The 111,107-nt window shown below is 45.0% G+C and overlaps 5 protein-coding genes and 8 non-coding genes across 14 annotated transcripts; 4 read left to right on the top strand and 9 right to left on the bottom strand.

Annotated features, from left to right (window-relative positions):
• Window positions 1–14,334: 14,334 nt before the first annotated feature.
• On the bottom strand, window positions 14,335–14,406 carry TRNAH-GUG (transfer RNA histidin (anticodon GUG)). The gene has a single exon. It is a non-coding gene; the product is annotated as a tRNA-His (tRNA).
• A 711-nt stretch (window positions 14,407–15,117) lies between these two features.
• Window positions 15,118–15,189, top strand: TRNAM-CAU (transfer RNA methionine (anticodon CAU)). Its single transcript has one exon. It is a non-coding gene; the product is annotated as a tRNA-Met (tRNA).
• A 338-nt stretch (window positions 15,190–15,527) lies between these two features.
• TRNAK-CUU (transfer RNA lysine (anticodon CUU)) lies at window positions 15,528–15,600 on the bottom strand. Its single transcript has one exon. It is a non-coding gene; the product is annotated as a tRNA-Lys (tRNA).
• A 391-nt stretch (window positions 15,601–15,991) lies between these two features.
• On the bottom strand, window positions 15,992–16,064 carry TRNAT-UGU (transfer RNA threonine (anticodon UGU)). Its single transcript has one exon. It is a non-coding gene; the product is annotated as a tRNA-Thr (tRNA).
• Window positions 16,065–18,746: 2,682 nt separating this feature from the next.
• LOC133366540 (histone H2A type 1-E) lies at window positions 18,747–19,248 on the bottom strand. Its single transcript, XM_061589760.1, has one exon. It carries the CDS (start codon window positions 19,194–19,196, stop codon window positions 18,807–18,809), a length of 390 nt encoding a protein of 129 aa, XP_061445744.1. The 5' UTR covers window positions 19,197–19,248; the 3' UTR covers window positions 18,747–18,806.
• Window positions 19,249–19,591: 343 nt separating this feature from the next.
• LOC133365877 (histone H2B 1/2/3/4/6-like) lies at window positions 19,592–20,080 on the top strand. The gene has a single exon (XM_061588273.1). The coding sequence runs from the start codon at window positions 19,648–19,650 to the stop codon at window positions 20,026–20,028; it is 381 nt and encodes a 126-aa protein (XP_061444257.1). The 5' UTR covers window positions 19,592–19,647; the 3' UTR covers window positions 20,029–20,080.
• Window positions 20,081–23,652: 3,572 nt separating this feature from the next.
• TRNAM-CAU (transfer RNA methionine (anticodon CAU)) lies at window positions 23,653–23,725 on the bottom strand. The gene has a single exon. It is a non-coding gene; the product is annotated as a tRNA-Met (tRNA).
• A 380-nt stretch (window positions 23,726–24,105) lies between these two features.
• TRNAI-AAU (transfer RNA isoleucine (anticodon AAU)) lies at window positions 24,106–24,179 on the bottom strand. The gene has a single exon. It is a non-coding gene; the product is annotated as a tRNA-Ile (tRNA).
• Window positions 24,180–24,687: 508 nt separating this feature from the next.
• On the bottom strand, window positions 24,688–24,770 carry TRNAL-CAG (transfer RNA leucine (anticodon CAG)). The gene has a single exon. It is a non-coding gene; the product is annotated as a tRNA-Leu (tRNA).
• Window positions 24,771–27,590: 2,820 nt separating this feature from the next.
• TRNAK-UUU (transfer RNA lysine (anticodon UUU)) lies at window positions 27,591–27,663 on the top strand. The gene has a single exon. It is a non-coding gene; the product is annotated as a tRNA-Lys (tRNA).
• Window positions 27,664–31,719: 4,056 nt separating this feature from the next.
• ADAT3 (adenosine deaminase tRNA specific 3) lies at window positions 31,720–34,300 on the bottom strand. Its single transcript, XM_061588175.1, has 2 exons — window positions 33,642–34,300; window positions 31,720–32,951 (listed from the first exon to the last, which is right to left on the bottom strand). Exon 2 carries the CDS (start codon window positions 32,921–32,923, stop codon window positions 31,880–31,882), a length of 1,044 nt encoding a protein of 347 aa, XP_061444159.1. The 5' UTR covers window positions 32,924–32,951; window positions 33,642–34,300; the 3' UTR covers window positions 31,720–31,879.
• Window positions 33,837–49,507, top strand: LOC133365844 (dnaJ homolog subfamily C member 3-like). The gene is made up of 12 exons (XM_061588173.1): window positions 33,837–34,179; window positions 35,449–35,559; window positions 36,452–36,576; window positions 37,358–37,432; window positions 38,250–38,393; window positions 39,713–39,894; window positions 41,790–41,909; window positions 42,847–42,952; window positions 43,549–43,669; window positions 44,865–44,997; window positions 46,659–46,807; window positions 47,995–49,507. Exons 1-12 carry the CDS (start codon window positions 34,032–34,034, stop codon window positions 48,135–48,137), a joined length of 1,557 nt encoding a protein of 518 aa, XP_061444157.1. The 5' UTR covers window positions 33,837–34,031; the 3' UTR covers window positions 48,138–49,507.
• Window positions 47,727–65,790, bottom strand: CLDN15 (claudin 15). Of its 2 annotated transcripts, none has more exons than XM_061588177.1 (5): window positions 65,438–65,790; window positions 57,873–58,037; window positions 56,589–56,670; window positions 54,974–55,084; window positions 47,727–47,986 (listed from the first exon to the last, which is right to left on the bottom strand). In XM_061588177.1, exons 1-5 carry the CDS (start codon window positions 65,652–65,654, stop codon window positions 47,941–47,943), a joined length of 621 nt encoding a protein of 206 aa, XP_061444161.1. In that variant the 5' UTR covers window positions 65,655–65,790; the 3' UTR covers window positions 47,727–47,940. The 2 variants fall into 2 exon arrangements, with proteins under 2 accessions (XP_061444161.1, XP_061444160.1); XM_061588176.1 differs by lacking the exon at window positions 47,727–47,986 and adding an exon at window positions 49,841–53,344.
• Between the last annotated feature and the right edge of the window lie 45,317 nt (window positions 65,791–111,107).

Below are 111,107 nucleotides of genomic sequence, written 5' to 3'. Positions count from 1 at the left end.
AATTATTTCTACTGCAAACTTTGCCCTGGCCGCGAAGAAATTTAGAGCCAATCATGTTAAGAATAAATGTTGTAATTAAATTTTTAAGTTTTTTAAGTTTGATCCATTTTAACTTACTATTTTAGTTTGTATTATGTATAGATAGTTGTACTTCTTTTGTAATAGCCTTTGGCTATAAACAATAAACAATAAACTCAAAAAATACTATCTTTTAAAAGTTAAAATTCCATTTCTTTTTTTAAAAAGGCATTCACAATAATTCAGCTACAATTCACCTATATGTTAAAAAGTGTGTATAGTGTACAAAAGTGACACTAAAGTATACCTCTACATCATAGAGCTTACATGCAGAGAAACCTTCAGATACTGTAGACCCATATAAACTCAGATGCAACTCAATACTACAGCATGCCTCAGTCCATCAGAAACCCTCATAAAAACGTCTAATAAGAGGAATCGCCTTTGATGTCTAGTGCAGAATAAACACAGAGTGCTGGTGGAGATTTAATGCTATTAGTATTACTAATATAGTGCTTTGTATGAAGGACGAAAAAAGAGGTCTTTCTAGGGACAAACTATTAGTCTTTGAACATGCTGTGTCACCAGAGCTTGGAAGTAACTTGTTAAAAATAACGAGTTACTTGTAATTCATTACTTTTTTGCGTAAGGAGTGGGTAACTTCGTTGCATTTTGTTTGTAACAGAACGAGTGGTAATTTCATTACTTTTCAGCTGTAACTGTAACGTTTCTGCAGTTACTTTTGGACATTACTTGAGGGGGGAAGCAGGGGAAGTCTTCTGCTGCTGTGATTGGTGGACGAAAGACATGTGCCTTATACTGGGCTTCTGCGCAGTGCTGCTCTTCCCTCATGTTCTGTGTTAGAGGCACGAGGGAGGAAGTGGAGAGAAAGAGGGGAAATTGCTTCAAGAATGGACGGTGTTGGACAAGAAAGGAGCGGAGGGAGAAAGCCTGAGGGCAAGGATGGAGAAGGCAGCAGCAGAATGGAGGTGAGGAGCTCTGTGTGTGTGAGGGTTACCAGACCTGTCCGGCTTTCAGGGGTGATCTCCGGACTCACTCCAGATGTCACTCCCCCTCCCCCTGCCACCTGCCTGCTAGCACACTGGCCCTACCCCCACTCACTCATCCTAACACCCCTACCCCCACTCTCTTGCCTGCACTCGCTCAGCCACCTCCTCTCGCACACTCCCTCACTACTCCTAACACCCCATCCCCTCTCTTGCCCACGCTCTCTCAGCCACCCCCTCTCACACACTCCCTCACTCATCCAAACACCCCCACCCCCACACTCTTGCCCGCCCTCACTCAGCCACCCCCTCTCGCACACTCCCTCACTCCTCCTAACACCCCCACCCCCCTCTCTTATCCACGCTCTCTCAGCCCCCCTCTCACACACTCCCTCACTTGTCCAAACACCCCCCCTCTCTTGCCCACGGCCGCTCAGCCACCCCCTCTCGCACACTCCCTCACTCCTCCCAACACCCCCAACCCCACTCTCTTGCCTGCGCTCACACACTCCCTCACTTGTCCTGATACCTTCGCTCACCTCCGCTGCTGCCGCCGCCACCCTCCTCCTCCTCTGTGCCCATCGACACTGCATCTGGGTGCTCCTTCCCAACACTCTCCCTTTGCTGCTTCCCTCGCAGGTGTTTTTTCTCCTCCTCAGTATTAGGATAAGTAGTATGATTATTAAGTGTCACCTTTCAACCAGTCTTTCTATGGAAAGTAAAGGGAATCGGACCATGGTGGTGTTGAACAATTTTGACAAACGGGATACCTTTAGAGAATCCTGATCAAACTGTTGGTATCCTGATATACTTGAATAAGGATGCTGGAGACACTGGGACCCTGCTACTAAAAAAGTAAAGGGTCTAAGACCCCCGAGACCCCGGATGACTACACCCCTGGATAAGATCTCTGGCTATGATAATTAAACCAATTTTCTTCTAGGCAGTTCCTGTGAGGCCAGATTCCCATGATCTCAGCAAAACTCTGCAAACTTTAGGAATTAACAAACCCTCCCTCGGCACTAAACAAGCAATAATGCCAAAAGCCTTGTTTTGCAGTGGTTAAATGTTAAGCCATCTCTGCAGGAAAATGCGCTGCAGAGGTAGTTGTATGAAAATAAATATTTGGGGGGGTGGAGTCAGAGTACCCATTGCTGAAGATACTCCCCCTGCTCACCAACCCCTGTCCTTCCTGCACTGATCAAACAGCAGGTATCTATTTGCTGCAGTTCCTAGCACATGTATGTTCTTCAAATCATATATATATCTAGCAACACTCTCATCACAACCTCAAGGAACAAATCAAAGGAATGATGCTCTGCTTTGGTGTTTCCCTGGGCTGGGGCTGACGTGCTGGCTACTGCCAAATAGGAAACCTTGGAAACCAGCTACAGCTGTGGCAACAGGTTGCTGTTCTTGAGGTGCAGCAGAAAAAGGTTAGGAAGGTTACGGTTGGTGTCTACCTCCCAGCCAGCAATAGTCCTATTGATGTTTATGTTGTGGGTGACATTGTTAGGTCCTGCAATAGTGTTGCTAGATAAAACAGCACTGAGGTCAGAACTGGCATCTGGGTCTGCCACAGGATCTGGTCCCTCCATTTGTGTATCTGTTATATGGCCTATTGTTGCTGGTAAGTAGCTGTTTATGGTTACTGGGCTGTTTCTAAGCAAGGACAGGTGTAGCACCCAGGGCCTGCGGGAGGGATGTACTGTTGTCCAGAATAGACTGTAAATCATTGATGATATGTAGAAGTGGTTTTATGGTCACTCTGACTTCTAGCTGCCTGTAGTAGGAGTGCTGAAGGGATCACATTCACTACTCTTCTAATTTTCTGACTGATGAGCTGTATATAAAAGCAATTATAATGAAAATAATGTTCTGAAAGTAAATATTTGTCTTTTGTTTTAGCTTGTGTTTAAAGAGGTTTGATCCTAACTAAGGTTGTGCATGTCTCCACATTCTTTGAAACATATTGAATTAATTGTAAGGGCACAGTGAGCAATGCAAATTCATATGTGTATAGTATAGAGCTCTGAAGTTAGGTCAGGAATGGATTCCATAACTATTTTTTGCTTAGCATCTTACTTATTATCCCAGTGTTCTAAAAGCCAGACTCTCAGCTGCTGGGCTTGGCTAATCAGGGGGCCACACCCACACCAGACCTTTATTTCACTTGAGACAGCCATGGCTTCCCTCAAACAATCCTGGGAAGTGCAGTTTGTGAAGGGTGCCGAGAGGAGACTCTTATTCCACTGAGAGAGTTTCAGTGGCCAGAGTGGTTTAACAGTCAGCCGCTCTAACTGAAGTTCTGTGAGGGGAACAGGACATCTCCTAGCAACTCTCAGCAGGGCAAGGTATCTTCCAGGAGAGGAAATTTTATTTGAATTGTACTGCTGCTCTACCATTTTATGCTAAAGAACTGTGTTTTGTTGTAACATGATCTGTTTTAATATGTATTTTGTATTTTTATGCCTGTTTAATTGTGGTGGCCTATGGCTTTGAACAATAAATATTCATTCATTCAAAGAAATAAAGGTCTGGTGTGGATGTGGCCAGGGACAGCTTTGGTTTAAATTTGGGTGGGAGGCTGCATGTGCCTGCTGTAGAATAAAAAAAGTGGGGGAAACACTGGAAAGCAATGATGTTGTTCACAATATATTCCTTTTTGAAAGGAAAGGGGCTTGCCCTCTGCCCAGAGACCACCCACCCAATCTCCTCCCTTCTCTGCCCCTCCCCCAGGTCAGTTTCACCTATCCTAAACATGATTGCACAGAAGTAAATCCCACTGAACTCAAAAGATATGCAAATAATCAAACCCACCCTCCCTTCTCCCTCCTATCCCCTCCTCCTTGCCCCTTCCTTCCCCCTTCCTTTGTCCCTCCCTTCCCATCCCCTATCCCCTTCCAATGCCCCCCTACCCCTACCCCTTCTCCTCCCCATGGTCAGTTTTACCTATCCTAATCATGATTGCATGGGAGTAAATCCCATTGAATTCAATAAGCATGCAAATTATCAGACCTGCCTTTCCCCACCTTCCCCTGTCCTCTCCCTTCCTCCTCCTCTGTCCCTCCTCCATCTTCCTCCTCCCCTGCCCACTCCAGTCCTCCCTCCTTCCCCCCTTGTCAGTTTTACCTATCCTAAGCATGATTGCACAAGAGTAAATCCCACTGAACTCAATAAGCATGCAAATGATCAAACCTGTCCTTTTCCTCCCACCCCCTCCGTCCCTCTGCCCTTCCTCCCCTCCCTCCTCCTCCTCCCCATCCCCTGTGGTCAGTTTCACATATCCTAAGCATGATTGCAGGGAAGTAAATTCCACTGAACTCAGCATGCAAATGATCAATCCATTCTCAGCAAACTTGCACAGGATCCCATTTCTTACCTCCCAGATTAAAAAGCAGAGAACTTCACTAACAGGCAAAAAAGCTTGCGGTTTAAGAACATACCTATAGCCCACAGATCTTTCTATCAAACTTTAAAAAGCAGGGAAATTCGGCAGCTATAGTGAATGCAGCAGGGGAGCAGGAGACCTGACCTCCTCTCTGAGATACTGGACTGCCCTACAAATTTGTCAAAATGCAAACACAATTTGGGTTGGTCTTTCACAGTCCAATCCACTTCCTGCATAACTTGAAAGAATTTTGTAACACTAGTCAAAACTGCATGCAAAAGTGTATTTAGTAGGAAAAATTCTCACTAAAATGCTGGAGAACTTTCATGAGGATTTTTTAAAGAAAAAAATTGCAAATTGCTGCAGAAATGAGAACTAAATTCAAGATTGGAAAAATGAGAAACGGAGACAACCAAACTTGACACATCCTTCCATCCCCGTTCAAATTGGAATATAATAAAATGCAACGTATAAAATGACAACAGTAAAAATGACAATAAAATGACAACAGAAGATTTATGTAACTTTAAAGTTGACAACAAGGACATTGAACTTGTCAAGGATTATCAATACCTCAGCACAGTCATTAACCAAAGGTCCTAGGTACATTTCAACAAAACAAAACACTTTCACTATAATCCCCTGTAATTCCAACGATCAAATTAAGACTTCTCAAAGAGAGAGAACGCGCTACAGTGCGCGTTGATGGGGTTGGCTCCACCGGTTTGTATCACTGTCGTTTTCTCTAATGGCCACGAGGTGGCAGTGTAGGACCACTCTGTAAACTCAAGGAGGCTGCAACCGCTGGCTCAGAGCTATGAGGCGTGTGGTTTTGGGGGCCGGATGAGAAATGTGGAGGTCGCGGGTTGAATTCGCGGAGGAAGACTGGTGTTAGTTGGAAAGAGCGTTTGCAGCCTTGCCGATAGATACACAAGGCGCTCCCTGCAAACTGTGACTCGGACTGGGCTGTCTGCTTGTGCCCCTCCGCTTACTCTCTGCCCCTATACCTATAAACAGAGCACATTATTTCAGAGTGAGCACAGGGTTTCCAGCGCCCTCTCATCCAGAGGGTTAAACCCTGTAGTATTGCCCCTGAAGCTGCTTATCCCACAAGAGAGGGGAGCAGATAACACTATTTTAATGCAGCCTTCCCCAAACCTTGTTGCTTCCAGACGTTTTGGACTACAACTCCCATCAGCCCCAGCTTGAATGACATAACTGATGGGCGGAACTTTAATACTGGTTGAGAGTGCTGAAGGTACAAAGGATGGCGACAAGACGAGGCACCTGCTGGGAGAAAAGGCAGGATATAAATCGAATAAATAAAACTAGGATTTAAATCTTTTGTCCCTCTCAGTCTTTACAGACTGTCTTTCAGGATGAACTCTCCCAAAGACGCCCACACACCATAGTATATATTGCTTTTTAAAAAATTATAATAACAGCTAGAACAGGGATGCCCAACGTGGAGCCTTCCATATGTTGTGGACAGCAACCGTCATCGTCCCCAATCATTGGGCCATGCCAGCTGAGGGTCACAGTAGTCGTAGTGCAGAACATCCGGAGGGCACCACTTTGGCTATCCCTGATCTAGAAGCGTGTCATAGTTCAGTTTTCTTCAATCTGGTGCCTTCCTGCTGGTTTTGACTACGAGTCCCATCAGCCCCCCGCTAACAGAGTCAATGATCAGCGGTGATGGGAGTTGTAGTCTGCAACACATGGAGGGTTCGAGGCTAGGGAAGGCTTGTCATAGTTGCGCTGCAAAATCCTCACTTACTTCGGATACTGCTTTAAACATATATAGCACCCTTTGAGCCGCACTGGTTGGCTGTTGGTTTCCGGGCCCAATTCAAGGTGCTCACATGATCGTTTGAAGCGCTAAAATGACTTAGGCCCCAAATATCTGAAAAACTGCCTCCTTCCCTGCAGATTCTCTTGGGTGTTAAGATCCACAGATGGGGTACTCTTGATAGTTTCACTGCCCCCAGTGGTTCGGAGGGGGGCAGAAGAGGGCAATATTATATTAATCACAGATTTAGCACACCCTGCCTCCAACAAACTCAAGGTGGCTTTCCCCACTACCACTCATTTTATTCTCACAACAACCCTGTGATGTAGGTTAGGACAAAAAAAAAAAAGGTCACCCATGGAGCTTCACGACGCTGAAGTTGGTTCCTAGTTCCCAGTTCCCAGTTCCTTATTTGTGTGAAATTTCAGTCACTAACAAAGAAGAAAAGTTGACAGCTACAGCAACGTCAAGCCAAATTTAAAATGCCCCTGAACCCCAAAATAAATAATGGGGTACCCTGTATGATATATCGCTGTAATCAGGAGACTCTCCCTGTCAAGACTGACAATAAATTTATACAATCAAAATCATCAGGATTCCGATATTATCATAAATACATAATGATGTCATAAAATCATAAAAAATAAGTAACTGGGGGTACACACCCCAAAAACTGCTCTGGGCCAGGACAAATCATATACCCCTGGAAAAAAGATGGTGTACTCTATGAGATGCATGTCTTTCCCAGCTAAAATAATGAAGAGTAAATATGGCAAAACTGGTACAGAACGAGGCACCGCGCCTGATTAAAGGCAGCTGCTGGCGAGATCATATCACTCCAGTGCTAAAAGAGCTGCACTGGTTACCAGTTGCTTACCAGGCCCAATTCAAGGTGTTAGTTTTGACCTTTAAAACCCTATACGGTTTCGGCCCAGTCTATCTAAAGGAGCGCCTCCAGCAACATCAGCTACGCCGTCCAACAAGATCAGCTTCAAAAGACCTTTTCTCCATCCCATCAGTCAAAACAGCCAAACTCCGCCATGCCCCTTCTATGATGAGCTTCTGCCGGGCCTTGAAGACCGGGCTCTTCAGGCAGGCTTTTGGGGTGGGCTAGATTTTATCTTCATTGTTTTTCGATTTTCAATGTCTAGGTATTATATGCCTATGTTGTATGTCGCCCAGAGTGGCTGGACAGCCAGCCAGATGGGCAACTAATAAATTCTATAAATAAATAAATAATAATTTGTGGTGACCACTACAAAATCTTCTGTGGGCTATGAAAAATCATTCACTTGAGCAAAGTGAATAGTGTCTTCCGCGAGATGCCACTGCATCCTGCCTGGTGTGGTTTGTGGTCATACTGAACAGGTATCGACATCTATGCACAACAACAATAATCAAGCTATGTAGAAAATACATAAGGAACTGTGGGATTCCACCATCAAACATGCTTTGGGCACTGCAGGTCATACACCCATGCATTCTGGAGAGGGTTCCCACCCAATTCAGAATTTCTTGTATCTGTATGGCACAGACAAGGGCATATATGTATTAGAAAATATCGCAAATATGTACAGGAAAAGAATAAGGAAATGAGGTGCCCATCACAAAAGATGGTTTGGGGCACCATAAAACATACTACATTGCACCTGGAAGAGTGTCTTCTCTGAGATGCCATCCATGAATGCTTTTGAGTGTCAATTATGAAATTACATCTTCAAGAAATCATTGTTGTTTAACCTGCCACGTTTCCTTCTGTCGCCAATACCAATGGCTTTTTAAAATAATAATATTTGAGCTGTAACAAGGTGAGTAAGAGGGTAGACCAATACAAAAATTAAACATAAGAAAATCCCATCTTTCAACAACCCTTTTAAGGAGAGACCTTGTCCCAGTGTGCATCTGCATTGGAATTATATTCAAGATGTTTTCAACAATGTGTTGTAATTTTCAAAAGGTGTTTTTCAATGTTTTGTATTTGATTTTGTAAAGATCTTTTGTTTTTAAGATGTTTTTAAAAGACTTGGGGGGGGTATCACTTTTTTGCCACCCTGGGCAAATGTGGTGATGTTTGTGCAACAGATGAGTTGTTCCAAGACTTCACAAAGAAAAATAGTACTCCAAGTCATATTGTAGCAATGAGGCTATAAAGGACCAAACAATAAGGATGATGTGCAATGTGCAGTTTAAAGGTCCTCTTCTAAATCTACTACTATTTCAGAGATGTTTGAAAACCAGGAGATTATTTCGAATGGGTGAAATTGTTTAATTCCATCCCATGTGAAATGGTGTTGATTTTGTAAACTGCAAAAATGTTCTAATATATTTCTAAGCAAAATGTTTTTTACTGTTTTACCAGTTCTGATAAATGTGACTTCCTTATTTGTTTTTTAAATTAAGTCTGCACTTGTTTATATGTTCATTTGTATACTTGGTTCTTACCTGTTGGAGAAATATAATATATATGTGTAGTAATTTATTTAGAGATATAATAAATCAAATACACAACAATTCTTCTCACAGTATGACTCTATGTTATCTGGTGCCATGGCAGATGGAAACTTGGCCGGATCACCAGACAACGATTCACTTAAGAAGCATAAAGATGTAATTTCATAGATGAGACTCTAAGCTATGCATGGATGGCATCTAATAGAAGACAGTATCTCTGATGTGTGGAACTATGATTCGTGGTGCCCCAAATCATAATTTGGAATGGGCATCCAAGTTTCTTATAATGTTTCCTATAGATTTTGGCTATTCTTCTGATACATAAATTAATGTTGTTGGTGTTGTTTAGATTTATTCCCTGCAGTTAACTAAAATGTTTCTGGCGGATCACAAAAGTTATAAAATGCATAATTAAATACAGTTCAAAACACTCTAAAATCAGAAATGATAAATGACCTTGTCTGAGCTATAACTGAACAAAAAGCTCTGACCTGGGTTGGAACCAATGCCATCTTGTAGAGGACCCTGTCCTGTATGAATATGTGTATGGATCGTCACCTTGCAGTGGTGAATGGGCTTGCGTGTTCCAATGAACCCTGTGAGCGATGCAGTCGGGAGTCATGTACTCCCAGCAGGGTCATCCATGGCGGTAAGGTCAAGGGAGAGGAACCAGACAAAGAACAATCAAAGAAAGTCCTCAACGGCAGAACAAGCGGAGGATAACAATGTATATGTTACAACGGCTGTGAAGGTGGATGAAGGCTGCAGCAGATAAAAGACTTCCACACAATGAGGTATCCATGCCATTGGATCAAAGCCTTTTTCTATCAAGATTGTGTGTTGATCGTCGTGCACCGATCTCCCCACATAAAACAAATTCACGCACAGGCGTCTTCCAACCAAACCAAACCAAACCAAAAGTCCCATGGCGATCGGCGGATGGCAACGGGGGCAGGACTGTGAAATCCGGAAGCCGTTAGTCATGGACCGGCACATGGGCAGTGGATACAGACTCAGTAGTCCTGGCTCAAGGACCGAGGCAGTTGAGTTGTTCGGCAGCTGTATCCACGACTGAGCATTCCTATTCAGGATCCACTGTGCTCACCCCTTATGGGGAAGGTGCTAGAAAAGGTGCCCTAAATATAGTCTGCCTCATCTCTCTCCCTGACTGGATTACCACGTCCAGTGGGGTCACCACTTAGCGGTCGCAAAAGACAAATGAACTTTGGAACGTGGAATATACGGACATTGCTGGACAATACAGATAGTGAACGTCCTGAACGCAGAACTGCCATCATTGCGAGGGAGTTGAGATGTTTTGGTATTGACATAGCAGCACTCCAAGAAACTCGAAGAGCAAGAGAGGGACAATTGAAGGAAGAAAAAGGTGGTTACACCTTCTTCTGGAAAGGACTGCCTGAACAAGAACGATGAATACATGGAGTAGGCTTTGCTATTAAAAATGATCTTGTGAAGCTCTTGTCAGAAGTTCCTACTGGCATTAATGAACAACTCTCAACTCTCCAATTAAAACTTGCCAAAAACCAGCAGGCAACTATTATAAGTGATTATGCACCAACATTAGATGCTGGTGAAGACATCAAGGAAAATTTTTATACCCAGCTGGACACCATCTTATCAGAGATACCTAAGGAGGACAAAATTATCCTCCTGGGCGATTTCAATGCAAGAGTTGGGCGTGATTTTGATTTACGGCCAGAAACCATTGGGAAAGAAGGAGTTGGCAATAGCAACCTGAATGGAACTCTACTTCTGACTTAATGTTCAGAGCATAATCTTATTATTACAAACACACTCTTTCACCAGAAAGATAAATTTAAAGCATCATGGAAGCACCCTCAGTCGAAGCACTGGCATCTCCTGGATTACGTAATTATCCGTGCCAGAGATTGTCATGATGTACTCCTTACCAGGGCCATGACGAGTGCTGATGACTGCTGGACAGATCACCGATTAATTCAATCCGCTATGGCCATTAATATTGTTCCTCAACGTAGGCTCCAAGGAAGAAAACCAAGGCGTAAAATAAATATCCACGCCCTTCAAGATCCTATTAAGCGAGCTTGCTTTCAAACAACTCTCAAGAAACATCTACCTATGGAACTCCCTGAAAATGTTCAGGAATACTGGATTAAACTGAAGACATCCATTATTGCAGCATGTGAACAAACTATTGGATACCAAACTAAGAAACATCAGGACTGGTTTGATGAGAATGATAGTGAGATTGAACATATCATTGACAAGAAAAGGAAAGCCTTCCAGATATGGCAAAAAGACATTAACTGTGCTGTTAAGAAAAAAAATCTATGCTAGTGCAAAGGCTGAGGTCCAAAGAAGAACTAGAGAAGAACGCCCAGTGGATAAAGAAAGCTCAAGAAATCCAACATTTTGCAGATGCTCATGATGCACGGGGCTTTTTTAATGCCACAAAGGCCATCTACGGACCAACAAATTATGGTACAAATCCCTTACGTTCAATAGATGGTACCAAACTTCTAAAGGACAAAGAGTCTATTGCACTGCATTGGAAAGAGCATTACCACGATCTCCTTAATCATAACTCTATTGTGGCTGATGAGGTCTTTTCGCAAATCCCGCAACAACAAATTAGAGATGAGCAGTATCCCCTAATTTGGATGAAGTCAGTAAAGCCATTAATCAAATGAAAAATAACAAAGCTAGTGGACCTGATGGGATTCCTGCTGAAGTCTTTAAAGAAGTTGGGCCTGAACTTACACAACAACTTAATAAGCTCATCGAAAAAATCTGGATGAGGGAGGAGATCCCGGAAGACTTTAGGGATCCCATAATTATCACTCTTTTCAAGAAGGGTGATAGAACAGATTGTGGGAACTACCGAGGTATCTCTCTTCTTGCTACCGCAGGTAAAATCCTTGCAAGGATCCTTGCAAATTGCCTCCTACCTATTTCAGAAGACATTCTCCCTGAATCCCAAAATGGTTTCTGCCCTTCCAGGCGGACAGTGGACATGATCTTCACTGCACGACAGCTTCAAGAAAAATGCAGGGAGCAAAACCGACCTCTGTATATGGCATTTATTGATCTGACTAAGGCCTTTGATACTGTAAATCGAACTGCCCTCTGGACCATCCTTCTGAAAATTGGATGCCCTGATAAATTTGTGAATGTTTTGCGACTCCTCCATGACGACAAGAGGGCAACAATCTTGGATAACAGTGGCTCTCAAAGTGATCCATTCAAAGTGGGATCAGGCGTCAAACAGGGATGTGTCATTGCTCGGACCTTATTTGCTATTTTTATCACCATGATTCTACACCTTGTTGAGGGGAAACTTCCCACTGTCGTGGAAATCACATATCGAACAGATGGAAAGCTTTTTAATCTCAGTAGGCTGAAAGCAAAAAGTAAGGTAATTACAACCTCTGTCATAGAACTTCAATATGCCGATGATAATGTAGTCTCCACACATTCAGAGGAAGATCTTCAAACTATCCTAAATGTCTTTGCAGAAGCATATGAAAAACTTGGCCTCTCGCTTAACATCAAAAAAACCAAAGTGCTTCATCAGCAAGTGCGAACCAATTCCTCTGTAGCACCGTCAATCCAGCTTAATGGTGCAATGCTGGAGAATGTCGATCAATTTTCTTATCTTGGCAGCCATCTCTCTGTAAAAGCTGACATCGATGCTGAAATTCAGCATCGTCTGAGATCTGCAAGTGCCGCATTCTCCCGAATGAAACATAGAGTGTATGAGGATTGGGATATTCGCAGGGAGACCAAAATGCTTATTTACAAAGCCATTGTACTACGGACCTTACCATACGCCTGTGAAACATGGACCATCTATAAACGCCACTCCCAACTTCTTGAAAGATTCCACCAACGCTGCCTCCGGAAAATTCTGCAAATTACTTGGGAAGATAGGCGGACTAATGTTAACGTATTGGAAGAAGCAAAGACCACCAGTGTTGAAGCAATGATCCTCCAACCCCAACTTCGCTGGACCGGCCATGTGGTTTGAATGCCTGATCACTGTCTTCCAAAGCAGGTACTTTGCTCCCAACTTAAGGATGGAAAAAGGAATATCAGTGGACAGCAAAAGAGGTTTAAAGATGTTATCAAAGCTAATCTTAAAAGATGTAACATGCATTAAGAACTGGGAAGCCTTGGCCCATGAACGTCCCAAATGGAGGTCGGCCATTATCAAAGGTGCTATGGACTTTGAAGAAGCACGAGTAGAGGGCGAAAGGGACAAGTGAGCTAAGCGGAAGGCACGTCAAGCAAATCCTCATCGTGACCATCTTCCATCTAGAAAACTATGTCCTCACTGTGGGAGGCTGTGTGGATCCAGAATTGGCCTCTACAGTCACTTACGGACCCACCGCTAAAGACCTTACAATCTTACTCGGCCACGAGTGATCGCCAATGAATGAATGAAATGAATGAATGAATGATATATAATACTTCAAATAAAGTTTTGGGGTGGGCACCACCAGATTCTTTTTTCCCCTACCTAATTTAAACATTTGGATGTGTATAATTGCTCAGATCCACTCCTTCTGCACACAAGAAATTCTGGGCAAGTCAGGAAGCCATGGATTCTCGTAGAGAATGTTTTTGTCCATTTTAGTTGTGAGTACATGCCATCATACGCGCCCTGCACCCTCCACAACCTCTGGGCTAAGCAGGACACACTGGAATGTTATAGAGGACACCCTCCCCTTTCCTGGGGTGTATGATTTGTCCTGGCCCAGAGCAGATTTTGGGGCGGGTACCCCCAGTTACTTATTTTTTCCTGCATGTTTTTGTCTGCTTCGGTTTTGGATAGATGCCCTCCCACGTGCCCTGCGCCCAGCAGAAGCTCTGGGCCAGGCGGGACGCAGTGGCATCTGGTAGGGGACACCCTCCCCTTTCCTGGGGTATATGATTAGTCCTGGCCCAGAGCAGATTTTGGGACGTGCATAGATGCCCTCATGAGTGCCTGGTGCCCAGCAGAAGCTCTGGGCTGGATGGGACACAGTGGCATCTCATAGGGCACACCCTCCCCTTTCCTGGGGTATATGATTTGTCCTGGCCCAGAGCAGATTTTGGGGTGTGTACCCCCAGTTACTTATGATTTATGATTTTATGACATCATTATGTATTTATGATATCAGAATCCTGATATTTTGATTGTATTTATTTATTGTCAGTCTTGACAGGGAGAGTCTCCTGATTACAGCGATATATCATACAGGGTACCCCATTATTTATTTTGGGGTTCAGGCGCATTTTAAATTTGGCTTGACGTTGCTGTAGCTGTCAACTTTTCTTCTTTGTTAGTGACTGAAATTTCACACAAATAAGGAACTGGGAACTAGGAACCAACTTCAGCGTCGTTGGAGCTTCCTGGATGGGAGATGAGGGCTTAAATAAAACTATGCTTTTTCCACATATCTGCTTTTAAAATCTGTTGATTTTATCTGTATTTTGATAGTTTTATTATGTCTCCTGTTTTTAATCTGTTTTATTGCTATATAAAATATTCATTAACAAAGTATTTAGATTATGATTATGATCCTATATAAAAAACTTGCTAAATAAATAAATACATTTAGGTCTGCCCAGTCTTCATCTGACATACAAATACACTATAAAATAAAACACTGGTTCTCAAAACTGAAGTCCAAATCTGCCATGACTCGGATTCGAACCGAGGTTGCTGCGGCCACAACGCAGAGTACTAACCACTATACGATCACGGCAAGCTACCAGGACTTTCACACGAACCTCCTTTTACTTCCTCAGGTAGAAAAATGGAACTTCCCTATTCAGAGGCACTGTATCTCTGAATGCTTGCTGGTTAGGAACAAAAGTCAAAGGGGCAAAAAGGGTTGTTTTGTTTCTGCTATATGCCATCCTTGTGGGATTTCGCAGAAGTATCTGGCTCGCCACACTGCAGCGGGGGGGAAAGATTCTAGACTAGATGGATCTGTGGACTGATCCAACCGAGGACCTAGGTTCTCGGTTTCTTTGCATTAATAATATATATTGCAATTAATATAATATGTGTTGTAGCGCTTACCCAGCCATCTAATGAATCAAAGGGCCTTTTTTTATTAAAATAAACCTCAACCTTCCATCTCCGCAAAGTTCATTGAGAGAAACTTTGGAACAAGATCAGCCGGCGCCTCAAGGAATTACTTCTCTGCCTATCTAGATTTTTTGTTGGTGTTTCTTAAGTGAGGTATTAGAAGACATTGCTGTGTACAGATTTCCAGATCAATCAATTCCAGATCAACCACAGATCACCTCTGTGCTGGCTGAAAAACTTTCTCTTCCGAGGCAAAATTAGCAAGGAGGTTTTGCAAAGCAAGTGTAGGAAAGGTCTCGATTTCTTCGGCTGTATTCAAAATGTGACGTTGCAGGCGAGGACAGTCTTTTTATGATCCTTAATGAACTTTACAGATATCTAAAGCAGAGTGGCGCAGCGGAAGCGTGCTGGGCCCATAACCCAGAGGTCGATGGATCGAAACCATCCTCTGCTAATTAAGCTATTTTTTACCCTTTTACTCTTTCCATGTATATTTCTGATATTTATTTACTGTACTGTGCAGTTTTTGCTGTGTCTCCTTCCTGCTACGGTTTGGCCCTCATTTTATTTTTTCCCTGTATGGAAAACGATGGCAAAATGGGGTTTTGTGTAAGGAATGTTGTGGGGGAGGGGACGGCTGGGCTCGGCAGGAATTGAAAACAATTTGCTTCAGTAAGCCGGAGGAACAATCAATAACGCATAACTTGTGGTCTGTAAGGCAAAAAAAGTTGGTTTTGACTTTGAAAGAAACAGTTTGTTTTAACAAAAAAGACAAGAGGGAGAAAACTGTTACGCCCAACGTGGGGCTCGAACCCACGACCCTGAGATTAAGAGTCTCATGCTCTACCGACTGAGCTAGCCGGGCGCTTGAAAATAAAACAGTTGAATTAGCGAGTCAATTTACACAGAAACTATTTTTCAGACTCAGAGAGAGAGAGACAGACAGACAGAGACAGTCTTAGATATGCCATTTTTGCCCAGGGCAACTTTGGATCTGTAAAGTGGGCGAGCTAGTCGGTAATCGATTTCTGTGCAGCAGAACAGGAACAAGTACAAAGAAAAGGTGCTTGGGTTTGTTTTCTTCCTCCTCCCGCCCGATGCCTTTTCCTTGCGTCGTGTCTTCTGGATTGTAAAACTGAGGGCAGGGAATTGATTTATTGTTGCCATTTGTAAGCCACTCGGTGAATTTATTTTTGTTTTGTGCTGATGAGCGAGATAAAACTGTTCAAAACAAATAAACACAGGTCCCTTAAAAATGCCCTCTCTGAGGCTCGAGTTCAGGACCTTCAGATTACAAAACTGACGCGCTTCCTACTGCGCTAAGAAGGCACCTATTCACAGGCTGCCAACTTCTAACTTTAAAAATATAAATTGTGCATTTAGCTCTATTAACTAGCATTCTAACTTCGTTTTGTTCAGGAACTGAACATTTCAGGATGCTAAATAAGGCTGCAATCCTAACCCCACTTACCTGGGAGTAAGACCCATTGAATTAAATAGGACTTACTTCTAAGTAGACATGGTCAAGATTTCACACTCGGTTGGGGAGGGAGAGTATAAGTTACTATGTTGCCTAATTTAAAATTTTTGCAGTACAATCCAGTGCATGTTTACTCAGAAGCTAGCCCCAATGAGCTCAATGAGACTTCCTCCCAGGTAAGCATGTAGCTGTGGTTCCCAAACTCCCCCTTCCCCCATGGATCACTTGAAAAATGTTGATCGTCTTGGGGGACCATTGAATGATTTTTCCTGCCTCTTGTAGCCCCTGTAATGTGCTGTGCTAGATACTGTATGATTTTTAATTGCATCTTTATTGCCTCTTTTTGTCTTATATTATAATTTGCATTCCACAGAATTCAGACGGTAACACAATAAGGTAGAAGAAATAAAAGAAGTAGTAAGGTTACAATTAAAAATCAACATGACTATTTAATGCAGAGAGGCTGGGGACCATCTGAATGAAGCTCCACAAGTTGGGAACACTTGGTGTGTATAGGATTGCAGCCATAAAGTGTTAAAAAGCTGACAGTGGATCGATTGAGGACAATCTTCTGTTCTTGTCTGGGCCACACACAAATTAGCCGTCTGCTTGGATATCTGAACATAAGAAAAGCCTGCTGGACCAGGCCAGTGGCCCATGTAGTCTGCCCTCCTCAGCCTGATGACTATGAGAAGCCCTCACACAGGACTGGACCTGAGAGCAACAGCATTCTCCCCTCCTGTGGTTTCCAGCAACTTGCATTCAGAAACATACAGTACCACTTCCGACTACGGAGGCAGAGAATAGCCACCGGGCTAGCAGCCATTGATACCCATTACAACCTTATCTTCCATGAGTTTGTCTAATCCTTTTTAAAAGCCATCTAAATTAGTGCAGGAGTAAATTCCATACTTTAACTATGCTCTGGCTGAAGAAGTGCTTTATTTTATTTATTTATTTATTTATTACATTTATATACAGCCCCATAGCTGAAGCTCTCTGGGCGGTTTACAGCAATTAAAAACATTAAAAACAAGTATACAAATTTAAAAACACATTTTTTAAAAAACAATTGAAAACACAATTTTAAAAAATTTAAAACAATTTAAAAACACAGGCTAAAATGCCTGGGAGAAGAGGAAAGTCTTCACCTGGTGCCAAAAAGATAACAGTGTTGGCGCCAGGCACACCTCATCACAAATATCATTCCAAAATTTTGGGGCCACCTCTGAAAAGGCCCTCTACCTTGTTGCCATCCTCCCAGCTTCCCTCGGAGTAGGCACCCAGAGGAGGGCCTTAGATGTTGAGCATAGTGTATGGGTGGGTTCGTGTCAGGAGAGGCTGACATCAGGTATTGTGGTCCCAAAACATGCAAGTCTTTATAGCTTATTTTGTCTATCCTGAATCTTCCAACATTCAGCTTCATTGGATGTCCCCAAGTTGTAGCACTATGAGAGGGAGGGAAAACTTTTCTGTTCACTTTCTTAACTCCATACATATTTTCATATACTTCCATCATGTCTTCTCTTATTCACTTTTCCCCCAAACTGAAAAGCCCCAAATGCTGTACTTTTTCCTCACAGGGGCTCCATGCCCTTCATAATTTTGGTTGCTCTTTTTGGAAGGTGCATGATCTTTTTGCTCCTGAACAATGATGAAAGATGAATAAATTATAGAGGTTCAGACTTTTTTTTAAAAAAAAAGGTTATAATCTGATGAAGTGATTCACAAAAAATTATCCCAAACTAACTAGTGTTCAAGATTCCACAAGATTCTTTGTTTAAACTACTTGGTGGACCAGTAATACAATTTACCTGAAAGGGAAAAGAAAAGATCGACTCTCCCGCTCAAAATTGCCATGTCTTAAGCCTATTGACAACCCTCCCACCTTGGAAATGATTGGTCCAGAACTTTTTTCAAAATTCCCGCGCTTTCTACGATTGGTCCAAATCTTCTCTTTCAAAATTCCCGCGCTTTCTACGATTGGTCTAAACTTTTTTCAAAATTCCCGCGCCTAACAAGTTATTAGCCAATTAAGTTTCACATCTTTAACTCACTTTACTCAGGGAAAGGAAAAAATGCTACATTTAGAGTTAAAACGTGTGTAGAATTGAAAACTCGAATTGGACTCAGAATTGTTACTTATCAGTAGTAGCTCTTGACTGTGATATAAAGTTTCCTTTATGTGACAGTGTATGCGGCTTGCGTTCTAACTGGAAACATTTCCCCCCGATCTTCAACTTTTTGGAATAGCATTGTTTTGTTGCAAAACTACCTTGGCTTACAGTAACTCACACCCACCCGTTCCGATGTTTACGTATTTCACGTATCTAACTGCCCGGAAAAAAATTCTAGCCATCAATAGCGCTGTAAAACCCATCTAGCAAGGACAAGAATCCCGGTAAAATACTGAAATACCGTGAACCGAGAATTTTAGCTCCAACCTTTACCGTATTTTTTTACATCTCGCTGGAAATCTTACCACATTGGTCTTCCTAAGTGAAAAATCAGCTCTTTCTATGAACTTGTAGGTGGCTCTTAAAAGAGCCTTTGGTTTGTGTTATTTTAACTTTCTGCTTCCAAGACCCACATTACTTCCCCTTCGCCTTGTGGCTCTCGGTCTTCTTGGGCAACAAGACAGCCTGGATGTTGGGAAGGACGCCTCCTTGGGCAATAGTAACTCTACCCAGGAGCTTGTTCAGCTCCTCGTCGTTGCGGATGGCGAGCTGCAAGTGGCGAGGGATAATCCTGGTCTTCTTGTTGTCTCGGGCGGCGTTGCCAGCCAACTCCAGGATTTCGGCAGTCAAGTACTCCAGCACGGCCGCCAAGTAGACCGGCGCGCCAGCCCCAACACGCTCAGCGTAGTTCCCTTTACGCAGCAGACGATGCACACGACCCACGGGGAACTGCAGCCCAGCGCGAGAAGAGCGAGTCTTGGCCTTTGCCCTCGCCTTGCCTCCTTGCTTGCCGCGTCCAGACATAAGGATGCTGTTAGATGAAGCTAAAAGACACTATTAATAACAAAACTAAACTCTCCTAAAACTGCAATATGAAGAAAAACCGGTTAGTTCCATCCCTTATATACTTTTCCCTTGTCTTGTGAATTCACATTCTCATTGGTCTACCTTTGGAACCCAAGTCCAATGAACGTGGCAGATGCTAACCTAACCAGTGACAGAAGGAATTCTGAAACACGACCAATAAGAGAGGACGATGCCAAACAGCTGGCCAATGAGAACTCATCGACATTGAGACCAAAATTCTGAAACTTTGTTATCTCGTTTTCTTTTGTGCCAGTGAGGATTGTAGCCAATTGTGACGAGAGTATTTCGGCACCTCATTTGCATAAGCGTCCTATAAATAGAAGAGCACATTAGTCTGACCAGTATTCGAGATTATTTTTCGTTGTTCGCTGCTAGCAGAAGTGAGAAGATGCCTGAGCCAGCCAAGTCCGCGCCGGTTCCTAAGAAGGGCTCTAAGAAAGCCATCACCAAGACGCAGAAGAAGGGCGACAAGAAGCGCAAGAAGAGCCGCAAGGAGAGCTACTCCATTTACGTGTACAAGGTGCTGAAGCAGGTCCACCCCGACACCGGCATCTCCTCGAAGGCCATGAGCATCATGAACTCCTTCGTCAATGACATCTTCGAGCGCATCGCCGCCGAGGCGTCGCGCCTGGCCCATTACAACAAGCGCTCCACCATCACCTCCCGGGAGATCCAGACCGCGGTGCGCCTCCTGCTGCCGGGGGAGCTGGCCAAGCACGCCGTGTCCGAAGGCACCAAGGCTGTCACCAAGTACACCAGCTCCAAGTAATCTTGACTGGTTCCCAGGACGTACCAAGCCCAAAGGCTCTTTTAAGAGCCACCTACTTTAACAGTAAAGTGAGCTGATATCACTAAATATTGTCTTGCTATGGTAAACAGCGGTAATGTAGTCAAAGCTCTGCTCATGGCTGGGGTTCAATTCTAACAAGAGGAAGTCAAATCTCTGGTAAAAGGGGTGGAGGTCCACTCAGCCTTCCATCCATCCATGGTCGGTAAAATGAGTACCTGGCATATGCTAGGGGGTAAAGAAAAACCAGGGAAGGAACTGGCAAAAGCACCCCATATATACTGTCTACCTAGTAAACATTGCAAGATGTCACCCTAAGAGTTGGAAACAACTTGCACTATAAGTGCAGGGACACCTTTACCTTTTTTATGGCCAACCTTATAGATTTCAGTATTTGGGTCTTAACTGATTTGTAGCAGGAAATTGGTTCTATTTCATGCTACTTAGGAAACTCCTACAAACGGGCAAGGGGAATGGGTGTTTTGCAGTGGGTCCCAGACTTCCTACTGCAGCTCCCACTTTTAAACAAAAAAAGTGGCTGTATATTTTGCAAAGCACAAGGCAGGCTTACAAGCTGTACATTTAAAGTGCATGACTTTCACCCAAAGAACCTTGAGAAGTGTAGCTCAAGGGCGCTGCAAGTTGTAGCTCAGAGGTAAGCTACAATTCCCAGGATTCCTTTGGGGAGCCATATGTTTTAAATGGAAAATGAAATGCACTGCCTTCAAGTTGATCCTGATTCATGTCTACCCTATGAATAGGATTTTCATGGTAAGCAGTATTCAGAGGGGCATTGCCTCCCTCTGAGGCTAGTCTTCCCCAGTTGGCTAGGGCCTGCTCAGCTTGCCACAGCTGCACAAGCCAGCCCCTTCCTTGTCCGCAACTGCAAGCTGGGGGACATCTGGGCTCCTTGGGACTATGCCACTTGCCCACGGCTGCACAGGTGGCAGGGCAAGTAACCCCTGAGCCACTCACTGGGGATGATCTTTAGCTGGCCTTGACACCCAGGAGACACAAGCAGGGATGTATATGGATATTGTTTATGTATTTTGCTTTGTAAATTAATTTGATGTTTTTATTGTACTTTGTGCATTCTATTGTAAACCACTTTGAGATCTTTTAGATACTAAGCGGTCTATAAAGGGAAATAATAATGTATAGTGTGCATGCAGCCTTTCCCCTGTCATCTTTTGTAGCACACCCAATCCTCACAGCATACAGAGCCCAGAAAATCCTGTCGTTGCCCCATAATTCAGAATAAAGCCTGACATTAAGAGCCAGAGTTTGCCCCGCCCAAAAAAAATCAGTGTAAATTTGCAAATTTGGCCAGTGTCCTCATTTTAAACACTTAGCAACACTCCTGTCCTTTTCCCTCTGCCCCCATCCAGGCTATATTGTTCATGAACTATATATACACATTTGAGTATGTTTTGAGAGAAACTTAATTACAAAGGTGTGAGCAATAAGAACCCAATTATTAACACTTTTTAGAGGTAGAACAGCTACAAAGTAGAGGTCCAAAGAGCCATTCTAATTTGGAGTGGATTTAAGCCTCTAAGGACGTAACAACTGCCAGATCAGGCCAAAGGTGTATTTAGGTCAGCATGCCACTCCCCAAGGGGTCAGCCTGATGTATCTGGCAAGCCCATAATAAGCAATGCACAAAATAGTAGTCTTTCATTGCTGTTGCGATGCACATGCACACACAAGATACACTGTATCTGAAGCCGGAGGTTCTCTTTATTTGCCATAGCTAGTAGCCATTGACAGGCATGTCTAAGCCACTAACAATCCACCACCACATCTTGTGGGACAGAGTTCCACAAGTGGTTGAACTTTTCTATTTGTCCTGAATCTACTGCTGATCAGTTTCATAGGGTGACTTTGACTTCTACCCGCCTACGTGTATGTGTGCGTGTAAGAGAAAGAGCATCTCTATTCACTAGCTAAGATTAAAATAAGAGCTACTTGGAGAAGTAGCTAGTTTGAGCAGAAGGAAAGTAACAGTATAAGAAGGAACAGCCCTGGTAGCTCAATCAGTAGAATGTGAGAGTCTCAGTCTCAGGGTAGTAGCTGGTGAGTTGCAGTTTAGGGGAAAGGCCTGTAGCCTTGCATGCAAAAGCCTCCAGCTTCAACTCCTGGCATCTCCAGGTAGGGTTCTGAGGAACAATGGCCTTACTCTGAATAAGGCAACTCGCTATGTTCCTGTGTAAGGAGATATGGTCACATCTTTTTTCAGAGGAAATCTAAATATGTTCCAAAGAGAAGTACTTGGAGTAGAGCAGGGCTGGGGAACCTGTGGCCCTCTAAACGTTGCTAGACTCCCATCTGGAGGGCCACAGGTTACCCTGAGCAGGGGGCTGGACTCGATGGCCTTATAGGCCCAACTCTACTATTCTATGATGCTATCCTGGGATGAGGCATCTTCAGATTCTGTAGAACCTTTTTTTGCAAATGTCAAAAGAGGCCCTTCTCTCACCACAGAGACTGTTTTAAATACTGTTTAAATACCAAACAGCTTAGAGGCTGTTTTAAATACGGTTCTGAATACCAGGTGCTGGAAGCTGCAGAGGGGAGAGTGCTCTTGTGCCCAGGTCCTGTTAGTGGGTTTCCCATAGGCATCTGGCTGGCCACTGTGAGAAAAGCATGCTTTCCGAGATGGGCCACTGGCTTGGTCCAGCAGGGCTGTTTTTATGTTCTTTAAAATAAAATAAAGTCTTGCAATTTTAAGAGTGGGTTGTGATGCGTCCTTCCCTGGCTCTCCCTGTCAGGTTCCTACCTGCTCGTGGTTACTGCCTGTCTCTAGGCACCACCAGGGACTCCACCAGTCCGGACCGCTCTCTCTTATGATTTCTCTCCCCGCTCTAGCACAGATCTCAACAGATCCCCCTGCTAGGCAACCACCAGTAACATCCCAATACTAGTATTCCCAGAGACTCTGAATACTGGTATTGTTATTCTCTTCACCGCTGCCACCATTTGTTACAGTTCCCCTTCAGCCTTGGTCATTACCTTACCCTCCCTTCTGGTCTGTGAAACCCCAGCCAAGGATCAGGCCTTTGGTAAACCAAATTAAGTATTTATTACAGATAACAAAGCTAACAAGATTAACAAGATTTCTTCTTAAGGCACAAAAGCATATGGTTTTACTCAATACTAATCCGAACTCCACCTCCCTCCTTCTTCACTCTCTCCTGGCAAACAACTCTCTCAAACCCCACCAAGCAATCCACTCTTTCTCTTCTCCCCCCCAGATTCCACAATTTACCACCTCACATTCACCCAGATTTACCAGTCATCCTTTCATTTATACTGTCAGCCATTTTAAACATTCAGCCAATCATCAAGCATTCTATTGCCCATTCACTCCCCCTCTTCTTTCACTACTTACCATGTATACTCTAAACAACCAGCACTTACCATATATACACTAATATATAGGAACATCACATGGGTCAACAGACAAAAGATGTCTGGGGTACTAAAAGAGGACGTTGTTTGTTACCGTTTAAAAGGAGAATTGATCTATGTGCATAAATCTGTGGAAAGAAAATTAAAAAGCTCCTACGTGCACATACATGACAATCTTACTTTTACGAAAAAGACTGCCCTCTCTGAGGCTCGAACTCAGGACCTTCAGATTATGAGACTGACGCGCTGCCTACTGCGCTAAGAAGGCTTCCGCAAAAATTGTTTCCCCAATATGTAGAAAAAACGATGATCATGTGTTGTTTATCAGTCATCCTACAGGTACTCGTTCCTTTTTAAGTTCCAAGAATGACCTAAACTTTAAAATCTGGTTTATCTCCCTCCAACCGAAGATACAACTATATACTAAACTGATCAGAGCGAGGAGGCACCTTTTTGATCACGGAGTGGGTAAGAAATTAGGGCTGAGCGTCTACGCACCTAGGACAGATATCTGAATAAACGTGCATAGGGTTACACTATTAGGTTTTCCATTCAGCTTCATAAAGAATTCTCAAAAAATAAATTGATGCACGAGTGGTTCGGAAAGAATTCACAATACTGCGTTCGAAAAGATTCAAAACAGTATGTTGGCCCGTACGGGGATCGAACCCGCGACCTTGGCGTTATTAGCACCACGCTCTAACCAACTGAGCTAACCGGCCACCCATGCTGCTAAAGTTTCCCTGGCTAGCTATTGGTTGAGACGCGAGCCGGTTAAAATGGGGCAAGCGAGTGGAAGATGACGCCACCATACAGCAAAAACATTGCAGAAGAACCATTGGAGATCTAAAATTACACTCGCTTTTAAACTCGCTGTTTTATGCTTACATAAGCATCCGATATGCCTTTCCCCCATTTCTATTCCAAGATGAAAATAAATCAAACAGGACTGTGAATTTCAAATTTAGACAAAATTTGGGGCAGAAAGGAAAGAGAGAGCAGACGACAAAAGGCTGAAACTGAGCAGTTCCTCCGTACAGATCTGCAAAGAGCGTATCCTAAACTTGCAAATGCAAATAACGGCAGTAATCTTTGAAGTATTAAAATTCATTGAACTGTAAAACGGGGGAAGTATGCAATCCATTCTTGGTAAATACTGTGCACAAAAGTATGTATCCAGTCCGCTCTTGGTGGAGGAAAGATTATGGAGAGTGACACAAAACAGATTGTTGTCAGAAGTGGGATTCGAACCCACGCCTCCAGAGGAGACTGCGACCTGAACGCAGCGCCTTAGACCGCTCGGCCATCCTGACACTTCTCAGTTTTTATTTCCCAAATGGATTATCAGTCGTTTTAACTACCGGCTGACCAAATGCCTGATTTTTTTTCCACAGCAGCTCTGAACTGTTTTGATTAGAGAACTGAGAAGACTCACGCAGTTACCTGGCCCATCATGGGTGGCTTTAAACGAGGATTAGACAAAATCATGGAGAATAACAGTCAAGAAATCAGAAGAAGGCTAGGATTGGGGAGGGCAGCTATGAGAAAACTAGAAAAGGTCCTCAAATGCAAAGATTGTCACTGAACACTAAAGTCGGGATCATTCAGACCATGGTATTTCCGATCTCTATGTATGGATGTGAAGGTTGGACAGTGGAAAAAGTGGATAAGAGAAAAATCAACTCATTTGAAATGTGATGTTGGAGGAGAGCTTTGCGCATACCATGGACTCCAAAAAAGACAAATAATTGGATGTTGGAACAAATTAAACCAGAACTGTCACTAGATGCTAAAATGATGAAACTGAGGTTATATTTTGGACACATAATGAGAAGACATGATTCACTCGAAAAGACCATAATGCTGGGAAAAACAAAAGGGAGTAGAAAAAGAGGGCCAAACAAGAGATGGATTGATTCCATAAAGGAAGCTACAGACCTGAACTTACAAGATCTGAACAGGGTGGTTCATGACAGATGCTCTTGGAGGTCGCTGATTCATAGGGTCTCCATAACTCGTAGTCGACTTGAAGGCACATAACTACAAAAGGCTATCAGCGGCTACTAGCCCAAATGGTTATGTTCTCCATTCACCGTCAGAGGTAGTATTATTTATTTATTTATTATTTAATATAATTTATATACCGCCCTAAGCCTAAAAGGCTCTCTGAGCAGTGTACATCAGAAATAAAACAAGCACAATATATAAATACAATAGATATAACAGAATCAAAAAGCAAACAAACAAGCAAGGAACCAAACTACACCAAAATACAACAATAATGCAATACTGTTAAAATACACTATAAAATACACATAAGATACAGTTTAAAATGCCTGGGAGTATAAAAAAGTTTTCACCTGGCGCAGAATAGATAGCAGCGTCGGCGCCGGGCGCACCTCATCAGAGAGACTATTCCACAGTTCGGGGGCCACCACTGAAAAGGCCCTAGTTCTAGTCATTACCCTCCGAGCTTCTCGATGGGATGGTACTCGGAGGAGGGCCTTAGATGTTGAGCGCAGTGTACCGGTAGGTTCGTATTGGGAGAGGCGTTCCACCAGATATTGCGGTCCCATGCCATGTAGGGCTTTATAGTTCAAAACCAGCACTTTGAATTTAGCCCGGAAACAAATAGGAAGCCAGTGCAGACGGGCCAGAACAGGTGTTATATGGGCGGACCTTTTGGTCCGCGTCAATAATCTGGCCGCTGCATTCTGGACTAACTGTAGTTTCCGAACTGTCTTCAAGGGCAGCCCAACGTAGAGCGCATTGCAGTAGTCCAATCTAGAAGTTACCAGAGCGTGAACAACTGAGGCGAGGTCATCACTGTCCAGATAGGGACGTAGCTGGGCTACCAATCGAAGATGGTAAAAAGCATTCCGTGCCACCGAGGCCACCTGGGCCTCGAGAGACAAGGAAGGATCGAAAAGAACTCCCAAGCTACGAACCTGTTCCTTCAAGGGGAGTGTAACCCCATCAAGAACAGGATGAACATCCACCATCTGGGCAGTGAAGGCACTCACCAACAGCGTCTCGGTCTTGTCTGGATTGAGCTTCAGTTTGTTCGCTCCCATCCAGTCCATTATCGCGGCCAGGCAACGGTTTAGCACGTTAACAGCCTCACCTGTAGAGGATGAAAAGGAGAAGTAGAGTTGCGTGTCATTAGCGTACTGATGACAACGCACCCCAAAACTCCTGATGACCGCACCCAGCGGCTTCATGTAGATGTTAAAAAGCATGGGGGACAGTACCGATCCCTGCGGGACTCCACAATGGAGAGTCCAGGGTGTCGAGCAATGTTCCACAAGCACTACCTTCTGGCGACGACCCACCAAGTAGGAGCGGAGCCACTGCCAAGCAGTACCCCCAACTCCCAACTCCGTGAGTCTTCCCAGAAGGATACCATGGTCGATGGTATCGAAAGCCGCTGAGAGATCAAGGAGAATCAACAGAGTCACACTCCCCCTGTCCCTCTCCCGACAAAGGTCATCATACAGGGCGACCAAGGCTGTTTCAGTGCCAAAACCGGGCCTAAAACCGGATTGAAATGGATCAAGATAATCAGTGTCATCCAAGAGCCCCTGGAGCTGGCCAGCAACCACCCGTTCCAGGACCTTGCCCAGGAACGGAACATTCGCCACAGGTCTATAGCTGTTCAAATTATCTGGGTCCAAGGAGGGTTTCTTCAGGAGTGGTCTCACCACCGCCTCTTTTAGGCAGTCAGGAACCACTCCCTCTCTTAGAGAGGCATTTATTACCTCCTTGGCCCAGCCGGCGGTTCCGATCCTGCTAGCTTTCACCAGCCGAGAGGGGCAAGGATCCAGTACAGACGTGGTCGCCCGCACCAGTCCAAGGATCTTGTCAACATCCTCGAGCTGCACAAACTGAAACCAGTATAAACCAGTCACTGCGAATCATAAGCGGAGAGAGTTGCTGTCGCACTCAGGTCCTGCCTGTTGGCTTCCGGTAGGCATCTGGCTAACCACCGTGAGACAAGATGAGGCATTGGACTAATTCAGCAGGGCTTTTTTTTGCGTTACTACTTTTTCGAGAAAAACAAAAGGAAGTTCACAGAAAATCTGCAGAAGCTAAATCTACACACTACACTAGTCGTGAAAAACACTTCTACAGGAGCCCGGATAGCTCAGTCGGTAGAGCATCAGACTTTTAATCTGAGGGTCCAGGGTTCAAGTCCCTGTTCGGGCGAAAATATTTTTTAAACTCTTTTTTTTTCTTTGTTTTTTACATTTTAAAAGACAAAACATCGAAATCCCAAAGAATTAGCAAAAACTATTCAAAGAATGCCCTTTTAGAGGATCAAGTTCTGCTTTGTTTTAGACATTCTCAGTTAACGAGGGGAGGGGCTATGATCTTGCTTTGCTTATTAGGCAGTTAGAATGACACCTCATTTATCGATGAATTTCATCCTAAAGTCGTTCAGCTCAGCTGTGCACTCACTAGCCGTTGTGACCACAGAAGTTGCATGCGAACGTTGCAGTTAATGCGTCTGATGGATTAAAAGTCAATCCAGAACTAGTTGAAGCATTTTTCTTTTCTTTTTGGAAAGGTGTTAACATGCGTATGTAGATCGCCTCAGCTGGGCATTCATTCGCATTAGCATCTGTTTTTTATAAAAGCTGCAGACTTGATCGCAATCTTGCTGTCAAAGCAGGTTAAACAATATTAATGGGGGTCATATCGAATAACCGTCTATGAACTTGCAGCGAAATCTTAAGAATGCCTGCTCAAAAATAGATCCCGAGTTGTGTTCAATGAGACAAGTAGGTATGAAGTTTACAGCCACAAAATCTTCCACTGTGTGAAATCATATTGGGTGATATCCAACTTACAGGGCAATCCTAACCGGGTCTACTCAGAAATAATAATAAGTCCTATTGAATTCCCTGGGGCGGGTGAAGTGGGACTGCAAGCCTTACCACATTTATCTGGGAGGAGGAAGCCCCACTGAATCCAGTAGGACTTATTCACTTTATGTATAAAATACTTATATACCTCAATTTCATAAAGAAAAATCAAAGAGATTCACAAGACTGTATAAAATAAAAACGAAATACTCTGATCACCGGCTAACTGACATAAATATTATTTTTCTTTATTTACTTCTGAGCAAACATAGTTAGGATTGTCATACTAGGAGTGGATCTATGGAAATAAATAGATTTAAGTTACTAAAAGTACATTAATTTCACAGGGTCTACTCTAAGTATCACTAAGGTTAAACATAATCACTGGAGTTGGGGTCCCTTCCCCCATTCCCCACATGTGAACCAGAGATATTTAAACCATTGTTTTCTGGGAGGTATTGCAGCTGCATTTGACTCGTTTTGCCTGTATGTTAATTTAAAGAAAATATTTATCTTCTTCCACGTTGCCACGAAATTAAAACGTCCTTTAAAAAACTGAACTAGCAGAGAATGAGTTTCGATCCATCGACCTCTGGGTTATGGGCCCAGCACGCTTCCGCTGCGCCACTCTGCTACACAAGAAACTGGTTTGCGTTATACCCCTACATACTCACTGCTGTGTATTGTACTATACAATTACTTCTGCAACAGGTTCTTAAATGAGAGGCCCTCCTCTTGCAGGAGGCCAAGAGTTTGGAAAGAAACTCTGCAACAGCTGGAAAAGTTAAGCGTCTCTATTCTGTGCACTGTTTCTGACCTGCAATACAGGGATGTAGCTTAGATTAAAGACACTCGATTTTGAAGAACAATTCTGCTTTACTAGGGAAGGGGAATGAAAGTAAACGATCCAATAGTTGAAATATATAATTTCTTTCCTGTATCTTCAGAGAGAAATGTGCAGATATGAAACAGCTGGGTAAATTACGGCACAACCCTATGTCTATCCAATCAAAAGCCAGTCCGGCTGAGATCAAGGCTTCTTCCTAGGGCCAGCCAGCTCACCATCTTTGTGGATGGCAGGCATGTGTGTGCAAGCACACACATCACTCACAGGGACAGGAGAGGGAGGTGGAGCATGCATGCAGGCTTATTGAAGCCTGCACTGATTGTATTAGGGTGTGTGTGTGGAGCTCGGTCTCCACAATCCACACTGCCATGGATCGTGAAACAGGAGCACTACCCCCTGGGTCACAGGGGCCCTCAGCCAGGGCCCTACCTGGCTGCCCTCTGGCTCCAGCTCTGCTTCTTCCCAAGGAACTGAGTATAGCAGTGAACCTCAACTTCTATTCAATAGTAAGTCCCACTGACTTCAAAGAGGCTTCCTCTCCCAAGTGAGAATAGCATTGCAGTCTAAACCCCATATCCTGGCATGGGACATCTTAATTTGACCAACCAGTTTTTATTGACAGGTTATTGATGTTTTTACTTACTCATGATTAAATTATTATTAATATTAATAATGTATATCCCACTCTTCCTCCCAAAGGAAGCCCTAGGTGGCAAATAAATGATAAAGCACTAAAAATATTTAAAACATCTTAAAAAACATCTTTTTAAAAAAATTAAAAAACAATTGTAATACAGATCCAAGGAATCTACTTTTACTGTGTATTTTGCACACTGCCTTGTTATATTTTCTATTAAAGTACAATTTATAAATATTAAATACATTTTTAAAATTGCTTCTCGACTGGCCGGGGATATCATACCGAGAGGGCAAATCAAAAAAAGTTGCTACGTTACCTGATGCTCAGTAGGTAAGTTGATCTGGAGCACAGGCTTTGAAGTCATCAGGCTTTGACCACATCTTTAACCACCACAGAGAGGAAATCTATGGCCCAGAGGCCACATGTGGGGGCCCCAGCCTTTATTTGCAGCCCCCAACACCCGTTAAAGCTGCCCCATTCTTCCAACCTATCAGAGTTTATTTTGTTTCATTTTTTCTGATGTTTTAAAGCAGGGGTGGTAAACTTTCAGCCCTCCAGATGTTGCTGAATTACAGCTCATATCATCCCTAGCCATTGGCCATGCTCACTGGAACTGATGGAAGTTGTAGTTCAGCAACACCTGGAGAGCTAAAGGTTTCCCACCCATTTTAGTGTTTTTCCTCTTTCTTTGTAGCTTCTAAACAATGAGGATAACAGTTTATTTGTTAAAAATACATTGATTGGGGGGGGAAATCAGTGCCTTGCGGAAAATGTTTTCCCTTGAGCTAAGAACAAATTGGTATGTTTCTGCCATATGTTTGTGTGTATCTATCAGGGATGATAACCTGTGGCCTTCCAAATATTGTTGGACTATAATCGCCACCATCCTTAAAGCATTGGCTGGGGTTGATGGGAGATGGGAGTCCGACAATATCTAGAGGGCCACAGATTTCCTACCCCTGGTCTATATAGTACATGAGAGGCAAAAAGTAATTACTTTTACTTGCTTTCTAGAACAGTAACTGTATTGGTCTATCATACTATGTATGGGGGGACCCTCTGTACTTATTTGACAGCAACTCCATTAGTGGCTTTACTTCTGAGTAGACCTGCTTAAGGCTGGGAATTCCGAGTTAGCTGCAGTGAAAATTGAAGCAGAGTGGATTTTATTCTGGATAAACTAATCCAGAACATTTTCATTGCTGGCTTTGCCCATAACTGGTTCTGGACCCACACGCTGCTGGTATGTGACCACCATGCAGATTACCCCAGAGAATGGTGAACGTAACAGGAAAAAAAATCCCATCTCTGGATTACAGACAACACAGAAATGGGGAAGCTATGGCCTTCCAGTTGCTGTTGGACCCAACTCCCATCAGCCTCAACCAGCATGGCCAATGGTCTAGGGATCATGGGAATTTTAGTCCAGCAACATTTGGAAGGCAATAGGTTCCTCGCCCCTGCTTTATGCCAACAGGAAACTCATTCTCTAAGTGTGAATTCTTATGTAGACAAAATGGTAAAACCCACACACAAAGGAGGAATCAGCAAGCTCAAGGGAACCCCCAGTTTTGAAGATGTACAAAATAACTTCAGAAAGAAAAAATAATGTGGGGGGGGGCACAAAACACCAATGAGGACTGAGCATGCTCAGTTGCTATGGAATGCTGACAGACTGCTACAGGTGGAAGGAATGGAATGGAGCATCCTGGAAAAGAGCATGGCTGGCTGGCACCCCTAACAGCCCTCCACACTGCAACATTTTTTTGCAGGCCCCACTGGTGAGGTTCTAAATTCCACATGACATGAGGTTATTTATAAGCAAATGTTTTTGCTAAAACAGTCATAATTTCCCACCATGACTTATCATTCGATCTCAGGACCTCCAAATTCACACACAGACACATGACTGTTCTTAAAATAATGTATTTTTTAAAAAAACAATAAAAAGGATGTGTAAAAACAAAAGACCTCCCCATCACATTCTCAATTTTGACAGACACATGACTGTTCTTAAAATTATATAATTTTGAAGTACAAAGGATGCACAACAATAAAAACATCTCCCCCTCAAGCGCTCTCTGTCAGAGATTCCTTGAGAACCACAACCTGTGTCAAGCTGCGGCACTGGACTTCTAGAATGCCCCGGAATGCTTCATAGCGGTGGTTTAAGTCTTTGCGGCTGTGGATGTGGTGCTTAGTCCCCAGGGCTCCATGAGCCGATGGCACGCCATAGAAAACCCTTTCGATGCGTGAGTGCACCAGTGCCATCGCACACATAACGCATGGCTCCCGCGTTAAGTACATATCGTAGCCAGTGCAGATGTACGGGAGCCCATTGTTGAAAGAGGAACAACCCGAGCTACTGTCCAGTGGAAGGAAGGTGCAAGCAGGGTAATCTTTATAGCTGCATGCCCCACCACCTTGGCTGTGGGCCACCAGGTCGATGCAAACCATGGCGGCATGGAGTAACGGGTTGAAGCCATCCCTGCAGTCATGCCCTACTGCCAGAACTCTCTCAGCGGCTGGGTCAACCACCACAGCACCTACTGGCTTCATACCCTGCATCGCTCCCTGTTGCGCTACTTGGATGGCCATTTCCATGTAGCTTTGCATGGCGGCCTTCTCCGAGGGAGTGAAGAGGCACCCTGTCATGGCCTGGGTGATGCGTTTATTCTCATGGAAAGAGACAGGCCAGCACAAGGCAGCTTCCTCATACTGGGGACGAGTCAAGGGCGGAAAGGCCGGTACTTGGGTCAAAAAAGGTTCCCCCAAGCCACACAGGCCTACTTGGCCTTCAGGAAAGAGTTTAGCAAGGGATGGCAAGCTGTCCTGCTCTTGTCTGGGGCTGGCCAGGCAGAGGATCATCTCGAGAGGGTGGGAGCTGTCCACAGAGGCACGGACACGCTTCAAGTGTGGGTGGTCACCCAGCGGGTAGGCAGCGGAAACCTCCTTCACCAGGCGGCATGCCTCCTTCTTGTCCAGGACAGGTGCAGCATACACAGGCATTAACGTGACACTCTGGGATTCCCTCTCAGAAAGAACCGGCAGCACTTCCCAAGGGGTGGCCTCACTGGGCTCACCTGTCTTCCTGCGCTTGCAACCTGGCTCCATCAGGCTAGATACATCCCCATCACACTCTCTGGATAGAAGAAAAAGGAGAGCAATTTATATCAGTCTCATTCTTTCTCAACGACAGGCAACGAGCCAGTCACTACTAATAATTATCATTTATCCCTTCTAAACACCTAAAATTTGCTAAATGTTGTACAGAAACTCAAAGATATGCCAGTCCTTGCCCACAGGCTCATAATTTAACTGACAACATTTTAAAAAAGAATATGGAGATACTATTGCCAAAAAAGAAATATGGGGATAATCAATATGGCTCTGGAGCACATCTGATTACCAAACACTGGCACCGGCCCTCTAAGTTACACCTTTTAAAAGAACAAGGAAGTAACTATAAGAAGGAGAAAAATCATTCCACATATATGCTTTCATTTTTACTTTAAAACTAGATGGATAAGAGGACTCCAGGGGGCGAGACTGTGGTGATTATTGACCCAGGAAAGAAAGTCACTCTGCACATGCTCAGTGGCATACTCTTTAGGGTTACTTCGCATTATCCAGAGCGTGGAGGAAGTGTGCTCACCTTCCTTGCTCCATTTCTCCCACTGAAGATACTCATGGGTGCTTAATTTAATTAATTGTTAATTGTTAGCGTTATGGGCTAGGAGGTATTATCATCACCATCATTAGAAATTATTACTGTTTTTATCATCACCATCATCATTATTAGAAATTATTACTATTATTATCATCATCCCACCTAGCAAAAGTGTCCCCTACTATCGCCACCGCACGTGCTCCGGAACGTCACGCCTGTTCTTGATTCTGCAATAATTCCTGACGGCGAAGCGGATCCCCGCGGCCTGGGCACCGAGACCTAATCTACCGCTGATTGGCTACCGAAGTTCCACAGCCTCCAGGAAGTGGGAGTTCATTGGCCAGAAGCTGCCACGCCCCCTTTCCCCGCCGCGTTCTTCCCTTGACGCGATTGCAGGGCATAAGCGGGCGAGTCGGGACATCTCAGAGCGGTCAGTTTCCTCGCCAGCAAGAATAACGACGAGGAAAGACAAGTACCAAGCTAGAGCGGCAGGAAATAGTTTTCGACGACAAGGAAGCGGATGCGGAACTGAGTTGGTTCCGGCGTTGGGACATGGAGTCCAGGCAGCAGCCGGTGTGGCGCGGCCTGCGGCTCCTTGGCAGAGATGGAGACAACCCCGGGTTGGGTCCTGGTGGCTGTGAGAGGCGGCTGCTGTGGGCCGCGTCCTTGCTGTGCGTCCTGCTGGATCTGCAGTTGCCAGGTAACCATGGTAACAGGGAGGGAGGGAGGGAGGGCCGTTTCCTCTTCGCCCTTAGCAACAAAGCTTTTGTTGGCCCCGCCCCCCCTTGATCATGGGGCGCCACACTCTTTCCTGGCCACTGCTTCTCTTTTCCTCGCTCTTCCGCTTCAGGGCTTGTTATCACGCCCCTCCCACTCTCTAAGCCCCGCCCTTCCTTCAGGCCCCACCCACGCGTGATGACGCGTTGCTGCTCCGCCCACAGCCCCACCCCTTTGTGTTATTGGTGCCTCTTGGCTATTTCTCCCTTAGCCTCACCCACTCTGCCTTAATATGTTTCTAGTCCTTAGTGTTTTACAGACACACACCCTTCTTCCCCAACTCCCCTTGTGGTTTGGATGTTTTTGAATCTGGTGAAAGCTGCCTGACCATCAGTACCCAGTGATTTCAACTGAGATGAGCCCTCCCTCCACCACTACGACACTTAAGAATCATCAGTCTTTCCTTGGAGACTATGCAAGGTCGCTTCAATAACATGGGAACATGAAGGGAACATACCTGATTATAAAAGTATATATTTTAGTAACAAAAGCAGCTGTTTTTGACCACCAGTGATGTATTTTTTACATTCTTGTATAGTACATTGCCCCAGGTATTTCTGTTGTGTGTGTATATGCAATTTATAAAAACAGTAAACAAGAGTTAGAGCTATTTGATCAATCAGGCATCCTTCTGCACCTTCTGTGTTAGCAGAAAGCTGTGCAAGTTAAACAAAACAAGAATGATTTATTGTTAACCTGTAGAGGTTAATGGGTAGGATCAGAGAAGAATAGGAACTTTTGTTATTCTTGTGACAGGAGTACAGGTCAGGCGACTTGAACTCTCTTTCCACTGTACCACCTTTGGCTCATTTCTTAATTCTTTGGCAAAACCACAGACAAATAAAGCCGGGTCTGACAAGTTGCCTAGTTCTGGAACCAGTAACTGAATGGAGTCTCCAGCAGTGATTTATTATTTATTTATTTATTTGTTAGATTTTTATACCGCCCGACTAGCATAGCTCTCTGGGCGGTGTACAGCAAAAAAAAAAAAAAAATCTTTCATATCACATTCTACCTGACCCTTCTCCTTCTTAGAGATGCCAGGTGTTGAACCTAAGACCACCTGATGCAAAGCAGTTGCTCTACCATTGAGCAACTTTGCTTAACATGTGCATGTCCTCTGTTCCCGCATCTCTGTCTCCTGCTCTGTTACACTGGCTCTTGGTCTCACAAACTGTTTCATGCCTTACAGGTTTGCTGGCTGCTGGGCAAGCTGAGATCGAAAACCACCTGGAAATGGGGCGGAAGCTATTGGCAGCTGGGCAGCTGGCTGAGGCACTCTCTCACTACCACTCTGCAGTGGGTGAGTAACACCGCCGGTGTTGACTGTCTTCTCAGTGGAGGGTGCAGGCACCGGAACGACAGGTGTCTTCTTGGCTTATGCTACTCTCTCAGTGTTGGAGCTTCACCTGACTTCTGTAATTTTTTCACATATATTGCTTATAATAGCATTGAATAATAGTAATAAACAGTAACAAATCGCAGTAACAGTAACAAATTCAATGGAACTTAACTTCCTAGTAACTATGTATAGGGTTGCAGCCTCAGATTTCTTTAACCGGATGACTGCCCTAATTTTTTGCATTTTTATATTGTGCTTTCACCATCAAGCTTCTCGCTCTCCCTTTTTATCTTGAGGGAGGTCAGGCTGACTGGCCCACAGCCATCTAGTGAGCATTATGGGGGAATGGGGATTAGAACACAGTCTCCCCAGTCCCAAGCTGACATACTGTGCCATGTCCCTTGCTGGTTCTATAAGATATGTGGCTGTCATAGCAGCTTTTAAGGCTGACGGCAGACTTGTAAATCTAACCACTTGCCTGTTCGCCTATGGCGAGGAGAAATCTCTTCATGGTGACAAGACAGGGAAGCCTTTTGCAAACTGAAAGAGAGCAGGTGGTTCTTTTTTGTTGTCCATGTGTCGCACATAGCCTCCAGCCTAATAAAACTTTATTTAGGCTTTTGGAACTTTAGCAAGGATAATTAGAGGGCTATATTGGGGGGGGAGGGCGCAGAAGCAGACCTGCATTTTGTCAAGTCACGTATTGTGTCAAGTTGCTTTGAGACTTTGTATTGTATAAAGCGACTAATAAATGAAATGAGTAGTAATAATAATCCATATGCATCCCACAGGGTACATTCCTGATACATACTTGGTGATATTTATTTCTGGGTTTTTTTCCTAACCCTCCTAGAAAGTGATCCCAAAAACTACCTTACCTATTACAAACGGGCAACTATCTACTTGGCCATGGGCAAGTTCAAATCAGCACTACCTGACCTCTCGAAGGCTATTGAACTGAAGCCGGACTTCCTGGCTGTAAGTCATGTGCACATTCTCTCCCTCTCCCTTCCCTCCCCCTCTCCCCCTCCCTCCCCCCTACGGATCTGAGTAAGACTTTCTTCATGGGAAAGGGGTGCAGGGAGAAGGAATTATTTCCCACTCAGAATACAAGTTTGAATTGGTATTCAAATCAGTCCCCTTCTTTCTCTTGCATAGATGGAGAATGATTCTGAATAGTGCAAGACATTATATGTGCAGAACTGATAAATGTCATTGTGGATTACTAATTAATCTACAGTCCTTATTTATTTTATTTTAAAGATGCTACGTCCTGTCTTTCAATCAACTGATTTCAAGGATGGCTCACTACATGTGGAAGCCATACAGTTTTGTTTTTTAAATTGCCTAGCAGCCATGGTGTGTCTTCCCCACCCTGCTGCAGCCCTGAGGTAGTGGAAGCAGAGTTCCTTTTTGGGGGGGGCAGGGGGGCAGGGGAGGTAGTAAGGTCCCTGCAGCTGCTCATCTTGTGGCTGATTTCTGGGGCCCGGCTTGTCTTCCCTTGCCACAGTGTCCTTTGATGCATGAACTGTTTCATGTGGCGGGCATATCTGTGAAAGTCCCTATTTTGCTATATAATCAGGGCTCTAGGGATTCTTACTGTGCACACCCACGCACAGTTTACTTCATTTCAGTTTGCACACAGAGACGACCCCGAATGATGTTTCCTGTTTCCAAGCAGGAAATTATTACTATTGCTCCAGAGTCTGTTTGTCTTGTCACCCTTGTCTCGAAGAATCTGGCTTTTTCTGCCCCACAGGCCCGGCTACAACGAGGCAACATCCTCCTGAAGGAAGGCAGCACACAGGAGGCCAAGCAGGACTTCGAAGCTGTGGTAAGCAACTTTCCCATACCCCCGGGACCTGTTCCCGAGTGCTGGAGTCTTAGCTAGTAATGGCACACTCATTTCCATGGCTGGGAATGGAGCATTGGTGAAGTACTCTTTCTGGCCTCTTTGGTAATCCATCTGTGGGCCATCAGCAAGACTGTGTACCTCAGCAGTGCCTGCCTCCAGTACTAGCCTCCACTCACACTGACTGTGTAGATGCCATACACTTAAAGCACATTTAGCGTGCATGGCTTCCCCCAGAGAATCCTGGGAACTGTAGTTTGTTAAAGGTTCTGCGAATTGTAGCTCTGTGAGAGGTAAACTACCGTTCCCAACATTCTTTGGGGGAAGTAAATGTGCTTTAAATGTATGGTGTGTATGCATACGTTCCAGCCGTTGAGGAAGTTGTGGCAACCCAGACTGTTACAGAGAGACCAGCTTCATTTTTGGATTCGAATCGTGCAGGTATGCAAAACTCTCCTTTGTCTGTGATATGCAAATAATACCATGTACATTGCATTGGATGGAAAATAGAGCGGGGAATGCAATTTTTGGGGAAGTTCTTATTGTAACGAGCAGAAATAGCCCACACAGAGTGGCTATCTGCCCAGCTGAGCACTTTAAAAAGTATCTTTTACGTTATTTCCTATCCTTAGGTATGTGGCAACAGCCATTTTCCTTTCTGTGTTGGCACCCATCTTTTCTCCCTGTGCCACCTCTCAGGGCATTTCCAGATCTGCTCAAAGTTTTTCAGATGGGTTTCCTAACATACGCAATGACCTAATGCAAATGGTTTTTTCTTTTTTTTTAATGGTTTCATCAGCTCAAGAGCAATCCAGATAACACAGAGGCCCAAAACCAGCTTGCACGTGTGTCTGAGCTAGAATATTCCATGCAAGAAGCCCAAACCGCCTTTCAGAGGAAAAACTACCTGGGAGCAATCAGTATTTTGGATCGAGCAATTGAGGTATCTTTGTCCTTAACTCATCCTCTTTGAGCTGTTTGTGGCTCAGCAGACAGAGCCTCGCACTGCCTTTGCACTCTCTTTCAAGTGGCACCATGAGACGGGTTGACAGTCTTGGCCTCAGGCACTTTCTGTGTCTTACTGCCCTTCTTAACATTGCTGTAGAATGAGATAACCAGCGTGTGTCACTTTCAGTAGAGAGAAACCAGGTCAGGAAGATGCTTTTGGCATGCAAGGGCCATGCAGGCTAAAACGCACCCTGCTGTGTTGAAGCAGAGGCAGATGACAAGCAGCCCTTGGCTCTTCAGCTTGTCTGTCAGTTGGCATGGCTGAAAGGAGTGATGACTGGGTGAGCAAAGAGGAAAGGCCCTCTTTAACCAGTGTGGTTAACAGTGTTGAGATCAGAACCTGGGAGACCAGGGTTCAAATCCCCACTCTGCATGAAGCTCATCGGGTGACCTTGGGCCCAGGGCCAGCACCAAAGGGCAACCAGGTCGGGCCCTGACTGAGGGGCCCCTGAAAGGCCCCTCATTAGGGTGGGAGAGTAGCACTTCCCTGCCGCAGATCACAGGGACAGAGCTTCCAGGCCGTCCACCCGTTTGCTCGCTCCACCTCTCTCCTGTCTTCTGCTGCTGCGCACACTTGTGTGTGCAGGGCTGCCATCAACCCAGATGGTGTCGGGGGCATCAACCCCTTAGAGAAGCCTCCGCCGCCATCTTGGTTGATGGCAGCCCAGCACACACAGCAGGAAAGACAGGAGAGAGGTAGGTGGAACAGGCAGGAGCCGCGCGCCTGGGGCAGGCTGGTGCCCAAGGGCCTAGTCATGCCTGGCGCTGGCCCTGGTTGGACCTGTCACTATCTCAGTCTAACCTACCTCACAGGGTTGTTGTGAGGAGGAAATAGAGGAGGAAAGAACCGTGCACGCCCCCTTGAGCTCCTTGGAGGAAAGGCGGGATCTACATAACATGCTTAAGTCTGGGAGCAGAGGGGGAATAATTTATTCAGAGTATAAAACAAAACAAGGGTTTTTTTAACGCTGTGAATAAATACAGCAAATTCTGTTTGGAAGGGCAGGATCTCAGTGGTAGAGCATCTGCCTTGCATGCAGAAGGTCCCAGTTTTAATCACCAGCGTCTCCAGTTAAGGCCAGGAAAAGCTGCTGCCTGAAAGCCTGGAGGGCTGCTACCAGTCAGAATAGGTAGTACTGAGCTAGATGGACCCAGTGCTCTGACTCTGCATAAGGCAGTTTCCTGTGTTAGCGACCAGGGTTCTAAACCGCAAGCCACGGGAGGCCTTCTTAGGACCTTTCTGCTCTGCTCCAGATTTCCCCCTGGGACCCAGAAGCAAAAGAGCTGCGCTCCGAGTGCCACCTGTACCTCGGCGACCACAGCAAGGCCATCATGGACCTGAAACCCACCACCAAGCTGCGTAACGACAACAGGGCAGCCTTCCTGAAGCTCAGCAAGCTCTATTACAACTTGGGGGAGCACGAGGAGTCCTTAAAGTGAGTGGTGGATGCACATGTGTGTAGAGTATTGTGGGGACGGGGTGTGTGAACTCTTTATATTTTTGCCATCGGATGGCATCAGCTGACCTCGATCTCCAGAGGGGTGAGATTTCCGATTGTTGCTGTGTGTGTGTTTAAAGGCGGCTGGGGAGGAGAATTCCACAGGTAGTGAGGAAATTTTTTTGCCTCCCACTTTGATGTTCACGTTCCGGCTGCCAAATTACAGCACCTCCCGTTTTGCCACTTGTAGATTGGGCAGTGAAATTTGGGGGGTGGGGAATTTCTAGCCCCGCCTTTTATGTATGTTAAAGACACATGCCGCAGGTCAAAATGGCCTGAAGGCCTTTCCCATAGCTTTTTTTTGTTGCAGTAAGTATGCTGCCCTGTAACCAACTCGGTCACTGCAGTCTGTGGAGGAGGCCCTGTTTCCTGCCCCATGGCCTGCCGATGTTTCCCTCTCGTGCAGTGACGGGCTTTCTCCGTGGTGGCCCCTACCTTGTGTAATGATTTCCCTCTGGAAACCAGGCAAGCACTGACTGTTGCGTGCTTCCACCAACGACTAGAGGCATAGCTCTTCACCCACGCTGTTGCTGATTCTTAACACCTGCCGACATCTCTGGCTACTGTAATCATAACGGATGATTTTTGTTGTGTGTGTGTGTTTTTAATTGTCCCGTGTGTTTTGATGTGGAAGGTGGTATACAAATAATTTTAAATAAATAAATAACCAAAGTGGGGTGTGCATGGAGAAGGGCAGCGGCCAGAGACGGAAAGTGGGCAGAAAGGAGGTGAAATCTGATAATCCAAACTCAGTCTGTTAGTAAACATTGGGGAAAGTTGACTGCCAAATCCAGCACCCTGGAAGGTGTCATGTCTCCTCTGGAAGAGAAGCAGGCGAGAGGGGTGGAAGAGGGCAGGTGACATACCCGGGAGGCTGCTAATGAGAGAGGATGAAGAAGGCTATGTGGTAGTTTGGCTTGATAATCTCCCTGCACATATCCACACTCAGCTGCTTCTGTGTGGCCCCAGGAGGAGGGATACACAGTTGAGGACACTTCAAGCAGAAACATTGCTTAAGCGATCAGTGTTTGGGTGGGAGACCACTCAAGGGCCCCCTGTGTTTGCCACCTTTGAGTTCCCCTAAGGAGAAAAGAAACAAGAGATGGATTGATTCCATCAAGGAAGCCACAGACCTGAACTTACAAGATCTGAACAGGGTGGGTCACGACGCTCTGTCCCAGGGGGAAATCTGGAGGCATACCATGGACTGCGAAAAAGACAAATAACTGGGTGTTAGAACAAATTAAACCAGAACTATCACTAGAAGCTAAAATGATGAAACTGACGTTATCATACTTTGGACACGTAATAAGAAGACAGGATTCACTAGAAAAGACAATAATGCTGGGAAAAACAGCAGGGAGTAGAAAAAGAGGAAGGCCAAACAAGAGATGGATTGATTCCATAAAGGAAGCCACAGACCTGAAGTTAAAAGATCTGAACAGGGTGGTTCATGACAGATGCTCTTGGAGGTCGCTGATTCATAGGGTCACCGTAAGTCGTAATCGACTTGAAGGCACATAACAACAAAATAAAATGTAAAGGGAACGTGGCATTATTATTATTAAATGTATTGCCTGCCCTTCACCAGCAGGCCCCACGGTGGGCTACGGCAGTTTAAAATTCAGTATTAAAAACAATGAAATTGCAGTCACAAAAACAGAGTGGGTGATCATACTTCCTGGGATGAGGAGTTAGCTTAGCCATGAAGTTCCACGTTGTTCTTGGTCCGGTCACTTTTTGTCTGCGTCAACCCAATGGATGCCTGCAAATGGCATGTTGTCTTAGGGCTCCTCCTGCTAGAGCTAGACCCGGTCCCTTTTCCTCCACAGCCAAGTGCGGGAGTGCCTGAAGCTGGATCAGGATGACAAGGCCTGCTTCTCCCACTACAAGCAAGTGAAGAAGCTTGCCAAACAGCTGGAATCTGCAGAGGAACACGTCAGCGCTCAGAGGTGCAGTGGGCCCCTCCCTCTACTACCCCCCTTAACCTCCCTGGGCTGCTTGTTTGCAAGGGTGGATGGGCAGAAGTCAGAGGTTCATATTGAGGATCCTCTGTGCAAAGCGTTGTGCACTAAGCACTCTCCAACAGGCATGCCGAGGAATGTTCAGTTAGCTGCATTTTATGAAACACCATTTCTGAGACTCCAGCGTGCGTTGCCTACGTACCTTCAAGGCTATACTTGCAGCACGTTCAGCCTAGAAAACCTAAACTGATGTTCTTGGGATAGGAACCTCGAGCTGCCTTCTACTGAGTCAGGCCATTGGGCCATCTAGTTCAGTAGGGTCTTTTCCCAGCCATTCAACCCCCAACAATTTTAACGGGAGACAAACAGCATTGAAATTGGTGCCACTTTCATGCAAAACATGTGCTCTTGCTAGCTGAGAGCACACAAGTCGTTGACAAGGCAGATTCATGCAGCTTTAAAAGGGGGGTTATTAGACAACTTCATGGAGGACAGGGCTTTTCAACTATCCATGGAGTCATTTAAGCCAGTAGCTACCCACATATCTTGTAGTGGTGGATTCTGTAAGATAAATTATGTGTTGTGTGAAGAAGCACTTTGTCGAATTTCCTGTGCCTACTTGTCCATCAGTTTGTTTCATTGGACGGCCTTGAGCTGTAGTGTTACGAGAGAAGAAAGATCTCCCCAGTCGAAACCCCTATCATGTGGTCACCACATTCTTTTGTTTGTGAAACACAACAGTGCTGAATTCTGGGGTCCATTAGCAGTTTCTGCATTCAGTTAAGGTGATCACAGAATAATGACGCTTTTCTGTTCTGCTTGACCACAAAATCAGACTGGTTCCGAGCAGTTCTTTGGCTGCTTATTATCCCTTTGTTGTGCAGCCTTGAGGCGAGCTCCTTTCTCTATCATTGCCCGGAAACAGGTACGGAGATGCCATAGAGAAGTATAAAGCGGCCATGAAAACAGAGCCCAACGTGGAGATCTACGTGGCTAAAGCAAAAGGGCGCATCTGCCACTGTTTGTCCAAGGTGAGGCAGGGCAGTCCAGCCTGTTTGGGGAAAGGAATAGAACTGAAACGAAATTGGCTTTGGGTTTGTGGGTTTGTTTGTTTGTTTTTAAAGGGGTTAAGATTAATTGAATATGATTACATGAGTATTCATCATAAATGAATGAAAATAACACTTAGCTTATGGTAATGTTGAAACTTATTCAGAATCAATTTCGACAGCCTTGGAGATAAGACAGACCTCATCTTGAAATCTAGAGATCTGCATTTCGTTTCCTGCTCTGCCACTGTTGTTCTTTTTGTCCTTGGTCCTTCTTACAGAAGTGGAGCTTGTTGGCCTGTAATCAGAGGCAGCCAACAGGGTGACCTCCAAATGTTGTTGGACTCTAACACCCATCAGCTCCAGCCGTGGACAAGGATGATGGGAATCGTAGTCCATCAGATATCTGGAGGGCACCACGTTGGCTCTATCTAAGGAAAGTTTTGAACCAGTGTTGCTCTGGTCTGACAGTGACGTGCTGTGTTGGAACAGATGATGGGACAGAGCATGGTGGGCAATGTGATTGCTGGGAAACCAGCAGCACAGATGCAAATGGTGCTTTCCTTTGCCACCTACAGAGCAAAAAACCTCATGAAGCTATAGATATCTGCACAGAAGCCCATCAGCTTGACCCCAGGAACATCTTCATCCTGTGTGACAGAGCTGAAGCCTATATCCTGAATGAGGAGTTTGAGAAAGGTAAGATGGCCTGTGACTGAGGGGTAGAGGGGGACCATGTCAGGGCCATAGCTCATTGGCAGAGCATCTGCACTGCATGCAGAAGGCTCAATCCCCATCATTTCCAGGTAGGGATGGACATGTTCCCCTGCCCAAAACCTTGGAGAGCTGCTGCCAGTCAGTGTAGACAATACTGAGCTAGATGGACCAATGGTCTGACTCTGTATAAGGGACGTCCTGTGAGAATATAAGAGCGCTCATGGACAACAGTCCAGCATCCTGTTTCCCACAGCAGCCAGACAGTTACCTTCAGAAGAGCCATAAGCCATTTTGGAGGCCCCCAGCACAATATGATATACTGCCTCTGAATATGGAGGTTCTACTTAGCTGTTGGATCTTATTGATTATTATAGCTCAAGGGTGGGGAACCTGCAGCTCTCCAGATGTTGTTGGGACTCCCAACTCCCATCAGCCCCAGGCAGCATAGTCGAGGCTCGGGGATAATGGGAGTTGGAAATCCCAACAACATCTAGTGGGCCGCAGGTTCTCCCACCTCTGTTGTAGATCTTGGTCTCTGTTTTCCCTCCTATGATGATCCCAAAAGTAAAAGCCAGACTGCATTAATTCATTCATTCCAGTATCAACTGGGTTGGCAAATAAGGTCACTTCTGGATCTGTGTGTAATCTGTGCAGATACAAAATATAGTATAGAGGTCATTCAAGCTCTGTAAGCAGGCACAATAGCAATGTATGGTTGGAGGAAAGTGATGAGGGGCTGTTGGGGGTGGGGTGAGGGCACAGGATCACATGAGACCATCGTAGAGTCGCTTGCCTCAATCTCTCGATTTATTACGAGCATTGAAGGGTTTTTTAAACGTTTTTTAAAGTTGTTTTGTTTTAATGTATTTTAATGTCTGTTTTTATGATGTTTTAACGTCTTTTTAGTGCTTTTGTTTGCCGCCTTGGGCTCCTGCTGGGAGCAAGGGCAGGATATAAATCAAATAATAAAGAAATAAATAAGGGTTATAAATATGTTTGTTTCAAAACAAAAAGCAAGAACCGTGGTTCTCAGGATGGCATGCACTCGGCCATTCTGTCGGATTCTACATGTGCAGACCTACCAGCTCTGACCTTAGAGACAACGCTAAAGAAAGAGGAGAAATGAGGGTTGTGTAGGGTTTTTTCCTCTCAGTTAACACCAACTCTTGCCTTGTAGCTGTCGAAGACTATCAAGAGGCCAAAGAGTTTGACAGTGAAAATGAGGAATTAAAAGAAGGGTTGGAGAGGGCACAGAAACTGCTGAAGCAGTCCAAGAAGCGAGACTACTACAAAATCCTTGGGATCCGGAGGTATGGCATGCACTTTCCATAACTTCTTCACAGCCCAGAAGCAGGGGAGGGGAGTTGCTTTCTGGCCCTTCCATCACTTTCTTGATACGTTGTTCGTGAAAGTCTTAGAGGGATTGGCTAGTGGAATTCTTTTCCAACTTAAATATGTATGGCTCTATCATTACAGGCTGGCTTTAAAGACAATGGGCCTTTCCTTAAAAGGATACTACCATGATGCCGGTTTGCCTTTACATTCTTTTGCTTTTATTGTGATGCTGGGGTGTCTGTTGCTGTCACTGAAGCTGCTGATTGCTGTTTGACTATTAATTCCACCCTTGTTTTTTATGGCGTTCTAGAGTTTACATTTGAACATTATGCATTTTTATATGTTGGAAGCCACTTTGTCACGGTTTGACACTTTATAACGGGTGGGAAACCTGTGACCCTTCAGATGTTGCAGGACTCCAACTCCCATCCTCCCTGACCATGCACCGTGCTGGCTGGAGCTGATGGGAGTTAGAGTCTGACAATATACGGAGGGCTGTAGGCTCCTCATCTGTTTTATAAGATGGCCTAAAAATATATTAAATAAGCGTTAAGCTTTGTGCCCGTTAAATTTGAGCTCCTAGTTTAATGGACCTTGGATATCAGGGCTTGGAAATGCCTTTGTTAGCAGACCTGCAGGACTTTTAACCAGCAAAGCTAAGTTTGACTGCACTGGTTGTAATGGACTATCTGGCCTGACACAGTGAATGAGATCCTTTGTGAAAAGTATTTCTACCTCGCAGCTAAGGGGCTAAGCTGCACAATCTTGCCTCTGCCACAGGCTCACTCAGGTAGCTTTAAGCAAGCCAATTCGAGTCTTGTCCTACATTGCCAATAGTGGGAGGCCAGCCCAGCAGAGTTTTTGTAAGAATCGCCAAGATAAAAAGTATGCATACAAATATGAAGTAATAGTATCATTATAGTCATGATCTAGTTAAAGCTGGACATCTTTTAAAATTTAATTTATTATTTTGAATGTATAACCCACCCTTCCTCTCCAAAGGAGCCTCAGGGCTGCTTACAGTAATAAAATGACATAAAAACAATTTAAAACAACACTACTTGGACTGAACTAGACCAGACCTTAAGTCATATCTTTCACAGAGCATAGTTAACTATGTCAGCTCTTGGCTGTCTCTTTTTTTTATCACAAAATGGTAAAAATACTGGAACCAGCTGTTTAATAATTTTAAACACAAAGCCATCCTGGTCAGGTTCTGGGCAAAATTTTGATGTGGCAAGGTAGATGTGTACAGGTTGGTTTGCAAACTGTATTTATGAGGTGGCAACAGAAAAACAATTTGATAAATTTTGCCGGTCTAATTAGGTTAATGCCAAAATATGCAAATGTTTGCATTTTCAAAGGAATTTTTGCTAGGCACGGTAAGGATTTCTGTGTATCTCCAAAGCTTGCATACCCCGTATGCCAAGCTCACCTGATTAAACAAAAAGAGGCCACTTTACCTACATACTTTGCTTCTCCTGTCATATTGGAACTGAGACAGGGACCTTGTCTGAGCTGCACACCATGTGGTCTGTGGAAACATTTCCTGCTGCTTTCTCACTTAAATTTGCCATTCCTCGTGTCACTGAAAAAATACAGGAACAAACTTTGTTCCTCTGTTTCCTTTCCCCAGGAATGCAAATAAGCAGGAAATCATCAAAGCCTACCGGAAGCTGGCTCAGCAATGGCACCCTGACAATTTCCAGTCAGAAGATGAGAAAAAAGAGGCTGAGAAGAAATTCATTGACATTGCAGCTGCTAAAGAAGTCCTGACAGATCCAGGTAAGTCCCACCTGAGATTAACTTGAGGCCTGGTCTGCTCTGCTCTGCTGTAAACAATAAATTGCCTTTCTTGACCTGAATAACAAGTGCAAGGGTATATACTATATATTTGACATGCACTGTTCTGTGCTATGCTAGCCATGGGCAAATAAAGTGTTTGTAGAGCCACAAAGCCCCACCCTTTGGCCACCAGAATTTTTGGGCTTGCCCCCTTTTGGCATTGCCATCTACATTATGTCACTATTTAGGGCTAGGAACATTTTATTTTTTCTAATGAAAGCCTGGTTATGCTGAGTTCTATTCCTAACAGCAAAATGCAGCAATAGGTCAGCCCCTGAGCGTAAGCAAAATGTCCCTTGCAGAACAGCTCAAAGATAAATAGGCATGGTGTCTGGCAGGGATGGAGAATCTGCCACTCCCCAGAAGATGCTGGACTTCATCTCCCATCAGCCCCAGTGAGCATGGCCAAGGGTGAGGGATGATGGTAGTTGTAGTCCACCAACATCGGTGGAGGGCCACAGGTTCCCCATCTGTGACATATGGCCGTAACCACCAAACTCTCTTACTGGTTATGTTAATTCCTGCTGTGTTGGGAAAGATGTTGCTGGGGTTTACCCCTTCCTCATTGCAGTGGGTTATAACTGTGCCACTGGGAAAGTAATTGCATCTCAAATTTCCATGTATTTGATACAATCATATCCTGTCTTTCTTCGAAGGAGCTCAAGGCAGTGTGCATGGTTCTTCTCTGCTCCCCTTACCCCCTTCTTTTTTAACCTTGCAACAATCCTGTGAGGTAGGCTAAGCTGCGAGATAGTGACAGTCCCACAATCACCTTGGTGGCTCAGTGAAACCTGCGTCTCTCTCCAGTCCTAGTCTGACCACTGCATCGCACTGATTCGCACAGACCGCAGATGGGGAGCGTGAGATCTTTCGCATTTTGTTATTTATTTATTTATTTGTTCGATTTCTATCCTGCCCTTCCTCCCAGTAGGAGCTCAGGGCGGCGAATGTGAAACTAGCAAGGAATAGCTGAGAGGTAAGAAGAGTAGAGCTGGCTCTCTGCTGCTCTCCCATCCCTGAGTGTGTCCGACTGCACAGGCCTCGCTCTTCTTGGTCCAGAGACCATCTCTTCTTCAGACTTGCGCTGTCTCTTCCCAACGTTTTTGTTCTGTTTTCCCCCTGTCCAGAAATGCGACAGAAGTTTGACTCCGGTGAGGACCCGCTAGACCCAGAAAACCAGCAAGGAGGGGCAGGACATCAGCACCAGTGGCCGTTCGAATTCAACCCTTTTGGCTCTGGGAACTTCCACTTCAAATTTCACTTCAATTAAGTTGGCTGAGCCCAAAACAGGAAGGCGAAAGAAACTGTGGCTGCAAACAGGCGCACGGACCTCTGGGCTATGCTTTGCTGACGCAGAGACTACAAGAGTTACCAGTCCCCATCAGAAGACAACCGCTATGCAATGGGGTGTGTGTGTGTGGAGGTTCCTTCCTTACTGTATTCAAACATCCCTGGTCAGGTGTCCGGATGCTCCTTCCTAAGAGAGCTGAAGCCTGAAGGAAGATGGTGTTGCCTTGCCTCCAGTCGTGGTTCCCAAGAAATGGTTGCTGCGAGGTGGGCCGTACCATGCATGCAGGGCCTTGCATACCTCTCTGAAAATCCTGCCTTTCACGGTGGCCCTTGCAACTCTGAGTTGAATTCTGCAGCCTGACTTAGGGGGGCAATGGGATATGCCTCTCATGTGTTTACGGAGAGTCTTTTTAAGCTGGTGGCAAGGAAACAGGAACTGATTCCTTCTACTCCTTACCCCTGCTGTCCTTACAAAATCCTTCACCACCATGTAACCAGCAGCTCAAGAGGGGGCAAAAATTCCTCTCATTTTAATTTGAAAAAAAAATGAGGGGAAGAGTGCACAATTTGTTCTGCTTGCCTGTTGGCATCTGTTTGAGTTTGCCTATCCAAGAAAACGTCAGCCTTGAGTAATGTGATGTGTGTGATGAGCTCTGTTAACTGCTGTTGATGGGGTGGGGAACCACCTCTGAATCCTGCACAGTCTTCCTCCATAGCAACATCCTGTGATGTGCCGATATGGCTATTAATCTTGTAAAGGCAGGGAGAAGCACCTCTCATTACTACCCACTTTCACTAGACGGGATGAAAAAGGTCTGAAGGTTGCCGGCCTTTTTTTTTTTTTATGTTGTGAGTCACCCTATTATGTGGCAATAATTTGTCTTGTCTTTATAGTAGGGTGGATTCTGGTATTGCACATTGACTTCTCTCTTTCTCCGAATACGAAGGGGATTATAACGAAGAATCCACTCTGGATGTGGGAGAAAAGAGCTTACTTCACACATCCCCCGTCTCATAAAATTGCTGTCCTTCCTTGCCCCAAGTTTGACTGTTACATGTGTCGTTTGCAAGTCTGATATTCTACAACAAAGTGGGGGCACTCATTTCCTCTAATTTATTGCAGCTAGGCAAAATAAAATAAAATTCTTAACTTTTCTCCCTGTTCCAAGGCAGGAAGGGAGGCATCGCCATTTCTGTTTCCACTTCACCCCATCACAGCACAGTAGTTAAAATAAATATCCTGATCTGTTCTAGTCATCACCCAGTGGCTGAGAGAAGGAACTTGAAGGAGGGGTGTTTAAACAGCCACCTTCACCAGAAGTGTCAAGATTAAACGTTTGTACTGCAAAACGATCACTTGTCTTTCCTTTCACTGTTATGCTGATGCATGGGTTGAAGAAGCAAGACTTGGGAAGTTGTGTCTCACCACATCTACCTTGTCTGCTCTGGCTCTGAGGCAGAGAAAGCACATCTCGTAATAAGAGCTCGCCTGAATCAGGCCAAAGGCCCATCTAGTCCAGCATCCTTTTCTCACAGGGTCCAACCAGATACCTATGGGAAGCCTGCAAACAGGACCTCAGCACAACAGCACTCTCCCCACTCATTACCACTAACCACTTACTGTTTTTATTCATGTCATTTTTAGACTGCTTCCTAGCAAATAGAACTTGAAGTGGTTTCCTCTTTAAAAAAAAAAAAAACCCACACCAGATATATAAGTATATAGCCTTATCCTCCCTGAATTTGTCTAATTCTCTTAAATTCCAAGTAGATGGCCATCACATTTTTAAGTTCTGTTGGAATGAAGGGATGACTGCATGGATTTTCTAGCATCTAGTTGATGTGAGCTATTTTAGGAGGACCCTTTTGTCTCTCACACACACTCAAAAACTTGTTCTGCTCAAGCTTTCTGCAGGGCTAGTTGTTTGCAAGGAGAGTTAAGGGCTGTAGGTGCAAGCCTACACATTTTCCTGGGAGTATGTATCATGGAACTCAATGGGACCTACTGCTGGGCATGCATGCCTGTGCACAGGTACGGACTCTGTGGTCCTCCAGATATTGTTGGACTCCATCAGCCTCATCCAGCATGAGGCTGATTGGAGGAGTTTAGCATCTGGAGAGCTCCAGGTTCCTTCCCACGCCTTAAGCATGCTACATGTCATTGAAAGTAAGGTGGTTTAACTGCCTTTTTCTGGACTTGGGCCTGTGTGTATTAATGAACCCAAATTAACTTTCAAGGCCTAGCCAAACACAGCATGCTGTGCCCTGGAAGCAGCGTGTGAAAGGGTATGTGCAGACCAGGACTGGGGCACACGGAGGCTTTTCCAAGTGGAGAAATAAGAGGTTTGTAGGCTTGCATTTCTTCCTTACTAACCTGCCATGATCTGGCCCTATCCAGGAGCTGCATAGCAAAGGGGCTTCTCCCCTCCACTAGACTTGCACCATTTAGGTAAGCGTTTTATTTTCCATTTTGAGGACTAACGTAAAGTGCAGCAGCTTAAAGACTGTGCTGTAAAGCAAGAAGTGTGCCTGGTGTCTTGCCTCGGTCCTCTGCAACCGGGTGGGAATGATAATACCTGCTTACTTTGCAGGGCTGTTGTGAAAATTACTGAGCGTATCTTAAGAGAGCAGCAATCTGGGCTGTTCCAAGTGCTTTATAAACACTAAAGGCCTCCCTCCCCCTTAATGTGTGTGTCAGCATGGTAGCAATTGGTGGAACTGTGAGGCACGACTCCTAGATGAAAAGATCTGTGCATGAGCTGCTGCAATTGAAGCCTGGTATGAAGTGTCCTTATATGTAGGGCTTAGCCTTCAGTCTTCTGGGAGGGGTGGCCTAATTTAGTATTGCTTAAGGGCGGATCCTTCCTCTTCAAGCATCCTGCTTTTATTTCTGTTTTACTAGCGTAGCTCATTGGATTTCAAAGGCGGCACGAGTCAGTGGTCATGATTCCAAGTAATAATGTTTTTATAGATATATAAATATATATCTGAAATGTACAAGGTAGTGCTTCTTGTGCACAGGTCATACAAAACAGTCCTTAGGGGAAAAAAAATCTAACACCGGTTGTATCCTTCAGCATCAAGTGAGCAAAGCCTCTTGGCTCAAAAACAAGCACAATTCAAATGTTCTTATCTATAGGAGCTCAATTGCTCCTATCGCTGGAGGGAGGGAGGCCAAGTTAGCGCTGTCTCTCCATGTAGAGTATCTTTTGAGTGATACTTAACCCAAAGAGAAGAGGGGGTGGCTCTTGAACTTTGTGTATGGGTCCAGAAATCCCTTTCAACCAGAGCCCTTGAAGGGGTTTCAACAGCTGGTGTGTCAGATCTTGAAAGGAGGGTCTTTTGTATGCACCCTCGGCTGCATTTAAACTTCCTACCTGCTGGGATGAAGGCTAGTGCAGGGCCTTTCTAACAGAAATTTAAAACCACCAATCCTAAATTCATTTTTGTATGTGTGGACAGCAAGCGTTCAGAACTGCACCTCACATGTGGGGATAGTTGCACATTGTGTGTGTCCGCGCACATGTGCATCTTCAATCTTCATAATGCACCATCCCCTTAACAGTAAAACTGACCATCCAGGGAAAAAAACATGTTTTCAATTTTCTTACACCCCATGCTTCAGGACCCCAGACAGGAGTTGTTCCAGGATAATGGCTTACTCTTGGTTGCCAGCTCTTCAACCAGCCCATGTAGCTGTGCCTTTCGACAGTGGTGCAATTGCTTCAGTACACAGATTGTAACATTGATCTCTCTGTGCTCTTGCCTCCAACTCCCATCAGCTCCAGCTTGAAGGCATAGCAGCAAGTGCTGATTTCCTGGAAAACCTATGCGCAGCAAGCAGAGGCGCACTCTTAGAAGTAGGTAATGGAGAAGGGAAGCCAGTGACTCCTTGTGAGGCCATAAGAGTGGGATGCTGGAGGGTATATACACACCAAAGCCACTCTTGGCTCCACACATGGATGATGGCATAGCACTGGATCTTTGGGTTTATCTGAACACCATATTCCAGAGACATGACAGCAATCACGAAACCTATGGCTAGTGACCAGGAATGAGATACAGATGCAATGCCTTGTTTTACAACCTGGTATTTTTCCACCAGTTTGAAATTTTACCGAATTGCTGAAGTTTTTGAACCCATCCAACCTTTTCGTTTTTGCAATGGGCTACTTCAGGGATGGAGAGGCTGTGGTCTTTCAGGTGTCACTGGCCTACAGCTCCCATCATCCCTAACCCTTGGCCATGCTGGCTGGGGCTGATGGGAGTTGGAGTCCAACAGCATCTGGAGGCCACTGGTCCCTGGGCTGCTACTTCAGAAAGCTAAATCTTAAAAATGTAACGGATGAATTTTCTGAACCATAGCATGTATCAGCACACCTCATTAGATACTATCACCAACTCAGTACCATTTCTCCCACACGCCCATATTCCCCATCACCTACCCCCTTCTAATTCAGCAACCTCGATAACGGGGGGGTATGGAGACAGGGCCACAAAACATGCGGACTACACCATTTTGAATATTTACAAGCCAATTCGAGTTCAGATTTTTCTTCCCCTACGTAGATTGATGCTAGTTCTTAGCGTTGGACCATTGGGTAAGATCACTTCTGCCAAGCGTTCCAAAACATTTCTGACTCCCCTGATCCCTGAGCACATAGGACCTTGCACAAAGTTCTGGAATTCAAGAGATATGCTCACCCCCCCTCCTCTGTCATTTTAAGAAGTCAGCTACTCCTGACAACATGCTGTCCAAAAACCAGCAAGCCATTTCCACGTAGAGGAGAAAGGGGACAAAACTGCCACGTGTAGACAGCTCTCCTCCACAATAAATAATTCCCACGATGCAGCATTTTCCAGGGACAGACTCAGAAATGTGGATTCAGTCCAATTCCTATCATCGGAATGTCCAAAGGATGCGGGGTTTGGGGAAGCTAGACGAAAGAGCCCCTCCCACTATGACTTGCCTGCTCTTGTAATAGCCTTTTGGGTTCTGTGCACCCAGAGAAGCATCCAGACATGTCTTTGTGTTAAAAAAAAGAAAGAGAAGCTCAGGCTTAGACGTAAGCGTTCTTCCCATACTTTCCACCGCTGCTGGCATTAGAGTCTATGCGGGGGCGGGGCGGTGCATTGGTGGTGGGGGCCGACATAGCACTCTTGGGGGCCTTGTATGGATAAGAGTAGCTGTGAAGACACAGAAACAAAAGCGTGAGGACATTGCGGGGTAGCTGGGTGTTACCCTTCAATATCGATGTGTTTACAGTTGGAATATTTCTTTTAAGGGGAAAGCAGAAGTGGCACGCCCCCCAAAATGAATGGTCTCAGAAGCTGGGGTTCTCCAACAGGCAATAAAAAAGTCACAGCAGGCCGGCTAACTCTACTTGGCTTCTGTGTCATTGCATCCTCTCAGAATTAGCCACACATCTTTCCGGGCTCTTTCATGACCTGTTTTGAGTTGGGGGAGGGGGAGAGAGGGTGCCTTGCTACCCTAAGTAAATTGATAACTGTACCCAGTGGTGGCTCCCTGTCGCCATGTTTTTAATTACTTGTTCAACTGTTTTATTGACCATTTTAATTTTTAAGAGTTCTTTGAGAGCCAGTGTAGTGGTTAAGGTGCCAGACTACGACCTGGGAGACCAGGGTTCGAATCCCCACACAGCCATGAAGCTCAGTGGGTGACCTTGGGCCAGTCCCTGCCTCTCAGCCTCAGAGGAAGGCAATGGTAAACCCCCTCTGGATACCACTTACCATGAAAACCCTCTTCGTACGGTTGCCATAAGTCAGAATCGACTTGAAGGCAGTCCATTTGCATTTTTAGGGGTCTTTACATCCAAGAGGTACATAAGTTTTGTTAGATAAATAAAATAAATAAATAATCATCTGCTAACAATTTGCTGCTCATTTATGGCGCCCAAAATCACCTTGCCTGAGATGGCCGCCTCATAAGGCCTAATCATAGGGCTACTAAGCGATGTAAGATGTCAACCAAGCCGACAGCAGGGTGTGGAAGTTTTCTTTGTTCCATCTTTAATGCAATTATTGAAGAGTCCTGTCTTCCTTTGTGGCTGGTCACCCTACCTGTCCTAGCTGATCTCTTATACCAGGGATGGGGGAACCCGTGGAATTTGCCATACTGCCTGAGGTTGAGTTGGAGTCCAACAAATCTACCTGTAGTCATGCAGGTTCCCCATCCCTGATATGAAGTGTATGGTCTACCACTCAGCTACAGCCCTTTCTCTTGTTCGGGCATGGGGGAGCCTATGGCCTTCCAGACATGGCTGGACTACAACCCCCATCATCCCTCACCATTTCCCATGCTCACTGAGGCTGGTGGGAGCTGGAGACCAACAATATCTGTGAGGGCCCCAAGTCTCATCTCTGCTTTATATGGAGAAGGTCCCAGGATCCATCCTTGGTTTCTCGAAGAAGGGTTAGGAAAGACTCCTGTCTGAAACTGTGGAGAGCTGCTGCCACAATGCAGAGCAGGAATGTACAGTCTGTGGCCCTTTGGGTGTTGTTGAGACTCCTCGCAGCCCCAGACAACATGGCCAATGGTCAGGGAAGATAGGAGCTGTAGTCCAGCGACACTTGGAGAGCCACAGACTCCCCATCCCCTAATAAGAAAATACTGATCGAGATGGACCAATGGTCCGACTCAGTATAAGACAGGAAGACATGACAGCCCCCAGTTGCCTTGTCTTTTGTTTCTGCGTAATGGAGCAGATCAGGCCCAGAGGGAAAGAGCAGCAGGCACAACTCCCCTTCCACCACCACCACCACCACCCAAACAAATGGAGCCAGCATGCTTCTCACCTCTTGTCCGGGGAGGAATGGGCCCTACACGAAGTGAACAGGCATCCTCCACCAATGATCACCAGCAGTGATGCACTCCATCCCAGGTAGAGGGCGGGTCCAATTTCATACCTGCACATTGGAAACCATCTGAAAATAATCTGGGGGGGGGGCAGCTCAGTGAAAACCCTCTCAGTTCCCTTTGGACTTGCATCACCTTTTGTGATCCAAAAAAATCTACTTCACAAAAACCCCAAGAACACAATAAGGCAGGGGTGGGGAACATCTGTGGCCCTCCAGATCCCGTTAGACTCCAGATTCCATCAGTTCCTGCCAACGTGGCCAACGGTCAGGGATTATGAGAGTTGGAGGCCAGTAACATCTGGAAGGCCCCATATTCCCTCACCCCTGTGCTAAGGACAACTAACCCACATTACTAATAAGACCCTCTACCCTAAGCTCTATGGTATACAGAGATCAAGGGTGCATTCTCTAAAAATGCCCTGTGTTCCTTTGCGGAGGAAAGGTGATATAAATTTAATAAATAAATAAAATATAGAAGTCAGCAGACTGGGTGATAAGCACTTTGGATAGCTCCTTGAAGGTTTAAACTAAAATCAGGAGCAGATTACACTGCCTCACTGATTTAGAGCCACATCCACCATTGCCCCTCTGTGTTATTCTAACCCTCTATTATTGAAATGTGAGCTTATTGGATGAAAGAGCTGCCTGTTTACCTATTTGCCTAGCCACAACTTCAACATGAAATTTTTAAATTAAATTTTAAAAAAATAGCAATTGCCAAACATGTCTCACACTGTATCAGAGCAGAGTAAGGCAATAATAACAGGTACATTTTGTAAAAAATTCACACCCCATATTTCCTCCAAGGAGCTTCAGGCAGCGTGCATGATATTCCCCACCACATGTTGTCACAACAGCTCTGTGGAAGTAGGTTAGGCTCAAAGAGAGAGAGAGATTGACCCACGGTCTTCCCAATCCTAGATCAACACTTTTGACTCAGGGATGGCCCAGGTCCCAGGCTAGATAAGGTCCACTATGCTCCTAGCCAAATTGAGAAAGTGTTGTATACACGCATGTGTGTATGTGAGTGAGCATGTGTGCGTGTGTGTGTGTGTGTGACAGAAAGAGAGTCTTGTGCCCTTGCATGTGTATGTGCTATGTGAGTGATTGGTGCGCATGTGTGGTCTATGTGTGATGCGTGGGTGTGGGTGTGCATATGTGGCCGTGTCCATGTGACCCTTGAGCCGACAAAAGTTAGCCACCTCTGCTTTATGTAATATACCACACTGGCTGCTAAAAGCCCTGGAGAGAGAGAAAGACAAAAGTGTTGGTGTCTCCCAAAGTGGGTTGCTATCATAAAAAGGCCCTGTCCCCAATCACCACCCATATAACCTCCGAAAGCAGGGTCACCCTGAGGAGGACCTCTGAAGCAGCATGTCTTAAATTGCAGGAAGGCTTGTAGGAAAGAAAGCAGATCTTCAAGTACTCAGGTCCCAAGCCATTTCATTGTGCTTACATTTTTCTGTAAATTACTCAGATATTTAGGTAATGTATAAATTACAGTCAATATATTTCCATTCCACCCCCACCAGCCACAGCTCTGCAGACTTACTTTGTGCCAACGAAGAGCGGGTTAAAGAAATCACGAGTAATATTGGAGGCGTACCAGGAGACTGTCACCATCCCACAGATACCTGAGCAAGAAGAAGAAGAATGCTTCACCTGCATAGGAAAAGGCATTGGGGTCAAAGTGGCATCCCTGTGCCCTAAAGGGTGTTGGGGTCCCATCCGCACAATACATTTAAAGCAGTATCACACCACTTTAAAACAGTTGTGGCTTCCTACAAAGAATCTTGGGAACTGTCGTTTGTTAAGGGTGCTGAGAGCTGTTAGGACACCTCTATTAAAAACATGAGAAGGGCCCTGCTGGATCGTGCCAAAGGCCCATCTAGTCCAGCATCCTTTTCGCACAGGGTCCAACCAGATACCTATGGGAAGCCTGCAAGCAGGACCTGAGAGCAAAGAGCACTCTCCCCTCCTGCGGTTTCCAGCCGCTGGTATTTGGAAGCAAACTGCCTCCGCCTATGTGAGGGGAAGAGGAGTCTCCTGACAACTCTCAGCACTCTTAATAAACTGCAGTTCCCAGGACGCAGTGGGGGAAGCCACGACAGTTTTGAAAATGGAAACGGATTGCCTTCAAGTCGATCCCAACTTATGTCTACCCTATGAATAGGGTTTTCTTGGTAAGCGGTATTCAGAGGGGGTTTACCATTGCCTCCCCCTGAGGCTAGCCCTCCCCAGCTGGCCAGGGCCTGCTCAGCTTGCCACAGCTGCACAAGCCAGCCCCTTCCTTGTCCGCAACTGCCAGCTGGGGGGCAGCTGGGCTCCTTGGGACTATGCATCTTTCCCACGGCTGCACAGGTGGCAGGGCACGTAACCCCTGAGCCACTCCCTGTGGGGGTGATCTTTAGCTGGCCCTTGACACCCAGGAGACACAAGCAGGGATTTGAACTCACAGACTCTGGACTCCCAGACTTTAAAGTAGTATTATACCATGTATGGTGCAGTTGGGGCCTTGGTGTTGGTAGCTCAAGCAGACTGTTGCATGGACCAACAATTACCAGTAGAGGGAGACAAAGTCTGCTTGGAAAAGAACCAATGGGAACTGCGTGTCCACAACAGGACACAAAGGGAAGACCCATAGCTTAGTGCCAGAGCATCACTTTGCATGCTGAAGGTCCCAGGCCTGAGGTTCCCACCCCTGGCTTAAAGACATATGAACAACCTCCATCTCCAAATCTAGCAATACCATGCAGTAATTTACCCTCTTGGTCAACGGCCTTCTGGGTCCCTTTTTGCTGTCTCCCACAAGGGCCCCTGTTTTTGCTCCGCTTACCAGCCAAGATGAACATGCAGCCCCCAACAGCCGCCATCTTTGCCTTGACGTTGGGGTTCTCCTCCGCCACCTTGGTGCACTGCAGACCCAACATGCCACACAGGACCCCTAAGCAGCCCAGCACCAAAGCACTGATCATGAGGGCCCTGGATACCTGGAGATAGGCTAGAGAAGAAAAGGGAGAAGGAGGTGTGGGCTCCCAGGTGACTTAAAGCAGAGCCTTCACCACAGCCCTGAAATTACAGCCAACCTTACCAGGAAACAACAGAAGGAGCACAATTTTCTCACAGTGGCCAACCAGATGCTAATCTCTCCACTTGTGGCTCCCAGGAACAGGTATTCAGAGTCATACTGCTTCTGACAGTGTAGATTCTACTAGCCACTGACAGCCTTATCCTCCATGGATTTGTCTAAACCCCTTTTAAAGCCATCCAGATTGACAGCCATCACTGTGACTTCTGGGAGCGAACCCAATAGCTTAACTACGTGCTGCTGTGTGAAGAATATTATCTTTTGTCCATCCTGGATCTTCCAACATTCTGCATATACATCATACATTTAAAGGACATTATTTTCCCCAAAGAATCACTGTAATATTTTAAATAAATAAATTCTACAGTCCTGTTCCACACCAGGCATCATTTCAGCTAATCCCCTCCTTCCTACTCCTCCTTCAGAGATGGAAGTTCTAGAGATCCAGGGGAGAGAGGTGCACCTGACAAACGGTACCGCAACTCTTAGAAACTCACATCTTATCTCCAGCGTACAGGAAATATAAATGTGCAGGATGAACACAGGGCCAGATTAAGACATGCTGAGGCCCTAAACCATGTCAAGAATCAGAGACCCCATACCATAAAAAAAATTAAGAGGTGGAAAAAGTGGTGGGAAAGTAACAAGGAGGCGATTAGCTGAAATGATGCCTGGTGTGGAACACGACTGTAGAATTGTTTTATTTACAATTGGGGTGGGGAGATCGGGGCTCAGAATTTTGTTGGTGGGTTTCATATGAAAAGTTATCGTAGCCAAACCAATTTCCATTATGATAAAACATTTTAGTTACTTTCATCATATATAGAGGTTGCTCATAATGTGAGGCCTTAAATCATGGCTTACTTGGCTTGTTCCTAAATCCAGCACTGGATGAACATTAAGGCACCATGTTCATTGCACAACCTGCCATTCCCCACATTGCACCTGCTGCATTATCTCTTTCAAACTGTTATGCTCTGTAACTGATTTATTTGTTACAATTTGTGCTTAAAGTGTAACACCTGCTGACAACATTTTCCTTTTAGGCACATCCAGCTAAACACGTAGCAAGTTCACTTGTCCTTTAATATCTTTTTAGCTTACTGCTGATTTTCATTATCTTCTGGATGGTTTTAAATATCTGTAGTTAATGGTCTTTATTGATCATTTTATTGTTTTATTCTTTTTTTATAAACCACTCAGAGAGGTTTTATTGCAATCAAGTGGTATATAAATTTTGTTACATAAAGAATACATAAATGTATACAGTAGGACCCCACTCCTACAGCGGGTTACGTTCCAGACCCCTGCTGAAAAGTGAAAACCACTGAAAAGCAGAACTCATTGAAGAGAATGGTGCGCGACGCCCGAAAACCGCCACAAAAGCAGAACAAGCGCCGTATGAGTGGGGCTTTAGTCTAATTGCGTCTAATTGCGACTGCTGCATTAGCGAAGCGCCGTAAAGCAGAGCCCTACTGTATTCCAGTTCTCAACAGGTGTACTCAGAGCAGATTGGAACATTTATAAAATGCAGTGAAACAATACTCAGAGGATCTAACTGCACAAGGTCATTGGTCAGATGGTCATTGCTGCAGCACTGATTATTTGCCTATTTTTATTGAGAGTCCCAAAATAGAGGTTTGGGGGAATCAAATATCCCCTCCCCCCAAAAAATAGCCTTAGTTATTTATTACATTTATATCCCACCTTTCTTCCATCACAGAACTCACGGCGCCATGCATGTGGTTCCCAGGTAGTCAGTGACTCTGACCTCACCTAAACCTGCCTAGCCTCAGCAAGGTGACAGCCTTCATTCTGTCATTCCTCCATTCCTTCCCTGAGCCGGCCCAATCATTAGGCAGAGTGAGGCAAGTGCCTCAGGCGGAGTGGACAGCATTTCCCCCCGCTGGAGGACAGAGGTACGTGTGCCACATGTCTTCTCCTATCTGGTGTCCTCAGGAGCCCGGGAGGATGTTGTCCTGTTGCCAGTGCTGAACTGTTGAACTGATTTAGTCTTCTTCTGTACACAGCATGGGGGGAGCACCATCTTGCCATTTGCCTCAGGCAGCAAAATGTCTGGAGATAACCTTGTTCCTTCCCAACGTGGGGTGAGAGGTAGATGACCCTGTGTGGGAAGGATTCCAGGAGAGAAAGGAAGGCTGGCAAATAAGACCTCAGAGCCTGCTCTGGTCGATTGTGCCTTCCCACTCACTTGCGTACAGGGGTAGGGGAGAAATTCGATTCAGTTTGCATTTAAAGGCGAACCTGCTTAATTTGCACTTTGCGAAATACACAAACCAAAAAGACAGCCACCCTTCAAAATTTGCACTTCTCCTGATTTTGCAGAGCAGCTTGCCAGCCCAGTAAGGTATACAAAAATGCATATGCCAGAATAAAGTCTGCATAAAAATGCAGTATATTAGGGGACATACCATATAAAAATACATTCTTTGCACATTGGTAAAATTGTCAGTATATTTTCTATAACTGATTGACAGAAGGAAAAGAACAATTCAGTTAATGACAGCAGCGTCACTAGTGGGGTGCGGGGGGTGCGGACCACACCCGGGTGATGCCATGAGGGGGGTGACACCCAGAGCCGCCCCATTACGGGGCAGGGCGCCCGTGCCGTTGCCCAGCAAAGGAGCCGAGAAGCACTCCGGGTCAGCGTCGGAGCAGCCAACTCCTCCTCGGAGGCAGGCAGGCGGGTGGGCAAGACCGGGAGCAGCGTCGGCGGGGTGAGGGAGGCGCGCTGGCATTCCCAGGCCTGCTTCTCCGGCTGGGTGCCCCTCCGGCACATGCCCTCTCAGGGGCATGGATGGGGGTGGTTGGCCTCATGCGCACGCATGTGCTCAGTGCAAGATTTGGGGGCTCGCCAAGGGCCCCCCGGCACCTGGTCCTGTGCACACCCAAAGCAGGTGCCCACTCACTGGTGGTGAAGCCAGGACGGACCTTCCACCATCAGCCTGGAACACGTGGTCAGCATCTCCTGCTGAGTGTGTGCACACATGCGCACGCACAAGGCCACCTACCCCCATCCATGCCCCTTAGAGGGTGCGCGCCGGAGGTCCGCCCCCCCCCGCACTCCCACTAGTGACACCGCTGGTTAATGAACAGCCCACGTATCAGTTCATATCTTAGAACATAATACACAAAATGTATACTCATCATGAAAGCCACTGAAGAAGACTAATTGTCGAAACACGTTTGGCTATGTTATACATTTTGCAATTTATTACATATGGTCATTGATTTATGCGTATTGGCCACTGTTTACAAGTTGCCCTTTATATCCACACTGATATTGATATTGTTTTGATTATACCATATATTTTGTATTTTATTGTGTATGGGCACTGATCTTTCCATTATTTTGCTGGCCATTTTTATTATTATATCAAAATACTTATAGAGATTTTATATTGATTGTTTACATACATATTAAATTTTTGATATCATTTTATAATTATGTATTCTATGTCTGTACCTTAACTTTGTTTGGAGCACTGTGTTTGCATTAAGGTAGATTTTAACTTCACAGTTTTTGTTGCTGGACTAGATGTGCCACCAGATTGATCCAGCAAGGCTCTTCTTGTATTCTCATGCTCATTATATTAGTGAAAATGGCTTTGCAACAATGTTAGAAATTTGGAGGACTGAATTTAAGACTGGGAAAATGAGAAACGGAGAAGTGATACTGGCCAGTCCTTCCATCCCTATTGCAGAGTAATTCAATGTTAACAGACTAGGAGCTAACAGACTGAAGCTCATTCCAGACAAGACCGAGACGCTGTTGGTGAGTGCCTTCTCTGCCCAGATGGAGGATGTTCATCCTGTTCTTGATGGGGTTACACTCCCCTTGAAGGAACAGGTGCGTAGCTTGGGAGTTCTTTTTGATCCTTCCTTGTCACTTGAGGCCCAGGTGGCCTCGGTGGCACGGAATGCTTTCTACCATCTTCGCTTGGTAGCCCAGCTACGTCCCTATCTGGACAGTGACGACCTCGCCTCAGTTGTTCATGCTCTGGTAACTTCTAGACTGCACTACTGCAATGCGCTCTACGTTGGGCTGCCCTTGAAGACTGTTCGGAAACTACAGCTAGTCCAGAATGCAGTGGCCAGATTGCTGACGCGGACCAGAAGGTCCGCTCATATAACACCTGTTCTGGCCCATCTGCACTGGCTTCCTATTTGTTTCCAGGCTAGATTCAAAGTGCTGCTTTTGACCTATAAAGCCCTACACGGCATGGGACCGCAATACCTGGTGGAACGCCTCTCCCAATATGAACCTACCCGGACACTGCACTCAACATCTAAGGCCCTCCTCCGAGTGCCATCCCATCGAGAAGCTCGGAGGGTGGTGACTAGAACCAGGGCCTTTTCCGTGGTGGCCCCCGAACTGTGGAACAGCCTCCCCAGTGAGGTGCGCCTGGCGCCGATGCTACTAACTTTTCGGCGCCAGGTGAAAACCTTTTTATACTCCCAGGCATTTTAAAGTGTGTTTTAATAGCATTTTCATCATTATTTTGTATTTTGGATGTTGTTTGGTTCTTTTATTGTTTGTTTGTTTTGTTTTCTTTGATTTATTGTATTTATTGTATTTATACATTGCTTGTTTTTATCTTTTTGTACACCGCCCAGACAGCCTTCGGGCTTAGGGCGGTATATAAATTAAATTAAATAAATAAATAAATAATGCACCTAGCTGAGTAGAGCCTTCAGGAACATGCAGTGACTGGGAGTGCATGCAGCAGTTGGAGATATCACAATCATGGTCCCTATTTTCATCAGTGAAATTTCTGAGAACTGAATCGAGCTGCCGTTAAAGGCACAGCTACAGAAGCCAGCTGAACAGTTGGCGACCTCTGCTTTAGGGATGGGCAAAAACTTCAATTCAGTTCGCATTTCAAGCTGAATCTATCAAATTCGCACTTTCTGAAACAATATGAGAACCAAAACACAGCCATCCTTCAAAATTCACATTTATCCGAATTTTGCAATGCAGTGCACCAACCAAACTATGTTTACAAACGTGTGTATGTTAGGGGAAAGTGTGCATACAAATGAATATATGAGTGAAAATAATGTACAAAATGCATTATATGATGAGAAATTGCTTGCAAAAATGTGTACTTTAGTCAAAACTGCCTCCAAAATGTGTTTATTAGGAGAAAAGTGCACTAAAATGCTGGAGAATTTTAATGAGGATTTAAAAAATGCAAATTGCTGCAGAAATGTGAAGAACTGAGTTTAAGAATGGAAAAATGAGAAACTGCAAGAACCAAAGCTGTCGGAACGTCCCATCTCTAGTTTGCATACAAACACCTCACCTGAACCCTTCAGCCTGGAGAGTTTTCAAGATGTCTTTCAGGAGTTGCAGAACTCTTCTGCAAACAACCTACCAGGATGCTGACTAGCACAACAAACCGCTTGGCAAGTGGAGTGGCAGTTACAGCCAGAAGGCTCCTTATACAGTTATTCTCTTAACCATTTTCGATCAGCGATCAGAGAATTGTGCATTGCTGCCCCCTGCAGGGCCTTATGGGAAATCTCACAATTGGCATCCGCTTTCTTTCACATCCACTAAGTCTGAAGCTCTTCCCCAGTCCTAGTTGTGCAGTGGTGCAGCGTGGGCTATATGTTGCTTGCTCTGCTATGGTGAGAGAAATCCACTCTGAGCATGTTCCATAACACCTTTTCACATGGTTCAGGGCTGTGGTTTGGCACAGAAAACTAATTCCAAGGCCAATCCAATAGGTACTGAGCCCCAAGCACCTCTGTTCCCACGCCGCAAAGGACGCCTGTCCACACAACAGTGCTTAGTAGGGAAAACAGATTAATCTCCCAAATGGTCTTTTCCGCCTTTAACCACTGCAGAAATTCAGTTAGTAAAGTTCTTGGCATCACCATAGCTCTGTGCTGTGGAAAATTTCATCTGTTGAATTTCTGCCTGTCCCACAGCTGTTCAAGATACAGGAGAACCTTGGCAGAAAGATGTGGCAGACTGCATCAAAGCCATATCCTCTGAGCTGACTGCAGTTCCTCAGTGGGAAAAAGATTATTACTCTCTGCACATACGTCTGCTATGATTTTTGCATGTCCCATCTATGAACCCAGACATTTGTATCATGGTCTTCAACTCAGTTTAAGCTCTGCAGCTTGAAACAGGGGTGGCTGGCTGTTGATTACATAAGCTAACATAATACATAGTTCAGTTGGTTATAGAGACTGCTGACTTGACAGTTTCTCCCAGGGACAGAGTTTAGATTTCTAGATCATCCGTCTGGCAGTACCCAGAGGGCTGTTCCTCAAGCCAAAGCTTTGCTGTAGAATGGTCAAACTAATTAAACAGAGCACCTCTGAGGATGGGCAAAGTGGTTCAATCTATCCCCTGAATAGCACACCTTTGGGATTTGCATCCAGGTTTTCCAGGGCAGGTGAAGTGGCAGGTGTGACCCTCACCACTTTGCTTTTCAGAAATTAATTTAAAAGCGAGTCACCTTACCCCAAAGAATAAGTCAGGAGAAAAGGGGCTGGGGGGGGGTAAAGAAAGGAAGGGCTCACTTGACAAATCCCTGCATTACAGGAGGTTCAACAGGGCAGGGAAGGACTCTGTCCAGGTGAGTTTTGCCCAGATACCCAATTGATGCCCTCCAAGAGAGCCATGTAGGAACACACGTTCCTGTGCATGGCTTGAAGCAAGGAGAATTCAGGGTGGGAGAGACAGAGAATAAACTGTTCTGGGATGTGGTGTGCAGAGACAGCACATGTAACACAAGTTGTGTGGCAGGTGCCTTTCCTATGTAAAAGGATTAGCAAGGAGGGACATTTGGAGGTGGTGGAAGACCTTAATTCGCTTTGTAAACTCATGATCTCAACGTTTCTGTCTATGTATGCTGGCCATTCGGAAAGACTTCATATCCTCTACGGCCATTCAGAAGGAACAAATGCTATTACCCTTTAGTGTCATTCTGATGGCCTCTTAGCTTCATTCCAGGACCTTTTCGGTGTCATTCCAAAGGCTGAGTGGTGTCATTCCAAGGGGCTTTCGTTGTCATTCCAGTGACCGTGAGGTGTCATTCCAAGGGGCATTGTGTCATTCCAGTGACCATGTGCTGTCATTCCAAGGGGCATTCGGTGCCATTCCAGTGGTCGTGTGGTGTCATTCCAAGGGGCATTCGGTTGTCATTCGATCTTCCTACGCTCCATTTGGCGCTGAGGCCAAGCTGCCTTCCTGTGCCACGAGATCGGAGGGCATCCCCCCGGTTTCCCTCCCCCCTCCCTCCTTTCCCCGACAACCTGCTGCTGCCGCTTACCTGGTAACTCCAGCAAGGACTGGAACTCCCAGCAGTTGTAGACGCCGGTGGAGTCGGTGGCGCAGCTCTGCCACAGGTTCTCGAAGATGGTGGAGGTGGTGATCACGTTGCCGGAGACGGAGGAGACCCTCCAGTAGCTGTTGAAGAGCGTCACCGCCAGCATCCCCCAACCGATGGTCGCCAGGAAAAAACCGACGGTCTCCAGCAGCATAGACATGGTGACGCGGAGGAAGCGGGTGGCGATGTCGGGGGCACCGAGAGATTATGGGATGGCGCCTGGCAAGCCAAGAAAGAGAAGCCCAAGCCAAAATCCACGACGGACTTCTGCAGAAGTGACACCCTCTGAGGAGCCTCGTCTGGTTCCCTTTGGAGCCAGGAGCGGCGTGGAGTGGCAGGTAAAGGCGGCGGAGGCAGGCCCCCCTCCAAGTGACGTCAGCATCTGGGACAAAGTCTACCCTCCCTTAACGGGAAGGGGGAGGAGGGATCAAGGAGGCAGGTGCTTTTGGGGTGGGGGGGAGGAAGGATAGCGATGAGAGGTGGCAGGGTGCAGCCAGCAGAGAAACGTTCCCCACACCTACACCCACGCACAGCCCGTGTGTTTAAAGCACATTTAAAACACCCCTCTCCCCCTCCTCCAATAATTAGCTGCTTCCTTTCATCTTGATCCTGGGAACTGTAGTTTACCCCTCAGAGAGGTGCCGTTCGCACCACGCTTAACGAAGGACAGCTCCCATCCCAGGGATTCCTTTGGCTGGAGGGAGGCGGAACGCGCTCGAGAATGTGCTTTCCGTGAAGCGCATGCCCTCCGCCAGATGTTTCAGTGCGCCTGTGATCGCCGCCACTCAAGCGCACGGTTAGGGCATAACCGTGCGCTTGAGTGGCAGCGATCATAGGCTCAGACAGGTCTCTGTTTTGGGCGTCGCCATGGGGGTGGGAGAGAGAAGGTGTTCCTCTCACACACAGGCACCCAAGAACGCCCCTGGCGCCGCGGTCTTCCTTCAGGTCTGGGGCAGGCGTGGGAGGGTGACGATTTGAAGAGCGGAGCGAGCCCTGAACAGAAGAACTAGTTTGTTTGATTGATTGATTGATTGATTGTTTATTTGACTGATATCCCGTCCTTCCTCCCAGCAGGAGCCCAGGCCGGTTAATATCCTGGCCAGTTTTTTACACACAGGAGCCCTGTGCAAGAGTATTTAACAACCAGCGTGGGCATTTGACAGTCTGGTGTGTGAGTGAGAGAGAGAGATTGTGATGACTGGACGGTTCTTCCTTACGGGATGAAAGCAGGATCCGGCCACACACAAAGTCCGCTGTGGTTGCACAAGCTTCTCACAAACTCTTAGGCAATCGCAACGCGCGGCTCCAGTCACGTCGACTTGAAGTGAAGCCCCGTTGTATTCAACGGTGCTCCATCCCAGCTAAGGGTGCGTGGGACTGCAGCCGAGCAGGAGCACGACCTTATGCCCGCTTATTGACGCATTTACCGCACAATCACAATGCACATTTAAAACTTTTGGCTTTCCCCCCCTCTCCATACTTATCCTCACAACAGCCCTGTGAGGTAGGTTAGTTTGAGAATTTGTGGTGGCCGGCCCCAAGGTCACCCAGTAATATTCATGGGCCTGCGTTCGAAGATGACTTTGAAACTTCAACTGGTCCAAAATCCAACAGCCAGATTACTGACTGGGGTTCCCTTTAGAGCTCATATAGCCCCTGTTTTAAAACAGCTGCATTGGTTGCCAATTCATTTCCGGGCCCAATTCAAGGTGCTCATGTTAGTGTTTAAAGCCCTAAACGGCTTAGGTTCCAAATGTCTGAAACACCCCCTTCTTTCCTACAGACCTTCTGGGGTGCTGAGATCAGCAGAGGGGGCCCTTTTGGTACTTCCGCCACCCTCGGAAGCTCGGGGGGGTGGCCCTGGAGAGGGCATTCTCTGTGGGGGCCCCTAAGCTGTGGAACTCTCTCCCCACCAAGGTGCGTCTGGCAACTTCATTGTGCAACTTTCGGCAAATGCTGAAGATGCACCTCTTTACCCTGGATGTGTATTTTTAGGACCCACCCTATTTTCTGTGATGTTGTTTAGGCTCGTTTTTAACTGTTTGCAATTATGTGTTTTAAAATGGTTGTAACCCACCCTGAGACTTTTGGGTGAAGGGCAGATGATGATGGTGATGATGATGATGATGTTGATGATAGCTGAGTGAGGTTGGAACCCTGGTATCCTGGGTCCTAGTCCAGCCGTTTAACCATTACAGTACATCATAGATAGATAGACAGATACTGACTTGGAAGAAAGGTGTAGAAAAGCACAGCCCAAATGATCACCTGGCTGGAACACTTTCCCTAGCAAGAAAGGGTAAGGCAGCTGAGGCCTCTGAGTTTAAGGGAAGGAGGACTAAGGGAGAAGGGACATAATTCTGCATGGTGCAGAGACAGTGTGTCATTTCTCTCTCACACACACATAAACATAAAATTAGAACTTGGAGTCATGTTTTTGTGATTTTTTACTATGATATATTGTATTTTATCTTGTTTGTTCACCGCCCTGAGAGCTATTCTGCTCAGGGCGGTATATAAATTGAAATAATAAATAAATAATAATAAATAAATAGAACTTGGAGTCATCCAGCGACCCAGAGATTCAGGACAAACAAAAGAGAGAAACTTCACACCATGCATCATGAGTTTATGGCACGTTCACTGCCACAGGATGCAGTGGTATTAATGAGGACCGCTAGCTAAGGTGGCTTCAAAAGAGGAATAGACGAATTCATGGAGAATGCGAGTCTGTCCCTCTGTCATATAAAACCAGAACTCAGAGGACACCCAATGAATTCAGGACAGACATCTTCTTCACATAGTGCATAGTTAAAACTATGGGATTCACTCCCACAAGAGGCAGTGATGGTCACCAACTTGGAGGGCTTTTTAAAAGGATTAGACAAATTCCTGGGGGAGAAGGCTATCAGTGGCCAGCACCATGAGAACTCCAGCCACGATGGCTGTGTTCCACCTCCACTGTCGAGACAGCGAGGCTCAATGCAGTTGCTTGGAATTGCGGGAAGGGAGAGTGTTCATGTCCTGCTTTCAGGCTTTCTGTAGTAGGCGTCTGGTTGGCCTCTGTGAGAACAGGATGCTGGACTATGAAAGGCCACTGGCCTGATCTAGCAGGGCTTTTCTTACGTCCTTATAACAGGCCACATCGCCCCCCCACCCATCCTACTTCGTGCCCGCCTCACATGCTTTTGCCTGGCTGGAGTTTGGTCCTGGAACTGTGACAGTGCCTTTTGCTTTCCTGGATGGAGGAGAGAGACGTGCGCATCTAATAGTTCAAAGGTGAGAGTCTATTGCCCCGCCCACTTTTGCCTCTGGCTGCCCCACCCATTTTTTTGCCCTCTGTCACTATCATGCCTGTCACTGGCGTGTGGCCCATGTTTGCTTAGGAGTAAATGTGGCCATCAGTCTGAAAAAGGCTTCCTCACCCCTTAGATGCGCCTTTGGTCTGATCCGGCAGGGCCCTTCTGATGTACCTGATGAGGTTAATTTTTGGCTGGTTCTTGTCCTGCGTTTGCTGTTTTGGAATCTCTCTCTGTCTCTAACTGGAGGTGGGGCAGCTGTTCATAAGTCTGAACTACATATGTTGTTGGGTGACCCCCAGCGTTCAGAGGCTTTGTGTGTGGGGGTGAGGGTATATGTCACCATCTGCTTCCTAGTGTTTCATCCTGTGTTTCCTTTCATATGTGCTTCCCAGATCATTTTTGTTGTTTGCCATGTGATTTTTCTTCTTCTCATGCCTTTATTTATTTATTTCAGGCAGGCAGCTTCCCAAAGCTCAACATTTTGGAGCTAGGATTTGCAGGATTCTGTGGGCTGTATTCAAAGTAGCGCTAAAGGGAATGTTCCATCAGTGCAAGGATTTTTTCTTGTGTAATTTTCCCTTCTCTTCTTCTCCCCCCCACCCACAATCTGTTCTGGGTTTCCCCCCAACCCTCCAGAGCAGATTTGGCACTGGTGAAAGAGGGAAGAGAAGTCCTGTTGTGCTAGTGGTAATCCTTGCACTGATGGGGCAGTTTAGTTGAATACCACCCTGTGGTGCCATGAATGGGGAGCACCATCGGGTGTCAATTTATCTCCCCACTCCAGGAAGACAATAGCTCATCTCATGCTTCCAGACTGGCTGAACAGCCTCTGAACATGGGCAGAGTGAAATCCTCCCCCTGTTGATTTATTTATTTATTTATTTATTAAATTTATGAGCCACCATAGCAGGCAGGGCCAAGACTCAAGGCATATGTCACAAATTTTTATATAGCTAATGTATATGTATATATGCCTCTAGGAAATTAAGATGGTGGGTGGGCAGAGTCTCACTAGCTATGTGATTTGCTTAATCGGGCAGCTGGCCACCCATACTACAAAGTTTTTTTAAAAAGCACAAACTTTGAAAAACTAAATTAAGTTTTTAAAAAGGGAACATAAGAAGTTGCCTTGTACTAATAGGTAGAGGCTGGCAGAGAGGAGACTGCACGCCATCCTACCCACCATTCAGCCCCAGAGTGGTTTAACAATCAATCCCTCTTTCAAAGGAACTCTGGGAACTACAGCTCCCAGGATGCTTTGGGGGAAGCCATAACTTTTGAAGTGGTATAGTAGTGCTTTAAGTATATGTGAAGCAGAGGAAGAGGTAGGTTGCATTGGCATACACGGCTTAGGGTTAAACAACCTCTTTTATTTTGAAAAATCCTGAAGTCCCTTTATTATAACCAACCAAATTGTCATAAAATAGTGAGAAAGCTTTTGTGTCCAACAGAACTGTTCATCAGGCTGAATGTTAGGCAAAGTAGGAGCGATGGGGGTGGGGGTGAAACTGGCTTGATACTGAAGCTACATTGGTCAATAATTCATTTTTGTTGTATATTTTAGAACAGGCTGGAGAACTTGTCTGGAAGCCCTCTTATACCACAAATGTTAGGGGGGATTATCCCACTTTTGTTGCACTACAATGCAAGAGTGTCCCTCCAGATGGCAATAATGCAGTAACACTGAAGAAGCATTGCAGAACAATCAATAAGGCAGAATGATGTGTGGATGGTCCAGTATAAACCCACCACTAATCAGAGCTTGGAAAAGTTACTTTTTTTTAACTACAACTCCCATCAGCCCCAGCCAGCATCGCCGCTGGATTGGGCTGATGGGAGTTGTAGTTCAAAAAAGTAACTTTTCCAAGCTCTGCCACTAATGCACTATTATTGAGTCAATGACATGTTGCAGAATACTGCACATCTGGAGGGGGGAACCCACCATTCTGGAGGGGACCCTAAAGTTCTAGTCATGTGCTTGAATCCTTCCTACAAAATGCTGACAACCTGGAGGCACCCCAGGCGAGACAGCAAAGGGGTGGTTGAGAAAGTAATCCTTCCATCTTCACATTTATTTCTTTATCGGTGAAGAGGTTGTCTGACTTGATATGCGCACATCCAGCTTGCGAGTCTTAAAATGGGTTCACATGCCTTTTAGGTTCCTTTTTCAAGTTGACACAGATCACGCTATGCAAACACATCACTTCCTGCTCACAATCTATGGCTGAAGGCTGGATGCCACCACAGAGGCTTTGTTTTCCTCTCCTCTCCTGTGGCAGATGAAGAGCAGGTGCCAATGCCAGGCTTCTCCCCCACACACACACACATACACATATTCGCTTTCTCTGTAGGAGGGCACAGAGAGAATTGGAGGTGCATTGCACAATCTAAAGGGCATTATTAGCAATGTTTATTTTAAGAGAAGAGGAAGAAATGGCTCGCTGTGGAGAAGGAGCCTGGGCAGGAAGCAGGTTTCAAACAATAAGGGAGCTGTTCCAGTGCCACAAGGCTTGTGTGTTGCACTCGTGTCCATGCAGTTGTTGTGTTCTTCCTTGGGAGTATGCTGAGAGCCTCCCTCTTGCTTCACAGGGACCCCGTCTTGGATACAATCCTCTCGGCGCTCACCAGCCGAGTTTGCAGTGGGGGAGGGCGGCTCCATGTCAGTGGGGCAGTAGAACCCGCTCCAGGTTTTAGTCTGAGCTTTCAAGGCACTGTCCAGGGTGCTGAAGCACTGAGTAAAACCTGGAGTGGATTCCACTGCCCCACTGACATGGAGCCAGCAGCTGTCACTACGAGTTTGGTATCAGAAGAAAGGTGAGGCCTCAAAAAGCGAGAGAGCTATCAGACAGCTAGGACAGCTTCCCATGTGCGCTTTGGTGGTTCCTTTTATGCAGATCAGGACACACAGCAAAGGGGTTAGATGCCCCTTATTCCTGAATAGGAATGGGAATCTGTCCATTTTGGTCCCCCTCCATTTTTCATTTTTGCATTTTCTTAAGTTCAGTTCACATTTCCAAGTCATCTTGTGATTTTTTAAGGCCTCATGAAAATTCATCAGCATTATAGCGCAACTTTCTCCTAAAATACATATTTTGGTATGCAGTTTTGCCTAGTGTACACATTTTTGCAACTGTTATATTTCAGAACATACTGCATTTTTGTGTGTTTTATTTGCTAATACATGCAATTTTTTGCACATTTTACCATAGTATGTGTATTTTGGAACACGTTACTTGCTGGAGAACTGCACTGCAAAATCTGGAGAAGTGAGAATTTCGAAGGATGGCCATGTTTCAGTTCACATATTGTTTTGCAGAGTGCGAATTAGGTTAAGTTCGCCTGTAAACGTGAACTGAATCAAATTTCTCCCCATCCCCTATTCCCGAAACACACCTCTAGATACTGTGGAAGCGAAATGTTGTCATGCTATCCAAAGACGTGTTACAGGAAACAGAGGTATTTATTTAGCTCCTCTGTATAATCAGCCCGTCTTCATGGTCAGGAGCATCGCTCAGCCAGAAATAAAGCCCAAATCATCTATTGCATGGATCTTTTACATAGGCAATAGCCTATATAGCCATTGTATAGGCTACTTCATCAAATTGTGCATCAAATAATTGATTTAGCACTGTGTGGTGTAGATTTGTGTGGTGGTGAGATTTTCCATTGCCTCTGCTTAGGATCAGGGAGTGTGATCCAGTGCCTATTAGATTTCAGCAAGTGGGATCTGCAATGAAATGTTGCAATATATTCTTATGTAAGGGGAGGGCTACTGTTCAGAGTTTAAGCCAGCCATCCTTCTGCTGTTTTCTTTTCCAAATGCCAGTCAACATTCCTGGCCACTAAGCATGCTCAGTCCCTACGAGGCTGTTTTCTGAGGATGGGGGGGCTTGCCCACTTAGATTCACCCTTTTTTTCACTACTTCTGCAAACTTTAGGGTTCCTCTGAGCATGCACTTCAGATACTTCCTACTTGCCCCCATAATCCTATCGGCACTTACTCCCTGAGTTTGCTTTTAGAAGAAATGATTGTACTTACACATTTGATGCCAAAGGTACTTGCATATGAATCATCAAGCATTATCTGGAACTCGGGGTCCAGGGGAGTAGTCTTGTGATGAAATTGACAGCAAGTTCAGGGCTGGCAAAAAGCAAATGCTTCTTCACACAATACATATATGAACGTATGGAATTTACTGGCACAATATGTGGTGCTGTCTTGTGGATCAAAAAAATGGATTAAGAATATACAGTAATAACACAAAAAGAGCCTACTGGATCAAGCCAGTAGCCCATCTAGTCCAGTCTCCTGTTCTCACTGTGGCCAACAAGATGCCCACAAGCGCTCTCCCCTCCTGAGTCTTCCGGCAACTGGTTTTCAGAAGCAAACTGCATCTGACAGTGGCAGCGGGGCACAGCCATCATGGCCAGTAGCCACTGATAGCCTTTTCCTCCATGAATTTGTCTAATCATCTTTTAAAGCCATCCATGCTGGTGGCCATGACTGCCTCTTGTGGGAGAGAATTCCATAGTGTAACTATATGCTGTGTGAAGATTAGAGCCAGGCCAATCCTTGGAGGCTGTTAGCCATGACAGCTAAATTGATGCTGCTTGTTACAGACACAATATACCCCTATATACCAGGTGCTGAAAACAGTGAAGAGACCAGGGTGGGGAGACTGACTGTCACCTTCACACCAGGTGTGAAGCATCTGGCTGATTGCTTTTGGAACCAAATGCTGGACTGGAAAGCTCGTGTGCTTTCCGTATTGAACTAGAATCATAGAATAGTAGAGTTGCAAGGGGCCTATAAGGCCATCAAGTCCAACCCCCTGCTCAATGCAGGAATCCAAATCAAAGCATTCCCAACAGATGCTGTCCAGCTGCCTCTTGAATGCCTCCAGTGTCGGAGAGCCCACTACCTCTCTAGGTAATTGGTTCCATTGTCATATGGCTCTAACAGTTAGGGTTTTTCCTGATGTCCAGTTGAAATCTGGCTTCCTGCGACTTGATCCCATTATTCCGTGTCCTGCACTCTTGGAGGATAGAGAAGAGATCCTGGCCCTCCTCTATGTGACAGCCTTTCATGTACTTGAAGAGTGATATCATATATCCCCTGCTCTTCTCCAGGCGAAATATGTCCAGTTCTTTCAGTCTCTCCTCATAGGGCTTGGTTTCTAGTCCCCTGATCATCCTTGTTGCCCTCCTCTGAACCTGTTCCAGTTTGTCTGCATCCTTCTTGAAGTGCGGAGACCAGAACTCGATGCAGTATTCAGGATGAGGCCTAACCGGTGCTGAATAGAGGGGAACTAATACTTCATGCAATGTGGAAACTACTGTTAATGCAGCCTAATATAGTGTTTGCCTTTTTTGCAGCCACATCACATATGTTGGCTCATATTCAGCTTGTGATCAACAACAATTCCAAGATCCTTCTCACATGTCGTATTGCTGAGGTTCAAACCTCAGCAGGTTCAAACCCCTGCTCAGCCATGAAAGTCACTAGATGACCTTGGCCCAGTCTCAGTCTCTTGGCCTAACCTACCACACTGAGTTGTTATGTGAGGATAAAATGGGGAGCCAATTGTGTACACCATCTTGAGCTCCTTGGAGGGAAAGCGAGATATCAATGTAAAGATCAATAAATAAATAGATGGACCTTTGGTCATCTCTGACCCAGCAAGACCCATTCTCATGTTCTTTCACTCAATGGATTTATTTGCATCCACTGGAGGCACATCTAGACTGTCGTTGTTTTCACATTAGATTCAGCCTCACACTGGCAAATTCAGGTTCCGTGGTTATAATAAAAGATTGGGAGGTCTTGCATAACAAGCACCATGCATCACCCAAAAAAATCAGATTTTTTGTGATAAGGAAAGCGATGGGGAAATGCAGTGAAAAGTGTGGGATAACACTTGCCCAGAGGCAACGCTGTCTAACTTCCCCAAGAACAAATCAGACTGAGTGTGCATTAAATAGCCAGCATCGCCTAATCTCCCTGCAAACAAATCAGGATGAATGCTGAAAAAACAGGTCACGTGGAAGCGCCCCGTAGTATCACAGAGCATTTTTTGCAGTCAAAACATGGAGGAACTTTAGTACCCTTTTGCTGTCATGAACTGTAATCGAGGGCTCTCTGGCAAACTAAGCTGTACTTTAACTAAAGGTGACGAGCAATTGTGACAACTATTATTTATTTATCCTACATTTGTATGAACCATCACAAGGCCTTATGATCTTTGGGGAAGGAGCTATTGGTGGTGCCGCCGCTGGGTGCTGGCTGGCTGGCATTGACCCATAACAGTGCTTTCCCAGTAGTGGGTTCCTCATTTGTGGGATGCCCTCCTTGGTACAACGTGTCTGTTTCTGTTATTATTAACGTTCAGGAGGAATTTAAAAACATCCCTGTGTTCACCCAGGCATTTGATGAATGAAATATGCTGCTGCTGGAAACCTTGACATGATTTGCTATTAGGATATTTGATCGTTTTTAAATATTTTCAGGTATTTTTATTATTTGGCTGTTTTGTTGTTTGCCACCCTGGGCCAGTTAATTAGTTGATTGGTTCATTAATAAATAATATATCACTTTTCCTCCAAGGAGCTCAAGGGAACATGCAGGGTTTTCCACGCTCCATTTTATCCTCACAACACACCTGTGAGGAAGATTAGACTGAGACATAGTGAGCAGCCCAAGATCACTCAATGAGCGGCAATTTGAACCCTGGTCTTCCTAGTTCAACACTCTAGTCACTACACCACACTGCCATATATTTCCTTTTGCATCAAGCAAATACTTCCCCCCCCCCAAAAAAAGAAACAGTAGGCTACAGGTTTTGTTTGTTAAAAACTTGCTTACTATTGGCAAGAGCATCCATTGAAATTAATGGTGGATTCTTCCTAGCAATTGCATTTAGCAGCAAAATATTCCAAGGTTGACCACCTTCAAAAAAAAAGAGGTTCATTATTCCTCCAGATCTACCCCAACGCCCTCCCAACTCAGGATGGAAACTAATGTTGGAAAATTTGCAGGGAAACAGAACTTCAGTGTTTAAAACAGCTTTGTAAAGCAGGGAAGTTTGAAAAACACTCTGGATAAACAGCAAGACTTTTTATTTGTCCTCAGGCAATAATACGTCTGATATTGACATAATATGAATTTGGCACATACAAGGGGGAAAAGACAGTTAAACATTGTGTATGTCAGTGTAACCTTTAGGAAAAGGGTTTCTTCTAAACCTTTACAATTTTGGAAGAAGCTATTGCTGCAACAGCCGATTCAAAAAGTTGCCAACTGACCGGAAGAAGACAGACTTAGGAATATAAAAAGCTGCCTTGTACCAAGTCAGACTATTGCTCTATCTAGCTTAGTATTGTCAACACAGACTGGCAACAGCTCTCCTTTAGACAAGAGTCTTTTCCAGTTTTACCCAGACATACCAGGGATTGAACCTGGGACCTTCTACCTTCAAAGCAGACTCTCTGCCACTGAGTTACAGCCCTGCCACATAGGTTTGCCAGGTTCAGGGCCTGAGACTGATCCTGTATCTTTAGGAGAAGAGAAAGTCAGCCAAGTACAGGTGTTCTTGCAACACTGTAATGGGAAAAACCACAGGGTGGAATTCTCCCTTTCCCCTGCACAACTTTTAAAGATGCAAAAGACCTCTTGGAGGCTGGGCTTGGCAACCAAGCAATTCTTAAAGAGATCTTTATTTATCTCCTCCAGTCATATTGCCTGCCTTTCCCCCTTGCTCCTGCCATCTCCCCTCTCAACTATTGGGTCCTGCTCACAGCAAACCTCTTAACACAAACTTATAGTTAACAGAATATAACACATCTTCCTTCTTTATATTAACCAACGTCGTATAGCTGGCTGCTGAAAAACTGGGTAGCAGGCACAGCAATCCAAACGGTAGGAAGCCAGCAGAAGAGGAGCTGGCAGAAAGCTCCGTGGCATCCATTTCCCATTCAAGAACCACTGGCCCGGCTGAACACCAGCTCTGTTGGGACCTGCATGCATGAGGGGGAAGGAAGAAGCTGGCTCCCATGAATCAGCTTCCCAGGGAGTAAGCACTCCCTGTAGACACCCATTGCAATTTTTTTTACTCTGCTGGTCCAATCTCTATGTATGGATGTGAAAGTTGGACAGTGAAAAAAGTGGATAAGAGAAAAATCAATTCATTTGAAATGTGGTGTTGGAGGAAAGCTTTGTGCATACCATGGACTGCAAAAAAAGACCAATAATTGGGTGTTAGAACAAATTAAATCAGAACTACTATTAGAAGCTAAAATGATGAAACTGAGGTTATCATATTTTGGACACATAATGAGAAGACATGATTCACTTGAAAAGACAATAATGCTGGGGAAAACAGAAGGGAGTAGAAAAAGAGGAAGGCCAAGCAGGAGATGGATTGATTCCATAAAGGAAGCCACAGACCTGAACTTACAAGATCTGAACAGGGTCATTTATAACAGATGCTATTGGTGGTTGCTGATTTATAGGCTCGCCATAAGTCATAATCGACTTGAAGGCACATAACAACAACAACAAAAACCTCTGCCGGCCTTTTGCCCAGCAGAGATTTCGGGCAGATCGGGACCCAGAGGAGGACTCAAAACATGAGAAGGATCTTACGTAAGTCCCCCCCATGCCCCTGGAACACCCTTCTTTTGGGGCTACCACTGGCTTCCGCCAGCTCTCTGTCTGCTGGACTGGCTATCCCCCAGGGACCCTCGGCGGTGCCAGCAGGGTCCTAGCAGTGCCATGGCTCAGCTGCACCAGGAGTCTGCCAGCTCAGCCGGGGGCCCACTGCATCCAACTCCCCCCAGCCTGGTAGAAATATGAGCTGGATTGCACCCATAGTCCTGAAATCTTTTTGGTGGTCTTCTGTCTCAACAGCCCCTCCTGACCCCTGTATCTGAAACATGATTATTTGACAACTGATCTGCTTGTACTGACAATTTCTCACATCTTCTCCCAGTTTCATCGATAGATCCAGATCAGAATAAGAATCAAACTCTTCTTCTACTTTTTCTGTCATGCATACTTGGGACAATCTTCTACTTGCCACGAGTCAGTATTACAGAATGTCCTATGATCTCTTTAATTTGTTTAAGTTAAGAATATTTGGATTGTCTTTTTCTAACCCTTTAGAGCAGTTGTTCTCAAACCAGATCTCCTGTTTGAAAGATATGAGGTCTTTTTCTCTATGTACCATTTGTATTTTTGTTGCTTTTCCTTCACACAATTGCGAATCTTTTGCATTGGATAAAGGAGTCCAAGATCTTCCACTTAATAAGTTTAGTGTTCGCTCTGCATCCTCTCAACAATTCAAAATGCAAATACTCCTGTAGTAGAATGAGTTGTTCTGTGAGCAAATAGAGTTCCCCAAATTTCTTCCTTCCAGATTTGTTGTAGACTGGATAATTGCAAACTCTCCTTCACTATTGCATTCATTCTCTCAACTAACCCATTTCCTTGTGGCAGATACAAGGAAACAATTTTGTGTCTTATTCCATTATTGCAAAAGAAATACTGTCCAGTTTCAACAGATATCAGATGCTGCCCATCATCAGTCACTATTTCTTTAGGAAGTCCTTCCCTAGCAAAAATGGAAGCCATGAACTGAATCACTTTGTAGTCACTTTATCAGAAAATGAAAGTTCAGTCCACTTAGAATAATAGTCAGTGATTTCAAACCTTTGCTTAGCAGGTTGACCTTCATAAGGACCCATTATATCCAATCCTCATTTTTCCCATGGGCCAGTGGAATAGTCTACCAGAATTAATGGAGTAGGAGAAATCTTTTGGAATTTATTATTTGTAGTACAAGCCATGCAATGCTGAACGACTTCCTCAACTTGTTCGTCCATTCCTGGCCAACAAAGATTTTGTTTGAGCTGCCTTTTAGTCAAATTCATTCTCAGATAACGTTCATGGGCTAAGTGGATAAATTTTATTTATAGTGATGTTGGGACAACCAAATGACTGGTCCTCATTATCCAATCATCAATTATAAATAATTCACTAGCTACTTATCTGTAAAGAAGAAGGTGTTCAGGTATTTTCTTCATTTATGAGCATACTTTCATTATATAAGCTCTGAGATCAGTAAGTGTTGTGTCAGCACTTATGAATGCTCTCCATTCAGAAGGAGTGATTGCTCCTTGGGTAGAAGAGTCTATTTGTGCAATCACCATTTTTCCATCCTCGTCATCTACCACATTGCCCTCTTGGCTTGAGACTGGAAGCCATGACAAGCAATTGGCAGTGGAATTCCAGGCACCTGGTAAATATTACATTTGGAAATCAAAATCCATCAATTTAGTGATCCACTTAGCAAGTCTTGGTATTGCTCAGCCAGATCCTCAACTGGTTGAATAGAGCAGACAAAAGTTTATGTTCTGAGCACAAAATAAACTTTCCACTCCACAAATATGTCCTGAAGTGTTGTACAGCCCCAAAACACGCCAAAGCTTCTTTTCCAATTAATTGCTCTAGAAGCAAATGCAAGTGTAACTTTCATTTTTTAAAATGGGTTAAGATTGCACCCAGCCCATAACTCAGATGCATCTGTTGTGAGAATTATTTTTCTGCTGGTATTAAAGGAAGTAAGTGCTAGACACTCTGACATAGCCAATTTGATTTCCTAAAAACTGTCTTTGCAAGTTTCATCCCACTGGAAGGCTATATCCTTTTATAAAAAACAACCTGTTTCACAGACTTGGAGTAATACAACGTCCTAAGAAGGACCATAGCATGACTTTATTCTCAGGATCTGGTGCTTTTTTTATAGCTTCTACTAAGACCCACTTAGGAGGTATGCCCTTCTGAGACATTGTGTGCCCCAATTATGTCACTGAGTTGGTACAGAACTGGCCACTTTTGTGTGTTAACCACAAGACCATGTTGTCAATTTTTTCCCCAACACCACTTTCAAAACAGTATCATGTTCCACAACCATTCTGCCATATACTAGAACATCATTCTAGAAGTATGTGACATCTGATATATTGCCAAATATTGCATGCATCATTTTTTGAAATACAGAGGCTGCTGAGACGAATCTGAACGGCATTCTTTTAAACTGAAATAGTCCTTCTGGAGTGATTAATGTGGTGAATTTGCAAGAACTTGTAACCAAAGGGATCTGATGATATGCCAAAAACATATCCAAAGTTGTAAAGACTGAAGTTTCTTTCCCTCAAGGTCAGCAGCATCTCATTGATGTTGGGTAAAGGATAGCAATCTGTGACAATGTTAAGGGTTTACATCTCTCAAGTCTATGCACATGTGAAGAGATCCATTCTCTTTCTGTATCAAGACAACTCATTCAGGTAAGTCAGCAGGCTGTATCATGTTAGCTTTGCACAACTTCAATATCTTTTTCCTTTAGTTGTTGCTTCAATGCGATAGGGACTTTCCTCACTTTATGTTGTACACACACCACATTAGCTTTCAACTGAGTTTTATGTTTGAAATGCTTGGCAACACCAATATTGGGTGATCATGTCTGAATATGGCTCATTGTTCCCTTGTAATACAGGATCTATGCTATTAGGGTCCAAAATCATGTGAAGAACTCAATGATTCCATAATGTTATGGAAACTCCTTTTTTTGCAACATACACTTTGCCTTCTGCAGTACAGCCCTTATATTCCAGAGTATATCCACTGATGACAATAGATCCTCCATAACACCTGGGTTTTATTCTGGCTTGGGAAAAAGTACCTGGTGTAGCTGAGCACGAATTATGGTATAAGGAGATCCTGAGTCAGCTAACACCCTGAGTTCATGTCCATTTATTTTCACCTGATAGTGTGGAGATGTTTGATGGGTCACTGTCACACTTAAAATACTGTCCTGAGGCAGTTCATCCTCCTCCCTGTCAACTTTCACCAATGCTTGCATAGCAGACTTGCAGGCTTTGTCAAAATGTCCTTTTTTGCGGCAATTGTTGCAAGTCACCATTCTGGCAGGACATCAGGTTTGTGGTGTGGATCCCCACAGTGATACATAGGAAGGCACCTTATACTGAGTCAGACCATAGGTCCATCTATCTCAGTATTGTCTACACTGAATGGAGCGGCTCTCCAGGGTTTCAAGCAAGCAACCTCTCCCAGCTCTACCTGGAGATGCCAGGACTTGAACCCGAGTCCTTCTGCATACAAGGCAGATGCTCTATCAAAGAAGGGTTACAGAAATAACTTTGCCCTGTACATTTGCCTCGCATGGCAGAACTGGACTATTTTTTCTTGGAGATATTGTCTTGAACTGCCTGCAACTCCATAGCCTGAGAAGCATGTGGGATTGAACAGCCAGGTTTGGCATAGTGAATATCATTCTCAACCCTTCTAACTATTTAAACAGCAGTATTCAAAGTAGGCTTCCTTTCCATTAAAAGTTCCTCTTGAAGTTTGGAAGAAGAGGCTTTCATAACCTCCGCTGCTATCTTGCCAAATTCACAGGTAGCACTCAGGGCACCTAATACAGTAACATGTTAATCTGTTGGCTCTCCCAGTAGCTGAACCCTCGAATAAAATTTGTACCGTTTAGCAATTATGTTCACAGGAGGATTAAAGTGATCCTCCAATGTTTGGAGAGCTCCTTCATGAGGACTTGCATCCTGAGCCACATCCGCAGGGGAGGGCAGATGATGACTAAAGATCCTCTGTCCTTCTGGGTCCAAGCAATGTTCAGCAAGGGTTACATCAATGTCCTAGATGGTAAGAAGATAACTGAAACAGGAGGCCCTCCGCTGTTTCCAGAGATTCCTCTGGGGTAGGAAGGAAGGTGATGGAGACAGGTGTTTCATGCTGATGGACAGGAAGGAGGAGAAGCTGCAGCAAAATCAAGGAAATGCACAGGCACAAGAACTTAAATGCCTGGAAGCCGAAGCAGCACTTGCAAAAAGCAGGAGATCCCTCTTGACGCCTTGCACTGTGGCAAGCTGGAAGCAGGAGCAAAAACTGAAGGAGTCGAAGTGTAAGCAGTAGATGCAGAGGAAAAGGCTGGTGTACTGTGGGTTTTTTAAAAAGCTCATCGCCATTCGTTTTACATTTGCCCCTTGATCCATGAAGACATAGATGACAGTGATTCTTCAGGTGATCTTTCCTCATCCCTCCAGTCACATTCTCCGCCAACATTCCAACTCCTTCCTTTTCTCCTGGCTCCTCCCATTTTCTCCCTTAACTACCGGGTCCTGCTCAGGACAAACATCTTAACAGAAACTTATAGCTAATACATTACAACAACCGGCGGCTACTCAAGAAAATTTTAGGCAGCTGCAAAGACCTGTTGGCATTAATAAAAAAAGTCTCCAAGAGATGCTTGAAAGTCAAAAGTGAGGATGCTTGCCAAATGTTTGCTGGAAGAGTGTTCCATAGTATGGGACAAGTGACACTGAATGTCCGACTTCTGGCTGAAGACGGTCAAGCCTCTGTAACATGGGGGGGGGGGGAATTAACAGTGCTCCTCAGGATCATCTCAGTGACTGAGCTGGGATATAAGGGCTTGGGTGATCCTTAAGGTATTATGGACTCAAATTGCTCAGGGCTTTGTATATCAACAACACCAGAGCCTTGCACCTGGCCTGGTAGCATATGGGCAGCCAATGTAGATGTTTTGTGAGAGGAGACGCATTCTGTCGGCCAGCTATGCTTATCATATTTGCAGATAATACAAAATTGGGGGGCACAGTTAATACTGTGGAAAACAGAAACAAAACCTTAATAAGCTGGAGCATTGGGCTGAAAACAACAGAATGAAATTCAATAGGGAAAAATGCAAAGTTTTACACTTAGGAAAAAGAAACCAAATGCACAATTATAAGATGGGGGATACTTGGCTCAGCAATACGACATGTGAGAAGGATCTTGGAATTGTTGTTGATCACAAGCTGAATATGAGCCAACAGTACGATGTGGCTGCAAAAAAGGCAAATGCTATATTAGGCTGCATTAACAGAAGAATAGTTTCCAAATCGTGTGAAGTATTAGTTCCCCTCTATTCAGCACTGGTTAGGCCTCATCTTGAGTACTGCGTCGAGTTCTGGTCTCCGCAATTCAAGAAGGATGCAGACAAACTGGAACAGGTTCAGAGAAGGGCAACAAGGATGATCAGGGGACTGGAAACAAAGCCCTATGAGGAGAGACTAAAAGAACTGGGCATGTTTAGCCTGGAGAAGAGAAGACTGAGGGGAGATATGATAGCACTCTTCAAGTACATGAAAGGTTGTCCCACAGAGGAGGGCAGGGATCTCTTCTCTATCCTCCAAGAGTGCAGGACACGGAATAATGGGATCAAGTTGCAGGAAGCCAGATTTCAACTGGACATCAGGAAAAACTTCCTAACTGTTAGAGCCATACAACAATGGAACCAATTACCTAGAGAGGTAGTGGGCTCTCCAACACTGGAGGCATTCAAGAGGCAGCTGGACAGCATCTGTCGGGAATGCTTTGATTTGGATACCTGCATTGAGCAGGGGGTTGGACTTGATGGCCTTATAGGCCCCTTCCAACTCTACTATTTTATTATTCTATTATTCTACCCCCATTTGTTTTGTATACTACCTCCGTGGTTCATAGGGCACCATTCAGGTCTCTTTTTCCCTCTCGCCTCTCTATTTTATCTGAATAACAACCCAGTGAGATGCGCCAAGTTGATAAATAAGCCACCTGATAAGAATCATGGCTGCTACTGGATGTAGTTCCATTGACAGCTGTAGTTTGTCTTATGACAGCATGGAGCAGGGACTTTTCTGTTACAGCACCCCAGTTGTCAGTAGCAGCCAGCGAGGCTGGCTCTCCAAAGACCTCTCCAAACTGAGTGAATGGGCAGAAAAATGGCAAATGCAATTCAATATAAACAAGTGTAAAATTATGCATATTGGAGCAAAAAATCTTAATTTCACATATACGCTCATGGGGTCTGAACTGGCGGTGACCGACCAGGAGAGAGACCTCGGGGTTGTAGTGGACAGCACGATGAAAATGTCGACCCAGTGTGCGGCAGCTGTGAAAAAGGCAAATTCCATGCTAGCGATAATTAGGAAAGGTATTGAAAATAAAACAGCCGATATCATAATGCCGTTGTATAAATCTATGGTGCGGCCGCATTTGGAATACTGTGTACAGTTCTGGTCGCCTCATCTCAAAAAGGATATTATAGAGTTGGAAAAGGTTCAGAAGAGGGCAACCAGAATGATCAAGGGGATGGAGCGACTCACTTACGAGGAAAGGTTGCAGCATTTGGGGCTTTTTAGTTTAGAGAAAAGGCGGGTCAGAGGAGACATGATAGAAGTGTATAAAATTATGCATGGCATTGAGAAAGTGGATAGAGAAAAGTTCTTCTCCCTCTCTCATAATACTAGAACTCGTGGACATTCAAAGAAGCTGAATGTTGGAAGATTCAGGACAGACAAAAGGAAGTACTTCTTTACTCAGCGCATAGTTAAACTATGGAATTTGCTCCCACAAGATGCAGTAATGGCCACCAGCTTGGATGGCTTTAAAAGAAGATTAGACCAATTCATGGAGGACAGGGCTATCAATGGCTACTAGCCATGATGGCTGTGCTCTGCCACCCTAGTCAGAGGCAGCATGCTTTTGAAAACCAGTTGCCGGAAGCCTCAGGAGGGGAGAGTGTTCTTGCACTCGGGTCCTGCTTGCGGGCTTCCCCCAGGCACCTGGTTGGCCACTGTAAGAACAGGATGCTGGACTAGATGGGCCACTGGCCTGATCCAGCAGGCTCTTCTTATGTTCTTATGTTCTTAAGTGGGGTTGCATTGATCTTCTGACTTCCTTGAGTGAAAAAGCCAAACCTAGAGGAATCCCTGACCAACCAATGGATACCAATAAATGAAGTCAAGATCTAAATGAGCATAATATATTTCTTTCACATAGGTATACAAACATTTTAAAACTTTGCAAAAAAATAGGTCTATGGCTGATAGCCAATAGAATGTACAATGCTGACCAAATAATTCTGTGTGGCTTAACCACATTGCAATGCAAACACATAGTGTGCAATATTGCACAAATATGTTCTGAAATACCTAGCTGCACTGACTGAAAATGTCATACAAATATTAGTTACACCACAGCAAAAGAATCCAAAGGTATGATGGCCCGAAACCTTGAAATCCAAAAGATGGTTACAAAAGATGCATTTTGAGTAACTTGCCAAACGCGTTTCGACTCTGCAGAGCAGCACAGAGCGTAAATGTTTGATAAAACTGAAGACTGAGAATTGTCAGAGCTCTCATACTCCTGTGCTGCAGAAACACTTCAGATAATTTTTCTCATCCTTTGAGTCTGCAACAGCATAATACATTATAAGGATTGACTATGTGATTCCGCACACAAGGAGATGTCCTTCGACTAGACTTCACTGATGAAGACATGTTTAAGTCAAAACGCGTTTGGCAGGTTACTCGAAATCCATCTTTTGTAACCATCTGCTGGATTTCAAGGTTTCGGGCTAATACGTTGGGATTCTTTTGCTGTGGAGTAATTAACATTTGTAAGACATTTTCAGTCAGCACAGCCAGATATTTCAGAACACATTTATGCAATATGGCACACCGTGTTTGCATTGTGGTAAAGCCACATATTATTTGGTCAATATTGTACATTCTTTTGGCTGCCAGTCACAGACCTATTTTTGTTTTTTGTAAAGTTTTAAACTATATGTATACCTGTGTGATAGAAATATATCATGTTCAGGGATGTAGTTGTCCAGGGTCTCAGGTGGTCCTAGACCCCTTACTTTTTTGGAAGCAGGGTCCCAGCAGTGTCCCTATATCTCCAGCATCCTACGAGTCAATTAGCATGAAAGGGGAGTGTGCTGGCCACTGAGAAGAGTCTTCTAACATACTTCCTTGTCTTTTCCTACTGATTGGAGCTAATCAGAGTGAAAAGAGGTGAGTCAACCTCTGAGAAGACTCTTCTGAGTAGCTAACCCTCTCATCTTTCATGCTTATCGGCTCCAAGGGGTGTCTGTTGTGGGAGAAGGCATCAGAAGGATCTCATTCTCAACCTTGCAAGCAAAAAGGGAGGGAGAGGCATAGCTATGACTAACATGAAGGGACCCCGCACTTCTGAATTTGCCACTGTACTAGTGATCATTCAGACCTTGACTTTATTCAGTTATTGGTCTCCTGACTTCCAACACTGGATGTCACTCACTGCTGGTTGCTGAGAGGGAGAGGGGCAATGGAGCCGGGAGCTGGCATAGTGTCAGCACAGTGTTGGGATGCTGGATTGACGCCACTGCTGCATCACACAGTGCTGAGCTCCCTCTTGCATTGCCCCTCCCTCTCTTGGTAACTGGCAGTGATGCGCAGTGCTGGGAAGCCAGCAGAGCAACACAGCCCCACCTGCTCTGCTCCACCAGCCACTGCTGTCTGCTGTGGAACTCTCTTCCACTGGATGTTCAGTCGTCTTCCATATTACCTGCTCTCTAATATGAAGAGGCATCTTTTTTCCTTCAGGCATCTGGAAATGGCTGTATTTATGACTTGGGCTTTGCTGCTGCTGTTTATTTGCTTCATGGGTTTTATTAAAATGTTATGTTTGCTATGTAGGTAATCTTAATGTAATTTTGTGCAGTGCCCTGGGTTGGAGGGCGGGTTATAAATAAAAGGTTGTATCCAATGCTATTCATGCTCAAAGTGGATCACTGAAGGTAACAGACGTGACTAACTTAGGTCCATTCATTTCAATGGGTCTACTCTTCATTGAACACAACCCATACTAAATAAATAAATGACATTAGAACTAGAGTCTTCCAAGGGACTAGTCTGACAGTCTAACCACTTCTCCATATGGTCACTAAAACAGATTTAGCTCTGACAGTCAACTGGGATGATACTGACAATGTACATTTATTCCACTATTATTCCACTTTAAACAGTCATGGCTTCTCCCAAAGAATCCTGGGAAGTGTAGCTTGTGAAGGGTGCTGAGAGTTGCTAGGAGACCCCTATTTCCCTCACAGAGCTACAGTTCCCAGTGTTGCCTGGGAAGAGGGGCTGACTGTTAAACTACTCTGGGAATTGTAGTTCTGTGAGGAGAAAGGGTCTCACCTAACAACTCTCAGCACTTGTCATAAACTACCCTTCCCAGGATTCTTTGGGGGAAGCCATGACTGTTTACAGTGGAATATTAGGGGAATGAATGCATGGTGTGAATGTGGCCTGGGTGGTATCCAACATTAGTCATACTCAGAGTAGACTTATTGGGTCCAAACTGGCTTACAGTTTAAAAAATCCAAAGCCTTTTTCTTTCCCCAACCCAGACAGCAGCTCCATTGAAAACCACTATGTGCACTTTCCATTGCATTGTGTGTTTAAGTGTTGTCAACCAGAAGCTTAAAATAACAAGGAACTGCTCCCTTCTACAGACCCAGGTCTCCTGAAAACAAATGGCCTCACAAGGTTCTTAGCTTTCCTGCTGAATGGTCCTAGTGGCTGCCTGTGGTTGCAGGGAAAGCACTCAGCTCCCTGGCTGGATTAGGCCTCTGAAACAGAGCAGGAGCCAGGAAATCAGAAGAAACTCTTGAATGGCATCAAATTTCTAAGCAGCGCAGGAGGGGGTGAAACAAGACACTTCCTTCCCTGTGCGCTGGTGCCAAATTTGTGGGAGGTGGTTTTCTGATTTTCATGTGAATATTTGCTGTTGTTCATTTAAGCTGCCGTTCCTCAGTTATGTAACTGGTAGTTAAGGTCCTGCCTGTAGAATGGAGGGTGAGCACTGTCAAAATTTCCTATGTCCTTAACAACCTCTCTCATTAGTTTCCCCGCATCTCTCTTATTGGCTGATTGCTCTGATGTGACAGTAATTCTGGCTAGGGTTAAAAGCCCCACCCTCTTTGGCTGATATTGGCCTAGCTGCTCTGATGTCATAGTAGTGCTGGAGAAGCAGATGTGTCCTGACTTTCTTGGCTGCTACTGGCACAGCTGCTTCAATACCTTCAGCCCAAGAGTCATGATGGGCCTGCCTGGCTATGTGTGTTCTGCCCACCATCTCTTTCCACCTATTCATGTCATCCAGAACTGAAAACTCATTGGAATCTTAAAATCTGTGTCTTGAAATCAGTAGAGAGCCAGCATGTCTTACTCTTTTATATTTATTTATTAAATGTATATCCCACCCTTCCTCCCAAAGGGAGCCCATGGCAATAAACAAGTGATATAACACTAAAAACATCTTAAAAACAAAACATCTTAAAAAGCAATTCCAACACAGATGCAGACTGGGATAAGGTCTCTACTTAAAAGGCTTGTTGAAAGAAGAAGGTCTTTAGTAGGCTCCAAAGAGACAACAGAGGTGGCACCTGCCTTAATATTTAAGTGGAATGAATGACAAAGGTTCGGTGCCACAATACTAAAGGTCTGCTTTAGTAGCTAAATGTTTTACGGAACAGACCTCCTGATGAGATGGTATCTGCAAGAGGTCCTCACCTGCAGAGTGTAGTGTCTGACTGGGTGTATAAGGGATGAGATGATCTTTCAAGTATCCTGGTCCCAAGCTGTACAGGGCTTTATACACCAAAACCATCACCTCGATGAGGAAACTGCCACTGAATGCCCAAAGAATGAATTCCACTCCTTCTGAGGCTGGTGTCCCCTGGACTTTGCCATGACGAGTCACTGTGATCGAACCATAACACCACATAGTTCCTTAGAATTAACACACACATGAGAGGGATGGGCCTTTTGTTTACTTTCCTCCTGCTTTTTCAGAGGGGTGTGGTGGGAGTCTGGAAAACTCAATCGGTGAGAAAAGGATGTCTACGTCACTCAAGGCCTAGTGAGTTAATTAGTTGCTTCTGCCAAGGACAAAGCAAAGGCTTTGCTGGAATCCATTCTCCAAAAGGGGCTTTGAAGACGGATCCCAAGTGGTTGTCAAGGAACAGATTTTGGTGACAGAAATGCTGGGCCTCACTCTCAGCATCCGAGGGTGTGTTTTCATGGAAGTAGGGATAGACAAACCTGTCCATTTTCAGTTCTCTCCGTTTCTCATTTTTCCAATCCTAAATTCAGTTCCCCACATTTCTGCAGCAATTATTTTTTTTAAAACAAAAACTTTATGAAAATTCCTCAGCATTTTAGTGTGAATTTCTCCTAATAAACACATTTTTGTATGCAGCTTTGACAAATATACACATTTCTGCAAGAATTTCTCCTTAATATAATGCATTTTTGTATACATGGCTCAGCTGGAGAACTGCATTGCAAAATTTGGAAAAGTACAAAATTTGAAGGACAGCTGTGTTTTGGTTCACATATTGGGTGGTCTTCAATGCTAGTCCTACTCAGAGTAGACCCATTAAAGTTAATAGACATGACAAAGTTAGGTTCATTAATTTTAACGGGTCTACTACTTGGAGTAGGACTTAGTTGAATACAACCCATTGTTTCAGAAAGTGCTAATTTGGTAAGTTCACCTTTAAATGCAAACTGAATCAAATTTCTCCCACATGGAAGGTTCAGGCATCACTGTCTTCAGTGTGTTGGTGCAAAATCCAAAAGGGGTAAAAGGAGTTTTGGGTTTTTGCTGTTTTTAAACTGATACAAAATGTTTGGCTGATTGATTTTTGTTTTTGTTTTTTAACTAAAAAAAAAAAAGACTGCAAACTTAGCTCCTAAAGTGAGCCTAAACTAAAGGAACCTGATGAAAAATTATAACAGAGAATCTCTGGGCCTGTTGCTTGGAGTAGAAAAGGTTAGTATTTCTCAATACCATACTTAGAGTGCTTCTGGATTACACGTTTACTGAGCAGTCATCTTGATTTGTTTGCAGCGAGATTGTCTTCCCTTTACTGAGTGTTTGTTCTGATTTGTTTGTGGGGAGGTTAGACGAAGTTGCATCAAGCAAGTATCCTTCCACACTTTCCAGAGCATTTCCCTAGTTGCTTTTCTTATTGCAAAGAGCCTGGTCTTTTGGAGAAGCAGGTTTGTTGTGCAAGACCTCCCAATCAACTATGACTGCGCAACCTGAATTTGCCAGCACATGATTGAATGCCATTCAAAAAAAGTGACAGTCTTGAAGCACCCATGTGGCAATATGGTTTCCTGGGCTGTCCCCCTTCCAGACTAAATGAGGAGAGCTGCATATTTGAATGTTGCCTCACAAGGCTGGACCAAGTCATTTGCCTGCCTGAGGCAAAGGACAGGATGTCATGTTACACTAAACGTTTGTTTCTATGCTGCCTTTTGGCTAAAAAGGCCCCCAAGGCGGCTCACAAAAGATACACACAAATGCAAGTGTTTTAAAATGCAACTCACAAAAACTTAAAACAAAATCTTAAAGATTTAAAAAAAAAAAAGACTAAAAACCTGGCAAAGGGCAGTCCCCAGGAAGATGCCAGAAAGGGCAGGAAGAAATCCTTTGAGGGCAGCTCTTCCTTATAAGGCTCCCAGCCAGGGGGTGGGGAAGGACAGGTGGGAAAGCGTGATGGTTCCAGCACAGTTTCTTTCACCTCTGGAGCAACACCTCCCAGTCGGCAGCTCTTCCTTATAAAGGTCCCAGACAGGGGGCAGGGTGTGGCAGAGCAAATGGCACCACACACGCACACACACTCCGGGTGCAGAAACCAGCCAGAATCTCAGCCCCCATCTGCACCCACTGATACATTTAAAGCAGTATCATAATGCTTTAAACAGTCGTGGCTTCCTCCAGAGAATCCTGGGAACGGTAGTTTTTTAAGGGTGCTAAGAGTTGTTAGGAGAGACCCCCATTCCCCTCCTAGAGCTGCAATTTCAGAGCTCCCTGAGAAGAGGGATTGATTGTAGCTCTGTGAAGGGAAGGGGGGGTCTCTCCTAACAACATTCGGCACCCTTAGCAAACTACAGTTCCCAGGATTCTTTGGGGAAAGCCATGACTGTCTAAAGTGGTATAGTGCTGCTTTAAATGTATGGTGCGGATGTGGTCTTAATTCAACACTGGTGATGGGACGACATCTTCCACTGTACCTGAGCGTAGAGAAATGTGCAGATCAGGCTAGCTTAGAAATGTCAGGGCTAAGTAGGACTGCCAGGTTCAGGGCCTGAGACTGATCCTATATCTTTAGGAGAAGAGAAAGTCAGCCAAGTGCAGGTGTTCTTGCAACTCTGTAATGGGAAAAAACACAAGGTGGAATTTTCCCTTGCCCCTGCACAACTTTTAAAGATACAGAAGACCTCTTGGTTGCCAGGCCCAGCCTTCAAGAGGACTTCTGTATCTTTAAAAGTTGTGCAGGGGGAAGGGAGAATTCCACCTTGTGGTTTTTCCCATTACAGAGTTGCAAGAACACCTGCACTTGGCTGACTTTCTCTTCTCCTAAAGATACAGGATCAGTCTCAGGCCAGGAACCTGGCAACCCTAGGGCTAAGGATGGGTGAGTCTGCCTATTTTGGCTTCTTCCCATTTCCGTTGCCACCCCCTGGCATCTGCTTACTGAGGCAGCTGCCTCACCCTGCCTAATGTAGGGTAGGTCCTACTGCCTCATGAAAAAAAATAACTCTTGCAGTACAGAAAAACAGGATTGCAGGGAGGCTGCTAGATGAAAACCTTAAGAATATATGAGGAACAGAAAACTCGTATAGGTTCTGGTCCAGTGCCCATGTAATTCAGGGCATGAAGGCAACAGACAGACCTCCCCTGTTTTTTGTAGCTGGTATTGTGAGGTGCACTGCATTTGTACACAAACGCTTTATATAGCCCTACTGGCTAACAGCCATTGATACATATATCCACCATGATTTTCTCTAATCCCCTTTCAACACCGCCTAAGCCAGTGGCTACCACTACATCCCATGCTCACAAATTCCATATATCTGTTATGGCTGCATGATTAAATACTTTGCTTTTGTCCATCCTGAATTGACTGTCAATCTTTAAAAAAAAAACACGGTAGTTTTTGTATAAGGGGGTGGGGTGAGACTTTTCTCCCCTCTGCACCATGCAAAATTTTATAAGGCTGCAATCCTGTACACCAGGTATGGAGAGCCTGCAGCCTTGGCTTAAATTCATGTGGATGAGTGGGCACTGGGAACCCACAGGATGAACTGGGAGAGAGAGAGAGAGAGAGAGAGAGAGAGTGGGGAGCAATTTGAACCAGATAGAGCGATGGAATGAGCTTTCTACAAGCCATCAGTTTGGACCTCTAGCATGAGCAATCTGTCCCTCCCCCAGCAGCCCACTGGATTCAGAGAAGGGGATAGCAGAGAAAGAAAAGGGGGTGTCAGAAACGGAGCAATAAAAAGAGGTGGCCCTGCCCATTTTTTTTGCTGTGGCCCCACCTAGTGCCAGTCCTAGCATCCTCCAGCATACATCCCCCAGCAGTTTACCCCCAAGGGAATGTGGCCCTTGACAGGAGAAAAGGGTACCCCATCCCTGCTGTGCACACTTACCTAGCAGTATGTCCCACTGAACTCAAAGGGGCTTACTTCTGAATAGACATGTCCAGGCCTGGCACCAGACGTCAGGGGGCTCTTGGGACAATTGCTTAAGTTGGTAACCCTTCGGACAAGGAAGGGCTCCTCCAGACAGCCTACTTGTTGACCATTCATCCTGCTTTGCTTACATGGAGGTTAGATTATATCCAGCCTTTATTGAGCATTCATTATGATGTGTTTGTGGGGAGGTTATAACATGACAAGCATCCATCCTGCATTCATCCTGCTTTGCTTGTGCAGGGTGTTGCTTACACATCTTCCCATTAGTTGTTCATCCATCCCGCAACACTCCAATGCATTTTCTCATCTCTTTCCAAACCACAAAAATTGTTTGTTTCTTTAAAAGTAGAGATGTTCCACTAAGGCAACAGAGTCCTTTAATCCAGTTTGTGTACAAACCTAAAGTTCTGGCGTGCACTTGAAGCCCTCCTGCAAAACACCAAATCTGAAGCCACCCTAACTCAACCCTAGCCTGACGTGACAGCTGCTGTCCACAAAAGCTTTGCTGCAGTGGTGGTGAAGCTTTAGTCGTCCAGATGTTGCTGGACTACACCCCCATCATCTAAGACCCCTGGGCTGGAGCTGATGGGGATTGCAGTCCCAACAATGCCTGGAGGCCCACAGATTCTGGGGAAAGGAAGCCAACAAGGGCTTCCCCTTGCAGCTGAGTCTGCCCTTGATCTTATTGGCTGTTGGCACATCTCTCCTGTATTTTTTCTTATCTGCCATTTTTCTGCTTATCGGTTTTTATGGCTTTAACTTGGCATTATTGCTTTGGTTTCTGTTGTCATTAGTCGCCTTGGGGGAGAGGAATGTCTTTGATGGCGAGAAAGGGAAGATGTGACTGTTCTAAGTAAACAAATGGATATTTCGTTTTTAAAATTAATCTATATATTGTGCAGGTCACAGAATCCAGCTTTGCAGTCATCGAGGTTAGTGATAAGGTTGCCTCCAGAAGGTTGGTATTTGGAGTGATTCAATCCGATTCCAGAGCTTCAGGTTTGCACCTTTAAAGTGGATTAAAGCACTCTGTCACCCTGCTGCTACAAATCCACTTTTTAAAAAAAGGAAAGGGGGAAGAAAGATTTTTTTGCAGTTTGGAAAGTGATGAGGAAATGCATTGACGAGTGTGGGGTGAGCAAATGGGAAGATGTATAAACACCACACAAGCAGAACAGGACAAATGCAGGATGAACGCTCCTTGTTGTATAACTGCCCTGTAAACAAATCAGGATGAATGCTCAGTAAAGATCAGATACAGTCTAACTGCCACGCAGAGTTTGTGCAAGCAAATCAGGATGAATGCCAAATACATGGGTTGTCAAGGTGGTGGTGGACTACGTTAGATTTACTTAGTTCCTGCTGAGATCCGTGGGACATGTTCATCATGATTTAAGTGCTATTGATTTTGATTGGAACTAAGTGTAATTAAAGCCCTCTTTGAGTGTTATGATCAAGTGTTAAGTAAACACAGGGCAGGGAGTGGAGACAAATGCACAAGCTCCACCACCCCAATTCTTATCAGCCTCCAACTTGTGGAAGGGCAGCTGTCTGAAGCAAGGACCCTTCTGCACTCGTGGGCAATCCCTGTGCATTTTGAGAACCCTGATTTTCTTCTCTTTGTCTTAGGGATAAGAACGAGCTGCTGAATTTACCAGTGTGTGCAGAGAGACTGCAAGTGGATGATAAAGGGAAACTTGTAAGCTGAAAATCTTGGGATGGGGGAGAAATTCAATTCAGTTCGCATTTAAAGGCAAGCTTACCTAATTTGCACTTTCCGAAACACAGCTATCTTTCACGATCCGCACTTCTCCAGATTTTGCAGTGAAGTTCTCTAGCCAAGTCATGTGTACAAAAATGCATAAACTAGGGCAAACTGTGCATGCGAATGCTTATATCACTGAAAATAACATACAAAAATGCATTATATTGGGAAAAATTGCTTTACAAGACTGTGTCTTCGAGGGAAAATAGCATACAAACATGTATGTTAGGAGAATTCCGCACTAAAATCCTGACAAATTTTCATGAGGACTTTTAAAAAATAATAATTTGCAAACTGATATGGAATTGGAGAGAACTTAACTTAAACTTAGGAAAATGAGAAACCGTCAGAAACTGAAACTGACCGGTTCACCCATCCCTAGCTGAGACTCCACCAATAAATGTCAAACGCCGAAAAGCTTTGCGTACCTCTGAAAACATATAGCACTGCCTGCAATTATAGAGTTAAATGCTGCCTCTATTCATCCCTCCCCAGTGGAGGATAGAAAGGAGGGGGAAGGAGGGAAGGGCAGAGAGAGAGACTCCAAACTGGGAAAGTCAGCCCAGCTCATACATTTTTCTGATATGTTTGCTCTTTTGTCCCTATATAAGAGTGATGGGATATTTCCACTTGGCAGCTTATTAATTAACTGTCTCAGATAAACACTATACAATAAGGCCTCTATCTGCAGGGACAGGTTTCCTATCACAGTGGACCATTTACCAGCCTACTTCCTGCTTTGTGTCAGACAGGTACCAACAAACACTGCGGCCTGTTTTTTTCCACCACTGAGCAAGCTCCTTTTCAGCCTGCGCATTTTCCTTCTTCACAAAGCCAGCCTCTCTCTGCGCCCCTCATCTGTAGGGATGTGCACATTCTCTCCACGCCTCTCCCTTCCTGTTTTCAAGCCGAGCCTTGCACCATTTCTTTTTTTGTCTTGACTTCCTCAGAACAAGGCTGAAATCCATGTTTTGTTGCACAATAGGATCCTCCCTCTTCCCTCTGCCCACCGGTGAGACTAATCTCTCTCCCGAGTGCCATAAATATCTCTACTTTGCCACAGCATAAGGTACCATGGCTGGAAAACTTTCCACCATAAATTGTTCCAGTTGAGGGAAAAGGTAATCAGGTAATGATGTTCATCATCATTCATCCTGAAAACGAATTGCAGTCTCTGGATCAGGGGTCCAGGTCCATCATCTCCTTGGATGGTTTGCCAGTAATATAAGAATTGCTGGAAAGGAGTTAAATCAGTGACTAATAATGATTATGCACAGGTCCTTTTCTTCCTTTGGAACACCACAAGGCTGCCAAATATCAAAATGCCATTATGCAAATCTGCAGGGAGGCCACATTTGGAATACTATGTTCAGTTCTGGTCGCCTCACTTCAAGAAAGATATTGTAGACCTGGAAAAGGTTCACAAAAGGACAACCAAAATGATCAAAGGGTTGGAGCAACTCCCCAATCAGGAAAGGTTACCGCATTTGGAGCTTTTTAGGAAAGCTGAGAAATGGGGAACATGATAGAAGTGTTTATAACTATGCATGGTGTGGAGAAAGCTTTTCTCCTCTGTCAGGGCACTTCCAGACTGTTGCTATTTGGGGGTGGGATTCAGTCACATACCGGCAAATTCATGTTGCACAATTATAGCTGATTGGGAGGTCTTCTTGTGCAACAAACTTGCTTCCCGAAAATATTGGGCTTTTTATGATAAGTGACGGGGAAATGCACTGGAAAGTGTGGGATAACGCTTGCTTTGAGGCAACGCCATCTAACCTCCCCGGAAACAAATCAGAATGAATTCTCATTAAAGAGTTGACATCGTCTGATCTCCCTGCAAGCAAATCAGGGTGAATGCTCAATAAACAGGTTTGTCTGGAAGAGCCCTCATAATTCTAGAACTCAGGGACATGCAATGAAACTAAATGTTGGCCCGCAACCCGGAAAGAGGGTTAGACTAGGGATTCCTAAACTGTGGACTTTGAACCACCAATGGTCCACAAACTTAATCCAGGTGCTCCATGGTGTGTGTATAAAAATACAATGCAAAATCATACAGCATCTAGCACAGGGTGTGACATCAGGAAGAAAAAAATATTAAGTGGTCCACCAAGACCCACAGCAGCTTTCAAGTGGTCCATGGGGGAGAGGGGGGAAGTTTGGAAAAGACTGGATCAGACAAGTTCATGGACAATAAGGCTATCACTGGATACTAGCTGTGATGGCTGCGTTCCAGCTCCGCTGTCAGGGCAGTATACCTCTGAATACCAATTGGGAGGGAACACTCTGGTTCTGCTTGTGGGCTTCCCAAGGGGCATCTGGCTGGTCCCTGTGAGAACAGAGTGCTGGACTAGATGGGCCTTTGGCATGACCCAGCAGAGGATCTTCGCATGCTCTTCTGGCTTCTGCCCTAACCCCCATCCAATCATTAACCAGCCTGAAACATGAGAGCATCAGACGAGCCCTGCTGGACCAAAGGTCTTTCTAGTTCAGTGTCTTGTTTCCCACAGGCCATCCAAGATGCTTCGGGAAAGCCCCGCATTATATGTGCCTTCAGACCAGAGATGGGGAACCCTGTGCCCTTCCAGATGTTGTTGGGATCCAACTCCCATCAGTCCCAGCCAGCCATGGCCAGTGGTCAGGGGTGATGGGAATTGTAGTCCAAGAGTATCTGGACCATAGGAACATAGGAAGCATTGATCCATCTGGCTCAGTATTGTCTACACTGATTGGAAGTGGCTCGCCAGGATTTCAAGCAGAATTCTCTCCTAGTCCTACCCGGAATTTCCGGGGATTGAACCTGGGACCTTCTGTACCACCTCTCCTATCTCAATACGTGGATCTTTTAGTTCTTCTGTGGGCATGTCAATTGATCCAGTGAAAAGTCTTCTTCCTCAGAAGGGTGAGCACAATATTTTCCTGAGAGCATTCTTGTGCTTTTCTACTACATCCATCAGATAAGCAGGAACCTTGGCAGGTAAAATACCTTGTTTTGCTACAGACAGAACTCTCTGCCTTATGATCTCCGCCATGCCCCCTCCCTGACAGGCTACCGCCGAGAACTGAAAACATGGTTTTTTAGGCAGGCATTCGAGACCTCTGTCTAATTTAGTTTAAATTTTTGTATGATGGGGGTAGGTTTGCATTGAGTATACTTATTGTTGTTTTGTATTATATGTTATATTTTACTCTATGTTATATTTTAGTCTATGTACGCCGCCTAGAGTGGCCGTTAATTCGGCCAGATAGGCGGCCTAGAAATAAAATTTTATTATTATTATTATTATTATTATTATTGTTGTTGTTGTTGTTGTTGTTGTTATTGTTGTTATTATTATTGTTATTGTTATTATTATTATTCCCCATCGCTACTTCAGGCCATTCTCTGGGCAAAGCCATCACTGGCAGGCTTCTAAGATGCTTCCCCATGGCACTTCATTGTGTTGACGTGTGTGCGTTGTTGCGTGAAACAGCATACATTACGTTGGAGTTAAGTTGAGCAAGAAACTTCTTCAGAGCATTAGAGCATATTAAGAGTCTTTATTAAGACATTACGGCCAAAGGCTTAAGAGTAAATACATGTAGAGTTTCTTCAGTCACCCCCCCTTCTGGTACATCTCTCTTCAAAGATAAACACAAAAGAGAACCTCTCAGTTCAGAGGCAATACACAGAAGACCAGCCTCACAGTTCAGAGGCAATATTCAGAAGACACAGCTTACAGACTCTGTTAGAACTTTCCCAGTTGCTATCTCACGTTACCATGACAACCGCTGGCCTTGGATGTCTGCTCACTCTCAGGCCAAGAGATAACAGTTACTTCTCCAAACTTGCAGGCTTTATGGAAAACAACTAGAGACAGTAATGTCCATGGGTCACAGCCCAACATACCCCCCTTTTTTTTCATTAAGACTGCAAATACTTTCCATTGCATCTATAACTTTTCCATTTCAGCAATACAAAGGTAATACATTTCAATACATTGCATCATACAGATCCATATTACATCTCAGTACATTGCAGTACATTTCAGAACATCTCTGCACATTTAGCTAAAACTTTATTCAATCAAACTTTGGCTCATTCCAAGCCTTGTCACCAGTTTGCCAAATTTCTCCTTACACAAAGGCTTGGTCATTATGTCAGCCACCATGTTTTGTTTCTTGCTGCTCCAGTCAATGCATGACCCGTGCCACATCACAACTATGCCAAAGGTTGACTTACGACTGCTCAGTTCCCCTGCATGATCTGCATCCACAAAACATTCAAGACCTCCTGTCTTTGCTCCTGACAAATCCAGACTCTTTGTCTTCGTGCCTTTCAGATTTACGTCAAGATCTGGTTTAAATGTTTGCGCTTGTGTTTCTGGACACCAAGCTCTGAAATATGCATTCTCTTGTGCTCTAGGTGCACGTTTGCCACGTCTCTTACCCTGTGGCTTGTAAACTCGGCTGCGATGCACTCTTTCAGGCATCAGCCTGACTGCATTACATGAATACTGTGGCTGTGTGCTTTTAACAGCTGTCTTCTTACAGCTCTGACCGTCATTCTCTTTCCGCCCCATTAAACTCAAGGCATCAGCACACTTCACACCCACGGTCATTCTAAACTGCCCCGTGTCATAAATCCCTGACAGACAACTTTGCCTTTTCTCTGCAGAAAACATTTTCCTCTATCAAATGTTACGCAATACCCAGAATCCATCAGTTTTTGATCTGATAAAATATTATGAGCCAATCCTGGAACAAACAAACATTCTGACATTATCCCAAGTTTATTAAATCTCACCAGTCCCCAGGCTTCCACCCTTTTGTGTGATCCATTTGCAAGTTGCACAAAATCCTGCTCATCTGTAGACGTATAAAACAAACTCCTGTCTTTAATTAATATATGGCTTGCCCTGCTGTCAAGAAGCCAGTTAACAGGTCCTAAATCTTGAGACTTCTGTTTACAAACAAAGTTCACACTTCCCTGCTTCAAGCTTCCTTCCCTGGAGTTACGCTTGACTGCACAGTCTTTTCGGAGATGCCCACGAGCCCCACAGGCATAACAAGCCTTTAACAGCTGCTGCTTGTAATCCTGTTTGCTTTCGGCTGCCTCCTCCGGTTCGGCACTTTTCTCCTCCTTGCTTCTGACAGCTTCCATCGGCTCGGCTCTCTGCGCCTCCTGCCTCCGCTGCCATTCCTGGGACAAATCCTGCAACGCGTCCCACATCTGTTTAGCCGACGGCTCATCTCTCACACACATCAGTTGAGAATCCGATAGAGCCAAGATTATAAACGCCTGCGCCCTCTGGTCTCGACGCTTCCAGGCCGCGGTCAATACCGCCAGGGGTGGTTCATCTATAATGTCCCATAAATCCTCTGTTATCAGCAAAGCCCGCATCCTCAGCTTCCAGCTGCCATAATTCTTTTCGTTAAGCTGTTCCATCGGCAAGCCTCCCCCAGACAGGTTTACAGCCATGTTGCGCACCTCCGTCTGGTACAATCAATCAAGCTGCCCTCTGGAACTCCGTCTGCCGTTCAGACCAGCAACTTACTCCCGTGTAATGCGCTGTGGATCTGGGCCCATAACCCCTGTTGACGTGTGTGCGTTGTTGCGTGAAACAGCATACATTACGTTGGAGTTAAGTTGAGCAACAAACTTCTTCAGAGCATTAGAGCATATTAAGAGTCTTTATTAAGACATTACGGCCAAAGGCTTAAGAGTAAATACATGTAGAGTTTCTTCAGTCACCCCCCCCCCCTTCTGGTACATCTCTCTTCAAAGATAAACACAAAAGAGAACCTCTCAGTTCAGAGGTAATACACAGAAGACCAGCCTCACAGTTCAGAGGCAATATTCAGAAGACACAACTTACAGACTCTGTTAGAACTTTCCCAGTTGCTATCTCACGTTACCATGACAACCGCTGGCCTTGGATGTCTGCTCACTCTCAGGCCAAGAGATAACAGTTACTTCTCCAAACTTGCAGGCTTTATGGAAAACAACTAGAGACAGTAATGCCCATGGGTCACAGCCCAACACATTGTGAACTCGGTAGCTGCTCATGGACACGTTTTTCACAGCATCTACGCATCATCCTCATCACCATAATGTAGTAGTTAGCCAGTGTAGTGTAGTAGTTTGAGTCTTGGACTAGGACCTGGACATTCAAAGCCCCACTCAGCCAGGAAGCTTGCTGGATGGCCTTAAGCTAGTCACAGTCTCTCAACCTACCTCACAGGGTTGTTGTGAGGATAAAATTGAGAGGGAGGCGCCATATATGCTACCTTGAGCTCCTTGGGGAAATGGTGGGTTATAAATATAATAAATAAATAAATAAAATAATCAAAATCAAAATTGTTGTTATATGTCTTCAAGTCGATTATGACTTATGGCGACCCTATGAATCTTTTTTGGATGCCACCCCATATTTTGCCCCATTTATCCAGATGGATAGTTTTTCCATTCCATACTCCCCTGTCCCAAGTAGCTAGTCAGTAATTTATGACTGCTGAGCACACACAATCCTCTCTGAGTAATCAGATCTTCTCTTTTCCCCTGCAGCTCTCTGTGCACCCTCACAATCTGCTCCAGAGAGTTGGGGGACCCTCTAGAGCAGATCTGAGGGGCATAGAGAATTCTGCTTGCACAGCGTTGGATCCAAACTAGAGGGTACAAGTGGGATCTGTAACAAAATGTTGCAGTGTGGAATGCTTCTCTTCTTCAGGGTTTCAGCCAGCCAACCACACCCTTTACTAGGATACTCTATTCCATTCCCCCTCACCCCTGGTTTTCTGGCCTCCTATACCAATCAGTCAGCATTCTGTGCCCACTGAATATATTCAGTCCTCATCGGGCTGTTTTGAGGTTCCTCTCCTCTTAGGGGTGGGGTTATCAAGTTATCTGTACTCCTGCAAAGTTCTCTAAGCCTCCTGATATCTCTGTTTTGTGTACAGACAGTGCTGCTTTGGGTACATAAGGATTGGCACTCAGAAAATTGCATGCATGGGTTTAAAAAAACAGACAAGAGAGCCTCTCTTCACAGGAGATCTTATCCTATGCCATGGTCAGTACAATTCTTCATTTCCTATGTAATAGGAGACCACAGTTTCCCAATATATGCACAAGTTAGGCTTTTGTGCCCCCCTCTCCTCTCATGCTCTAGGAAAAGGGATCAAAAGCTTCTGCTTTTGACTTTAACCTAACCACAGTTCCCCATGACATCCATGCTTGAGGAACTGTGGTTTGTTTGTGGTTTGAGACTAAGGCAGGATATGTAACCACAGTTTGATCCTGCCTTGCTCTCAACTTAAACCACAGTTTAAACAAGCTACAGTTCCCTGAGTAGGGCTGTCATGGGAAACTATGGGTAAGTTTGAAATTGAGAGCAGCTTTTGTTCGCCTCCTCAAGGATGCAGAAAGGAAAGGGAGAGGGAAGCGCTCAGACCTGGTTTGGTCTCAGAACATGAAACCATGTTTTCCAGTTACATGTGAACTAGAACAATGCGTGCATCATCGCTAATGTGCAGGAATGGCATTTTTCCATCCCAGCTGGTCACTGTAACAAAGAAATAGCACCTTGAGTTTGCTTTCTCCCCCCCCCCACCTTTCTAGTCCCTTTCGTATCATGTCCTTTAAGCTCGTAAGCTTGAGGGCAGGGACTGCCTTATAATCACTGGCACTTGTAAGTCACTCCTGGGAGCCTTCTTTGGGCTGAAAAGGGGGAGATAAATAAATAAGGGGCTCATCCATACCTTCTTTTAGTTTGCAATCTAACCCCCTTGTGTGTCCATTTATTCGCCAGCATTCGTATGACATTCCCACCATTTCAGACTTTTCCTAGAGAAATCTGCACTTCTTGTACCCTGCTATAAGCCAATTATTATTTCTGTCCTCATTATTAGCTGCTCTAACCTCTGTAGCAAGGACGTTGTGCCCGGGCAGATCACAGGGGTAGGTCCCACCCTCTGTCCACACTTCTTCTTTACAGGTCATTCCTACTTCCTCTTTCTGGCATCTGTAGCTGTATCTCTCTTTTTTTAAACTACTATTTTGTGATCAAACTTACAGTCAAAAGTTTAATGAATAATATTTCCACATCAAAGCTATTTTGTGATATTACGCAAATAGTTAATTAAAAACACGGAATGCACATCTGTATTAATAAAATTTAAGTAGTGCATACTTATATGCAACAGCCCAGACATGGGTATTTTATTTTTAAAAGTTTCAATACAGTTTATTAATAATAATAAACAATGATTTGTGCCTTCTGCAGTTGAAGGAATTTCTGCTTAAACACGCACCTGAGCATGTGCATTAATTTCTTTTAAAAGATACATGTTTTTGCACTCTTCTGGAAAAACGCATAAAAAGCAAACTACTGTTATGGACCAATCGCGAGACAAAATGCAAAAGTGAATTAGACCCCCCCCCCAAAAAAAGCCCAAATGTATGGATGCTTGAAAATCAGGTTTTAACAAATAAATCCGAACACAAGTAGGACATGGAGGCCAGCAACCAAATATGATAAATGCGGATTTTGAGGTTAGGTATGGATTGGCCCAAGGTCAGGAGCAGTAAGGCTGCACTTTTAGCCTTGTGGTGGTTAACCTACCCTTGTGGTGTCACTCGACTCCTTCCAGCTTTCCCTGAGATCAGGGCAAGTCTCTATAACAGGGGAGCCTTTCCTACTCCTGAAGGTTCTCCCCACCCCACAAGATTTAGAATCCCATTTGCACAAGGTTCCAGATTTCACTAGCAGCCTACACAAGCTGAAAATGTTTGTCCTGAATTCAAAGAAAGCCAGAAGGAGTGACAACACTCCTTCTGACAACAGGAGCAGGGTAAAAGCACATAAGAACATAAGAACATAAGAAGAGCCTGCTGGATCAGGCCAGTGGCCCATCCAGTCCAGCATCCTGTTCTCACAGTGGCCAACCAGATGCCTGGGGGAAGCCCGCAAGCAGGACCCGAGTGCAAGAACACTCTCCCCTCCTGAGGCTTCTGGCAACTGGTTTTCAGAAGCATGCTGCCTCTGACTAGGGTGGCACAGCACAGCCATCATGGCTAGTAGCCATTGATAGCCCTGTCCTCCATGAATTGGTCTAATCTTCTTTTAAAGCCATCCAAGCTGGTGGCCACCACCGCATCTTGTGGGAGCAAACTCCATAGTCTAACTATGCGCTGAGTAAAGAAGTACTTCCTTTTGTCTGTCCTGAATCTTCCAACATTCAGCTTCTTTGAATGTCCACGAGTTCTAGTATTATGAGAGAGGGAGAAGAACTTTTCTCTATCCACTTTCTCAATGCCATGCATAATTTTATACACTTCTATCATGTCTCCTCTGACCCGCCTTTTCTCTAAACTAAAAAGCCCCAAATGCTGCAACCTTTCCTCGTAAGGGAGTCGCTCCATCCCCTTGATCATTCTGGTTGCCCTCTTCTGAACCTTTTCCAACTCTATAATATCCTTTTTCAGATGAGGCGACCAGAACTGTACACAGTATTCCAAATGCGGCCGCACCATAGATTTATACAACGGCATTATGATATCGGCTGTTTTATTTTCAATACCTTTCCTAATTATTGCTAGCATGGAATTTGCCTTTTTCACAGCTGCCGCACACTGGGTCGACATTTTCATCGTGCTGTCCACTACAACCCCGAGGTCTCTCTCCTGGTCGGTCACCGCCAGTTCAGACCCCATGAGCGTATATGTGAAATTAAGATTTTTTGCTCCAATATGCATAATTTTACACTTGTTTATATTGAATTGCATTTGCCATTTTTCTGCCCATTCAGTCAGTTTGGAGAGGTCTTTTTGGAGCTCTTCGCAATCCCTTTTTGTTTTAACAACCCTGAACAATTTAGTGTCGTCAGCAAACTTGGCCACTTCACTGCTCACTCCTAATTCTAGGTCATTAATGAACAAGTTGAAAAGTACAGGTCCCAATACCGATCCTTGAGGGACTCCACTTTCTACAGCCCTCCATTGGGAGAACTGTCCGTTTATTCCTACTCTCTGCTTTCTGCTTCTTAACCAATTCCTTATCCACAAGAGGACCTCTCCTCTTATTCCATGACTGCTAAGCTTCCTCAGAAGCCTTTGGTGAGGTACCTTGTCAAACGCTTTTTGAAAGTCTAAGTACACTATGTCCACTGGATCACCTCTATCTATATGCTTGTTGACACTCTCAAAGAATTCTAATAGGTTACTGAGACAGGACTTTCCCTTGCAGAAGCCATGCTGGCTCTGCTTCAGCAAGGCTTGTTCTTCTATGTGCTTAGTTAATCTAGCTTTAATCATACTTCCTACCAGTTTTCCAGGGACAGAAGTTAAGCTAACTGGCCTGTAATTTCCGGGATCCCCTCTGGATCCCTTTTTGAAGATTGGCGTTACATTTGCCACTTTCCAGTCCTCAGGCACGGAGGAGGACCCAAGGGACAAGTTACATATTTTAGTTAGCAGATCAGCAATTTCACATTTGAGTTCTTTGAGAACTCTCGGGTGGATGCCATCCGGGCCCGGTGATTTGTCAGTTTTTATATTGTCCATTAAGCTTAGAACTTCCTCTCTCGTTACCACTATTTGTCTCAGTTCCTCAGAATCCCTTCCTGCAAATGTTAGCTCAGGTTCAGGGATCTGCCCTATATCTTCCACTGTGAAGACAGATGCAAAGAATTCATTTAGCTTCTCTGCAATCTCCTTATCGTTCTTTAGTACACCTTTGACTCCCTTATCATCCAAGGGTCCAATTGTCTCCCTCGATGGTCTCCTGCTTTGAATGTATTTATAGAATTTTTTGTTGTTGGTTTTTATGTTCTTAGCAATGTGCTCCTCAAATTCTTTTTTAGCATCCCTTATTGCATCTTGCATTTCTTTTGCCAGAGTTTGTGTTCTTTTTTATTTTCTTCATTCGGACAAGACTTCCATTTTCTGAAGGAAACCCTTTGGGTTCACATTGCCCCTTATAAAAGATAAGAACCCTTCCATTCATTGTACAGGGTTTAAAGAGCAAGCTCATCCACACCACATATTTAATGATTAATCCTTCTTCCCAGGGAATGCTGGGAATTGTAGTTCTGTGAGGATAATAAGTAGGGCCGCCTAACACTTCTCAGCACCCTGTACATACTACACTTCCCAGGATTTACCTGTCAGTTCTAGTGGTATACAAGTGCTTTAAATGTATAGTGTGCATAAGCTAGGACAACCCTCAAGCTTTCGTCCCTCCTCTTCCCCATTCTGGAGAAAGTATGTGTGTATAACAGAGGAGACATCATTAATTTTTTGTTTGTTTATTTCTCTTCTGAAGGAAACATTCCCCATAGGAAGAACTAGCACTGTACTGGTATCTTCTGCGGCTCACCTTTGTGTCTGATGGGATGTGACTAATTTCTGAAAAAGAGAAGTGACCAGTGTGAAGTCTAAGAGTGATTCCAGACTGTTGCTATTTTCAGGTGGGATTCAATCACATACTGCCAAATTCAGGTTGCACAATTATAGCTGCTGGGAGGTATTCTTGGGCAAGAAACCTGCTTCCCCAAAAAAGTGACGGGGAAATGCACCGGAAAGTGAGTGACAACACTTGGCTTTGAGGCAGCGTCATCTAACCTCCCCACAAACAAATCAGGGTAAATAGCCACCGTAGTCTAATCTCTCTGCAAATAAATCAGGATGAATGTTCAATAAGCACATCACCTGGAAGCACCATGGGCTGAAAAAAAGCCATCTCTTCAGAAACTTTTTCTCTTCCACCCTAGATATGGAGAGACGGGCTGTGTTTAATTATAAGCAAGGGGAAAACAGGCAGGGTATACATTCTCTGGGATACCATCATGCATGTTTTTTATAGGCTCAAGGATTTCCCCCTGAATTAAATTAAACCTTCTCATGTTGATCAACAAAAAAAAAGAGATGAAAAATAATGAATATAGTCTTTAACTTCTTCAGACCTCCTTTCAACCTAACTTGCTATACTGGAGCTGTCTGCCTTTTCTGTTTTCCTCTGTACAGGCTTATTGCGCTCTCACCCCCCTCCTTCAACTTTCTCCTCTCTTCCCCTAGACAACAAGTCACTTTAATGAGGCCTAGGGGCATGAAAACCTAACTATGAAATGTCCATTTTCTAATCACCGTAAACCTGTAGTGGTCCTTTGCAAAACATCTCCCAACCCAACCTATGATGATTTCAAAATCTGGTACCTGACTTAACATTGATGGGAATTCTACATGGGCCTGAAGTAAACACTGCCACCTCCATTATTGCTGACACTACAGCACTGCAACCTACTATTGCTATTCAAAGTAGCTACTACTTTTGCCACTATAGCTAATGGCTGTTAGTATTGTTGCTTGTAATTGCTGTAACCAGTACTGCTACTAACTGCTGTTGTTTCTACTGCTAATTATGACTACTAGTAGTTGCTGCTACCAGTAGTAACTACTACTGCTAGTAGTAACTGTGCTTATTAATACTAGTAGTAGCTTTACTGCTATAGGATGCTGACTACTGCTGATTGCTGCTGCAAATAATGGCAGCAATGCCACCACTGCTATTACTGCTCCTAGTAAGTGCTGTTGCTACAACTGTTGTAGAAACTGTTGCTAGTCCTGTTGTACCTACATAGTTGGAGGGTGTGAATCATCAGCCTGCCAGGAACTGAGACATCCACTGCAGCTGTTTGGGAAAACCCATGGCAGAAGGACAAAAATAACAGGTGTGTGGCCGACCGCCTCTGACCTCTCCATCACCTGACAAGTGGTCCATTGTTATTGCCTGAACCAGCTTAGCCAGCTTAGCTGTCAGCAGGGACACACATGAGCTACTACTTCATCCTGAGAAAGAAAAGGCAGAGATGATGTGAGTGAAGCAGGAAATCCCAATCCATGGTATCAACCCAGTGGGTTGTATCTGCAATGCTGAGACTTCACAGAATCAGAGTTCGAAGGGGCCTATAAGGGCATTGAGTCCAACTCCATGGGCCGGGGGGTGGTTGCCTGCCCACCTTCAAACAAACCTTCATAAGGGCCAGAAGCTAGCTTAACTACCATGGGAATTCTGAGGATACTGAATTCTGCTCCCAGCAAGTACTTACACTAGGGCAGTGACTGACCAGGCAGCCGCAGGTCTTTTTGCTGTTCGTTGTTGTTTTTTTAAGTCCAAGGGCGAAGGCCTGGGATGAGGTCCACATAGGGAGGAGGTGATGAAGTTCATGCCCACTGTGCTGTTCTGTAAGGCCACCCATGACATTGTGAAGATTCCTTACCTCCCACTCTTGGCAGCTGGGGCAGCTTAACCAGCCGTATCAGGTGGAAGAGTTGGGCAGAAGTCCACCGCTCCCACACGGCTTGGAAACAGGAGCTGCCGGTACCTACCATCTTCCACTGAAGGGCGGGCTGCGAGGCGTTCCACCAATCAATCAAGCCTTGGGCGAGGGCGCATGGCACATTCCTGAGCAGATGCCCCAAGCCAAGGCCCTGAAGGCACAGTCCTCCCAGGGCATAGTCTGAAAGCCCATGATGCAACAGCCTTGCTGGAGTTAAGCAGGAGGTCAGGGGCTGGCCAGTGCCTAGCTGGGAGACGGCTTGGAGTCCCCTGTCCCCACACCACCTTGAGGTCAGTCTTTAGGCAATGGAGGCTGGTACATTAGGGCAAAGGAGGTGCTGCCCTTGGCCAATCCCAATCTGCCTGCCTTCTTACTTAGAACCAGGATGTCACTGGCTCGGGCTTCACTTACTGAGGGTCTCCCTGCCTTCTGCACTACTAGACCTAATGGGTACCAGTCAGCCCGCTTGGCTTACAGGGAGGTTAGATCCAGAGCTTGGAAAAGTTACTTTTTTTGAACTACAACTCCCATCAGCCCCAGCCAGCATGGCCACTGGATTGGGCTGATGGGAGTTGTAGTTCAAAAAAGTAACTTTTCCAAGTTCTGGTTAAATCACAGTTGCCTCAAAGCCAAGTGTTAAACAACCCCCCCCCACTTTCCTGTGAACTTTTGCATCACTTTCCCTTATTACAAAGTCCAATCTTTTCGGGATGTGGGTTTGTTGCGCAAGACCTCCCAATCAGTTATAATTGTGCAACCTGAATTGGCTGGTATGTGATTGAATCCCCCCACAAAAGTAGCAACCGTCTGGGAATTTCTCTAGCCTTTTTTTAAAAAACGGCAACCCTAATAATTAACAAGGTTCAATATTGCAAGGGGGCGAGGTTGAAGGCAGGAAACTAGCCACTCTTAGAAGAGCATACAGGCTTCTTTTTTTAAAAAAAAAAACTTGCTAGTTATTTTTGTTTAAATACAGATAAGGAATTACTTACAAATACCAAGGTGTACCAGTAAACAGAACCCTGTTCATTATCTCAGGATGATCAAAGTGGGAGGGAGGGAAGGGGCTCCTGGATACTCAGTAAACACCATCTGATTAAGAGCAGGGAAAGTGTATGAAGAGATGTTTCTGTTTCTTCCTCCTCCTCCTCTGATGAACAGTTTTCCAAGTGTAACAAGAACATAAGAAGAACCTGCTGGATCAGGCCAGTAGCCCATCTAGTCCAGCGTCCTGTTCTCACAGTGGCCAACCAGATGCCTACAGGATGCCTGCAAGCAACATCTAAGTGCAAGAGCACTCTCCCTTTCCAGCAGCTGGTAACTGGAAGCATGCTGCCTTTCTCCATTTAGCAACAATTTCATTAGCTTATATCATGGCATAAAATTAAACAAATGTAGATTTTTTTAAAAAAAGAAAAAGCCTTGGGTTGTATCCAGCCATGCTGTCCTTCCTCCCAGAAGGAGCCTAGGGTGGCAAACAGGCGATAAAAAACCTGAAAACATCTGTAAAACATCTGGAGGGGGGAAAGCAACATTTTAAAAAACAAAACATTTTTAAACAGGTATTTTAAAAAATATTTAAAACACCTTTAAAAAACAATTCTAACACAGATGCAGACTGGGATAAGGTCTCTACTTAAAAGGCTTGCTGAAAGAGGAGGTAAGTCCATGTCCCTTAAATCCAGTGGGTCTACTCTATGGCTAGCATAGGATGCAAACTCTTGTTATTTCACAGCAAAGACAAGTGAGAAGGGTGATACACATCACTGTTACAAATAGACCTATTATTATTATTATTATTTATTATTACATTTCTATACCACCCCATAGCCGAAGCTCTCATGTCTATGAAAAGGGGAAGAGCATGATGGGAAGTGGAGTTACTGGGTGATAAGTGCAGCTACCGCTCCACGCAAGGCTTCAGGGCTGACCCTACCATTAGGCAGAGTGAGGCAGCAGCTGCAGAGAACAGACAGAGCAGTATGAACCATGTGGCATGCGCTACCCCAGGTATGGGGAACCTTTAGCCATCCAGATGCTGCTTAATGACAACTCCCATCATCCCTGCCCGTTGACCATGGTCACTGGGATTGATGGGAGTTGCAGTTCAGCAACATCTGGAGGATCAAAGGTTACGCGTGCCAGTCCGCTGTCCTCAGGTGTCATGGAGGATGCTGTTTCATCACTAAGGGCAGAGGAGTGAGGAGCCTTTGGCCCTCCAGATGCTGCTGAACTACAACTCCCATCAGCCCCAGCAACCATAGGTATTGTCATTCCCCTAAGGGCGTTTCCAGACCATCGCTATTTTCAGGTGGGATTCAGTCACATACTGGCAAACTGAGCTTGCGCAGTTACAGCTCATTGAGAGATCTTGCACACTCAACCAGCTTCCCCCAAAAGACCAGACCTTTTGCTATAAGGAAAGCGATGAGAAAATGCACTGGAAAGTGTGGGATAACACCTGCTTTGATACAATGTCACCTAATGTCAGCCTACCTTCCCCCCTCCCATCCTGCAGTGGGGAAACCTGAAGGGAAAAGGCAGAGAATGGAGTATAGTTTTGGTGCAAGCGCTATTGGACCAAACATCACAATAAAATCTTCCTTCATGCAAATAAAATGCACATAGCATTAAAGCACATCCTACACACATTTAAAGCACATACCTTCCCCCACAGAATTCTAGGAACTGTGTAGTTTACTATCACAGAACTACAACCTCCTAGCTCCCTTAACAAACTACAGCTCCCAGGATTCTTGGGGGGAAGTCGTGTGCTTTTAATGTATGGCGTGGGCCTATGCTGAAGTCCAAAACCCACCATTCTGACACCCAATTCAGAATGGATAAAAATCAGAGTCCAGGCCAGCTAACCTCCACCCTAATGGCATACGACTGAATACAAATAACTGTTTTGACATACTGCTTTCAACATTGAAGTCACTGTGCGTTGGGGCGGGGAATGACTGGAGATCACAGCCAAGTCTTGAAATTGCATCGAAGAGATAAGCACCTGTTATATGCCAGAGCTGCAGCTGAAAGGGGCAGCAGGGCAGTGACAGAGGAAATAAGTGCAATCTGCAACCAACTGTTGCTAACCCAAGTGCTGCTGTTCAGGATTCCAGCCCCTCCGTCTCATGTCCTCTACCTGTCAGCCAGCATTTCATGGCCATGAAGCATGCTCAGTTCTCATTGGCCTGTTTTTGGAAGCCCCCGCCCCACCTTATTTTTCTAAAGTGTTTTTGTACTTGCTGCAAAGCTTGGGGTTGTGTCAAGTCCTGCAACTGGTGTCCTCTTGTATGCGAGCGCTGCCGCATTGGCTACGAAAGCAATGACACTCACGGCCTGCACACTGGCAATAGGAGGTTTGATGCACTGCAGGCACAAAGGCCCAGGTTCAATCCCTGGCATCGCCAGTTCAAAGGATCAGGTAGGGGGGGAGGACATCTCTGCATGAGACTCTTCAGAGCAGAGATGTAGAACTTCAGGACTGGAGACCTCTCCACCAGGGACTTGGGACTCTCTCAAGGCCACATCCCTTCCCCAGCCCTGCTCTGTGCATGGTTGGAAGGTGCCTTTGACCTGTGATCAGCGGAGACTGGTGGCTCCAATGCTAGCGGGACAGTTCATCTGCTCTGTACTTTCTAAACGAGCTGTCCAAGGTGCTTAGTTTGGGCTAGAACCTGGAGCAGACTGCCCCACTGACAGCACAGCCACCAGTCTCCGCTGACTGTGACGATGCCTCTTGCTTGCTTAGATGGAGAAATGAGTGTGCAGAAACCTC

This window comes from Rhineura floridana, chromosome 11 (genome assembly GCF_030035675.1).
Source record: "Rhineura floridana isolate rRhiFlo1 chromosome 11, rRhiFlo1.hap2, whole genome shotgun sequence".
NCBI lineage: Eukaryota > Metazoa > Chordata > Lepidosauria > Squamata > Rhineuridae > Rhineura > Rhineura floridana.
This window is presented reverse-complemented; position numbering and strand designations above follow the sequence as displayed.

Coding starts and splice junctions, on each gene's coding strand:
- ADAT3 (XM_061588175.1), bottom strand. CDS start 32,923: ATGGAGCCAGGTTGCAAGCGCAGGAAGACAGGTGAGCCCAGTGAGGCC.
- LOC133366540 (XM_061589760.1), bottom strand. CDS start 19,196: ATGTCTGGACGCGGCAAGCAAGGAGGCAAGGCGAGGGCAAAGGCCAAG.
- LOC133365844 (XM_061588173.1), top strand. CDS start 34,032: ATGGAGTCCAGGCAGCAGCCGGTGTGGCGCGGCCTGCGGCTCCTTGGC. Junction 38,394..39,712: donor TTTTGGATCGAGCAATTGAG/GTATCTTTGTCC, acceptor GCTCTGCTCCAG/ATTTCCCCCTGGGACCCAGA. Junction 44,998..46,658: donor AAAATCCTTGGGATCCGGAG/GTATGGCATGCA, acceptor TCCTTTCCCCAG/GAATGCAAATAAGCAGGAAA.
- CLDN15 (XM_061588176.1), bottom strand. CDS start 65,654: ATGTCTATGCTGCTGGAGACCGTCGGTTTTTTCCTGGCGACCATCGGT. Junction 58,038..65,437: donor GTCCTTGCTGGAGTTACCAG/GTAAGCGGCAGC, acceptor TTTCTTCTCTAG/CCTATCTCCAGGTATCCAGG. Junction 56,671..57,872: donor CTGCATGTTCATCTTGGCTG/GTAAGCGGAGCA, acceptor CTTCTTGCTCAG/GTATCTGTGGGATGGTGACA.
- LOC133365877 (XM_061588273.1), top strand. CDS start 19,648: ATGCCTGAGCCAGCCAAGTCCGCGCCGGTTCCTAAGAAGGGCTCTAAG.